A 144,179-nucleotide genomic window follows, 5' to 3' on the forward strand; every position below is an offset into this window, starting at 1 on the left:
ATAACATATTCCTATGATGACAGTTCTGTTTTTTCATAAAATGATTGTTTAGAAAATATATGCATTGCTTGAAATGAAACATCTTCTTCTAAAACATAGACATTATTAAAAATGTAAAAGCTTTTTGATTATAGAATCATTTTGAAGAAAAAAGTGGTCCAGACAGCACATATAGCATCTTTGGATTTGTTTTTTCCTTTTCCTATCGAAGTGTCTTCATAAACGACTATATTGTATTTGTATGTTGTCCTCTTTGGAAGTTACAGTGTGATTCCAAAGCAGTAACAGTTGTTGGGAAGCTGGTATCATATGTTGCAGATGTTGAGGTTGTTTTGAATCCACTTCATTATGTTGTGCACCTTTTGGCAAAGTAAGTTATACCCTCAGGAATTTTACTTTTGTGACAGTAACTGTTTGTAGATGGCAGAAAGAAAATCAGTGGAGTCACTGAGTTCATTAAGTTTTCAAAAAACAAGTGGAGGTGGCATTTTGAAATATGATTTACTGGGCATGGTGGTATTCAGTGGAAGGTTGGACTTGATGGTCTTGGAGGTCTTTTCCAACCTTAATGATTCTATGTCTTGTTAGTAGAAGAGACAATGCTTTATTTATGTGAGATGCATCTGATTTCCTACTACAATATACCATTTAATGAAACTCTCAATCAGATGCCCAAACTGTATTGGAATTTTTTTATGTTTAATATTTATAAGTAGTTGCATGTTAATAAATTATTACAAATGTCAATTTTTAGATATTGAATTTGCGGTATCATTTGTCCGTGTCAGCTTACTTTTGTAGCTCTGTAGATTTTGTTAATGAATTTGAGAGTTCTAAAGAATGACAGCTTTTTGTTTAAAAATGCAATTTAAGATCTCCTGAGTAGTTCATTTAGGAGTCTCAAGTAATGGTGCATTGCTGCTAAATCCTCAGATTATGTTGGAACTATAAGAAGTTGCTGGGGCAGAGACACTTCTAAGGATAAACTTAATGGTTCTTGACTTTAACATTCTATTGCAGCCCTGACTGTTCTAGTGAATGTTCTAGTGCTTATTTTTCCTGTGTACTATGTGACCAGTAGCCATGAATAAGCTGAATTTAGCCTGAGTCATAAGTGATAACAAACATTTTACCATCCTATTGGTATGTTGTTTCAGAGGTGGGTTTATGTTGGAATTTGCACCTGTCTGACACATACTGACCTGTGTCATTCAAGGGCTATTTCTGTTTCTCCAGTGTGAAGTAAAAGCTTATTTCACATCAGAAATAGGTGTGTGCTGGCTCATCATGGGGCAGCACTGCTTTGCCCTTTAGATCTGTTCTACCATGTGCCTGCATACCTTTGGGAACAGTGATGAAAGATGAGGGAAGGGATAACAGGAGAGAGGGGAAAACCTAATCTTTGAAGAATTAGGGATCCTGGGAACGTGTGCACTTCCCACCCACCCCTTCACTTTACAACCTGGCAGCAGTTCAGTTTTACTGCCTCAGAGCTTCTTCAGCTTTTGGCTGCTCCTACCTTTCCCCATGTACAGTTAATTAAGAAATTCACTGTTTTCTGTCTTTCATGAGACCAGTTCTCTCATGAAATGGCAACAGTGGTTTGGAGACTTCATACAACTGTCACACCAGTTCCTTTGACTAGTGTCACAAAAATAACATCACTTTTAGGGGAGAGAAATGAGTTATCTTGGAAAAAAATACCTTGAATGACAAATGTCATAAGCATAGGGCAGACCTATGGGAACAATAATGAACAAGTATTTATAGAAAGAGAAGGCATACGGATTTTACATAAGTTTTTGTGGTTTGTTTTTTTTTTTTTTTGGTGGGATATGTCAGTATATACCCCAGGGAAATATCAGTATGTGGAAACAAGCACTTTGTCTGTAGACAAAGTTAAGCTGTTGTTAGTTACATGATGACTAATGTGACCACACAGTGAGCAGAAACCAGGAAACAGCTTCTTGTCATACTTCCTTTGGGCGATGCTTCATCACGGCACTGCTCAGAAGGGAAGGGTAATTTGGCAGCTCTGGGACACGCCCAGTGTTGTACCCTGGAGAAAGGGGGTACAACCAAATCAGTTAGGGTTGTTAAAATAACAAATAATGCTTTTTGACCAATTATTCAGTTTCTCCTTGTGCATGTACAGGAACTAAAAGGAAGTTTTGGTGGTGCCAGTGATCTTTCTACAGACATCCAGAGTTGCTACATGGTAGATCTTTGAATAATGATGTCTCATGATTAAAGCTTGAGTGCTCCATTTGCTGCAGGATCAGTGAAGAGGTTTTTGATTTAATGAAGAAGTAAATATAAATGAAACACACATTTTAAAAATGGGGGCTTTTAAGCAGCAAAACAGGCATAAAATTAGTGTAAAGCATTGAAATGACTCTTAAACTCTGCTTAAAGCAGTGTTTTCCTGTTGACAGACAAAAGTTCATGGAATACTTCTTAAAAGAAATGTAGGTTTCTGCACTCAGTCAACACTTCTTTTGCTGTGTAGGGTCTGTGCTTCAAATTGAAATGTTTCAAGTAGCAAATACTTGTGGCTGAGGTCCTTTGACTCAGCACTTGTGTCTGAGTCATGCTGCAGACAGAGGATGAGAAACAGTCTGTGTGATCTCAATAGTAATTTTTAATTGCTATTTGATCCAATTTGAGCATCTCTAAAGTGATGGATCTTGTTTTAAGCCACGTTGGCAGCGGTGGCACAGCCGTGATTAACTGTAAGACATTTGTTTTGTGAGTCCTGCATGTAGCTACAAAGGGGTGTGAGTGAAAGGGGAGTACCCAGCATTTACTGACAGTATCCTTTAAACATTGAATGATGACCAGTATGTTAGTTAAAACCTGAGTGAATGCAGCTAATGATGTCCCTCTCTGTATTTCTGAAGCTGAAACACAGACCAGTCTGACTCACTATTAAACACACCAAAAAAAAAAAGCTGTTAAAGGGAGCTGCACTAGACCTGTTGCTGCATGGAATTCCTAAAGAACTTGTTTGGTGCGGGTGAGGGAGAGATTTGGAAAGCCTAATGATGTTTATAAAGGCAAAATTCTAACAATAAAGCATTCAATGAATGGGAAAAAGCATTGCTTTTATTCTTAGAAAATACTACTTATATCTCTTTAATTTTTTATTTAATTTCCATTTTTCTGAATGCTCTCCTTAATCTAATTCCTTTTCACATTAAGTCTGAACAAATACTTTGCTTTGGAGTAAGGACTGCGTGCATGCTTCTTTCTACACTGTTTTTTTGCAGATAAGGCTTTTACTTTCCAGACCTCATTAAGCAGTCAGTTGAGCAGGCTAAATGAGTGTTCCAAGTGGTAATGGATACTTACTCCGTGTAAGTACAACAAGATTATGAGATACTGGAATGCTGAGTACTTAACTGCACAGTATTATTTATATTACAAATGAATGCATTAAATAACTCAGATGTTCATGATAGAGATGTGATATCCTACCTGTTAATAGAGTTGATCTGGGTTACTAGATAAGGGGTTTTGTTTTCTACTTTTGGTCTTGTATCTTCCATTCCACTATCTAAGTGGATCTGAGCCTTTTGTGAAAATAAGTGCCCCATTTCAAGATATTTAACCCTCAATAGAATATGAGTAGGCAGAAAGCTTCCAGCCAAGCATGTTTGTGAAAATCAGGTTGTGTTATGTCAATCTAATTTACACACATTCTAAGTTCTTATTTTGATTTCTATTCCGTACCATTCCAGGTTGTTGTTACAATGCTTAAATAATATTGCAAAACTTGCCTTGAGTTCTCCAATCTTGGACTACAGGTATCCAAATATAAGGAAGTTCAGATTCAAATAGTTCATGGTTTGCGAATTATGAAAGATCATACAAATAAAAACAAAACTAAGGCTGTAAAAGGATAATTAATCTGATGAGCAGCAGAGTTCATGAAGCCTGGCTTCCTTAACTGTCTTGCTCAAGTTCTCATATCTAAAGTATAATCTCTGAAATTTTTCCAGCAGATGAGGCTCTTACCTCTTTCTCACACAAGTGTATAAGGGATGAATGTGTGTTGTTGCTTTTTCCTTTCAATACAGAATGTACTACAGATCTCTTCTCTGTATTGCTGACTATCTTCAAAGTTGTTTTAAACACTGTCTTTTGAGATCTGTTTGTGAAACTGGGTTAGAATGGGGATGGAAAAAGAAATAACAAGTTCTTTATTTATAACACTGGTAGTTCAGAAACTTTGGGAAGAATGTTCTGATAGTAATCTGAAGGCTTTCTGGTTTGTCAGAAACAGCAAAGGGCTTGTAACATGACTCAGATAAGGTTTTAACTGTCCTGTCATCTGCTTATATTGATGTTCTCTAAATAATTAAGGATAATTTGCCAAGTGACTGGTGAACCAGTAAATAAGCAGTGGGAACAGTGTAGTTCATGTCACAATGAGTGATGGAAGTCATCTGATCTTCATCATTCTCCATGCTGCTCTTGGAAGCAGATTTTCTACATACAATTATTTTTCTTGTAGTGATCCAAGAACTCTGTTTTGTCTGGTTATCTCTCATGAACATGATTGAATGTACCAAGTCATCAGTAAGAATTGTTTTGAATCTATTTTCTGAACTTCGGAGTATCTTTCCTGCCTCCTGCCCTTTGCTTATGATTTGGAAGGGAAAAGTTAGAGATACAATCCCAAAATAACTTGGTACCTTCTCAGAGAATTTATGTGAGAGGGTCCTAAACCATATTACCCAAAGAAAAAGGGAATCAACTCTGTTTGCCCTCAAGTACAACAGTGTTGCCATGAGGTAACACTTGGTGCAGTGCACTGCTTTTTAAAAAGGAGAAAAGAGGGAACTGCATGGGTCTAATACATAAACATGAGAATTGCTACACTGGATAAATCCCTGAACCATATTGATCCCATCCTTTTTATTTACAATAATTAATTTGCCTGGCAATAAAAATATTGGTAATTATGCTTGAAAATAGTAGAGGTATTTATTATTTGCTCTGGGTCTGAATACAAGTCACCAGTGGACTATATCTAATTCTTTTAAACTAAGTAGTCACATGATAAAAACTAAAATCTGCTTACTGAAAGCAGGTTATACAAATAAGAATATAAGTATGTTCTGAAGAGCAAGGTTGGTTTGTGATGCCTTTTACACTGCACCCCAAAAGGGTTGCTCATCCATTGCCTGTTAGAATAAGATGTAAAGAAACAAGGATAGATTTTGCTACTGAAAAATAGTGTATACCTAGACAGTTAATTCTGGGGAAAAAATATATTTTGCAGGCCAGATGCTGTGTATAGATCCTTCATTTATGTTGTAAGTGGTGAATGACCAAACTCATCAAGTTATTGCAGGGTTCCTCATGTGATTTCTGTAGCAGTGATTAACATCCCATTTGTGGGCAGTAGTTTCTGAGGTGTTTCCTGGCACATAGGGTACAGTTGCCTTCTCAGTTGGCTACTCCAAGTGTGAGCCTTTCCCAGTGACAGTACCTGGGTAATGTGATTCTGCTTAAATGATTTGTTGCACTTGTGGCCTCACTCATTTTGTTTGGAACAATTTCTCTTCCTCGCCTGCTGATTAAATAATTTCTACTGCTAGGTGGTATTTGCATGTAGGTTTATAGAATAAAATTACTTTAATGACATGGACAAAGGGGAAAATTGAAAAAAAAAATTAACATTTATGATTGTACTCACTCATTGGCTCAGTACCTTGAAGATAAAGTGGATGATTTGTATTTATGTATCATCCATTTAGAATCTGCACAGGAAAAAAGAGTCTCGGGTGCTGTAATTTTCCAAAACAGATCTCTCAGACATATGGAAATGTGAATTGCATATTGAGTGCACAAACCAAGTAATCCCCTGGTACAGAGCAACCAATTACATTGAGCAACCACGATTAAATACGCTTAAATTTCTGACCAAGCAGCTTTATAACTAACTTCAAGTAGTAAGTAAAGATAATTCTGCAGTTATGAACTGTGGATTACTGACCAGCTTGTTGATATACACAGGTTTTTGTTATGTTTCTCTGGGACAATGATGATGTGAGATAACATCCATGGCTGTTGCCAGGGGAAGGGAGCCAGGACTCAGAAACAGTGTTAGTCAATATAATCGTTATCTTAGATATAAACCAGCTTTGCTTCTAAGCTTTTTTATTTGGCTGATATTGGGAAAGAAACACTTCCCCACCCATTCCAGGCTGGAACAAGGGCCACAGTTGTGACCACTTGCATACAAGGTAATTCTTCAGGAATGGAAGGAGCAAACAGTGCAGAAAGCTCATTTTAGCACAGAAAAAGGCTGACTTATAAAAAGGCCACTCAAGTGGCTCCTGAAAAGCAAAACAAATAATGTTCTTAAGCTTTCCAATGCCTCAGTTTCTCTGCTGTCTCTAGCATTACCTGTTGCTACCTGAAGATTTAACAGGAGTTAGAGGCTACAGCCCTGTCATTATAATTTTATTCAATTCACAGTTTAGTCTTTGTTAATTATTTCCATTCAGCATTGTTGCATGCCAGAATTTTCAGTTGTGTTTAATGTTGTTACTTGTTGCTCTGGAAATAATCGTTAAATCGAAATGTTCTGTACATTAGTAATTCTGTGAAATACAATTTTAAATAAACTTGCCTTTTCATAACCATGCTGAGAAGTACCAAATGCTTCCAGACTCTTACAGTATTTTGCACTAGAAATAAGGAAATTACCTAAATATTAAATGTGATTAAATGTGATAAACTGATGACAAAATAGTGTTTAAGTGGTCTGTTGCTTTATCAAGTCAAACTCTTGCTAGTGATGGAAGATCATTTTGGTCCTCAGTTTTTTGCACAGAAGCTCCAAAATCTCTGATCTACACTTAAATGTGGACTTCAATGGGTAATGTTTTACAAATTTCCCCTTATACTTCAATGCTCTTGTACTAACTGTGTTTTGGACTCTATTTTATTCTGTGAAACTTTACTTTGAAGCTCTACTAGAAACTGCTGTAGTGACAAAATCCTGTTTTCCAGCCTGTAGTAGAGGCATAATGTAATTAGGTGAAGAAACTTTATTTTTTTTCTTGAAGGCCATAGTAGAAATGAGTCACAAATCAATAGTATGGGACAATATTGCTTCTTTAGGTATTTGAAAAGTCAACAAGGCAACTGAAGATGGAGCTGAGGCTGCAATAAAAGCTTTCTATCAATTATTTCTGGCACTTGCAGACCACCAAGTCATTACAGGTAACCTGCAGTAAACCCAGAATATACAGTTTTGTAGAGGCTGTGTCTCTCTGAAGGGAGGTACCTATGGGTAATCAAAACATCTTTGTGTTGAAGAAGCAGGAGTGTGTTCATGGTTTATCCGCATGCATTTATCCTCTATGCAGAGAATATTGATTTCTGCTGAAGAAATTCAGGTTTTGACCTTTATCAGTACAAAGTTGCAGTCCAGTTTCTACACACTGCTAAGTAGCAAGTTTTGGAAATAGGCACAATGAGTAGGAAGAATGTCTGTGGTGCTGAAATCAGCTGGCAGTGCAGGCTGTGTGGATTCAGTACCATACACTCTAACAGCTTTTCCAAGTGACAGAGGCAGACAGTGCTATAGTCATCAGCTGAACTTCTTTTCATACAGTTCCTCTTTCTTTGTGTTACAAGTCCTTTACAAACTCTGCCACAGCATAGTGCTGTTGATGTGTTTGAAAGTATAATTTAGGCAGGGAGTAGAAGCAAGACTGCTGAGGCCTAACTTGGAATTGGAAGTATATCTGTTGAGTCTTTTTCATCTTTAGTCCATCCTAGTTGCATGATTCCATAATTCCTCTTAATTATGGATGTTTCTTCAAGTTGTGTAGTGCCCAGAGGGCAAAATAAAGGTCTTGGTGTGTGCTTAGACAGTCTCTTCTGAAAAGGTCTCAAATTTGAGTAACTTAGTCTAAGATCATAGAAATGCTGGTTACAGGGTGACAGTGAGTCCTGGATAGGGACACACCATGGTCAGAACTGTGGGTAGTGTCATGACCATGGTAAAAGTCTGGCTTAGAACCAGACTTATTTGTGAAAGTGATACTGGTGTTCCTGCAAGGCAGCTGAGCCCTCTGTAGCACAGAACTGCATAAAGAGAACAGCAGGAATTAGGAATTTTTCATAAAATGATGTACTTTATCATCATTTCGTGTCTGACCTTAAGTTTTCCACAGTTTTAAAAACTGTTCAGACTTTCCAGGAATATAAAATTATGCAACAAATGGGATGGTTGGTTTTGTGTGTTTTTACTTCTACATGTATAAATCCAGTGTATATTTTTGCAAGTCTCTGTGTTCTATAATGGATATTAGTGGGATCAAACTACCCCACTGCTTCCTGAATCTACAGAGAGGACGTTGGTGTTAACACTGATTCACAGGTTGCATTGTGATTGTTGTCCTCTAGAGCTTTGTTGGATAGGAAGTGATGGTGAAACAGGAAACCAGGCATTGTATAAAAACATCCATAAGTATGTAACTAAAGGAAAAGGCTGCAAAAATAATTTATGGAAGATATTGCTGTATGTTCTGTATAAAATTATATTTATTATTGTGCATTGTACTGGATATTGTAATTGTTGATATTTATGCAAGAAACTAGATGTAAACCTGACTTTTCAATTAAACCTAGGGACTCAGGGGAGGAAGAAGATGAGTTTGCAGATACTGACAAAAGTAGCAAAGTTTTGGTGTAATCAGGGCCAAAAAAAGAGGGGGGGGGGGAAGAATTGAAAAGTTGTTTTTCAAATAAGATCACTGGGACATAGAAAGTCCTCAGGTATGTATATCCACTTTGATTTTTGATATATAGCTTTTTCTTCCTTGGGAAATTAGACAGAAAAAAACACACCAAGAAAACCTTTGCAATGAGAAATAGTGGTTAGACCTTTCCAAAAATCGTTTAGCCTGTCTGGAAAAAAAATGTTTGCTTTACAGACTGAAAGGGTTAAAGCATAGGTACAATGAACTAAATGTCTGTAAGTGAGCATTTCAGCAATCCTTATTTAATGGATAAATGGATAGATATGGAGGGAAGAGTCCAGGAACTTGTTTGAGCAGCTTCAGAGAAAGAACTCTTAGGGCTTTCTCTGTCTTACTGCCACTTGGAACTTCTGTTAACGAAAGTTTTCTGAAGAATACTTCTGAGATTAACTCAGATATACAATTTTATAAACTAGTAATAAATTCTTCATATTGAAGACTAGGGCTTTATTAATTTAAACCCGTTTTTTTCTTTTTGTCTGATATAAGCTAACAAATGACTGTGGACTGTCACCAATAAATGTAGGAGGAGAAATCACTGGGACAAAGCATTTCAAAAGATATAGGGAGCAATTAATAACCATTTAAGCTTCCACATATACCAGAAGCAATTCAAGCTTGAGTGGTCATGCTCAGCAGAGAATGCCTGTCACAGAATTACATTTGAACTTGTAATGTCACTGAAATGTGATTCACTTACCCAGGTCTTGTTTGTTATTGAGGGTTTGCAGCAAGTTGTTGGCACTCTGACCCCTAAAGATACTGTTTGTAGACTGTCTATTAGCAGAGTAATAAAGAAGGACTCACCTGTCTGATGGGTGAAGTTTGTGAGAAATAAGGTTAGAGAAAATTGCAGATAACTTGGTCTCCCTTTGGTGTTTTTGAGCCCTGATAAAGGAGGGCACATAAGTGTTTATTCTATTCCAAATGGTAGATTGTGCAGGCACTGTTTTATTCGAAGGGAAGAGAACTGGAACAGAGGAGTAGGTTGAAGAGAAGAAAGGTTATTGCTAAAATTGGTACAGCTTTTTCCAGTGTTCCCAACAAGACACTGCAGAGAGTACTGATGTTAGAGAGAGGAACGAATACAAAACAAAAATTTGAAGTCGTGATGGCTGAAATCTGGTTTGGTGTGTGTGGTTGTTGTTGTTGTTTTTCTTTTGTTGTTGTTTGTTTGGGGTTTTGTGGGTTTTTTGTTTGTTTTGTGGGGTTTTGTTGTTGTTTTTTGTTTGTTTTTGTTTGTTTTTTTTGTTGTTGTTTGTTTTTTGTTTTTGTTGGGTTTTTGTTTGTTTGTTTGTTTGTTTGTTTTTCCGGTGTAGGGACCCACCCTTAAAGGTTTGGCCTCATGAAGGAGCCAAAAATCAATATGCCCAGAACAGATAGGGTTTTCACAAATCTGAGAAAGGTACTATCATAGTAGTCAATTCAGTGTTAAATATCAGGTGTTGCTTTAGAAAACAAGTGTGTCACTAGGGCACGTTCCAGTAGTTCTTACCTTCATGTATTTTCTGAACAGAATTACCTGCTTACATTTATTGTGAAAAGAATTTATATATCTTCAACTTGGAATAAAATTAGGATGAAAGTAGGGAAGCATGGAATGGTTATAGATTTTCTTCACCGAATATTTCTAACTGCCACTGTGATCAAGGAAGAACTAAGTTTTATAACATCTTAAAAGAAAAACAACAAAAATCCACAAACCAATCTGAGTCCCAACAGAACGGTAATGCCAAAATTAAACTGCCCCTCACAGAATGTTGCCTAATATGTATCCTTCCTCACATGGCTGTACTTCAAATGTCATCTGATGAGAGAACTGCAGCTTGCTTTGTAGTTCCAGCGCCTCTGCTGTCCTGCGCAAGTCAGTCAGAGCTTTACAAAGCTTTTTGGTGGCAAGGACTTGTTTTGAGCTTAAACACGAAACCTTCAGACCCGTGCTGGTGCCTTACGGTAACGTCATCCTGTGTGAGCTTTGGGAATGTGATGCTTCCCTCTGCTGGTCAACCCACAGACAGGAAATTTTATAATCTCGTGAAACAAGCAACAAAAATATTTTAGAAAGAGCAGCCTATGCTTAGGACTGAGGTAAGAGGATTGTCATTGAAGTCTCTTAGACATAGCAAATTAAATCCCTTACCTGCTACAAAACAGCTTTATGTTGTAAAGTGACTAACATCTGTCAGTTTGGGGAAAGAATAAGTACACTAATATTTTAAGCCACTTCATGTCTACTAGTAACACTAACACTAAGTCTTTGCAGTACATTACAAAGAGCATGCAATTAAGTATTTGAATGCTGCAAGATAGACATTTCTCTAGAATGGAACCAATGAACGATATAGCCTTTGACTGATATTTAAAATGGGCTTATCTTTGACTTTAATTTCAAGAGTTTAAATGCTCCTTTAATTTCAGATGAGAATTTGTGCGTAAATCTCAGTCTGTGAGTTGATGCAAAACCCATACAGATTTCATGGTCAGTCACAGTTTCTAAGATAACAAGAAGAAATGATTAGCTTGTGATGGTCGTGTATTGTCCATGAAATGAGTTGCCAGTGATGGTAATTTTCTAATTAACATGAACATTCTAAGACACTTTGTTCAGTGTATTGAGAGTTCATAGTATATGAGACTCACACTGCCAAAGCACTTGCATCTCATGGGACACCCTTTTGAGTGATCAAGAGACTTCATGTTTGTACCACAATTTCTGCCTTCCTTAAATGATGCCATTTTACCTCTATACTGTGTAATGTTTCAGATTCTTCCCCTTTGTAGCTAGAGATGAACTGAGAGACCTTTTCTTCCCTTTAAAATGTAAGTTCTTTATGTTAAATTGGCTGTAGCTCCTGAGGGGCTGCTCAGGTTGGCTTTCCTGAGACACAGATGCTGCACATCTTCACTCAGGACTGTGTGTTCAGCTGGATCCACTGCACTTGCATTGTGTGTTATCCTGGTGTAACAGGCAGAAGGATGATTGCTGCTGATGTTGTGAGTGCACTTTTAACAATTACTTAGCCAGTAATTTCCAGGATAATACCTTTTGTGGTGGGTTTTGACTTATTTTTAAGTGCATGGAATTGCACTTTCTCACTAACAGGTGCAAGGTATAGGCAAAGATATACATTGTCTTCTGAAGACATTGGTTTTGCCACTCCCAACAGCAAATTGACAGATTACACTGAGTTTAAATTCCTCATGTGTTGGTTTCCACATGGAAGATCTGAGTGATATTTCCTGGTGAGTTAGATTTTTAACAATTGATGATTGTTTAATGTTGATTAAAAGAACCTCTGATTTGATTGTCTGCTGAATGTTCTGTGACTCGATAACCCAGATCTATATGGCTGCAAAATAAATATAGGTGATTTCTTGGTGTGTTATTTTGGGTACTGGGCATTAGCCATGATGCCACTTCCATGCAACTCTTATTGAATCTAGACCTGAGACTCTACTCTGGCAACAGCTAAGAAACAAATATTTTTAAAAAGTCTGATCCAACAGTTTTTCTGCTATTTAAACTCTTTACCATAGAAAGTTGCATATGTATAAAAGGCACCAGTAACATTCAGATTATAAAATTATATTTGGAGCAGGAGGCTGGTAATACTGAATTTGAAAATCATGATGATGCAAAAACTTTGCACTTGGATGATACTTAGAGAAACTTTGGAATATTCCGTGCTAAGGCCTAAACAGGAATGAAAATGATGGTGCATTGAGGGGGGTTTGTTGCCCAGAATTAGCAGGCCAGTTTGGGGGTTTTTTTGCTCTTATGTGAGAGTACTGCACTGATGACTGCTCGAACTTTTCAAGGGCATGAAAGAGAAAATGGATCGGTTTCAGAAGTAATATGTTTAAAAAAGAAAAACGTGCATGTTTTTGAAGGCTTGGTTGATATTACGTGTGGATGTTATCTGAAAGTACTGATTTTTTTTTCTGAGTTCAACATGGAAAACGTGGTTGACTATGATGTTTTTTTTTAGAGGCAGTTCATAAGAGGTTAAAGCTATTTCATAATACATGTTATAGTCCTGCTTGATACAAATCAATCTTGGGACTACCGAGATGTGTCAAACTACAGAAAATGGGATGCATACAGATGGAAATATGGGGAAGAAACTGTTCTGGTTCTGATGAACTGCTGAAACTTTGTGGGCTGGAAACACACGCAAGGGCAGTTACAGAAGGTTTGCTCCTGAACCGTGACATAGAATTCCTGCTGCAGTAAACTTAAGTTCTGAATTGCAAATATGTGTTTGAAATTCTTCAAGATGTTTTAACCCTTTAATATTTTTTCCTCCCTTTGTAACATGATAGTTTTAATCTTTTTGATGGATGAATTTGGGCTGAATTCCACTTTTGGTAAGTGGTGCTTTTTAAATTATTTCCCCCCTTTCCCGTTTTCCTTCTTTTGCTTTAAAGATAAGAGTTGGAAAAAGAGTGAGTCCATAGGACTCATATCAAGCTTCAGAGCTTTATAAAGGGGAATAGTCTATTATTTCATAAAAATATAGTGAAATCCATTATTAAAAAAAGACAAAAAGACCCCCAAAAACAAGGGGGCACACATACCTCCCCTCAGTGTTGGGTCTCCATATAATTTTTTATCACTACAGTTGCAACAATTCCTTGCCTTTAGTTTTCTTTAAGGTTCTATGTTTTTAGAAGTGTAACCTAATGAATTGATGTTTCCTCCTGAGAGCTGGTAGTTTTGGTAAGGGAGGTAACAGCTGCACCATGGTGATGGGGAATGACAACACTTGTGTTAGTGATATTTTTGCCTGGTCAGATACAATAGTTGATAGCATTGAGGAATACAATGAGCTTTGTATTCCTGAACTCAGACAAAGCCAGAATTTTTAGTGGGAGAAGCCTTTGGCCGGGCACATATGGACTTTACCAGCCTGAATTAAAGTGACACTTGAATTTCATTTCCAGGTAAGTTTTGACTTGCAGCAAATCATTCAGAGCCTTTGTGCTGCAGCTTCCCTGTCCATGTAATAGAAACAGAATTTGAGTCCCAGGAGTGTTGGTATGTAATTTTCATAGTACTCCACAAAAGCAGGATGAAAGGGGGTGTGTAGGTGCAATTAGCACTAGATGAGGCTGAATTGCACTCTCAACAAAGAGAAGTCTTTCAGTTAGTCTACAATGAAATCATAATTATATACCTAGTATCCTTGGCAACAGATTAAGGTCCCAAAAGGTGATTTTACAGTTCAATATTAATTACTGATACAGAGATCAAAAAGAAGGAAGAACATAATCACTTAAACAGTTTCTGGGGTGTAAATAAGCATTATGTAAGAAAGATTAAATGCGTCATCCTGAATGTATCGAGGTGTGCTCCCTAAAGAAACAAATAATTTCTGTAGTTAGGACATGAACTTGGAAAAAATGTGTGCTTGATGATTTAAATTCATACAAAGGGATGGTATTTATTGGATATGGATCAGTTTCTCGACAGGGAATTGTATCAAATTTTCATTTTAAGAAAGTCAGCCCATGAGACACAAGGATAATCAGTTGATGCACTGAAGATAACTTGCCTTATCAGAACTGTTTATACAGAGGAATTACCTGATTATAAATCCTTTTATGTGGATATATTTTAAACTCTCTGTAGTTTTTTTTCAATAAAGATTCCTCCTTCTTCTGAGCTTGAGTTTTAAAGCCATTCACTGTCCTCATCCACCCTCTCAAAATAGGTTAATGTTGTAAAAGGTGGTTGTTGTACAGGTGCCTCTTTTTAAATAGCCTGTCTCCATTTACTTTCTACTCAGTACATTTTAATGCTGTAGCTCTCACCAGCACATGGTGAATTTTCTTTGCCTTCCCCTTTTTTCCCTATTTTCTCCGAAATAATATCCAATAAAAGTAATAACCTTAGAAGGCAGAGTTCTCTTGTTTATTTTTGAAGAAATGATTCTGTCATCATCTGGATGACAAGCTCTATGCATCAATTCCTAGCTGTGCCATCAGTAAGGAAGATGGAAATGGGGGGCAAGTCAGCAAGGTGTGTGAAGAATAGTTATGGAAATAAGATCTTGGAAATAGGACAATAATGAATAAAAGGAAAGAGTAATGTAGGCATGTGAATTTTAAATGCTTTCCAACCTGAAAAAACATTGGCTGTTGGGAATATATTTTAACTGATGTTTATGTCACTACTGAGGCAAAGAATAAGGCATAATATAACATTATTGGTGGTGTGACATAGTTGAGTTTGAAAATGATGCTGGTGACTGCTTTGAAGTGACTTGTGCAATGGAAATTTCCACTAACCCCCTGAATTTTGAGTCTAAAAATGAGTCTAAAAACTCTGAGTTTGTATGTAATGATACATCTTATTTCTAACAGCTTTGGTTATGAAAGTTTATTAAAGTGCACTTGGTTCTAAATATTGAGACTTGGTTATGCTTTAACTTTAAATAAGGATCTCCATAAGAGAGGGAAGGCATTAGAGGAAAAAATAATTTTGTGATTATTTATTTACTTATAATTGCATGGCTTGGTGCAAGACTTTGTTTTCTATATTTATATGGCTGCTTGATGCAGTAGCAGCCTTACACTAGGACTGGTTTTTGCAGCAAAATGTGATGATTTGGAAGGAACTATATGAGTATGTACTGCTAGAGCTCACATGTACGTGTGTATACGTGTGTCTGTTCACTGCATTCCAAGCTATTCTTTTTAATTGTCTGGAACTTCTGAGGTAAACACTCTTTTATCTTGCAGATGGGGTCATGGTGTGGTGTTTAAATACTTGTACTCTGGTGTTCAGCTACCATAAATCTGGAAAATAATTAGGCTTCAAACTGTGTACTTGAACTAATGAACCGAAGTTTAGGGAAACAAATGTTAACAAAAACTGTTAGGGGAATAAATGTTAAAAGTAATTTATTTAATCTAACTCTATTATATTTTCTCTTTCTAATGCAGAACAGAACATCCCAGCCTAAATTTTCTCTAGATTTTTCTGCCAATTTTTTATAGACTAGATTTAGTTCCTTACTGCAAGGCAGTCCGTGGAGGTGTGACACTGCATTGCAGACTCATTCTGCTCAGCTGAGGAATGGCTGAAATACCTGTCACAAGAGTAGGGATAACTGTTCTCATCACAAGTTCAAGAGTTTAATTTAGTAGCACCTGTGAGGCAGGAAAACCCACATCTATAATAGCTGTTACACTTTTATAAAGAAGCTGGAATTTCTGCTTCTACTTTGCTCTTTGTCCATACAGGGTTGCTCCTGGGACTCCTCACAAGTGCCTGTTTAACCATTCTTCAGAATTCCTCTTTGTCTGAGTTTAAAAGTGCTGAATACTACTTTTTTCTGTCTCTTCAATCAATTTTATGACTGCCTGTAAGATTACACATAGTCCCTGCACTTTCTAAATTAATGCTGAACTTCTCTTTATAAATTTCTAGTAAAAAGGTGAAATTGTCCTGTCCAAAAGGAAGTTTGGCCTGTGTTTAGCAATAATCAAAAGAAGAAAAAAATTACTTCCAGTTGTGAAAATACTGATCATTAATTGGCCTCTTTGGAAATATTTTTTTGTCCAAGTTCTTGTCAGATTAGTCCAGCTACAAATAATCATGAGATGTGCCTGTAAGGAAGATGTCAGTGAGACATCATTTTAAAGTCTGTAACTCTTCTGCTTGGTACCAGCAAGCCCATGTTCAATGGCAGTGTAGTCTACTGAAGTCCTGTGGGACTGGGGGTCTTGTGGTTTTTCAGAGAAATGTCCAGAATTTCATAAAAAAGAACAGTGAAACAACATATTAGAGCTCAAGACCATGGGGACCTGAGCTGGCATTGTGTTTACATTCTGTTCATGGGAAAGGGTCCAAAAAGGGGAATTGTATTGACCAGTTCAGTTCTAGTAAGTGAATGAGTTGCTGCACAAATTTATTTGGTAGTGTCAGGTAACCTAAAGATTTTTCTTCTATTTGGGTAAATTTTTAGTACAGTAATTTTCTTTGACTGTACTGAAGTTTTTCTGGTTTAATGTAACTCTTCCCTGGTTACCTGCATTAAATAGCACTTAATGCAGAATGTGGTTAATAAATGAATACATCCATATCAATAATACACTGTATTTTCTGATACAGTTTTTGCTGAGGCTGAGAAAGCATCTGTTCAAACACAAAACATTGGCTACACTTAGTGTGTGTGAAGATACAGCTAAAGTCATCTTTAAACTTTCCCCTCCTTTTTGGAGGACTCTGGGGATAGGAGGCTGGGTGGTGCAAAAAGTGTCTGACCCTTCACTGACATCCCTTACTGAGATCCCCAGAAAGGCACTGGAATAAGAATAGCTGGAAAACTTGATTTTTGCTGAAAGTCTATTACTCACTTTACACATTAGCATTAGATAGCATGGGAAGAACAGTGAGAGGAAAGTAAAAAAATAGCTTGGCTCTGAAGAACTGCAGGATGTTACTATAGATAGGCTGTGAGATTAAAGAGCTGCCTTGGCATGTTACAATTCAAAGACCAGCAGCCTCAACTGCCTTTCTGTCATAAGGATTTTTTTCTAGGGAGTTTTATACCTTAGATATCACACTATAATGTGGGTTAAATGACTGTATTTTGTCTTGATTTTCCTCAGTGCTTTCCTTTTATCCTTTTGTTCAATCATTATCCCTTTTCTATCTCTTGGCTTGGCTCTAAGTTCTCATGTGTGTGGTTATTGGAGTAATTTGAGAAGCATATCCCTGAACTGGTTGGTGGGGTGCTTTTGTACAAATTAGCATGCACAACAGCATGCTCAACAGCAGATTGCAAAATTCAGCTGCTAAAGTGTCTGGAGTAGGTCATATCCAATGCTGGGCTGACCAGCATTGCACTGAAACTCTCTGTTGATTGTAGGACGTCTGCAAGTCATGTTTGCTATCTCAAAGCTTTGTAAGGCTTCAGGAAAGAAGGATGTAATGTCTAGTGTGATGAAAACACAGTGATTGTAATATTTTGCATTTGGGAAAAAAAACCTCAAACATTGTAAGATGAATTCATCAGTTTATTGCTTAGATGTGTTGGGTAAATTAAAAACAAATCAAACCGAACTCCCTAACTTGACTTGATTTAGTAGCACTGTAATACTTAAGAAAACCTGTTTTCATAAAGGGTAGAAGAGGAAAATCACTCGTTGTGTTCCTCTGAAGTAGAGGGGCACTCAGTGGCTGGTGGTGAACCATAAGGGGAGTTTTTGTTTTATTTCCTACTGTGATTAGAAAATTTCTTTGTTTATTGTGTGATGAGAGTTCAGCAAAGGTTTAGTTCTCTTCACAGTTTTGCTTGAAAATCTCTATTAAGGTTTGTCTTCAGAATGTTGTGTTCTCTTGTTCAATGAGATTTTGGTGTTTGCAATGCTGAATCTTTTTTAGAAAATAAAGCATTATGGTTTACTTTGACTTCTCCCTGTCCAGTATTCAGAAATCTACCAATATTGACTATATACAGGTTGTCTAATTCTCTATGCTGTAGAACTATTAAATTGAGGGATTATTTGTTGCATAATTGGTAATTCCTGCTAAAAACTTCAGTTCCTTTAGAGCTTTTTCAGATTAAATCATTGTCTACTATCCCTTTCCCCTCCCAAGTAAAAATACATACCAAGAGATGATATTATATTGGAGACTTAATTGCTCTGTTCAGACACCTTTGGTCCAGGCCATCCAGTTGTGTTGGTTTTCTGGAGCTTTATTTTTCATCCCATCCCGAAACATCAAAGGTGGAATCTTAACTTTGCTACTTTTAGCAAAAACCTGCAAAACAGTTACTCCCTTCTTCCTGTGCAATGTAAAAACCAGATATGCATTTCCTTAAGTCCCATTGGTTCTTCTGGGCTTTTTATGGGCATGGACAGCAGAAGCAGCAATGAGACTGTGCTCTGGACAGAATTTTTGAACTAAGTAATGAGAGTTTTGGGGTAGCCTGCACTCCTAAATACATTCACCAGTGTTGCTCAAGTAAATGTGCCCTTAACTTCTGAAGCTGGTAAATCAGTTCCTTTGCTTCTAACCTACCTTAATCTCTCTCCTGTATCATGAATGCTACAATCTCCTATGTCATTAGTCCCATTTAACATTAAGCTGTGCACAGAGTTCTGCCAGCTGCCTAAAGGTAAAATTATCAGTTTCGTGCAGCTTGTGCTGTGATGCTTGACACTCTCTCTAAGGAGAGCAGAGAAACTGTGGAAGAGTAACATTGATTTTAATTTAATACTTGATCTCTGTTAGCATTTGGAGGGCAGGAAATTCTTTAGTAAGATGTAAGGGATACCTAAAAGTAACATAGGAAAGTGTCTGTTCAACTGTTAGCACAGAGCACATCCTTTGAGAGCAGGTTTTTTGCCTTGAGAGTAGCTGGAAGAGTTTATAAATATTGGAACTTCTGTGCTAAAGCTGCTGAGCTTACTGGTGGTTACTTGCAGTCTTTCAAAGGACTGTTGTAATATAACAAAATTGAAACCTTCTGGTTTATGTTGTGTTGTGTGTGGGCTCTGAGCCTGCTGACACAGAAAGGGAGATCACACCTTGGTTAAGATGAACTGGACAAAATTTGTGTTGCATCAAAGTGTTAGTTTATTGGATAAGCTTTGGAAGTCTGCTGTTGTGCTGCTTCACAATGAGGACAGCCATCCCAGTGCTATGCAGCTGCATTATATTAAAGAAGTAGAAAAAGCTCCCTAGAGGGAAAAAAAAATAATCATGTGCTCAACCACGCAAATGAGAATAGTGTATTAGAGTCATTCCACAGAACATGAGAGAGTGGGGCAGTCTGTGTGAGGAACACAAATAACCTGACTGTCCAACAGCTTCTATTTTTGAAGCTATTGATAACATTCCAGTTCCTGTTTACTGTAGGTTTTAAGCCAAGCAGCCTTTATATGCACAAAATTTTAGTGCTTTCTGTGAACGTTGACAGGGAGTTTGGTTAAAATGTGTCTGCCCAGTGCGTTTTCTCAAGACTCTTTTTTGCAAGTCTGTGCTCAGCAAGGAGTAAAGCTGGTGGCAAAAAGACCCCTCTGTGATATAGTTGAGCTCCTGAACACCTTTCTGTATTCCAGGTCAATACTCTTGCATATATGCATCTCTTTAGAGAGACTGTTGCATGTAACCAGCATGCCCATGACTCTTGTTCTCATTTTTATTAGTGAAAACTTACACCATAAACGAACATCATGTGGTGGAATTCTGCTTCTCTAGTGCTGCTTTCAATTGCTGTCCAGAACAAGGAGAATTACTCTACCCATGGAAAGATGTAGGTATTCTGAATTCTTTTATTTTAGAGAAGCTGGGTGGGATTTATTAGACTCATTCTCTTAAAAGATTTACAACTAATCATGAATTTTCTTGTTTTTTCTTTTATCATAGAATAATAAAATGGTTTGGGTTGGAGGGGACCTTAAAGACCATTCAGTTCCAACCCCCTGCCATGGGCAGGGACACCTTCCCTAGCCCAGGCTGCTCCAAGCCCCATCCAACCTGGCCTTGAACACCCCCAGGGATGGGGCAGCCACAACTTCTCTGGGCAACCTGTGCCAGGGCCTCCCCACCCTCACAGCAAAGCATTTCTTACTAATCTCTAATATAAACCTGCCCTTTTTCAATTTAAAATCATTGCCCCTTGCCTTGTCACTATCTGTCTGTGTAAGAGATTCCTCCTCCCTTTCTTAAAAGCTCTAAGGTCTCTCTGGAGCCTCCTCTTCTCCAGGCTGAGCAAACCCAACTCTCTTAGCCTGTCTTTGTAGGGAGAGTTGTGCTTACCTGTTGTCTATTCTGGAAGCTCTATACCCTTTTATACAAGATATTTTTATCAGGTTATTGTTTTTAAATGTCTGTGTTATTTATTTATTTTTTTTATTTTATCTACTTCAATGAATTTATTTTTCTGTTTTCAGACTATAGGATAGTCTCTTCCCTGTTTTTAACAGTGTATGGAAAAGAAAACTCTGAAATGTTTTTTCAAAATATAAGTAGCTGAACTTCTCTGGTTTATGAATCAGATAATTACAAGTATGACTTTTATCAGACCTTACCACTTGTTCTTATTTCTGTAACCTTAAAAGCTTCAGTTAATCATTCTCAATAGACTGAAAAACAGTTTCAATGAAAGGTAATAAATCTGGAAGCACATCTTCTAAATTCTTTAACTGATCCTGCAAACAGATGTTTAGGATAAATATTGCTCATTGAAAAGCAGATATTGCTAATGAATAATAAGAACTGCATAAAACTGCTGGAAACTCTTGTTTGCATCTTGAGAGAATCAGTGTTAATAAGTCAGATCAGTCATTTTTATTTAGGCAATACAAAAAAGCATATGTCTTCTTGCTTTGCCAGCTGTCATAAACTTTTGGAGAAAAAGGTTGCTTCTAAGCTTTCCAAAGGGAATATTTCTCAGAAGTATTTTGACCTTTATAGCTTACAAAACCAATTGACTTTCCTTTCCCATAAACTATTTTTTGGCTGAGATTCTTCTACAGCAAAGCTTCAATTGTGAGGAAAAATACAAGCTCTGAAGAAAATAGCTGGGCTGCCTTCTAGTGGTTTTAGTTATCATTCCTGTTACTTCAAAAAAACCCCTTGTCTCTTGAAGGGAATCATATTGTTCCAAATTTAATATGTCCCCCAAGATATTTCTTAACATTCAACAATATGTGCACTTCTATGGTAGGCCCATTTTAAGAACCACAAGGCAGACTGTACCATTCACATACATTTTTTTGTTGTTTGTTTTTAGTCTTAAGAAAAGACATGTAAACTAACACCTTGGCCAGTAACCCACACCACTAGCAGCCCAGTTGTTTAGGGACTTTTTATAGAGTTTTATATCTTTATGAACATATAAGGAAAATGGGAAATGAAAAAAAAAAGTCAGTTATGCTCCAAGGGAAATTTGTATGTTTCTGAAACAATGTTTTTCTTTCTAATGTGTGATTGTGGGCTTCATGCTTGAGATACTTCATAAATTAATTAAATTAAACCCATGACATAGTTTCCCTTCCTATTCTTAGTGTGTTAAGTTAAACATGGGACATGGAATTTAAGAAGGAAGTCCTAATTTTCAGTTGTATGTCATCTGTAGTAGCCCTAGGGAGGTTCAAAACTTCTTGGGGGCCAGATCAATTTAAAGCTGGTTTTTATCATCCTACTTTAGCATTTGCAATCCTTGTCCTTATTTCTGTAATAAAACTGCATATGCTGTTCATGTTCTCAATGTAGTTTCCTGACAGAGAAACACACAAATGGGAGTTGGTGTTTGTCATGTAATTTCATAAATAATTGTCATGTAATTTCAGCGATCACCTTTATTCAGTTTGATTCTAGACTTCTGCTGTGAAAGATGGAGTAGGTTCCTTGCATGTTTTTACTTCTTATTGGCATCTGAAGAAATTGGAGATGTGCTGCTCTGAATGTCTACAGAGAAATAAGGTGAAAACCTTTCCTCCTTAACGATGTTCAGCTACCTAACAGTAATAAACTAAATGCACAAACTGGAGGTAGGATTAAGCTAACCAAAAAGTTAGTTTAAAAAATAAGCTTGAAAGGACTGAAATCATTATTGACTAGAAATCCTTCAGGGACATTAACAATGTATTTGATAGTTGCCATGGAAACGTAGCCTTCCCAGTGACAGTATGCATTGCACATAATAAGTAACTGAAGTAATTCTGACAATGACTGATCCACTTCAGTGTACCTGCTCCTCCTGCCTCTGCGAGGATTGCAAATGCCTTTGCATCCAGCTGCATCAATATTCACTCCACATGCTGGACCATTAGCGCTTCCCATTTGATTTTGCCTATAGATTGAAAACAAAAGCAGGATATCAGGTTTTCCTGGTTGAAGAAGTGTTGTTTCTCAGTGAAGCAGACAGTGAGTGTGTGCCTGGCTGGCCAGGCTGGATTAACCACGGGAGAACATAGAGGTTAATACAGACTCAAAAATTATGCTTATGGTACAAATTGATGTCATACAGAAACACTGTATTCCACCTAGAATAGCAGCAGAAAACTTTGCAGTGCTCATTGTCCTTTACCTTAGGCAGACAGAACTCTCTGAAGTCCTGCAGCAAATGCTACACTTGTTTATTTATTTTTCCTGCCTTAGGTGAAATGGAATTGTTGAGAGGAAGGAATTCCCTGTTCAGATATAGCACAAGTCTAGTGTTCTACTTGGGGAATAACCACAATCCATTTGAAATATAAAGAACTGATACATTATAAACAGTAGCCAAGGTGATAATGGAAGATTTAAGAGCTGTCCAAGCACAACTGCCAAAATAAGTGACCTGGGTCCTTGAAATGCTTAAGTAAGGTCTAAAAGAAGAGGAAAAAATAATATCAGAAAGACAAGAATTCCCAACAATACATCTTCTTTAGTGCTGTAAATGATTAAAGGTGACCTCATCTGCTCATAAATTTGTTAGATAAAATGAATGCTTTAGACTCAGATTGATATTAGAAACTTTTATATATGGTCACAACATATTTGAACCTTCTTTAAAGAGACTCATGTTGAGATAATGAACAGCTTGGAGCACAGGTTACAGTAGAGGAAGACTTGTCTTTGAAAACTTGAATTTCACAGTGAAACTTCTGTTATTTTAACTCTAAAAGCAGTGAAAGATAGGAAATTTCTCACTGATATGGTGTGAAATTCATTGTTTGAAGTGCTTGAGTGGAGCATCTGCACAGGATCTTGGGATCTGTGAGGGTGAGCCCTTGCTGCTACTTCTAGGTAGGAGAGACACTCTTACTGTTAAGCAAGTGTTATCAATCTTTGTGTAGTCCACTGCTATAGAGGTCACTTGTCTGCAGGCTGAATTACATGAATTCAAGTAAATATATAAATTTAAGCTCTCCTGAGAAATATTTAAAAGACTGAATAGTAGTTATTTCTTGCCAAATAGGCATTTACACAAATTTCACCTTGCCTGCAGAATTGATTTTTCTACATTAAGGAGATTGTTTTATAATTTAGCAGTACATAATTCTTATTTCATTTTGATGTTGGCGTTTTGATGATTTTTCAATGGGTCTTACTAAGAAATGAAAGCTAATTACTTAATTGAACAGTGGCTGAAATAACCCCCAAAAATGTCTTTTTACAATGTAAATGAATGTGATGAATGTGTGTTGTTGTCATTATCTTGTATAAGTGATTGTAGGGTGTTGCCCCACTTTCTAGGCTTGTCTCTGTTTTACAAAATAAATCATAATGATAGTTCAGTGAAGACCTCCTCGTTCTGTAATCTGCATGAATATGCCTGTATCCATTATCCAAGTACAATTTGGCAATTGATCCCAGCTCTTACTCACTGCCACGTTACTGAGATATTTGGCAGCCACAATGTCCTCTCTAAGATGGAGAAGGAAGTGACTGAGAAAAGCTTGAATTAAATATAAACCTCATCTTTATGGAGGAGGAGTCAGGAAGAGATTGGAATCATCTGAAGCCTTTCCTGAGGCACACAATCCATCTAGAACTAAATTATTTGGAAAGCCCTAACTTTTCTGAGGTTATGGAGTGCAAGTGGGTTTAACTTCAGTCAAGAAGCAATGTGGGGTTTGATGTTGTTTTTATACTGGCATGTAAGATAAAATATGCTATAATTTGGGACTTTTAACTGGGGGTTTTAAGATGTTTCATAATAACAGTTTACTTTTAACCAGTGCTTATGGTCTGGGCATTGATATCTTGGTGATGGAAACATTAAAAAAAAAGATAGCTATGCAGATAAATGATTACAAGTCAGTCCTTGAATAATTGTCATAAATTCTCTAGCACCAGCATCTTCATTCATCTTTGTGTGGAGTGAGCAGAAAGCTCAGACTTCTTGTTTTGTTTTCTATTGATCATACTTAAAGAAATCTCCAATACAAGCAGCTGGATGAGGAAGGATAAGACAAGCACATCATTGTGTGTAGAATTAAAAGCTATCATCATTTTTGGCATTTTATTTAAGAGCTAATTGATAGGGAAAGTCATATGAAGAGTCCAAGTGAAACATCCAATAGTATTAAGCCATATATTATTGTTGTGAAAGGTATTTTTATATGACTTTGTGGATAAACAACAAACTCAAATAACCTCAAAGAGTTTGGAAAAAAACCGTTCATGGAAAATGTGATTATTGGCATCCCTGTGCTTGGGGGTTTTTTTGTTGGTTTTGTTTTTCTCGCATTTATTGGCAGGTGTAACTGAGATGAACATTCACAATCATGACCTACCCAACACAGAGCTCAAAATGCAGGTGTTTTACAAGACAATCTCAGTTAGTGGTCGTTCAGTCAGACACATGTAGAGAAACATAATAGAGAAGTGCAGTAAAATTAACGCTTAGGTTGAATAATGTTAAAATTAAATAGTTTAAATATGTGGATGTTAAGTTTTGAAAACTATGTGTAACAAACTTAACCGAATTTTTTATAAAACTGTGTTACTAAAAAATGGGAACTGAACTTTTGATATGCTAAAAAACGAAGTTATATGTGTCCTTGGCAATGAAGAGAAGAAGAATGACAGGATGAAAAGTCACTGAACCTCTGCACACATTCACATACACGGAGTTTTCTCTGGCAGAAGAAAAACTGTGCAAAAATGTTCAGGCTGACTTATGCATTTATCTCATCCTTACCACTTTTACAGCTTGGTTTTGGGTCTGCCCCTGGCCCTGCTGTAAGTCAGTCCCTGGTTCCTCTCTGGAATCTCCTACTTTTCTTCCCGGGCAGTGAGTCTGTTCAGCCAAGCGGAGCTGCTGCAATGCGGAGGAGTGGGAAGGAGGAGGAGGAACAGCAATTGGGAAGCTGCAGTGTATGAGCAATCTCCTCCTTCGCCACTGCTCCTGAGCTTGAAGACAGCAAGCTGCAAGGAAAGGACAACAGGAATGGGCAGCTGTCAGTTTTACTGTTTAGCCACAGTGATTTTGTCAGAAGACAGAAAACAGTACATCAAAAGTAAACAGAAAACAAATAGCTACACCATCTGCTGTGGTGGGAGCAGCCATATGGAATGAAGTTCAAAGGGTGTTGTGTTATGGTTGTTAACTCTTTGACTACACCCATGTTGTGCTCAAACAAGAAGCTGAAATGAAAGCTGCCGATTATCAATGGCTGTCTCTCAGCAGGATGGAGCTTGTTCTCCCATCTCATCAATAGTGTCAAAAAAAATTGTAATGTACTACATGATATCTGAGGGTCCAGCTTTTCTCAGTCCATTGGAAATCAGGAGTGGCAAGGAGGTAAAAATGTTTTCTAAGGATAGATGGCAGGTGTTGCAGTGGTGCTTCATTTCACTGCCAGCCGTGGCTTCAGGATACTGTCTGTGTGCTAATCCAAACTAGGAAGAGAGAGAGTAAGCATAGAAGTGACTTTCTGAACTAGTAACAGAACAAAATACACAAAAGACAAGATGATAACATAGAGGTGGACTTTTTACTTATTAATTGTTTATTTTATGCTTTGCTCACTTTTTCTGTGTAGCTGTATTTTCCCTAACTGAAGGGAATGTTGGTTTGTAAGAACCTCCTGGTTTGGCTCTCTCTACGCTGAAGTTTCTTCAAATTTAACACTTCCTTTTGACAGGAATCAGGCTATGCCATAACGGACAAACATGCTACATGGTGCTGTAATTCCTTACTTCCATGTTATTGTTATCAAGGAACTTAATCAGTTATGAAAGAGGTAAAAATAAAGGATCTTGTAAATTTATCAAGAGTTCATTGAAGCATCTTGTGGTTTCCCATTTCTTGTGGAATTGAATAGCAAAAGTTTCTTACTCTTATTATTCTCTGAATTGGTAATAAATAGGAAAATGTGTATTATTACATATTGATAGTCTATGTAACAAAAATGGTTAAAATGCCATTAAAATTCCCCTTTGACACCTGGGACCAATCTTATATTTTTAGATTTCTAATACCTACATACTGTGGACAATGACCTTGTTATGGATGTAGTGCTTACTGTTAATCTGGATGTACACTGATAAGGATCTAAAGCATAGTCAGATGGCCTTGTAGCTCAGATTTTAATCATATTACTGTCTGACTGTTGCAATTACTCATCCAACAATCCCAAGGCACTTGAGAAATTTATAGAGGATTGGTTACTTTATTTACCATTGCTCAATGATTGTTTGGTGCCATTTGCTGTGAGGTGGCAAGTGCAGCCTTTGTGCTGGTGACAGTGCCAGTCTGGGAGAAATGGGAACCCACTGACTGCAGAAAAGCTAAAATGAGTACTTGGTTTGTCCTAGAATGTCCCAGTGACAGTTGGCACTGTCAGGCAGGTTTCACAGATGTTAAGACTGATCTTTTCTCAATAATAACAATTAATGAAGGATAATGAAGGGGGTGTGTGTGGTTGTCTTCGGAGAATCAGAGATGATTCTAAATATTTTACATAGTGTAGCCAAGAGAATATTTATTTGTAATGAGGACCTAAAAAATTCCAAAGCACTCTCACTGGAATTCAAAATGTTACACAACTATCTCTCAGAAAAGTTCCCCCATAGGCAAAGAGATGGGACTAAACTTTCCCCTTAGGGTGCCTTCCACATCTGTGGTCTCTGAAAACCTGACTGATCTCTGTTGTGTAGCAGCTACCAGAATAGCTACTGAACTTTTCCAGAAATCCAGCGTAACAGATAATCTGCAATATCAAAGTGAGATGGCAAAAACTTTTAGAAATGTGAATTAATTGTATTCTATGCTCTTAAATATGCGTTTCCAATTGGTTGAAATTTATTTGCAATCACAAGCTGTTCACATTTACAGCTTAATGATACAATTATTAGTTAGCCAAGTAAACCTCATCTGAATGTTAGTCCTTATTGAGCTACAGTAAATCAAAAATTAAGTTTTGTCCTTAAAGGTTGACTTACCTTATGTTTATAAATTAATTTGGACAAGGACTTAGCTTCTCTTGATTGACCCATATTGGAAAGACAGTGGGATGAGATTAGGGCCATCAATGTATGGATGTGAGAAATCTGATGGCTTTAGCCAAGAAAAAGTGATTCATAACATCAAAGTGACAGCTGTGTTCAAGATCCTCCCTCCCTAAAAATGACTTTTCAGTGGGGAGGTAATGTAGCTGATCAGTAGTCAGTGAGTCAGGGAACCCCAAGTCCTTCATATGCTTAGTTGTTACTAAATCTGTCCCAGGTCCTGAAAAAGAATGGTGTTCCAACTTCTACTTTTACTATTTTTTCTATTCATAGTGCTAGTGTTTGGAAATAGCAGGTACATAAGCTGGAAAATGCCACTGAGTTTTCTTCTTTTTCTTTTTTTCTGTTTTTTTTTTCCTTTTTTTTTGTTACTGTGAATGCAACTCGTAAGACTTAACTAACTGGGTTGTCTTTCTAACATACTGGCTGTTTACTTCTGCTTGTAAAAATTCATTATTTACTTTGTTAAATATATTTAAATCTAACATTTAGTGTTAGAAAAGCTTAAAAGAGAGTGTCTAAGGAATTAATCTCTTCAGTGTGTTGGGTTTTTATCTAATTTCTTGAACTGGAAAATCTGGCTTCAAAACTAAATCAGGAATTAAGATAAATTTGGATGAAATTTGGTCTGTAAGTGCAAGTCTTGCCTGCAAGGGACCAAGGTGTGAGTTTTATTGTTACGTGTTTTGGGGTTGTTGGGAATTGAGCTAATGAAGATGAGATGCATAAATCCAAAAAATGTGGAGGCAGTGCTAATCCAGTAAGTGGCATCATGGGCGTGCCAAGGACTAGGTCTGGTGTGCAACAAGGAGGACATCCTTATGCTTATGGGTTTCTTTAGCTGCTCAAAGGTATAATTTGTCACTAGATAGAAGTGTAAATACTCGAACTTGTATGTCAGAGCAGAGCATCTCACTGCAGAATATGATCTGCTTAACTCACTGTCAGCATCCACGTTGTCATGGGAGCCTTTTGTACACGTAGGAGTTGGCTGAATGTTGCAAATATATATTTTGAATATGTGGGATGGAATTTCTTTTTGATCAGAAAGGTAATTTGTGAGCAGGAGAATAACCGAGTGCTGAGGACAGTTCTTGGGCTGTGAGAAACCCAGCTGTAATTCACTGGAATGCTTTAGCCAGGGTACTTTTTTTTAAGAGGTTTGAATTTTAGGATTTTTAGGACTTCTGTTGGGTTCTGGGTTTCTGGGGCATTTTCTTGTTTCTTTGTTTTAAACAGTAATGAACAACAAGACTTTTTTCTGTTCATTGTAGAACAGAACTGATTTGCTGAAATCTTTTTTTGTTTCAGGATTGTATTTTTCCTGGCAGCTGTAACCGAACTGGTTTGTCTATGAAATATAGAATTATTAGCTTTAGCTTTTAATTATAAAAATATCAGGTTTTTGTATCAGATGGTTTTAGAACAGGTGCTTCTCTGTCTGCTTCTCTGCCTGCTTTTCTCATGGAAAACACAACAAAATTAGTTTTAAAGGCTTGTAATGAAGTGCCATCCTGAAATAGTTAATATCCCTGCACAGAAAAACTTCAAGTCAAATATCTTTGTAATGAACTTGAAATATCAAGGGACTGTTAGGCAAAAGGTAATCAAATTGTGCATCAGGACTGTTTTGCTAACTGATGGTAATTAAAACTTTCTCCTTTGCTTGCTTCCCTATGTTCAAAACATAATTGATTGTATTAAAGTTTCTCAGAACTAAATACTTCAACCCTGGGGTTAACCATATTTCTAGATACTTAATCATATCCAAAGAAACAAGGGAAGCAAAACAAGACAGGAATGCCAAGGTCTCCATGAAATAGCAAATAATATCATTGTGCAACAATTAATTTTGTGTCTAGGGATGCCTCCAAAATGATCAAAGACTGCAGATAAATGGAACTAAATAAACTAAAAAAAATTGTATATAGTAAACAAAATGTTATCCAGGTAAAAAAAAATTAGTTTTTTTAAACTCCAAATTAATTTCTCAGCTTTTCACAGGCTAATATGTGGTCCATGCTGTTAGAGCTAATACTGAACCAGAGGTGATGTTATGGATCTGCTAAGCTGAGGCAAAGAAACCTATGGATTTAGAACTGATGAAGAACAACTGCATTTCTTTGGGATGATGTAAGAAGTTCTGCCATAATGAGAACAGTTAAAACTGCAAATTATAAGTTGTTATTCCTTGCTTTCACCCGCTTTGCTTAATGAGGCTGATGCATGTAATGTAAAAAACAATCTGTTTGTAAACTCAGAGCTATAGCCCAGCAATCCATTTCCTGTACTCATGATTACCTGGTTGGCTTTGGTATTTATCAACCCTGATTTTATTTTAATTCTGTGCTCCTGGCTAATGATGCCAGACCTCAATTTATGCATTTCCAGCAAGTCTCTTGCAATTTTGTTCGTCCTCTTTGTAAAACTGCTCAAAGTTATAAGCTATATAACAACAAGTTGTATTAAATCCATGTGTATAATATATATATACACTCCTATATTCTTCCTTGCTCAGAAAAATTCTCTGTGATAATTGCCTTTTGTAAACTTTTGCTTGGTCACTTGAATGTATCTGATGGATTTGGCAGCCTCTTGTTTTTCTGTAAAAATTAGGAATGCCCAGCAATAAGCAACTTTCCTTATTACAGTTACTAGAGCATCAGACAAACTGGCTGCAAAAATATCCTAATAATTAAATGTTTTTAACTGTGTTTCAATATGATGAAAAGCTCTATGGGAGGCTAGAAACAATATCCTCTGAACCTACAGTGGAACAAATCTGCAGTTGTGCTTCCAATAGACATCAAAAGAAGAAATTATTTGATCTAACATATTATGACACATTTCACTATTATTTTGTTTTCAGTCTTTTACATTTTTATGATATGAGAAGGTGTCTGTTTATTATTAATGCATTATGTTGATCTGTTGTGCTAAACCTCATATTTGAAAATCTGAGTTAATTTTTGCATAGCTGGAGTTGTAGCGATTCTACTTCCAGTCTTGTTCCTTCCCAGTATAAGAACTTTGTGATGCACCTTCCATTACTGCAGTTAGAGATGTTTTTAGATACACCCCTTCCTGTAGAAACTTATCTTGTAATAATATGACTCCTGTTATCTCTGACTTCTAGAGAACATCAGAAGCATCAAACAAGTAAATGCTTAAATATGAGGTAAATCTGAAAACACTGATTGCTGAAAAACAGAGAGCTGTGAAACTCTACTGAATCCTTACCTATGGCTGCATTTTTTCCAAGGTACTTGATGGAATCAGGTTCCTCTGATGTACTGTGTGGAATATTATTTATTTGTTTATTTTGGGACCAATGGAATCGCACAAATTACCAGGAAAGAAAAATAATTTTTCAGGGTGAGTACTATGCTGAAATTTCCTGTTATCTGGCTGTTTTTTTTTGATAACATCACGTATCATGGGGGCTGGGCTGTAGCTAAACATTTTCTTTAAATAGTATGTTTTGTGGCTATAAGTGGAAACAAATGTTGATTCATCAGCAGTGATACTTATCTGAGTTTAGACAGCTGATGTTACAAGTCCCATAATTCAAACAATGTTGATGACTCATTTTGTTAATCACTCACTCTGTGACAAAATATACTGGAATTAGTTTCTTTGTTTAACAGTATATATTGCCTTGAGGAGTGAAAGCCTTAAGAATTGAAAACGACTTTATCATTTGAATGGTAAAATTCCTTGCATGGAAACCTAAATCAAATTTCTGCCATGTTGAGAACTAAATGTTGTCTTAAGCTATGGAGCAGGTGTCTGTGGCATATAAATAAAGGATTGAGATCAAATGACAGTCCAGTCACAATGAATGACATCAATACTCAACCTCACAGTTTTGACAGAATTTGGGCTAATTGTTGCAGCATCCAACATGTGCAGGAACAGTCAGGGATTTTTGAGATGTAGTTATTAAGATGCAAAAATCATCCTGGATAAAAAACAAAGGCCTTTGGTTAGACAGCCTCTGGTTGATATTAACCAACAAGCAAAAGAAATGTGTTCATGTACTGATTTACTTCAAGTCCAAACCCATATACCACTGCTAATATTTAAGCTGATACAGGTGAGGGACAATGAATACAGATTGCATAAAGGAAAATTCCAGTAGGATGCTAAGAAAAGAAATTTTGCAGTGAGGGCTATCAGTAATGGAACAGGGGTCCACAATGTGAATTCTGTGTGTTTGGGGATAGTCAGAACCTGGCTGACATTTTCTGATTAACCTGCTTCAAAACTGAAGTCAGACAAGTTTTGAGGCATGCTGGAGGGGGCTGGAAATCAGCCAGGTAACCTTCTGAGGTCATCTTTCAAAAGAAACAATTTTGTGATTTGTTTGTAGGGAGGGGCAAGAAATACCTCAGTGATATCTGGGACACCTGATATGTTGCTGCCTTTTCTTCATTAGAGGCATAATTCAACTTAAATCCCTAAAACCTTAAAGGCTTAACACAGTTTTTTAAAAATAGTATACAAGTACCTAGGATGGCAGCTATTTTTTTTAAGATAGATCTGCTAAACTTATTTGAAGTAGATGTGATAAAAGCTGGAGTTGACTAGGTATTTTCTTTCATCTGTAAAACAGTTTTGATTCATATTTACTGGTAGACTTCTCATGGAATGATAGAATGGTTTGGGTTGGAAAGGACCTTAAAAACGATGTCGTTCCACCCCTCTGCCATAGGCAGGGGCACCTTTCACTAGACCAGGTTGCTCAGGGCCCCATCAAACCTGGAACACTCTAAGGGGTTAAAGCATGACGGTCCTTTCTGATGGCCAAGTTTTTAATAAGCATTCATTATATTAGTTTATTAGTCACTGGTCAGCCTCCTCAGAGGTGTGGTGTGTAACACCTCACAGCTCGTGTTCCTTGTTGTGCTGCTGATCGTCACCGGGGGCTGGGTTGAGGTTATGGTGTTGCTGTACTTTGTACCCTGGGTTGTGAGATGATAAAATTCCCGGTCCCGAGACTCGCCCGCTCCCTGCGCTCGGCGGTGCCCGGGCTGCGGGAGCCATCTACGGGCAGCTCCGGGGAACTGCCTCTGCCCTGCCCGCAGAGCCGCTCCGGGGACACACACACCCTCCTCCGCCTTCCTCCCCTCCGGGGTGACCCACACCCTCCTCCCCTCCGGGGGGACACACACCCTCCTGCGCCTTCCTCCCCTCCGCCAGGCTCACTGCGACAGCTCCTGAGAAGTGTCAATGTTCTCCGGGTGTTCAAACCAGCATCTCACTATTGCTATGCTATGATTCCTGAATGTCTTTTGGTTCTTTTTTAGGGCGAAGCAACTATTTAAGGATGCCACCCGAAGATCTGCCCAAGGCTGGGTAGTTATGAGAGGCAGGGTGTGGGGGGTAGTATGGGCAAGTGTCTAGGGCAGTGATCACCTCCAACAATTCCTCTTTTGGAATTTCAGCCCTGAACAAGTGAAGAATCCTGAAAACCTGGTAAAATATTTTGAAAAATATACTCTTGCTCTGACAATTCCAGGGAGAGACAAATGATGACTGCCATGTGCTGGGGCCTGTCCTGTGGCTACTGAGCCTTGTTCGACACTATTCAGTTCTCCAAAAGGGAAGAGAAGTGCTCTGAGTCTGCCAGCAAAATGACAGGCACAGTGGCTTCTCCAACCCTGGCAACAGGCACTGCAGCTGACCAAAGAGACGACTCGTGCCAGGGTCAGTCACCCCTATACAGGAGAAAAGAATGTTCATGAGAACAGGAGGAACTGGAATAGAAATCTACACCAGTCCTGGGGGCATGGATATGTGAGTTGCAAGGAAAGACAATCAAAATAGGGAGTTCTATGAAAACTGCTGCTCCAATGGCAGTTCCCCAGACAGAGTAGAAGGGCTGGTTTTGTTATTGATGAAGGAACTTCTGGCTTGTATTTACAAGGAGTGAGTAGAGAGTACTGGGACAAGGACTAGAGGGGCCCTGGCTCTAGCCAGGTCAAGGAAAAGGGGACAACTGTGTCTCCTGGACTGTGTGGATTCAGTAGTGCACACTGATGCCATCAAGCTAGAGAGGGGCAGAAACCATGTGGACTTCTGGAGCGACAGGGTTATCCCAACAGGTGACCACCCTGGAGGCTGGAGTGAGCCTGACTGGGAATGAGTGTTGATAAGCTGTATTTACACTAAGTCAAGGACTTTTCAGCTCTCCCCCCACTCCACAGCAAGTGGGCTGGGGGTGTACAAGAGACACAGCTGGAACATCTGATCCACAGTGGCCAAAGGGATATTCCATACCCTATGGCATCATGCTCAGTGTACTAACTGTGGGGAGAACTGGCTGGGAATGCTGCTGGGGAACTGGCTGGGCATTGCCAGTACGTGGTGTGCAACTGCAGGGTGCATCACTTGTTTTGTAATTATTTTATCGTTATTATTATTATTTTCCCTTCTGTTTCTGTCATATTAAACTGTCTTTGTCTCAACCCACGAATTCTGCTTTTTCTCCCCCAAATCTGTCCCCTCTCACTGGGGGAGGGGTGTGAGTGAGCGAGTGGCTCTGTGATGTTTAGATCCCTGCCGCGTTAAACCACCACAATCACAAAGTAAATTTGTTTCTTTACAGTAGGTAGGTGCACAGTATGGCACATCAAAATAGCAAGTTCTTAAAAATTCATTCTCTTTCATTTTCAAACTTTAGTGGGTGTTAGAGAAGGTGGGAGCTGTTATTCTGCACAGTATGAACCTCTAGGAAATGCAGACAATGTGGAACAATTTAGGACTGGCTAGGTTAGCTGCAAACCTGCAGTTAGGTGGTAATGTACTCTTGCCTCTGGTACCTCCTGTTTTTTTTTCTTTATTTCTTTCCTGTTTTCCCACCTCTGCTTCCAATGAATATACTGGTGAAAAAAATATTTCCTCCCAGTTGACCTGAACGAAGGCGGACACAATTTTTTGGATCCAATCTCTGAATGTGACTTCTGTTAAATGAAAAGACTCTGTAATTCTGTCACAGATCATGCCCTGTAGCTAAATAGCAAGGTGTTCAACAGAAAAGGGAATTTAAATTAAGGAATAATGGTGCTTATCCTGTTAAATGTACAAGTGTTTAATCAGTGAGAAGTTGATCACTTTAAAGGGAGCAGTTGAGGAAAAGTCAGAGCGAGTGTGCAGAGAATGAGGTGAATGACTTGTGGAAAGGTGTAGAACGGGATCAATTCTTTGAAAACTTCCAAGTGAAATGGTTTAAAGTTATGCTTAGTGAGAAGTGCAGTTAATGAACATCAGCCACCGATATAATACTGTTGTGGTTTTTAAAATGTGTTTGATTGTCATACAATTAAGGAAATTCTAGAGGTAGTAGTTCTATTTATAATTGTGTTGAAGTTTTTATGGTAGTTCAAGTGACTGTTAGATCTGTTGTAATAGAGTCTCAGATACTTTTAAACCTACTGCCTAAGGAACAAACTTGATCAAATGCTTAGTCTTTCTTTGATTGCTTTTATTTTTTTTTAATTTTTACCCCCCTACCAAAACTGGAATTTTGTCACAAGTAAAATTTTCCATATTGCTCTATGGCAAAAGAGATGAGCAGGGAACTTCAACATCTCTTTGTGTCAGTTGTTAGAATGTAATGGCTTAAATTTGTCAACTTTTGAAGATTTTAAATCTTCATCATGATTATTCTGATGATCCAAAGGTGTTTGCTGTGTACTCCTGTTGAAAGAACCTTACAAAATGCTGCTAGTAAGTGTGTTATTTAATTTTATTTTGCATAATGTTTGCTTTGAAGATCTACTGTTTAATATATTAGTTGTTTTAGTGCTCTTGTACATGGAAGAATTCCAGGTCTCAAAAGCTGAATGTTTTGCAAAAAAATACATTAAATGCAAGTGTGGATTTTTTAGTATTGTTTGTATTGGTACATATTGTCACTGTCACAGTTGTCCTTCTAAAGCTGATGAAGTTGATTCTCACATATTGCTCAGATTATTCATCAAAGCTCCTTGCAAGGACATTTGCAATGGTTTGTTCCTAAACTTTGGGTGAAACTGCTGTAACTTACGTTGTTTGTGACAGAATGACATAATCATGATGATGAACTGACCTGGGTGCCTTCTCTGATGGAGCTTTTGTCCTCACCTGTTGCCAAGGCCCTGATGTACCTTATGTCTTTGGACTCCTGTGGACTTCCTCTTGTTTTCCCTCAAAGCACAAAACCTCTCCTGGTTTTGTGTGTTCTCTGTGTACAAACGTAGCCCCTTTTCTGGCTGCTCTTGTAGCACCCAACCCCATCCTCGCTCTGCAGGCACAAGGACAGTTTGGTGAATCCCACTTAGACTTCCAATGACTTCTCTAATAAAGAAAAAGGAAAAAAAAACAAATTTCACTTGGATTTTTCTTCTCTGTGGATATCAATTTAGGCAAGAACTAATAAGGTGAACTTGTATGACTCATCAACATTAGATTTTTCAGATTTATTCTTCAAATTGGGGACTGTAAAAGAATTTTCAAGGCCGGCTGTAAAAGCTTAAATGTTCTACCTCCAAAATGAAGAAAATGTCTCCATTACTTTTTTCATTTGAATCTGCCAAGTTAGGTGCCAATTAGTGCTACAGATGGTACAAACAACTAAACTGAGCCCACCAAAGGGTTCTGTGTAGATCAAGGAAATATCCTGACTTTGCAGTGACCTCCTGTCACTTGTAGTGATGGTGTGACTGTACAGCTGGTTTTATAGAAGTGGGAAGCCCTGTGATTCTGTTATCTTCTTGAATTTTCCAGCTCTTTTGTTCCTTGGAGTTAATAGGTTCGTAAGTATCTCTAGAAAAGGAAAAGTTTCAGAAAGTTTGCAGATGACTCATTAGAACATTATTATAATGACCCCTGACAAAGTTTGAATCAAAGACTTCTACTATCTGAAGATCACCATAATCTGGGCACTTAAAACAGTGTTTAATAATCAATTACATGCCTCTAAATACGTAAAACTGTAATTTTCCACTTGATTTTTTTTTTAACAGGTCTTCAAATGATTGTACGTTTTCCTCAGCCTTTTCTGCAAAGATTTAAAATGGAAAATCTTTTCCTTATTCAATAATTAGTCTTATTTTTTTCCTCCTTTTTAATAATTTTGATGAGAGACTGTCCCTGAGAGCTGCTGTTGTCTCTCATACCTCTGTTGGGATGGAGAGCTAGGATACCTTTCCAGGGTTTTTATCTTAGTGAGGAGTCTGTTTCTTCTTTTACCAATTCACCCTTTGTGGCTGGGAGTGATCAGATCATTGTGTGTCCAATTAAGGTTGTGTTTGATGTTGACCCTGTCACAGCTTTCCTGTAGTGGTGTTGAAGCAACACAGTTCTGTGTTTTGTGAGTGAGCAGCTGCTCAAACCCCTGTCCAAGACCAACCCCTCATCATTTGCTGTGACTTAGATCTTGCTAAGGCACAAAACACAAGTGAGATGGTGGCTTTATTTCAGTATTTTTGAGGAGCCTCATGATATCATGTAGAAAACCTGCAGTCACCCAGCACATCTAAACCCAGGATTGTGTTTTAAAATGCTGTATCCTTTTTTTTTAAGGTGTTTCCTCCTGTTTAATTGGTATTCCTGTTCAGTGTAAGCCCTGAAGTGGATTTGTATTTCAGTGATAGAATGGGGGCAGCAGTAGAAAACTACCCAGACTTGTTTTTTCCTCTGTGGACTTTTAATAAACGACCACATGCTTGATAGGGAAGCTGGTTTTGTCTAGAATTTAAAATCATCTGACAAGAACCTGTAGAGCTGCATTTAATTTAAACTGTTAAATGGAAATCTGAACATGGGGAGTGTCTGTGGAAGAGGCATTAAATGAAACACTTAGCAGCAGAGTATCTACAAATTTGGGAGCTAATAGATTGTTATCTGCTACAATTTAAAATCCTGAGACCAAATAAAATTCTAAATGTGGATTCTTATTCCTGTGTGCAGCTTGAGCAGTCTTTGCTAAATTGTTCTGTGCATAATTTAATAAGCCTTTTAACTTAGAAGGCTTATTGCCAAAGAATTACTCATACAGTTAAAGAAAAAAAATAAAAGTCAGTGAGTGTAGCCAATAAATAAGCTATAGAATCTCACCCCCCTTTCCAGGTTTTTCAACAAATTATGAAATGTATACTCTTCAAAATGCATTTACCAAAAAGAACCTTTTCAAATCATTTCTCAGGCATACAGCTCTGGCTGTTAATGAATTCCAGTGAGCTTGGGAAATTGCCTTCACTCTGTCTTAAGTGCATTTTTACCCAAGTGTTCTTACTGTAAATTCCATTGGTGCCTTTGGTCCTGATTGGTGGCACTTAGTCTTTTTGGTGGGAATAAAGCATCAGAGTTAGAAAGCAAGTTTAGTGAAGTGAGAACCATCACAAGTGGTGTTTATTATAATTAATGTGATTTGAGAGTATACATGACAAGAAAGATAACATAATTAAACCATTCCTTGCAAATTGCTGAAGCTGTTTACCCAGGAAACAGTGCTGTTCTTAATGATGAAGGACTCATAACTGGACAACCAGTTGTGCTTGGACTGAAAGTTAATTGGTATTCTTGTTTTTATTATTATACTGAGATGAAGTATTCACATCATTATATTTTTTTTTTTTTACTGTGTCTTGTATTTTTAGAGGAATAGAAAAATGTATTTCCATTGCTGATTATGGGCTCGAGGCTAAATTTTGGGCTGCTATTCCTAGAACCATGTTAAATATATCCAAAAGTGAATTTCAATGAACCATCCCCAAAATGTCAGCCTTTCTTTTTAGGGGCTAAGCAGACATCTGATGCAAGTTTCATGCTTGTCGGTTTTGTAGGACTATTCTAAGGGTAGTCCTAAGGATTATCCTTAGCCTTGGAAACTGTTTCCCAATGTCTCCACAGAACATCCCCTGCTGCTGTTTAACCCAGTGCTCTCTATATTGTCAAAAATTCACGTGTTTCCTTTTTGCAGAAACTCATGTATTTAGGCAGGTTATCATATACTTCCTTTTATTAATCTCCCTCTCTGTCAGGAAATAATCCAAATGACAAATCAGGGGTTAGATTTGTCTTCTCAGCATTTTTGCAGGAGAAATGCTCAAGAATAGTTCACATGTTGCTTGATGCTTGTCTGGCTGCAGTGGTGTTTGGGAAACTGGGGACTTGTTCTACCACGTACTGAAAGATTCAGTCCATTTAAAGCACTTACAGCCTCCTTGAGGCACCTCTTGTGTGATTATGAAAGTAGGATTAAGAGATTTTAAGTGGCTACTTGCATAAGAATTTTGAATGTCAAAATGGAACAAGGTACTAAGTTTGTGGGGCACATCAGGAGAGAGGAACAGCCCCTTTGAGTTGGAGATTAATTGAACAAAAAAAGGAGAGAAGGCAACATCAGTGGGAGCCTGCTGAGGATGTTGTTAAGGGGGAACAGTGTAAGAGGTTAACATATTTGGGTAGGTTTGTTTAATGGTTTTATTCATTATATGCATGAGATTGAATTACAAAGTTCTGCAGTCTGGGCATTTTTTCATGTATTATAGGGAATACAAAGCTGCACCAATATGAGAAGAGAAAAAATGCTTGGAGTCAGTCTGATTATCTCAAAAAACTCAACAAGCTAGATCAGAAAGAAACTGATGCTACAAGTATTACAAAAATAACCTGTGAATAATGAGTATTATTGTCTTCTTCGAGTTTAATTTAGGTGTAAGGGAGATCTTAAATACAATAATAAAAATACTTATTTTATGCAGAGAAAACCAGCAAAATAAAGGAAACGGTTTCTCTGTTTCTCTCTGCTAAAGACATTGAAAGAATTTAAGATCAGTGCAAAGAGAGAGTAATTCAGAAACACAAAACTTTGAACGTTCTTAAAGCCTACACATTTCTTGAGTTTTGTCATAATTTTTTATAAACCACAAAATAGAAGCTGACAGAGGCAAGATACTAAACTACCTTGAGAAATACTAAGCAATGCTCCATATAGAGAAAAATGAAATAAAACTGCAGTACAAAAATTCTGTATTGGCTGAGATTGGATGTTGTTTTCAAAAGCTGTGTGAAATGGAAGCCATTAGCTCATATTTGCATTTAAGCAATGGAGTTGTAAAACTAGAAAGATATAAAATTATAAATTATCATCAGGCAGGTAATGTTACACTTTATAGGAAGATGTTTCAGTTTGAATACAATGTTTGAGGAAACTTTTTTAAAAAGTACTAAGAGCCAGAGTAATAAAGCATTGGACTGTTGAGACATAGAGACATTTGTGTCAGTGTACAGAGATTTTTTTTTTTTTTTACCACTGGAAGCAGACTTCCCCCCCCCAAAATTTACCATCAGGAGCATTAAAACATGTTAGTTCCACTTCTTTCTTCTTCATAGAAACTCATAGTTCCTGTCATTTGTTTGGAGGTATTTTTCAGTGCTTGCTGTTATTTACTTGGGAAATCAAGAGGAATCAAAATTATACACAAACGGTTATTAATACAGGCTCAGCTGACAAGCCTCTTTGTTTTTCCTACCCCGTAGAAATTTCCTTCTGAGAAAATGAAACTTCAAGCACTTGCTTCTTCTAACATAATGGGGCTTTTAAGTTATCATGTGAGTGACAGGAGCTGCTGGAGGACTGCTCCTGGGGAATAGCAGAGCGTCACTCCCGGTGACAACAGCGCTTCCAGCAGTCGGAAGGAGTGAGGCGGGAGAGGTGGGTGGCAGGAGAGGTGTAGGATGAAGCATTTTTGAAGTAGGGTATGGTTTTTCTAATTCTAGTCCTGTGCAGTGGGGTTTGGGGCAGGGAGAGTTTGTGTTTAGATAAGTGCTGTCTGAGAATGCTGTAGGCGTAGACCTTTGTCACGATCAAGTAAAAAAAAATGTAAATATCTATGTATATATTTAAAAGAAATGATGTGTACAATTGTGTGCACAGTACTTCAGATTTATCTAGCAGATGGAGAGAGTTGGGGCTGTTCAGCTGGAGAGGGACTTGTGACAAGGGCATGTAGTGATAGGACAACGAGGAACAGCCTTAAAATGAAGGAGGATAGGTTTAGATTACGTATTAGGAAGAAATTCTTTACTGTAAGGGTGTTGAGGCACTGGAACAGGTTGCCCAGAGAGGTTGGAGGCTCCCCATCCCTGGAAGTGTTCAAGGACAGGTAGGATGGGACTTTGAACAATGTGATCTAGTGGAATTTGTCCGTGTCCATGGCAGGAGGGTGGAACAGGATGATTTTATAGGCCCCTTTCAAACCAAATTTTTCTAGGATTCAATATCCAGACCTGCAAATACAGTGATACTTTGCAGTTGTCTTTTCTTTCCTTGCAGGCAGGTGAGCAAGAACAGGCTGAGGGGACAGGAGCCAACACAAAGAGAGAGAAAACCATTTTGTCAGGTAAGAATAGTGGGGGACTGGGGACACAGGCATTCAAGCTGTATGAATGGTAATCATGTTGTAGATTACTGCACTCACAATTCCAGTTATAGTCTAGTTTCCCTCTAAGTTCTGATGTCAAAAAAATCTTGATTAAATTTTTCTTTAAAACTATCTTCACCAGGACTGACAGTGAAACTTTCATGCGTGACCAGAGTCAACTGGAAAATCTTTTTGCCCATGAGTAAAATAATATTACCCAAGATAATAAATGAGATTGGGGTGAAAGAGAGGTATATTATTCACACTGAAAAAAAGCAGTGTTACAATCCCATTCATTTTATTTTATTTTCATGTTTTACAAGTGGATTGTGAATACACAATCCATGATTTAAATATCACACTCATTTTTAAGCTGTAAAATCCTACACAAAGCCAATAAGTAGAAAAATATGAAACTTGAAATTATATTCTGATATTTGTTACAAACTTGAGAACTGATAGACCTGTTAAACTGAAATATCAGCCTTTCAACAGCAAGCACTAGTAATAAACTGAACTATTTCAGCAACTGTAAACATAATAAAAATTCTTATGATGAATCTCCGAAAAGTTCATTTGATGAAACTCATAACAAATGCACTGAATCCACAGGAATGAATAATCCAGCATTACTGATAAGAGACAGCCAACTTTTTTTTTTCAAGTGACAAGAAGCAGCCATGTTTTGCTAAGGAAGCAGTACAAAATAAAAGTCCAGAAAATATCAAGAACTCTGTAACTAAAGTTCTCCGAACTGATAAAAATGCTTTCAAATTGAAAGCATTTTTTAAGCCTGTGTGTTTTTTCTTGTGGCAATATAAGGGTTGCTTAATTATTGCCTATTTCGGTAAAGGGTCAGTTGATAACTGTGAATTATCAGAATTGGTACTTCAGTCAGCTATAAGCCCAAAATTGTTTGCTTGTTGATCTGCTCAGTCTCAGATGAGATAAAGGACTAGTTTCAAATTTGGTTAAAACTTAGATGTTGAATTGTTTCAGTCACAATAGACAAGAAACTTACTCTGCTTATTTAACCTAGTCAAAGTCAAGAAAATTATGTCATCAGCTGAAAGCACTGGGACAAGTCAGTGGCTACTTGTTTCAGAAATACCAAAGGTGTGTTTGTAATTCCAAGACCTGAATTTTCATGATATTGTGAGACAGTTAAATGTGAAAAGGTGCAGCTGTAAAGGAAATCTATATTAGCACGAAAGTGCAAACCAGTTCCTCTTCTTAGGATGACCTTTCATCCAAGTGCCATTTTTATGCAGTAAGCCTTGAACAATACAGTAATAACTTTTCTTAGCAACACAAGATTAGTGAATGAAGCAGAATAATCACAAGCATTTTCATTACTTTTAACTATATTAGCATCCATTGTCAATATACTGATGAAGTCCATCCAGATGGCTGAAGCCTGTGCTTAGTGCCTGCTGAAACAGGCTTGCTTTTTTTGCAGAAATTGTGCCAAGATCAATTCTGGAGATGTTCCAGAAGACAATCAAACTTTGACTGTGACCATTAGCAGCTATTGTGGTGAAGTAGGAGCAGCTCTGTGCAGTAAGACACTGCAGATGACATCTCTGCATTTAGGGTGGGAAGGCAACACTTAAAACTGGTTTTAGTTAGGTCCCATAGGTTGAAAAACTGTATAGTAATTAGGATACATCAGGTGTGTTATTTGAGCACACCCTCTGCTTTAATTTAATCCAAAATGAATCCAGAGTAATGTACTTCAATTATTTTAAAATGTGAAACAATGTGTGTCCACTGATGGGAATGGTCAGGAGGTACAGTTCACTCTTATGAACTTGATATATTAAACACCTTTTTCCATGGAGTCATGGATGGTAAATGCAATTGTTCAGGTTGTACTATTTTGAATCTGACAATAACACGGGTAACTTAACACTGCATTTCAGCCATTTGGGTTTCTTAGGTACAGCTCCTGCTGCCACAACAGTTCAAGTAAAAGCATCACCTACTAGGGGTACACATGTTTTGATAAAAGTGTTATGGGCAAAGTCTCTTCCTGAAGTGATCTTGCAGTTTTCATCAGCCCTGCAGTGTAGTTTTGTCCACATGATCACATTTCAGGAATCACCCCAATGAATCAACTTCATGTACTTACTAGTTATTTTGTTGGTGTTTAGCTTGGCATGTGGTTACTTGCTTTTTCTGTTGGAAGAATGTTTCTTAATGGATCATGTGGAGATATATGAAAGTGAGTTGGTCATAAATGCCACTTAATACCACTTTAATAGCAGACATTTAAATATCTTCTGCTGAGAACATATTCTTTGGTTTGTGTCCTTACTATGTATCTAGATAATTTCCTTGGATTTAAAGGAACAAAACATACCAATAAGCACATTCCTCTTTATCTGTGCTTCTATTTACTTTCCTAGTTATGCTAAGGGTGCCCAGTACCAGGTCTTTGGTCTTGACCTGCCTTGGAAACTGAGAGCTAAGGTGCCACTCTGTATTTGCTAATAAGGTAACACCTGGCCCCTGATGATAGCTCCATCAACCTGTTTTCTTCAGTTAGGCAAGTTAAGAATTATCAGCAATGGAATGTTCTTGTTTGTATTCTTTTTAGTCCCCTGTAGTAAATATTAATGTGCTTCTTTCTCCCTGGGAAGCATGTTGTTCTCTGTTAATGAGATTTCACATGTTAAACCATACTGATAAGAGCACAGTGGAGCTGAGATTACATATTTAAAGTTGCTTCTGTTGCTAGGTAGTGATGAACTTGCTATCTAACATGTTAATTTCCCTTCTGAATCTATCTAATGTATCCTGTAAAAATTTCCATTCATTTAAGCCATAAAATCAGTTTCTCACTTGTTAGAGCTGAAATCTGGAGCCCATTAATACTTTGAGTGAGCTTAAAACCATACTTTTATAATTGAACATAAAAAGGTAAATATGTTCATTTTTCTGTAGTTCATACAAGGTATTTCCCCCCTGCTGTAGTATTGTATCTTCTAAATTATGTTGCAGATAGCTCTGATTGCTTTGTTGATTTTCCTTAAATGACAGATGACTGTGGGCAAATTCTCAATTTTTCTTCACGATTCCCCAACTTGAGGATTGTCATCCCAAGTCTTATTGTGTTTGCAATGAAATTTTTCCTTGGGAGGTACTATTTTGAGCACAGATTTTCTGTAACAGTGGGAATTATTATCTGTGACTAATAACAATCTCTATGGAGCTTGTTATACAATGAAGGCTGGTCATGTGAATATATTCCTGTGATTGCTTGCAGCTACAAGTAGCTTAAATTTCTGTAACTTGCTTCCTTATCAAAATTTTTTTTTCTCTACTGAAATAAGGTAAATTATTTAAACTACTCTTTTAACTCAAGTTCAATAACACTTAGGTGAACTCTCATGCAACAATCTAGAAAGATGTGCAAATTAACAGCAGTTAAGCTGGTCCTTGAACTGTTCTAACAGAAATTTTAATTGTCATTTGAATGGATCCTTAGGTAGCTAACCTGTTTCTAAAATAACACTTCTTCAGAAGTGTCCCATCAGTGTGCAAAAAATAAAGATACCAGTAGTGAAGGTCTTACTTGGAATCCATTTTTTCCCTAATTATTCATTTTTAAACAACTCTTGTTTGATACAAACATTCTGAGAATCAGGTATATAAAACAAAACCCAGCAATCAAAACACCAAATCAAACAGAGAAACAAACCTGAAATCCCCAACCTGTGGATGGCATGGTCCATTCTATCTGTCATATAAACCATCCTGTGGTAATTGTGTTGGAAACATAAATTGAAATGGTCATCTCTTGAAAATAGCTTTCCTGTCCTGTAGTGATGCTAACTTATTTATTAACAACTGCAAAATGTAGCCATAGCTTGATCAGGGTTTGCTTATTGCCCAGGGAATGCTGTCTGATGGAACCGAGTGTTGGATTTTATAACAATCTGACTAAACAATAACTGTCTGGTTGCTCATGACATTCATTGGTACCTCAAACACTAAAACTGGCTTTCATTGCAAAACTACCATGAAGTGTCTCCTGCAGTGATGTCATTATACAGGTCTGTCTTCAGAATAATTCTAAACTTTGGCTACTGCTGAAGGAGATGCTGGGTATTGTTGTGATGGGCCACCAACGTGAGGTAAGAGAACATACACAGTTTTTGTAGTCAGAGTTCCTCTGAGAGATTAGATTGTCTGGAGAAACTGTGGTTGCCCCATGCCTGGAAGTGTTCAAGGCCAGGTTGGATGGTGCTTGGAGCAACCCGGTCCAGTGGAAGGTTTCCTTGTTGGAATGAGATTATCCTTAAGGTCCCTTCCAAGCCAAGCCATTCTATGATCCTATTACAGAAGGCAAATTTACTCAGAATGTAGCAACTGCTACTTTTCGTTTGCTTCTATTAAAACAATGCTGAGGATGTAAAATAAAAGTGTAAATAAACAAGAGCTTGTTACTCAGGATAAATAGCACAGGTGAGATTGCAAACCAGGTGTCATTAGTGAGAGCCACAAAGAACTTCTGTGCTGAGTAAATCCAAGTAAAAATGAGGATACAGGAGGCTGTTCCTGGGGCCATGTTGGTTTTCTGTAGTAATTATGCATGTGATGGATTTGATTTATTTTGGAGGGCCAGGAATAATGAAGTGTTTTCTTACTTGTTCAGTAACACTTATGATCTTGTTGACAACATGTTAGGGAAAGAAAATTGGCTGAGCACTGGCACTGCCACCTCATTGGGTGCCTAATGTTGTCCTGGGAAATGGGGTCACAACAATTAGTGTGCTGCTGGGGAGGGGTGGGAACGGATGGGAACTGCAGGCAAAGCAGGGAAGGTAATTAGGAAATGAGAAGTAGTTTCAAAAACTCTGTAAGGATTTGATTGCCATTCATGTACATTTGAGTTCTGTCACTTCAGAATATGAACACAGCAGGATTATTGGGAATTAAAGTGTGTTCCTACTGTGGAACATGAAGCAAGGTCAAAAAGCAGAGTGATTTGAATTGTGCAAATTGGACAATGATTTTGAGAAATACACCAGGATATGAAGCTATCAAAAAATGGTAATTGAAGAAAAGAGACCAGAGAAAAGGCTATGACTGTATATTCTTAACAGTATGAAGTTGTCAAACAGTAGAATAACTTACTTGTAATGAAGTACTAAGACTCCACAAAAGGTCATGAACAGTCAAGTAAATAATGTCAGTTTAATAAAGGTTCTGAAGGTTTCAGGCCTCATTGTAATGCTGGATTTTGCTCATCTCTGTATAACATGATGGTGCCTTAGGAGCAATATCATTCTGTCCTGGAGGACTTTAATATTGTAGTGAAATTGCAGAATAGAAATCCAATGCTACACAAAAGTATGGTCTAAATTTTGTAGCTTTCACCTACAATGAGGTTCAAAAAAACAAACAAAAAAAAACCAAACAAAAAAAAGAAAAAAGGTAAAACCCTGGAGCAATAAGCTGTAGGGGAATAAAGAGTACGTAGCTGGTCTCTACTTGGAGGTGGGAATGTCTTCCTTTCCCTATGCTCTGGTTCTGTGTCTCAAGTGAAGAAATCTCTTCAAGCCTTGAAATTTTATTCCAAAGTAGGATGATGACGATATGAAAGGAAAATTCTAGTGTTGCACAACACACTAGAAACAGCTTCATCCAATAAGTCAGTCAAAATCCATGGTGCTAAACAAAGTAGCTGTTAAGTGTGTGCTCATTATGTAAGACTTTTGCCATGAAATTAATCCAGGCAGAAATTCAGGTTTATGTGACCCCTGTGTCTTGTCAATGGGACCTCAAGCAGAAGAGCAGGAGAAGAAATCAAGTGAACTATCTCCAGTTACCTTTTGACCATAAATCTTAATAGACTGAAATAGAGAATTCAAAGGAAAGAACAGAGAGCAAAAGGTTTCAGCAAAATTAGTTTTCAGCACTTTTTAGATATGTGTTGCTATGATGCAACTACAAAGAAGGAATGATGATCTGTAATTCACTGGGGTATCAGAACTAAAGTCTCAAAACATTTAAGTTACTGCTATGTGAAGAGACCTCTTTCCAGACTGGATGTAGTATATAATTGAGGAAGCATTTATTTACCAGGATGGCAAACTATGTTTATTACAATTAGTGTTTCTCTAGCAAAAAAAGAAAATAGAAATGTCAATAATTTTGCCATCTATATTGATTCATAGTTTCTAAGGTTGTGATTTCTGACTGAAAGACATGATTATGTCCGGTGTTACTACCAAATCTCTACACTTTTGTCTCATAGCCACAACCAAATAATTCAGTCAACTTAAAAGTGCTTGAAGTTGACTGCTCCCTTTTTTCTGTTAGTTTTTGTTTTTTAATTTTTGTTCATCAATTTTGGGCTTTGTCTCAGAATTCTTTTTTTCAGAATGGACTCTGTTTCCAGAGGTTATCCTGAAACATTTATGACCATATAGCAAGAGATTGCTGAAGTCCATTTTTAAAAACAGGCATGCATAATCTTTTAATAAATGAAGATAGGGAACAAATTCCTTAAAAACAAAGTGGGTATTTGTCTGATATTTTGAAAAAATATGTATTTATCAAGTATTGTTCTTGGGGAGTCCAGTCTAATCCCTTCTATCTGTGTGTAGGTGGATGAGAACAGGAAAAGCAAAAAACACTGGAAATGGATTTCTTCATCCTGTCCCTAGCACCACCCTCCCTCTCCCCCAAAGGAAAATAATATAATGCTGTTTCCATGGAAAAATCAACATGATAGAGGACTGCTGGATAGCCAGTACCATTTTTTAAATCCAATGGGTTGCAGCTGTACTGAGAGGAAACAAATGTTTTGCTGCCTTTGCTGCCAAATAATAGATTATATTTGGAAGCATAAGACTAATGAAAAAATACAGTTCAGAAACATAGTGATTGCAAAGCTTCAGGCATAAGAAAGGAAACTGTTAGCTTGCTTTGTAAAGCAGACTGGGCTCTAAAAAATGTAGGTTTTTTTTTTTTTTTTTTTTAGATGCAGTGTTAAGTTATATATAATGTTGTTTCCTGAGGATCCAGTTTTTCACCATGGCAGTGATCCTAAACTTCCTGCTTTCTGCTGGCTATAATTTATCTACTTACCAGCAGCAGCCATCTGCTTGGAAAATCATTAACTCAGCCTTGGGTGGAGGAAGGTGGGGGCAGTGACAGGGAGATGGGATTGTCCTGTGGAGGGAGAGCAGGCAGGGTGTTCCTGGTTCTCTGGGTGTGCTCCGTGCTGGTGGACAGCCACCTTCTTTGCAGCCACGGAAAAGTGACATTTCCCTGAGATACTACCATGCAACAAACTCCAGTGAAATGTGAGAGCCTGAATCGCACCAGGGTTTTGGTGTCTAGAAGAGTGTGTTGTTCAGTAAGGGCCTCCCCACCACAGCTTGCAAGGTTTTTAACGAGCTCACTGCGTTGAACTTGTAGGTTTGGGCAAATTCCAAGACCAAACTTACTGAAGCTGACTATTACTAGAGAGAGTTACTGATGTCTGGCTTTCGTGGGAGTGTAAAATGGTGTGACATCAGTTGGAAGGGACCTGATCTGTAGGTTCACAAGTTGCTGTTCACCAGCTGAGGTTACCTGTGTCCCTGCAGGGTGACTGCAGCCAGTGCTTTCCATTTTGCATGTGGAACATGCCTGGCACTGGATTAAGGTTTAGCAGAGGATCAGCAACTCTTTTAACTGTGGTGACTTTACCACAGGTCACCTTAATGGTTTTATTCAGTTGTGTAGAATCTATAGTTTCATTACTGAAAACTATTAGATATAAGAATGAAAAAAAGAAAAAGTTATTTTGTTAAACTCTTTATAATGAGACATAAAAGTTAAGTGTATGCCATTAAATCTTGTTAAAGCAAAAAACAGGTTATCTGCTTTTCAGTCATCTGTTCATTGTCATGACAGAAACATTGATTTGTATCTTTAAGAGATCAATAACTGCAGAACTGGAGCTCAGTCTGGCACAGGTGGATGGAAACAGTTCTTCAGTGCTTCTGTAAGAAACTAGTAAACTGAATCAATAATGCCATATGACATAAAGGAAAGAAGAAATATCTTTACAACATCAAGCAGAGGTTTAGTAATCTGATCCACGTTCAGGGTATTGAGCAACTCATCAAATATGTGTGCAACAAGCAGTAATTGATTTTCCAGTCCCTGACCACCTGACGTGAATATGTGTGTGTAATATCACTGAGTAGCTCATGCAAACTTTTGTCTGTTGAATTGCTGGGAAGATTTTGCTAAAACATGCTCTGGTTCACAATTTTTTTTTTTTTTTTACAGTTTATTGGTGATGAATGATGTAGGAATTTAAACCCTCACCTTTAGAAACCACCATCTGTTATAAAATAGATCACTGATGTCTCCTTTAGCAGCTTAAGGCAGTGTGATTCAAATTGCTGTTGCCTCTGATAAAGAGGGAACTGAAGAACTTTGTGTGCTTACTACACCAGTAGTATCCTTAAAAAGCTCTGGTTTGTTTTCTATTGGGAGTATGTGGATCAGGCATTTTTAGAGTGATGTGCACAGCAGTGAAAAGCAGTGAGAAGTTCACTTGAGAGATCTGCAGCACCCAAGAGTTGGAGACCACAGTTGCAGCTTTCTGTTGGTTATAAACAAAGATGGGATTAGCACCTTGCTGATCAGCATCTGTGGTCAAGCTGAAGCCTATTTGGTAACATGATTTCAGGTGGGTTAATAACAAAAACACATGCTTTTTCCTCCATTATAATGAAGCATATTTTATACTAGATGTTGTTGGATATCATGAGACACTTGTTTATATAAATAAAAAAATTATCTTAATGGAAAAATGTACTACTTTTACACTTTTAAATGCTGGTGTATACCTGAATTCTACAGCTTCTATTGCTCCTAATATGTATAGAATTACTGCAAATTATATAAAATAGAAATGTTTAAAAAAAGCAGACTGATAAACAGAATTCAAAAACTTATTTCCCCCCCCTTTTTTTTTTAATTGAACACCTATGCACATGGACATTGTGCTGGACTTTTCACTCTGGACACAATAAGGACTGAAAGAAAATTCAGATGCTGAAAGCTTGCCTGCTCCAAATACTTGATGTTTTTTATCAACTATTAATAGTATATTTGGGAATCAATTAAATTCTAATTAGTGTTGTTCACATGAATTTGAATTCATTTCATGATACTTTAATTTCTCAAACATATCCTTTGCCCTGCTACTGCAGGGCCTTCAGGCAAACACAGTCATAACCATGCAGGTGTCTTTAGCAGATATAATAAAACCATGATAAAAGTGCAGGTGTGCATAGCAGGTTTATAAAGTGAGGCTTCCATGGACTGCAACAAACTCTGTCTTAAGATGAGTTAGGAGGTAATCACTGCTACTGTGACTTTCTGATTGCCCTTTCTCCACTGTTTTCCCTCCAGCTCCAGTGGCTGTGCCATTTTGTCAGGGGATGCTATGACTCACTTCCCCATTTTATTTTCTCTCACAGATGGCATAATTTCATCTCATGCTCTCAAAGTGACAAGTGACACCGTGGCACCGACTCTATTGTATTAGGCTGTGCTGGCTGTGATGAATACATAATATGTGGTGCAACTTTCTTTGTCTCTGCCTTACACAGCAGTGGGGGAAGTGGGAAAACACAGGGAAGGTAATGTGAGGCTTCCTGTGCCTCTGCTGTGCCTGTGCACGAGGCAGGATCAGTAACACCGTTATTGCTCCCCATGTGCTGCACGGATAATGGTTGTTTTTCTGTGTGCCAGGGAGCACAGAGGCGTGCAGTGACTCACTGACTGACGTTGTCCTTTTGGCACACAAACAGTTTGTACAGTGCTGCCAGTTCTGTCTTGCTGGGTTGGATCTATTTGCCCAGAGCTTTTAAATTCCTTTCCAGTACTGGCAGTTTAAGTGGAACGGTAACCTGTGCATCCCACAGCACTCAACTTTTTGAAACTGTGAGATCTGGAAGTGTTTGAGGTGTTATCTAAGTGAAAGATATTCCAAAACCTTGTGCAAAAGGTTTGTTCTTTTCATTTTTATGCTGGTGTTATGATAGGCAGGCACTGAATTTTGTTGAGGAGGAAAACCTGTGCTGTGAAAGACCTTCCCACCACCATCACCCTACGTGCTGTATCTTATCTTTCCTCAGGATTTTCTGTAGCCAGCTGATTTAGAAATGGTTTGATGGGTGATGAAACAGATCTATATTTGTGCTTGGTAACTAGGGAAATCCATTGCAATGTCTCCCCCTGACTGTAACTAATCTTGACTGTATAGTAGAAGGGTTATAGATGGAAAGGGACCTCAAATAAAACACACAGATTATTTGGACTGAAATCTGGGCACCATTTTTTGATGATGTACCTGCAGGTGTTACTGTCCAAAAGTCTGGTCTCCGGCTTTAGAGCACTTTTCTGTATTGTGCTGTTCTTTCTACCACTATCCCTAGTGTGAAAGTCCCAAGAATATTGTCCCTTGGAGCCACATGAGAAATGTTGAAAATATTCACAGAAAAAACACTACTGGCATCACAAATTATTTCTTTTATGCTTCCCCTTCAGTAAAGACTTGAAAAAGTCAATTTTCCTGCCCGCAGAGTGTTATTTTTCTGAGCTTGCTTTCAGTTGAAAGGGACATTCTGTAGGAATTCCACTTCCATTTGTGTGCCTGCTCTCTGCAGTGACTTTATTGACCACATAAAGAATGATTTTTCTTCAGTAGTTCATTCAAGAGACTCTTCTGAAGCTTGGTTTTATTTGGAGAGGGAAAAGGGTTCAAGATAACACCAAAAAGCTTCCAGGTAAATAAACGTATGTTCTTGCCTGCAATAAGATTTCTTTAGCAATTTCCCTACGTAGTGATCTAATAAAGAGTCAGAGTATGGTTTTTGTACCTAATGGTTTAATAGATATTTTCAGGCTTTCACTGCTCTATAGTGGTGATTAATTTATTAAGCAGATCAGAGAGCTTAAATCTGGGAGCTGATTTCCCTGGTAGAATGCAGGGAAATGGGGCACTTTTAATGTTCTGTGGTAAACTGGAAATTCACCTTAGAGGTCAAGGACTTGAATCCAAAGTCAGATGTGGGCATTTTTTACCACTGCTAGTTCATGTTCTCCTTTCTCTCCAGTTAGGCTTGTCAACATAATATTTGCTGGGACAGAACAGAAACTACTCAGGAATTTGAAATGGTTATGGCAACTGGAAATGTCACCTTTTTTTTTTTATTTTTTATTTTAACAATATTTTTTTCCTCTCCAGCGTTCTCAAATGCTGCTGCTCAAAGGTCCTTGTCCAAATATATAATGGAAGTAAGTTGCCAGAGCATGGAATACAGAATTAACCAGATTTCTTTTCCAGGGAACTCTACCAGGGATGAGTGTTCAGCCTCCTGAGAACAAATGCCTGTCTCGATTAGCAAGCAGTAACAGTAAATATGTAGACTGGAACATGATGCTGAGGACTATGTGTTGCCAACCAGCTCTAGTCTGATTGGGAGATTTGCTTCCAAAGTGTTCTCCTTATACAAATGAAAATGGTAATGTGAACACACCCTTGATATGAAGAATGTGTATTTTAAGTAACTGTTTTAAGAATTTTTTTTTTTTGTCAGTCTTTAAATTTTTGGTCTTACAAGTCTGTTACCAGTAGCTTCTGGAGATGATTACAGATACTGAACAGCAGATGAATCTGTTCTCCTGCATTTTTCAGGCAGACAGGAATGCCTGCCAGGCCAGCACTGAGCCAGCCAGAAGCTGTGGCAATGTGGGCAATGTGAAACAGAATTTGATTTAACGTTAGCATGCCTTTCTGTGGGTTTATTGACTTGATTTCTCTATTGTGCTAACTTAATCCGTGCAGCTTCCAGTTGATTTGGAGTGATGACTGCTTTTGTCTGCAAAATGCTTTCCAGACATATTCCTGAACCTGCCAATAAACAGAACTACAGGTGAGAAGTGTGACTGCTGAATGAAAACAGTGGGTGAAAAGGTAATTGTTAGAGGCTGGAGCCTTAGAGAAAAGATAAAAAAACCCCTAAAAGAGATTAAAACCATAATTAGACCAACACTGTGAGAAGATAACCAAGTCCACATTCCAAAAGGAGTGGTTTTACACTTGCTTAGCGAGAGGACTTGTCTGATGAAAGTTCTGGGAGCAGAACAGTCCATTGTTTATAAGATTGATTTGTTATTCAAATTAGTGTATGTAGAGCATTCTAGATCTTATACAAGGCTGAAAACTATCTTCATGCGTTAATTATGAAATAAATCTTATTACAATGTTATAAGCAGTATTTCAATACTATCATTATCTCTAAGCAGAGACCCCAAAAATAGTCCTCTGTGCCTCAATTTACCAGGATAATAGAATTAAAATTTACTGTACCCAAAACGAGGTCATAGATAAATCTTTTTGGAGCAGGGATCTGTGGTGTTTATGTAGGTGATGCCATCTCTGAAACCTTTTACCAGTTCCACCATTTAAGAGAAATATTAATGTAATAAATGGGAACACCTCCCTCCCTCCCTGACCCCATCCAGCAGTTAATAGTGAATTGGATGGGAACTTTAAAGTATGTCATTACTAGAAAATATGAACTACTTCTGACCCTTAGATTCACCCTAATATTTCAGAAAACCTCCAGAATCGACAGCATTATTGGTATAAAGATCTGCTGGAAAAGGATTATTTATTGTGTAGAAAAAGTACATGTAGAAAATATTTCTTGTGGCCTTGTTTCTTAATATACATATAAAAAATTCCATTTCACTGCTTTAATTCCTATGAACACCATGAGTAAACTAGTATTTTGCGTAGCTTAGTCCAGTGAATTAAGTGTAAATATTATTAAAACTGCATTTGTTACAATATTTAGAGGGAAGGGGAGAAAAATGTACAAGTCAAACCTTTCTGCCTTGGAGGACAGAGACCAAATAGATATTACAGAAGTCATTGATAAATTGGGCTGTTCAATTGGGTTAGTGACAAATGACAGCTGAGTAGGAGTCACTGCAATGAATCTAGAGGGATAGTATTCAAAATACCCTCCTTTACTGTGAACACTTTATCAATTTCTCCATAGTTAGATATAAAGCTGAAATAAACCCAATCTATAATGTTAACTTTAGATTAGAAGCATTAAGATAGTGCTGTTGTCACCATTTAATCCTTCTAATGCCCACATAGTCAGAATCTGATGTGGCCAGAACTTTGAGATTGGTCTATTCTGCTCTTTCTGTATAGGAAGTTTTTTGAAAGGTTTTTAAAATGAAAAATTCAGATTTATTAGAGTAAAATTTGAATTACTGAACTCGTTAAATAGCATATATAAGTGAGATATAGCACAACAAATCTCCCTCTCTCTGTCTTCTCCTGCTTCTTCTACATCCTTTCAGGACAGGTCCTTGTTCCAGGACTGGTTTCAATCAATGTGTTTGTTTTAGGAATACTGTCAATCTCCACACAGCCTGGTGTGTTCATGGGGAAGTTTTTCCCTGTTCCTGCTCTCTCAGAAAGGGGAAGGTATGGTCCCTTTTCAAACCACAGGTTCTCAGCAACATTTTCTGACTTTCTTCCCAAGTAGAAGAAAGCAGAAACCACATAGTTTCTGGCATCTTATTATCCAGTGGTTTTCCTGGAACAGCTATAACACCAGAGGCCTGTCCCTATGTCCTTCTTTTCTTGGAATGTAACACAGGCACTGAGAACAAAATGAACTGGTTTAGTCCATTTTAACATTAATCCACCTGCTGGTCAAAAAATAAACAGTGCACAGAGTGGTCAGATATTGGAGATGCATTTTAAATTAAAAAGAAAATTTGAAACTAACTAGACGTTGAACAAACAGCAAAATAAGACGAATAATTTTCTCTTCTAAGAGAAAAAACTGTCTACAGGGAGAACCTGGCCTCACTGCATGATAGGGTTGAACCAGAATGCAGAGAAGAGAAAAATTCCTCAGGGTGTGCTTTGGCAGAATTATGAAATAAATAAAAAAAAATGTGCTGGGTGGGAATATTTTTCTCTGTTTGAATCGTTTGAAGCAATTTTAGGATTTTTGGCCAATTTAATACATAATCCTTTAACTATAATGTTCTTGGCAAAGAACATTCTTCAGCTTCTGTCTTGTTAGAAGATGCTATTCCTCTCAAAACTAGTTTTAGTTTGGTGTGACATTAGCTGCGAGGCTTTTCAGTAGTACAGCCAGAATTTGGTTGTTGCAGGAGGTGCCCAAAACCCCGCTGTGAAAGTGAAAAGGGTGAGAAGTGGCAAAGGGGGGGTAGAGAACTACAAGGGAAGAAGAAAAAGCTGCTGAGAGTGATATTTCCCTGTTGCTGCTCTGTACAGACTGAGTGGTGGCTCCTGCTTCCAGAAGACTCCTTTTATTCCAGCAGCAGTGGCTGCCCTTGCAGCACCCTGAGCCTTCTCTGTGATCATCAACACTGCCTGACACCTCAATGCTCCTGGCTGGAAAAGGAGCCCTTTGCTCTGTGCTGCACAGCAGCAACTGTGCTCTAAGGTCTTTAACAGCACTGCTCTCACCAGGGTTTAGTGGAGAGAATGCAGAAGCTTCATCTCAGTCTAGGGAAGGACTGAGGCTTGGCCTGAGTCTCAAGTTTAAGCAACTTAAATGGATACTTTATTCTGCTTTGCTGTTTTATCACCAACATTTCTCAGTTCTCTGTTGCGAAGACTCGAGGGAAACACGCTCAAGGATTCCCAGCTGTGAACAACACCTAAGGAGTGACAGGATTTAATTCCATAGTAGTTGTGTGTCTCTCCATCTCCCTGAAAGAGGTTATATCGAGGTGGCTGTCGCCACTGAAAGAGTGGGCAGGCACTGGAATAAGTTGGGGAGGTGGTGGAGTCCCTGTCTCTGGAGGTATTCAAGATGTCTCTGGATGTGGCACTTGGGGTTATAGTTCAGGGGTGATTATGGTGGTGCTGGTGGATGGTTGGACTGGATAATCTTGGAGGTCTCTTCCAACCTTGTTGATTCTGTGATTTGTAGCATGTGAGAGTGATACATAATGGCTTTATAATTGTGTGCAATAGGGCACAAAATGACAGAAGTCTACATTAATACCAGCTGTATGTTTATTAGCTGCCTTATTATTTAATAGATATATTAGATTTTTAATAGTGGGTTCCTTAATAAATATTGTGGTCTCTTAAATTAGTAACATATTCAGCCTACAATTAATAAGGTGGAGTCAGACACTTAAATAGATCTGGGTGTTGCTTGGGCTTAAGCTGCATCTCAGGAGGGTTGGATCCAGAGATCACTCACAGAGAACAAAGGTCTCTGAAAGCACATGGACACAATGGAAATAAGCAAGATTAAAACCAGTGTATATCTTAAACTCTCCAAAGGATTATGAAGAATGATGTTTTTATAGTGGTGAGTGGGAACTAAGGAAACTAGATGTTCCAGTTTTAGAGACTACAATGTCTGTGTGCTGATGTTAACACAGCAAAAGGTCTCAAGTAACAACAATGAAAAATTGCACTTGCACTGTTGTCTTAATTTTGTATCAGTATCTTGGCAAAGCATTCAGATATTTTGAGCAGAGAATAACAGTTTTCTGCTTCTATACTCCCAAGTAAAGGTTTAAGAGCAAATTCTTAACACAAGGGTTTCATATAAAATTGACTGACTTCTTTCTGATAAATTGGAGAATAAGCAAATTCTAGTACTGGCAATGCCTGTAAATATTTTGTATGAAAGCATTTTCATTACAGAAAAAACAGGGCTGAAGGAAGAGGTTATCTAATCCATTGAACTCTCTCTTAAATCTTTATCTCTGCTTAAAAATCTCTAGTGAAAGGGTTTCCAGAATTGCATTAAGTGGCATGACACAGTTCTTCACTAACTTACAGTGAAGAATTGCCTACTTCTGATTCCTTTTCCTGGCAGCACTGAGAAGTCACCAATTCTGTGGTGATATTCTGTGGATGTGGAAGTGATTTTGTCTTCTTTCTCCTTTTACCTTTCTGGGAGATTTTCTTACATTTTGAAGTTTTTTAACATATATTTTCAATCTAAAGACTGTAAATTCCCCCCCCTGCCCCTGAGAATGTATTTTCTCTTAATTTTGTTGCTGTACTTGTGACAACCTTATAGCAGCCTTCCATTACATAAAGGGGGTTTGCAAGAAGGCTGGAGAGAGTCTTTTCAGAAGAGCAGGGTGTGATAGGACAAGGGGGAATGGCCTTAAGCTGAAGGGAGAGTGGGTTTAGAATACGTGTCAGGAAGGCATTCTGCCCTGTGAGGGTGGTGAGACACTGGCCCAAGTTGTGGAAACCCTGTCCCTGGAAGTGTTCAAGGCCAGGTTGGATGGACTGAGCACCGTGGTCTGGTGGAAGGTGTCCCTGCCCATGGCAGGAGGTTGGAATGAGATGAGCTTTAAGGTCCTTTCCAACAAAACCATTCAATGTTTCTGTGGTCTTACACATATGCAGACAATGACATTGCTGGGGAAGGTGGGTGAAAGGATTGCCTCACGTTTTGCCTGTGACATTCCAGTTTATATCTGCCAATATTTGTACACTGTGGTTTGTGTTGGTGATTTTGTGTGTCTGTATCTGTTCAGCTCGAGCTAGTTCTCATTTCATTTATTCTTACTGCCCTACTCTATCCACTTCTTGAAGTACAGTCTACTCCTTCTCCTCCCATCTGTGGGTGTGCCAAGGCACCTTTTTGGGAAATGATGCAATTTGGGTGCTTGCAACCAGTTGTCTGGAGGTGCTGAGTGAAGACTGAGTCGATTGTAACTGAACAAAGGGAAGATGAAAGAGGCTGTGAAAGGTACAAGTATTCTCAGTGTATTTGCTGTGAGGGAAGAGGGCACTGTAAATAGGCTAATGGATGGTACAACTACTATATCATCCAAGAAAAGTGGGGGGAATTACAGTAGAAAGATGATCAATATGTATAAAACTCCAAGAAATGTTTTTTGTCTTTAAGATTGGTGCAAGTTGAAAACTTGCTGAGCAAAAATATTTAGAAATAAAGGCAATAGAACTGGCAGGAGTGTAGCAAGTCTAATCAATAATAAAAGGATAATCCGTCTTTCTTTGTGGTACACAAAGCAATAATCTGTTGTTCGGATTGATTAAATGCCTCAGCTCTGTTTCGATTATTAATCAATCTGTAAAACAGCTTATTGTGAGTATAATACAAAGTACTAGAGATTATGGATAGTGGATGGTGATAACAGGATGAGGGAGGGGGAGTCTTTTTTTTTCTTCATGTGAAAAAAGTTGAGCTGAAGTGAGGTGGAGGGTTTTTTTCAACAGACTTTCTTTTCCTATACATATTAGTGGCTTGACTGCAGTGTCAAGTTGCAGAGTTCTAAAACAGGGTCTAAAAGTTGAGTTTACACAAGTTGTGGTGATTTTCATCTCTGATGTGCAAACACAGGAAGGGCCACTGGTTGGACAGAGAAAGAATATGAAATATAAGGACTAAGAAATCAGGAGGCTCTTGGATAGAAAAAACCTGACCAGTTATCTTTTGGAAACATGCTGTTGTCTGATATGTTCTTTGCACTAATAATTTATTTTATTCTTACACTGAAGCTTATTTGAACTGTGGGCTAGCCTAGGCTTTCAGCTTTTGAGATTTTTAAGTTATGAGGAAGAAAAATCTCCTCCCTATGTATTCTGCACCCTATGCCTTGGGTTATATTATTGCCAAAGAGATCTGGTTTTTTTATGAGTACATTAGGTGTTGTTTTTGCTTCAAAAGGGCAAAGAGCCAAAATTTAACTTGTCCAAATGGCTCATTGCTGTCTGAAAGGTGAATTTGGGATTTGCTTTTTTTTTTTCTTTTTTGTCTTCTGTTGAGAGGTTCAAATGTACCTGTTTTACTGAAATTTATGAAACAATCTTTATGAAATGCAAAATCACTTAAGCCCCTGAGAAGTAACCTTTAATTTGTCTCTCCTTTGAGTCCAGACTTGGACCAAACGACTTCCAGAGACGCTTTTCAACTTCTCTTATTGTGGAACTCGACGATTAAATGATAAGATGGGAAATAAAACATACCTGAGATGTTAACCTTTAGACAGATTTGGTGCCACTGATCAGAGAGTTGAGTTGATACTTATTTGTCTTTCTCTTTTGAAGGGTTTCCTTTCACCAACACTCAGGACAACTTGTACCATGAGCTTCTCTATCGCTTTGTCTCCTTGTGACTGCCAGTTCTCCATCTTGGTTATCCAAACCCTGCATTGCTTGGATGAAATAAATGGTTCTCCATGCTGGGAACAACTCTGGTTTCAGAACCCTCTCTCTGGGGATTTACAAAAATGCATGTTTGTTTGGTTCCATTCCTCTAAGGTAACACTGAAGGTGTGGTTTACAGACTCATGTTGGATCTTCAGACAAATTTTCAACTTATGAACAGTACTGACCTGCACGATTAATGATGGATTATGCTGACAGTATAAATTTAGTTGCATCCTCAATCTTGACTCCTTTCCAGTTGTGTTGTTTTGGGGGTTTGGACTTTAGGATTTTTTTTGTTGTTTTGTGGGGTTTTTTGATGGTAGAATGAAATAATGAAGCTGATGATAAAATATGCCTATAAAAATTCTGGCAAATTTATTACAGAACAACATGGCTTGATTTCTTATTTTTCTATCCATCTGGTCATTAGGCCTTTCCAACTGTCAGTGTCTAATATAATCTCCTTTAATAGCAGCATATAATTAGCTCTATGCTGATCAGAGGCATTGGGGATGGTGGTGGTAACACTCAAATCCAAATATCAAAATCCCAGAGAAGATAACTCAAAGAGACATATGTCTAAGCCAGCATTTATGACTTTTAGTCCTAAAGTCTGTAACTGTTGATTTAGCATGTGAGCTTTGAACTGTGGTATGGAAATTTATCAATTAAGAATCCTCAGGAGTTCTGGAAGGAAAGTACAGATGTGTCTCCAAATGTGGTAATATTTCACTTTTTTTCTTCTATACAGTCCTGGTCTCTCTTCAAATATTTGATTTCTTCTTATTTGTCTAGTTTCTTATTTAAAAAAAAGGTAATGAAAGCTATAGCCTTGACATTACTCCATTAGGAACAAATTGTCTCAATTTTTAACCTTCATCCAGAGCTCTATATATACAATCTATACACACGTACTTCACAAAGTGTTTCCTTAAAGGCTGTTACAGGAGTGCAGTTTTCTAGTGTTTTTTTTTCTTTTTTTGGGAGGTGACTTGGAGGTGTTTTTGTTTTACTGCACGTATCTGATCAATGTATTGCAAATATAACGTGGTAGCCCTTGTTTAGGAAGGCCCTTGAAGAGTGTTGATGTTGCTGAGACTGGGACTTCATTCTAAAAGTGTGAATTTCTCTCAGTTCCTTTAAAGAACATTTGATTTTAACAGCTGTCTTCCAGAAGTGTTCTGTCTTGCATATGGAGTTGGACAAGTCAGCTATTTGATCATAAAAGAGCTAATTATGGGGCAGGATTTCAAACACTTCAGATAGATATTTATTGACTAGATCTAGCAAATTATTTGGTTCATTGGAACGTACTGGAACATCAACCTCTGTATTCTGCTCTGCAGTCAACCAAAATAAACCAAACAGGGCTTCAAAAAAGGAAATACACCTTGACAAGTGAAAATTACATCTCTTGCATTAGGCTGGAAGCATCTTTGAATTTAGGCTTTCAGTTCTTCTATATAAGATCACAGTTCTCTTTTTGGTCTCTGGCATTGTAATCCATTTGAGGATTCTGTCAACACCCCTTTCAAAAATGCATAAACCTGTTAAGATTTGTAGGAGGAAAATCTATACAAGTTACCTTTTACTCATAACCTGAAGTGCACAGCCGGAGCTTTCTCCAAGAAGTGTTTCAATACCAGAAAAGGAAAAACAGGCATCTATTTCTTTATGATTCTGTATTGAAAGTGTAGTGGTACCACTATAGGGTTTATTTTTGGCCTAGATATTTGCTCAGGGATTGTTTAGGTTGTCCACTACTTGCTGACCAGACTGTGAGGACACATCCTAGCTCTGACAGGACAGTGGGATAGATACCTGGAGAGTCACTGCAGCACTTGAAACATCAATGAGATGGGAAGCACACTGACTTCTCCCCAAAGAGATCTGTCAGGATTCATTGCAGGATCTATTCCTTACCTTCCTCCTTTAATTTCCCGCATCATTTAACCAGTGTTTTCTGTGGCAGAACTGCTCTGCACATCACTGCTTTCCTTTATGTTTGTTAATAAATAGTGGCTTCTGCTACACAAGATTTTTTGGCAGGCAGTAGTGAATATAATCTCTCTGGGTTGCAGATATAAACTAAAGACAACTCCCAGACCTTTTAATAAGAAACCAAAACCTGTTAATGATGCATAAGAAGCAGTCTGGAATTCACTGGACAGCTCCCCACTGTGGGCCTCTCCCTTCTCTCCCCCCCCCTTCCCAATAAATTTAGTTTAAGATTAAACTCTTTCCCTGTTCTTTACAATTATATTTTCTGGCTTTTCTCTGGAGATTATTTCCTCCAATGAAACTTCCTCGTACCTCAAACCACCTTTGGTCAAAGTGTAGTTTTGGTGTGTAGAGTGGGGAAAAGGGAATGCTACATTCTAAAGTAAATTGAAAAAGTCTACACTAACATACAAGAGCAGGTAAGAATGTTTTATACAGAACTGAACTCTTCAAAAATAGTACTAAGTATTTTGAGTTGTTGGAATACATGCACCAAGCTGTATATGCAAAGATATTAAAATATTGAAACCCTACAAAGATCCTAAAAGGCCTTGCTTTCAAGCTAAATTTGACTGAGTTAATTCTTAATTCAATTTCTCTTTTTTCTTTAATACTCAACCCTGAAACAAACAAACAAAAAATATTCCCAATGCTATTTAGAGATATGCTGTTTTGAAAGGCTTGAAAATATCCTCAGAGGTCAACATTAACAGTTATTGATAATTTGAGATATATGCCCTACAAGACTATAAGAGAAAGCAATAAATTGGATAATTTTCATCAAAAAAAGTCTGTCCTTTTTATTCAGCAAAAAAGAAAACTTTCAGGAGTGTAGAGGTGGTTTGAAAAATTGTTATAACAGAAGCATCTTTAGTGCTAGTTTGGAAGGTAATGCTTTTTTAGGCTTGTTCCATTAACAGTTCCTTAGGAAACAAAAAAGCCTGAATAATGTTTCAAAACTCCAGTCTAGTCTCTTTACTGATGTTCTTGACATTATCTCTTATACATGCAAAGCAGTTCTATGCAACTATTAATTGGATCTTTTGGGGAAGATCAGCAGAATTTCCACTTTTCAGCAAAACCAAGTGGCTGTAACTTAAGGCAATCTGAGATCACTGTAAGAATATCAGCCAGGGGAATTTCACCCTGAAGAATAAGACCTGTAAGAACCTTTATCTCGTGGCTATCCAAGGCTCATACATTTTGCCATTGAAAGGCACCCAGAGGACAGTTTGCCAAAGGGTTCTGTGGTGCAAAAAGTGGGCTAAGAGCAATGAACATCAATATCAGAGGAAGTGAAAAGAAGTTTGTGTCTTGGGAATTGTTCATGTTTGAAGAGAATGTTGTTTGCTGAATTACTTTTGCCCACGTTGCCTTAATCTAGCAAGGCGATTTGAAATACATGTAATATTGAGATTGGTTTGTTACTGGTGGCTGCTTCTGTGTTTTTAAGATGTTGACTGGATTACTCTTATTGGTGTCTCTGCACTAATCTGCTATGAGACTGCAGGCTGTTCTTGTCTCCTCCTGGCAGAGAAGGTTATTTCCCAGTCTTGCTGCTTAAAATTCCTTCCAGAGCTGAATTCAGGCACAGTCTAGAGGGTGTCAATACACTGAAAAAAGAAAGAAACAAAAAACTCTGGTGCCCTGCAATCTAGTATCGCTCTTCTTTTAAGTAAGGTGAAAGACCTTCTTCTAGGTAAATTATTTATCAGTCAGCTCTTTGAGCCGCCTGGGAACGGACTCTGTTCAAGTTTGTCAGTTAAGAAGTAAACTCCTGGAGTGATTCTAAACATCTCTGCATTTTTGTCATGGAGTGAAGTCAGCTTTTTTGCTGGTCCTAATTGCAGTCTCCTATATATCCAGTTATTGGACATTTAGAACTTTAAGTGCAGTAAAACTACAGGAAGTACTACCCAAAACACTCTCTTTTGTTCAGTGGTTCACCTGCCAGAATTAGAGAAAGAAAGTTTCACTTTTGTTCCAAAGAAAATAAAGGCAGAAAGAGAGGTTCTTGATACCAAGTAAAGTATTGGGAGGTTATGGAGGTGGGTTGGAATGCAGAGAGAGCATTTGTTCATGAGCTGTTTGGAACTTGGTCTGTCAGCTGATACATTACAGCTGTTTTGAAACACTTTCACCACTTCCATTCTACCCCCAAGAGGAGGGAGCTGATTCATAAACTTAAATAGGGAGTATTAGTTATACAAAAAAGATACTACACATCAAAATTCAGGAGTGTTGTGTATTAAGCCCAAGTGCAAGACATTAAACTTTATTAGAAAGCTATGAAATAAAACTAGTTTACTGGTTAAATCACTGGTATGACTTTTTTAGGACATTCATCAAAATGTACTTACACAAATTAAAACAAACGCATTTGTTGAATGATTGCAATTCCTGCTGCCTCAGAATTCTTTTTTATTGCTCCTTGAAAGGCATTTACTTAATTTTTCTTGTTCAGTTAGGTAGGTATCATAACTGATTATGTACAATAATGACTTTAAATTGTGTTGATGCATCACTTAGAGAATGCAGTTGTTAAAATCACAGTAAACACAGCTGCTAAAAGTAGAAGAAAGGAAAGACAAGGAAGAAAATGGATGTAAACATTAGTGGACTCCAGTAAGATTATTGATTTCTTTTGAGTTGTTTGACAGATAAAATGGCAAAGCAAAATGTCCAACTCCAAAGCATCTCTTGAAGAAAATAGGAGAATGTAGCAAGGGAGGAAGAAAATGATGAATGTTACTTTGTTAGAGAGAGAAGCAAATGCGATTGTTCTGCATGAAGTGTTCATCATTTTCCTTTTTTTGTTCTGCAGCGTTTGATAAACATCCGTTTAGCTGTAGTAGGCAAAAAAATCATGTTTGAAGAAGTCTTGGTTCATGGGTCATCTTTCAAAGCATTACATCTTAATAGTTCAAAACTTTATCAGGTGCTGTACAACAGTTCCATGTCTGAGGCTTCAAGCAATTCTCAGAAGAAAGCAGTGAGGCATTTTACTCTGAACAAGGAGGACATAATGCATATGCATTCACATCAGGGCTAAACAGACTTTATAGAAATACCACTGGAGATACTGATCTCTGAAGAGAAACACATTACTCTGAATACATGTATTCAGAATAGCAATGAAATTACCCTCTGAGGCTTTCTGTGATGTTACATGTGCACTGTGAATGTTATTATTAGATAGGAAGGGAGGAGAGGACACATGTGCTATAGTGTTAAGTCATATGCAGGCTGTATTACATATACATACAGATGTTTCAGGTGGAAAAAGAAAGGAAGTAAACAAAGATGCTGCATGTAGATTTTTTGATTTTAAAAACTGCAATCTGGCTTATTCACAGAGAATTCACAAGTTCTATTTCTCTAAAAAGTTGGTGAAAAATGAGGTGCAAAGGAGAGAGAAAGACTTTTGCTGGTAGGTGTCAATCTCTTAAACAGCATCTTCACCTGCCCCTACAAAATGCTCAGCCAGTCTGAATCCCTTTTGTAGTCTCTAGGCTTTTTTCTAGTATATGTGTTTCTGAGCTAAATTGCCATAGCAGATTTCCATGTGCTTTTGGGAGGTGATGGGGACAGTGGCTCTGTTCTTGAGGCAGGTACTGTTTCGTGAAAGATCTTTACTATTTATTGCAGCCATCCCTGGTGGAAGATTGCAATTACTATCCTACTTCCAGCAACTCTTTACCCGAATCATGACAGCTCTTAATTATGTGTGAAAGAAGAAGTTATAGACAGAGAAATTTCTCAGAGAGAATTACCTCTGAAATGTATTCAGGCTTAGAAGGGTCTGCAGCAGGGCTATTTGTCTTGTGCTTCTCATTTGGTTATTTTTGCTTCAGGAGCTGTGAAACTTTGCCTGACTTTTAATACGAGAATTTGCATTGGGAAGGAATTTCTGCTCCCCCTTTCCTAAAGTTTTTCCCCTCTTTTTTTTTTTTCTTTTTTAATAATCAGATTTGGCTCTGTCTATATTTCTTCCTTTAAATAAGCCTCTTGCAGTCTACTGCTGAGTTAGTCTGCTGCTGAGTGTACTGCTCAAGGAAACACAAAGAAATAAGTAACAGGCTTTCAAATTTCTGATCAAGTTTAAGGTTAAATCTTATTATTCAGGTACGTAACTTTAATACCCTTCAGTTATAAATGTTGCATTTTCTGTTTAAGTATTTATTGGCAGCAATTTATTAATGTTTGTACTTAGAGAAATGTACTGCAATGGCAGTCATGTTGGAGTTGATTTTCAAAATAATTTCAAGCCTGCAGAAGCTGGCATTTAAAAAATGTTCTATTCCAAGTCTTACTAAATCCAAGATTTTAAATGATGTCCAGCTTCAAGACCATCTTAATGAGCAAAGATAACTGAGCCAGGACAGATGTACAGCTTCCTGGTCCAGAATAGGTAGGGTGTTGGGAACTCTGCCATTTAGTATAGCATAATATATTTCAAGTCTGTTGCCACACAAAGGCAGGAAAGGAAGTTCTAGTCAGATCTCTTTTATGCCAAAAGAGAAACATCCAGCTGGGCTATTGTGAAAAGATTTTAATGCACAGTCCATCTGATGAGATTTTTATTTCTTTGGGAAGTTTGAGCTTTATTGCATCAATATTTTCAGATAAACTGTTCTCCCTGAAAACTTCTAGGAAGCTCTCAATATTGTACCACAATTAAATTGTATTTATGATAGTTTATTAGTTCCTGACCAGTCTCCCATTATTGAGGGTTATTCAATTATGGATACTCAGTCTGACTTTTAATAAACCTTCCTGAATTTGTATTTCAGCAAGAGACCTAAGATGGCTCAAAGTAAACCTCATTTATTAAAGGTAACTTTGACAGCACAAGGTATGTTAAATTATAATATGCAAAGAGTTTCAGGAAAGAGGTGATAACTAGGGATTGTAGTAGCAACTTGCTTTTGTGGACTGACTGTCACTTATGACCTGACCATTCCCTAACTGATGCACGATGGGAAACAGCTGCATGTGCGATGCTGGTTTATCTTTGTTTTCTGGTTCTGCTATTAAATCATCAGTATAATTGTCCATAAAGGAACTGGCCACTTGGTGGAAGGCTTGTATCCATAGAGAGTAGAGAATATTCCTGAAAAAGGCATTGGTATCCCGGCAGCAGTAAAAGTTGGGTTTCAGGAAGCCGTGTAAGCGTTTGCACACAGCTGATTTTCCACAGTCGGGCCAAGCGTTATAGGGACAAGGTCATTCTGATGCCCTCAGTGGAAGGGAACAGCCCAGCTGCTTGGGGGACTAGAATTACAGGCCTCTTTTTCCTGCCTAATTAGCAATATTACTTTATATTTTGCACATCTCTTTGCATGCATTGGGAAGAAGTCTGCAGGGAGCTCATTATGTTCCCAGCCTTGTAGTTATAGGCTTGCAAAGCTGTAGCTTCGGGGGGGTGGGAGGTGTCTTCAGTGGAAAAAATTCCATATCCAGACTGAAACACTGCTGAAAACTTGTAGGAAGTCTGTATGATATCTCCTGTGGGGCACAGTTTATCCTGCCCTGTGTGTTCCTGCAGAGAAACTGTCCAGGTGAATCTTCCTGTCATAGTTTTACTTTGAGATAATGGCTGAGGGCAGAATTTTGGCTCAGATGTCATCTGTTAATGAGTCTCTAACCAATGGATGGGTTTGGGAAAATAAAGGAGCCAGTGAAACCTTTCTTATTGCTGCCTTGGTGTGATTTTTCAGAGCCCAGTGTAGTTCCTGTGACTGGTACTTCCTAGCAGTAGAATTTAGTGTGAGGGGGGGTTATTTTTTTTTTCTCCCCTCTTTGGTGGAGAGTGACTGAAACATGACAGAATCCCATTCTCAGCACACTGCTGTGCTAACAGACTCCAAACTGTTGCTGTGAGCAAGACAAGAAGTTTTCAAAGAAAGGATAGAGAGCAAGAGCTTATGACAACCCTTTGAGGACAATAGTGTGAACGTTTGTTGCAAGAATGTCTCTCTGAATCCAAACTCACTCAGTTCTCCATGAGTTTTTTTTTTTCTGAAGGCTGGATCCTTAAATTGCAAAAGATTGCACAACATACCCCCTGGAAATATTTTGTGTAACCAGTTTAAACTGAAGGAAGCACTATGTCATTATTTTCTGGCCATCATGGAGCTACACCAGAAGCTGCCCCTCAAAAAGTCAGTGTATCTCTACTCAATGAAGTTTTTACTGTATGAAGTCCCAGTTGCTGGAGCTGATCAGCACTTTAAGGAGGATTATTAATTAGATGCAATGAGAATGTCATGGACATTCCCCAGTCGATGATCCACACCTTTCTTACTCTCACTACCACCAGATAAATGATTTTGGATTTGTATAGTCATTTCTGTAGGCACTATCCATTATCCTATGGAAGAAGTCACTGTCTAATTTAAGTGATCAAAGACATAAAATGGTGTTATCAATATGCCTTTCACTGAAATACAGTGCACAGAATAACCCAGAATTAAAAGGGCAGTTTCATTTTAATGGAATATAGTTTGGGCAAGAATAATTTTTAACAGTTGAAATTTTGATTATAACTGCATTATGATACGGCAACATATGTGAAAATGTAGAGCATGCAAACATGCTTTATGTAATGTGGGGTATTTAATGACACACATAATTTAAAATTTTAAATAATTTTAAAATCTAAATAATTTTAAATTTTAAATTGTAATAAATCATAATTTTAGCTGTAGATAATTTTGTCATAAGAGTTTTTCTTCATTTATGTACAGAAATTGTGCCATTGAGAACAGACGACTTAATGGAGTTGTAGAGGTGTGTCAGATGGGATTTGTCTTCATCACTGTGAGCTGCCCCTTTGTGTAGCTTCCTATTGCTTAAATCACTAGAGCTTCCAGCAAACTGAAGAATACTCACTTTGTTCAAGCCTGTGAGTTGCAACTGACTTAATTGCTTAGAAAAATATCTTTACAGGGCAAAGCAAAAGCAAACAAAATGCTCCAAAAGTGCAGAAGACTAGACTAAAAGAGAACTGGCACAGAAGGTAAGCCAGTTCAATAACCGTGTTATTTAATGCAAATTTAATGTAAATAAAAGAATATAGACCAGTAGTAACAAAGCAATTTCCACTGATGCAAAATGTCTTGTTCTTGGAGATTCAGGGAAAACTGTGATGTGAGATATGACTGTAAAATTTCTGAACACAAAAATATACTAATTTCTGCAATGTACTAGATCTGTCATTCTAACACGTTCCAGCAAAAGACCTCTGGGATGTTTTTTAAAACGTTATTTGGATATTTCTTTCAGACTGGGTATTCCTTCTGCACTTCTGCTCTGTGGTTTGTAGAATTACAATGCAGTCTTGTATAATTAACATGTCGAAGGGAGAGGAGAGCTGACAAGTGTGTCCTAATGTATTTATCAATCTTTACCTAATAGCAAAGTGTTCATTGACTGCACGTGTGACTGACTGGGCATTCAACCAAGTTCACTTAAAGGGTTTTAGAGTGTAAAACTGGCTCACCCATAAGTGCTTTGTCTGGAAGTAAACATTACTTGTGTACTCCTAATTTCCACATTTATATGTAGTTTGTCTTGAGACAGGTGGACATTTGTAGTTGGTTTGTTTTTTTTTTTTCCTAACTGCATTACTACTGACCTGGAAGATAAAAAAAGTACAGACCTGGAAGTAGAATTCAACTGCCAAGCCTGCAAAATGATACATAGACATGAATAACATAAATAGTATCCACAATTGTGGCCTGAGACAGGCTAGACCAGATCTTAAGCTGATCTAGACTTGATTCTCCATGATATCACACTGTTCCAGCTTTGATAAGCTGATATCAGCAAAGAGTTCGGACAAGGAAAAATCACTTTTACTGTCTGACCCTCCAAAAAAGAAACAACTGGATGAACTGTCATACTTTTCCCCAAAAATACTTGTTTTCCCCAACTTCACCTTGATTGAATTTGATTTTTATCTTGAGATTTTGATTTGACTTCAGAATAAAAAGTGCACTTAACAGCGAGAGGATGGGATTAAGCTGAAACAAGGGGTTAAATAAATTTATTGCTGTAGTTGTTTGGGAACCTGGCATTAGATATCCTGTGGATTTCTGCAATCTGGGGCTAATGAACGTGTTGAGAAATGCTGACTGAAATATGTTCCCCATTCTGCGAGACACTGGCAGGTTTCTAAAGCTGTGGCACCGCCTGCCTCCTCTGATTACTGTGAACAGTCCCAAATTTGATAATCCTTCAAGAGAGAGGCCACGTGTGCCTAAGCAGCTATTCCAACAGCAGAGCCTGATTAACTGGGAATCGAGCACTGACCATGCCCAGCAACTTATGCTAGAGGAAGATTTAACTCTTGATTATCTCCATTAAGGCATATATAATTGTAGGTGCATTTTAAAAACTTTTTGTGTAAATCTAGTAATATTTAATATATTGACAGTAATAAATTTGTATTTATAGTTGATTAAAGGAGGCAAGCATATTGTTAATGTTTAGGAAAATTAGTTGAAGTTCACAGAAGTGAGTGGGTAATCTGTCTAGGAAGTGTAGAGCCAAGGCCTAAATTTCTGAAAGAAAGCCCAGAGCATAGGACTTGCCACAAACTATCCTGCAAATGATTCCAAAAACAGTAATGTACTTTCATTGCACTTTCCTTCTTCTGCCTCATGACAATAACAGAAGTTATGACCAGATGTGCTGTGGGCAATTATTTTGATAAAAAGCACAGAATTTCTGAGACTAGGCACTGTTTGAGCTCTTAAGAATTGACATGCCAAGAGTTGTCAGCTCTCTGTAATTCGAAAGCAACTTGTCCCAAATATGTACTGATGTAAGAAGCACAAATTTGTGCATAGTCAATTAAAATGATTTTCAATTATTTTAAAATACTGTAAATTCTGCAGTGTTTTTCTTCAGCTATCACCTTGTAAACATGAAAAAGCTTCTGAAAACACCTCTGTGTAAGACAGGATCCAAAGTGTCTTCTCATCCCACTGACCCTTTGTGGTGACAGTTTCAGTATCAGCAAACACAGGACCAGCTTTGGTAGCAGCACTCACTGTGCTGTGCTGAATCACTGGGGGCCAAGCTGAAGATACAGGGTGAGTAACAGGTCAGCAAAACTTCCTAAGCAACATGTATTCCTGGATACAGTCATTTCCTAAAGAGAAGATATCAGACTTGAACTTAAAAGTTGCTATTATGGAATATCTTGATCAGCTCAAGGTAGTGGAGGATACAGCCTTGATATTCAACAGAAGAATCATTTGGGTTTCTTGTTTTGCTTTTGACTGCAAAAGAACAATCTGTTTCCAAAAAAGACTGTTGGAAGGTTTGGTAAATGTTTTTGGGGGAGCAAGTCTCATTTCTCATCACTTCTTTGTTTTCCTTTTAGAAAGTAATATCATGCAATTCCCGATAGGATATATTTGGAGGTGGTGGAAGAGGAATCTCAGTGTCTACAAATATTTCACTTATAACCACAGAAGAACTGAAATACTGACATTAATATTTTTTAGGAGTGTAACTGAGCCCAACAGCTATTTAGTAGGAAGCCAGGTGGTTGATAAGGAAAATGCAGGTAGCAGGAGACAATTAGCACACACACTGCCTCAGATTACCTACATCCCCCAGGACCAAAAGGTTCACTGATCAGGTAATTCCTGGAAGCTACCTATTGTGTTTTAGGAATGAAAAATGAAAATTTTTTCACTTAGGGAAAAAGAATTGCTACAAAGCTGTTTTGTTTGGTCACAAATAATTTGATTTGGGGATGATCAACCTTGGTATTTCTGGTTTTATTAATCTGGCAGGCTTCTAACGACTTAGTCTGTGGGATGTAGAATAGTTTGGGAAGCTGGTGAGAAATAGGCTGTCACAAGATGCCTGAATTATTATGCAGATAAAATTTACCAACTTTCGTCCTCCAGTTTATCTTATTCGGAAAGATACACGAAAAAATGAATGGCTGTTTTTGGTGAAAGCAAGTGCTACTTCATTTAGAATAAGCATTCTGTCATTTAGAGATTTACAGCCTTAGCCATTCTCCACTGCTCTTTGCAATCACTGCTTCTGCTCAGTCTTTTTCACTCTGCTTCTTCTCTGCTCTATTTTCATTTTCAAACCCTCCTCATTTGCCTACTGACTGTTTTTTCTTTTTTTTTTTTTTCAGATAATGTGGAAGGTGAAGAATGACCAGGCAGAACTCAAATGCCATTTTGTTATGCTTAATAGCTGACTAAAAACGAGCTGGCCCATCTCTGGTGTTCACACGCAAATGCTCTCTCTCGGGTTTTTTAAATTGAGTCATAATTGCCTGTGCCAAAAGCTGTTAGTACAACAGGATAGAAAGCAGTCAGCTCTTCTCAGTGTTATATAAAGTTGTCATTTTGGAAGAATGAGCAATGATAAAGAACTGTTGAAGTGCTTTTGCCTATTTTCACAGTAAACCATGATGTTCGTGTTGCTTCTCGTGTTGGTCTCTTCTAATAAATTAAGTTTCTCTGGCAAGAAAAGAATTTAAAACAAAGCAATAGGGATTTAAGCACAATACACAGGGAAAATAAGTCTGCATTTTTGGAAACATTTCTATCAAACATACACATTCCTGCATGAAATGTAATAATGTATGAAAAAACTTAAGACTTTCATGTGAAACATGAAATTGAGTGTATTTTTTTTTTTTACTATGCAAGGCACATTAGCAGCATTTAGCTGTACATTTAAAGAAAAAATATATAAAGCATTCTCAACTTTGTATATAATATATACAACACAGTACACTGACACCTAATTGTGTGTGATTTAGTGAGTAATATAAGGTATATTAATATTTATAGTGTTTGAAATCTTAGCAGAGAATGCTCTCACTGACTTCTGCAGTATTGATATTTTCAAGTGGACAACACCGTGCCTATTTTGCTTTCTCATTAACATTCTCATTTCTTTGCTTTCCCATTAACATTCAAATTCCTTGTAGGATGATTATTAAGGAAAATTGACGTTGTACAATCTGACTCAGCAGCCACTGTTGTTTTTTTAGTAAGCAGTAATTTACTTTTGGCTCTCTGAAAACAACAAGGTAATGCTTCTGAAATTCTGCATTTCATAACCATAGCTGAAAATCAGTCTTCAGAGTTCCAGCATCTGTGGCAACATGTGCTCATGCATTAATTTGCTGAGTCAATGTTCCAGCTTTCTGATTCACCTCTTTTACTGAGGTGATAACAGCTTTTCTGAAGCTGTTCTGCAGCAGAACTCCCTGCTTTTTCAACCACTAACTCATTGTTTTGTATATGATGCTTTAAAAATTTCACAGTGGACAATCCATCCCCATTAGACAGACATAACTTCCCAGGGTTGCTCATATGCCTCCTGGTGCTATTACTTTTCTGTTGTTATCTGACTGGAGCTATCAACTATATAGACATTAGAGTAGGGAAATATGTTCAGCTGACACACCATCAGAAATCCACCTGACACGGCAGGCTCTGTAAATCTGCTTTATAAATGCCTCTTGCCTTTATAAAATATTGAGCAAAACTAAAAATGGTCGAATTCTTCTGGAAAGTAAAAAATGCTAGAGCATAGAGGAGAGGAAGGCTTAGAGAGAAAACATTAATGCATGTGTTTATAGAAACTGAGAGTTAGTCACTTAAATACTAACAGGAAGGCAAGTGTGTTCTTATAGATGATAAATTCTCAAGATGGAAATTATTCATTATATTCATGTAATAGCAAACTAGTTTTATGGAGCCAACTGCATCCAAAGAGCCTGATTTGCTTCAGCTGTAGGCTGTTTGTGCTTCCTCTGTGTGTCAAGTAGCATAAGTAGGTGGTAGGATTTATTTTTTTTCCCAGGTAAATAAGCAAAATGGTGAAGACTGACCACCACAAATTGGCTATTTCTTTGAAGTTTGTAAGTATTCAGGTTATGTTTGATAATTTGAAATGTAGATTTTTTTTCTCTGGGCAACTCTCAAGGTTGGAAGTGTAAAAGGATGGCTTCTGTGTATAATTAACCACATTCCAAACATCCCTAGTTACATTTCGGTCAGACATAAGTAATTAATTATCCTTGGCAGAAGAGTTTTGACATACACTAATGAAAATCTGGAAAATTTAGTAGCCTTGCTGTGGAGGACCTGAGAGGAGCTGAATATTTGGATAGGATTAATATATCTCACTCTTGCTTCTAAGTTTGGCTTAACACTGTGATTTCCTAACGAGAGGTCATTGCTGCACTCAGTACTCGGAATTCCTTAGAACTCTTTCTCAAAACTTGTTCTAAGGCAAAGGTATTCCTTTGTTTGTCCAGGACTTCTGCTGTTTCCATTAGCAGCCTGTGGCTCATTTAATCCAAGAAAGTTTGTTCCAACCCCACACCTACCCCTGTGCTCTCTGTTCCCAGCAGGCTCCTCTGCTGCTGCCACAGTCCCCCCCAGCAGCCTGAGCAAGTGATACTGGGGGATAAATCCGTGAATAATCTGTGTGCTCCAGCCTTGGCACTTTCCAGCCTCAGCCATCGGCTTCCTATTTCCCCCAGCACTGTGCTAATCTGCCTTTGGAACAGAATTATTCCTATTTAGGCAAATTACATAATACTCTGATTACCAGGATGCCCTTGAGCTTATTAAAAAAGGAAAAGAAAAAATTTCCCGTGCTGTTCAAATGGGATGGGGGTAAAGGTCTTATAAGTGAAGGCTTGACAGTTCTCCAGTCTATCAGTAAAAGAAATACCACAGCTGGGTATTTTTGGGTTGTTTCATCTGTCACATTTCAAATTGAACTTGATTTATTTTTATCTAACTTGATTTTTCGTATTTAGCTTGATTTAAATATTTCGGAGAAAAAATATCTTCTAGGGCATATTTGGTTTTTTGGATGGTTTTCTCTTTTCCAAGTTGGCTTCTATTTTTGATTAATCTTCTGAGCAACAATATTCTGTTTTTCACTGTACACATTTTGTTTAGAGTCCCGAAGCTGAGGTGTTAATATTCAAAGCCAGAACTGTATTGTTGTGTTTATAATATAAAGACATTATCAATCTGTTCATACCAGTATTTGATTTTAGAATTGTCCCTATTTTGCAGGGGGAATAAGTATATAAAATAAATATTTTTTTTCAGTTCTATATTCAGCAGTTATGATTATGTGCTTATTGATATTATTAGATGCTATACAAAGTTATGATTAGTACTTTATGAATAGGAAAGTGTGGTTTTTATTTTATAAGAGGATACAGAGTTAACTTTATTTAATACCCCTTTTCAAAGTGTAAGTACAGCTAAAATAGGAGGAGGTTTCCAAAACAGGGACTCTGATACTTTAATGTTGTTAATTGCAGAAGTCCAGTGATGTGGCTGCTTCTCATCTCACCCATGAATATCCCAGGGCTGAAATTTTCAGTTTTGGGGAAAAAGTAGGTGAACTTTTTGTCCTTTATCCTTTCTCCTAAAGTAGCAGACATACTTGAGAGTAAACTGGAGTCACTCCTCTGTCATCTTGTTCTGATCTGGATGAAATGTCTTTTAGCAGCTTATTTACCTACAAGTAAGTATTTGGTAGTGCTGGGCTTTGGTAATACTCTCTTCTCTCTTTAGAGAATTGTCTTTAGACAATTCTCTCTTTAAAACTCAGTATTATTGTCTCTCTATTTGAGGGTGCTTCATAGTTTCCATGTAGCTACGTAACAGAAGAGAGAATGAAACAGCTGAAGCTCATCTGAGCTTTGAAGGCTTAGATGCATTCAAGTAGTGTAAACTCAGCTCTTGACTCAATGGGATTTCTTGTGGTTTGTCTGCTATGCCCTCAAGAGGCTTCTCTGCAAATCTGGCAGTAGCACAGCAGGTTCACAAAGGGATGGAAATTTTAAATCTATTTCTTTAAATTTTTCACTTGACTCTTAATATGTTTCCCCCTCACTCATTTAATTCTTTTCTCAGCATTAAGTTGGACAAAATTATAAGTTAACACTTTTTTTTTTTTGTAACTCTGTCTCTTTTTGGCTTGCATCAAAATAATTTTCTTAATAATGCCACAATGCAGAGTACTTGTACAAATTAGCCTGAGAGATACGTGTTAAAATCATTGTGAGACTCTTCCATTATTTACATCATGACATTCTGTCAGTGTGCTAATAATCAAAACTGTTTATATTTCTGGATTTAACAAATATGTAAATTAGGTGTGCATTTCCCTAGGAATGCAAATGTCTCTAATGAGGAAAGACAACAAACTTCAGAACAAACAAACAGAAGAAGAAAATATGTTAAACAGCTCATGTGAAAGTGGGGATAGAAAGTAAGTGAACTAGAGACAGTGGGATGTAATCCTTGCCCTGGGATTGTTTAATCAGCTCATCTTGAAGCTCTGACAGATCAATTGTTCCTTAGCAGGGAGAGAGCTGGGCAAGAATGGCAGCCAGACACAGTTTTCCCATAAGAGGGCATGAAAATCTTGGTTTTCCTCTTTGTGGCAATCCAGAGAGCTGAGAGGATTGAGTTGCACTGGCTGAATTTAACTCTGGTACAATACTACTCCAAAGGGCCCCAGATCCCTGAAATAGTTGTTTGTATTGCAATAATTAAAATAGTTGTTTGATTTCAGTGCAGGAGCACAGAATGGGAATAGCATCATTGTGAATTGAGTTTTAAGTATTATGGAAGGATTTGAATGTCCTTCAGAGAAGCATTCAGCTCGGATTTCATGTCAAAACATACCCCTGATTTAGTAAGACTGACTGATATCCTTGAATCATAATGCTGTAGATTGAGTATATGTATAGTGAGAATGTTCTTTATTGTGCTGTGTTTGTGCTATGCTTTTTATTATGCACTGCTCACTGAAAATTTTATCTTCCATTAAAATCTGAATTCCTTTCAGAAGTGCAATTAAACAAAGTTTGCTTACTAAAATAAGACATAATTTATTTCAAGCTGGCTTCTATTTTGAATTTTGATGGCTTCCTGCTAAATATGCAAGCTTTCTTTTCTGTGAAATTAGCTCAGTATCTAAAAATCTGAATTACTTGGTATTTTGTCTTTCATCATGTAACTTCAGCCCCCAAAGTACTGGTAAGTATTATATTTCCCAATTAACAGCCATCTTTAAAAAGATCATTATGGTAAAATTAGTCTGAGTTCTTAAAAATCTATGAATTATGGATACTTTAAGAGTAACACATGCAGTAAAATATTTTAATTAACATTCTTCAGTAATCCTTTAGCCACATATTGTATGCAACTATTGCCTTCTCTGTCCAGTGCCAGACTTTTAACAAAAAATGTGCTTTGTTTCTGTTATAGAATGTCAGTTGGATTCTGCACTGACAGCACCACATTCATGATGCTTCTGTCTCATTTGTCTCTGTCATTCTATATCTGCTCCTGCTTTAACACATCCTCATTTGTTTGTACTGGCAAAGCTGATGGGTAAGGATCATTAGTAGTGTAGCAAAACCATCTTGAAAAGTGCTATCTTGAACTTCCCATGTGCTGCTTAATTTCTCATGCAGATATAGATATTAGAGGGCTGGAGAACAAGTTATCTGAGCAAAATTATTTCCTGACAAAAATCTGTCCCGAAGTTATGCTGAATCTCCAAACATCCAAATGTCTGTAAAAAGTCTAACCATGATTTGTCAGGGGTGTGTGCACGTGGTAACACTGACCTCTGTTAACCCCCCTTCCACCACAAAGGAGAAAAGGTTTGCAACAGTATCAGCCAACACAAGGTTTATTTCTCGTTTCTTTCTCAGTATTACACTTCCAACAACTTTCTACTTTCCCTTTCCTACAAGTTAACACCACGTAGGAGGTGCCAGTTCTGTACTGTGTGCACTCTGAAACCTTGTCTCTGGAGGAGTGAGGAGGCTGTAATTACTATGAGCTGGTGGGGAAGGAAAGGTTGATATTCACCAAGCTCTCAGTAGAAGCTGGACTAGGACTTCATTAAATTGATACCTCTAATACCTCTAATTAATATGTTCGCTGGGTCTCCAATAGAGCAGGAGTTCAGCGACTTTCTTAAAAATTATTGTTCACTAGATTCACGTTAAATTGACTTTTCAGTAGTGTACAATTGCTGTCAGCTAAAATACTGCCCAGAAACCTGAGCTGCCAGATGCCCTTAAGTCTTGTTGATTTGGATTAATGTTTTAAGTACTACTAGAAATTATATTTACACTGTATAAAAGCAATCTCCAAATGCAACTGCAACATGGAATATTATTGGAAGTCTCAGACCCTCCAGATGAGTATGTATATTTTACCCTAATTTTCTGGAAAACTGTAATAAAAGAGGATGTGTGACAAAATAGCAGATAAATGCACTGGTAGTTTATGGTAGCAAATGTCTAAGGAGGAAAGCTTATCCAAGCTTTCCTTGGGATTTGCAACTTTACAAAAAAGAACTTTCATGTCAGGTATTTTTTAATTATTATATTAAGAACATCTTTCACCTTTTGTGTTTTATTCTTGTTTTCAAACTGCTCATTGTGATTATAAAATAAATTAAAGGTAACCAAAATGGAAGATGTGCAATGAAGAATTCAGGAAAGAAAAAATTGCAACTTTAGTAAACGGCCTTCCACTTCATACTGTTTGAAAAAAGCTTCTTGATATGATGTTTTTGTTAATTTTATTTTGAAATTTTAATGTCTTTTAACCAAGACTTTTTTTGTCAGTTAGTTGTCATCCTTTGTGCCAGAAGTCACATGTTTAAAACACACCTTGATGTAAAATTGTCAAAATTAAGATGTGGATTTTAAAACTACATGACTGAAGAACAGATGAGCATCTTCTTTGTTCCTGTTTGTGGTTATTTCAATATATTTTTCTGTATAGTGTTATTTGATTTTATTTTAAAAGAATTTTGTCTTAATTTTTTTTAACGTTTTGTTTTGTTTTTGGCTTCATGGGCAAGGATAGTTCCATATTTCTCTGTTTTCCTTCTCAAGGACAGTGGCAATAAGGTTTTTTCATCCTGAGTTTATTTTGCTCTCTTTTTGGAACTAAGCCTTATAACAGTAGTTTCACCAGCTTTTCAGATTTAAAAGTTTTCTGGGGGAATGGAGAGAAGAAAGGCTGTGTGAGAACAAGGATCACATGTTAGTTTGATTTCCTTATGAAATAATGATGATTTCTCTTTCTGAATGTTTTCTGCTAAAAAGATTTGAACAGGTATTTAGCAGCAGTAAATAGAAACTCTGTGGATTTCACTTATGCAGGTTTAAAAAAAAACACCTTACAATATAAAAGTTATTCCAGAAAAGCTTGCACGTGAAGTAGCAGCATGGTGGTTGCCTGGAAAGTTAGTGGACAGCAATTATTATCGGAGAACTGAAAGACTGAACTAAAATCTTCCAGTTTGAATTGGACGTTTAATAGTTCATTTTTACAGTTTGAATTTTTGTAATGTTCTGTTGGCTTGTGTGTGTTTATACTTCTCCCTTTACTGAGAATGGTTTCTGTTCCATCTCAGTGGAACAGATACATCCCAAACTGTATCACTTGCCTCACAGTTTTGAAACTTAAGGGATTTCTGAAAATCCTTCATTCTCGGAGATCAAAAGCTTCTGTAAACCTGGGTAACTCAGCTGTGCTGGAGCTATTTGAAGTAATATTGGTTGACAATCTATCTCTCAAATCTCTTGCTTGCCTAAAGTGTCTGAGCCAGTGAGTTAAGTAATGCTAGAAATTTGATCAGTATTCTTATTTTTCACCTAGGTCTTACTGCTGCTGCTTTAGCCTTGATTCAGTTCTCCTCTGACCAATTCTTTTTAAGTAGTGGCTGTTTTCTGATCCCACTGATCCCAAGTGGTTTCAAATTCACTTTTTTTTTTTTAGGAGTCATTTTTCCATATTTGAACAGAAGTCAGCATGAAGACTGTAGTGCTTCAACAGGGATAGAGTTGAATATATTTCCTTCTGAGCTTAGCTAACTTGTGACCTTTAATTTCAGTTGGAGCTCTGACTACAATAACTGTAGAAAAAACAAATTCCCCTCTCCCAATAGGAGAGAGTGATGCAAAGTCAGATAAAAAAGGCAAAATATCATTGTTTTGCAGCAAGCAAATGGAAGAGCCATACATAGTACTTTTTAGTTTGTACCTTGTCTTGTTTACTCTTAGTTTTACCTCTGTAGAGTAAGGATTGTTCAGAATACTTTGGAGCTCCTCCTGTAGTAATCAGTGTGCTCCACTGCATTCACATTGCCCCAGTTTGTCTTCAACTAACTCGGTTTTTGTTTCTGCATTTTGGAGTCCTCGTGAGCAAGTGACACATGAGTTGTTTGTAACTTGTGGTAAAACCATCAGGATGGGTAAAATACAGAAACATGCAGCAGAAATGAAGGGGAAGTTCACATGAAATAGTCTTCCTACAATATAAAATGTTTCCCCTGACCCTGATGAGTGCAAAACTTTACATAATTAAAATTTGTTTTCATTTTTACAGTATGTAACAGGTTTCAGCAGTACGTACCCAAATTATACAGATCCACAGCTGACATAATGATAGTTTTCCAAGGAATGTAGAAAAAGCCTAACTAGCATAAAATGTGAACTTTATGGGTTTCAGTTTGGTTCTCTATTCAATCACACCGTATTTCAGAAGTTTTATGTGACCCTGAAACATAGTTCTTTTTCAAAACATGCAGCTTTAGATTGGCATGTTTCTTAAGTTTGAAGAACGAATTTTGAGTCTTTCCAGTGCTGTGATATTCCCAGCTTGGATGCCTCTTTCTTATTTTAAATGATCTCTTGGGTTTCTAGCTGCTGTTTTACAGGTAGATGAGGAACTCATCCAAGCAGTCTGTTTTCAAATATGGTCTTTTATGGCTGGGTTATATCTAATACAAATTCCTGTGTGGATTTAGCCAACACTGGATTGTGTTGCTGCACCTGAGTGCCAGCACTGTGCCTGGTAGTGATTGCAGACAAAAAGTGCTGCCCACAGCTGGAGCTGGATTGGAGACTCTGTCACAGAGGAAGTTAAGGGCAAGACAAGCTTTCATTTGTGAAGCAAACAAAAAATCCTGTATGTTCATTTCAATTCTTCCAGCAAGAGCAAAATAATCTCAGCAAATCAAAGAGGAATCAGACAAGGCATCCCACTGCTCACCCACTTCATGCCTATCACTCAATTTTTGTGAGGAGCAAAAATACTGTATAGAAAGTGTCTCCTCTGAAAAATATTTATGACATTCTTATGCCAGCTTGTTTCCTTGTTTTATTTTTTTCATTTTGTTATTGAAAGTAAAGGATGACATATTCCTCTGTGGCATATGTCTTTAGGAATATTCAGAGTAGTCCCACTGATTAAGTTTTTCATATTAATGCCAAATTTAATCAACATGAAATTGCAAAAAGAAACCCACCCTTTCTATTTTGACAATAAAAATACAGAATAAACAGTTCAAACTGTCTTCTATCTTAAATACATGATGGGTTAATCATTCAGGAACTAATCACTATCTTACAAGTATGACTTGCAGCTCAGGGGAAATGAAAAATAAAATAAATACCATGCTAGTATTTTCTTTATTATTGGAAAACATTCCACAGTGTCAATGCATGCAGGGAATGTTGGACAAGTGTTTGAAGAGATTAAGGCTACTGTTTGGGAAGGATTTTCAGAGAAGACTGGAAAAGCTATTATGCAGTGTGCTACTTCATATTTTAGAAGGTTATAAAAACACAGAATAGGTAACGACTGAATAAACAAATATTTCAAAGCCTTCTGAACTAAGGGTGCATTTTTGCCTAAATAAGAGAGACATTAGCTTTTAATTTTTAATAAAAGTAAAATTTCTTTTAAGTATCACTTTTTGTGATATAACAACTGCAGATCATAGAAAAACATGGTTGAAGGAAGCTTTTCAGCTTTGTTTTTTTAATTTATTCCTCATCCATAAGAAAGGAGCAACTAAACTATTTACGATTAGTGTTTGCTCTGTTTTCTAAATATCTTTCTTTAGTACCTCAGGAGTTTTAATGCTTCTTTTTTACAGTTGGATTTTCCAAAGGCATTACATATATAGGCTTTGGGCTTAGGCTTTAGTGCTGATTTTTCCTCTCCATTTTCTAATGGACTGATGCCATTGCCTGTGTCATCTCCCTGTCCAGCTTTTCAGCTTCTGATAAGGTTCTGATACTTTGGATTCCTCTCTAGTTTCCTCTGTTTTTCTCTCTTGTGTTTTCTAGCTTCTGTTTCTCATTTATATTAAGCTGGATCAAATCACCATAAATTTTGGGTTGGGTTTGCTGGTGGTGTTTTAATTTCAGATAAATGAAAAGCTCAAATATGTCCAAGTTTCCTTTTTTCTTCTGTTTTCATTCATCCACTCAGGAAAAGGTGACATTTTAGTGGTGGGGCTGAGTGGGGTGTCTGCTGCACCAGCTTGATTTCTGCTCCCTCAGTTACCACATTATGACCCCTCTCTAAATGATTTTCGTGCCATGTACTAGTATTTTTCTTTGGCCCATCTCCCAGTGTTCCTTTCCTTTTTTTTTTATTTAATTAAACTATAAACCAGTTCACCAGGTTCCCTGTACCAAGCTACAAACACATGATGGTTTGGACATAAAAAGGAAAATTCATGAGAACCTCAGGGAACTTTATATAGGAAGTTGTATATCTAGTAGGAGTTTGACTTTTTAAACTCTGTTTTAAGGGGTATCTAGGGAGAGCAAGAAATGACTGGTAGAAATGTCTAATCTTTTTATGCTTAACAATCTTTTGCTGCAAACAAATCAACATTTCTAGCTGTGTGTAGCATCTGTCTTTGAAAAGAACCAGTCACTAAAAAAGAAGTTTGTTTAAAATATGTCATATTTCATCATAGAAGGAAATAGGAATTGGGGAGATTCTCTTAGTATCTCCCCTCCTTTCCCTCCCCAGGAAAATTTATTTGGGAAAAAAATGAACTTTGTGGAGCTTAATAATGACTAAGAAATTCTCTTAAGGAAATGATGGCTCTGCCCATCATTTTTGATCTGTATGTGGAGGCACGTGACGGGCACTCCAACAAAGCCACAGAAGTACAGTAGAGATATGAGCAGGAGGTGAGGGTGGTTCTGTGGGAATGAGACTTACTAATGCTGGGTTTCAAAGCCAATGTAATTTCGTGCTGAAATGGAACTATGGGAGGAGTGTCTGAAAAATATCAGTATACTGATGTGAGGAATAAAGCCATGGAGCAACTTTTCTATTTGAAGGGCTACTTTAAATACTTGTCTCTAAAAGCAACGTGTCTGCCAATCTTAGCATTAAAATTGGTCCTTTTCTATTTTCTAGGGTTTATATTATTGTTAGCAATTATGTTGTAATGACTTGTATCCATTAGCACCACGGGGGAGTTAAATCAACCAGCCTGTGCTCCGGGAACAGCCGTGGAGCTCCTCGGTCACTGCCAGTTTGTTACAGTATTAAAGGATGTCATGGTGGGTGCATTTTTATGTCAGAAAGTGTCACAGAGTTAAGTAGGATAACATTACTGTGTCAGGATAGCGGGAAAATAAATGCAGAACGGTTGTTATTAGACACTGCAAGTACAAAATAAATCTGTTCCCAAGAACACCATTGTGAATGAAAAAGGAGAGAGAGAATTATCCCTTGCTGGTAGCTTTTAGCATAGCAGGGTAAGCTTCTCTCCACTTTCTTTTGGGTGTTTTTCAGGATTTCTCCAGATAGACTTGGGATTCTTACACAGAAATTGTTAACTTGGCAGGAAAATTCAGATGTCTGATTTCTATTAAGATTGTTTTTACTCAAGATTCTGTAAACTGCACTTATGGCAGATAAACTAGTACTTCTAGCAGATTTGTGTGTTATGTGGTTCTTATAAAAATATTGAGTTTGCTGAATCTTTTGGAAACTCCAGGAGGAAGTTGAAGGGGAAAACCAACAAATAAACAAAACCCAAGTTACTTTTATGCTTCTGTTGTTCTATTTGTTATTTCTACTACTTTTTAATTGATGCTGGTATGTTTCAATGTTTAGGTGCTGCACTGTTGTGCCTGATCCATTGCCCTCTCTGATTTCCAGAAACTGGATATATGAACTTGCAGTAAACATTTTAAGTGATTACAGCCCTGGAAAGAAGAGTGAGCTACATGTGAAAAGGCATTAAAGTCAGTTCATGTGATGCAAACCTTTGTGATTCCACTTCCCATGGGAATACATCAGAAGACAAGGCACACTATTAAGGTAACCAAGCACAAATTTGTCCTACAGTTTTTTCCATTCATTCAAATGGGACATGAATGTTTTGTTTCCTAATCAGCACAGTTACCCTGGAGCTCATGTTGCAAAGTGTCAGTACAGTGACAGCTTCCCTTGAATGACAACTCACATCTATAGTGAAAAATGACAGGATTTGTAAACCAAGGTTGTTTAAAGAAAAAACTTGGTTCTTGAGTGACTTTTTCCCAGTTAATCGTTGCTGCATTTTACAATACACCTTAAATACACTTAATTTAAAATGAATCTAACTGGCCTGTTCAAAGGGACTCGTAATGACATATACCAGAATGTTCTGTTCTAGCTCCTACTAACAGAATATTGTTGATGGCAATTAGAGGATGGTCAGAGACATTCTACACATTTTACAATGTGTTCTAGTAAAAAAGTCAGTAGTAATAGGTCTCAGAGTTTTTAAATGCTCACCTTAGTGGCAAGCTGTTTTATCATGCCTTTGTTGTCACTTGGACAGTTACTGTCAGCAGCTGTTTTTCTAATGCAGACCTTATTTTTTACGTAGTATAAGCTGCTACTTGTCTCTCTGAATGAGTATTTGTGTGAAACTCTGTTATGTATGATATATAATTCCATTTATCCTCAAATTTCTTTAATGGCATCTTGTTTAACAAAAAGGGAGAAACAAGTATTTTATACTCATGAGTGTAAGAGAAAAGTCTTGAACAGAGAGCTGACTGGAAGCTCTCACATGATTTTTCTTCTCATGAATGTAGCTAGAAATCTGAATATAAATCACCATAAGGTTTGCTATGTATGTTAAGCACAAGTTTTGGAGCTTGAATTTGTATCTTTGCTGTATGTAGACTGTATTTAGTTTCAGATCTTGGGACAAGGGATCCACTCAGGGATGTTTGGATGGTAGCTGGCATAGGCCTCTATTGCAGACTAGGCAAATTCCTGCAAAATATGTATCTAATTCTAATAATAATGTGATCCCTCCTTCCAAAATAAAAAAAATAAGCCGCAACTTTATAAGTGCTTTTGAACACTTTCAAAATGTTCAGAAAGTCTGCAAATTGTCAGAAAGTTTTAAGGTGTAGTAAGGCAGAAGTCTTAAGTATGCTGCAGACATCAAAAAGACTAATGCTAGTGTCATGCTGACTTCATTTTCCTTTTGTTGAATAAATGTATATATATAGTACATTAAAAATATGGGAGGTGATCTGAAGTGGTTCATAAAACCTTCCTGGTTTGCAAATCACTGCATATTTTAACTGCATTGCCTGGTTGTCAGTTAGTATCTGTAGACATCTTGCATTATATTATACCTTGGAATTACATCTGAAACTTGTGGATACCGATACAGAAACTTGCTATTTAAGCTTTAAGGAAAAGAGCAACTTCTGTGTAAGATCTCTGGAGTGAAATTCTGCTCATGGTGACTTCAACAGCTTCTCCTTTGTTTGAATAATGATGATGGTTTTGTCTTTCCACTGCACTTCAGTGGAAGAAGGTTTTTTTAGGCTCTCTACTCTCAGCTTTTCAAGATTCTTCATGTTTATGGCCATTGATTTTCTGGAGATGTTCCTGTAATGCTTAAAAAATTCTTCTCTAGTGAATCATGTGATATCTTTTTGGTACCAAACCCCAGAGACTCTGAAAAGAGCACTGAGTTCTAGTGCATACATCTGTACACTTTATTCAATATATGTGGCTATCCAGGGTTGGTAAATATTTAGTATGTTGACAGTTGAAGAAGGTCTCTCTGAAAAGAATGACTGAATGATTTTGAATTTCAAGTAATTAAATGATGGTCAAAGAATTTCACCAATATTAAATAATCTTAATGAATAGGCAAAATTTCTAATGTTTGACAGTTAATGACTAAGACAATTTGTTTTCAGCATTTAAAGGCATTTAAAATATTCCAACATTTTACCGTCTTAATGCTTAAATTATATTACTTAGGATAATAATAGGGCTTCTAACATGTCTTTCTGTTACTTGTATGGCTGTAAGATTTCCCCAGACATTTAGCACTAGCCACTGTAGGACAGCTAACTGTACCTAATTACCATTCTCAAGATCCACTAACTCCTTTTCCCCCACTCCCATGCTATATTTACTTTTTCATGTGATGGGTTATAAAAACTCTTATTCTGAGGACTCAATAATCCATTTTTTAGTAGAGTTGGTTCAAAATGTTCTGCAGTCACAGATAGTATTGCCTGGGCGTTTTACATAAAGCAAAGCCAAGTTTATATAACAGAAACAGAATATATAATGTATGGCAAATAGTATTTGTGATCTTACTTCTCCCAAATTCTACCCTAAAACTGAGTTAAATTTGTTTTGCTTCTTTTTGTGCTCACTAATTCACATTTCTCCTATGTCCCAGGATAACTGGCCATAAGTGGACGGTTCTACATCTAGTGAGTCCAGTAATTATTAGAACCACTCTAAAAGCATTTCTTAGAGTTGCTGACATGATGAGATTAGACAGAAAAACATGTAACTAAATACTGTATTATAAGAAAAGTGTAAAGTTAGTGTCATACAACACTTGCTTGATGATACATAAGCTAATGTAAATGCACAAAATAATTGTCATCACCTGCATGAAGATAAATAGCTTTTCCTGAACTAACATGCTTTGGCATATAAAATGTTACTATTTTACTAGTTGTCCCCATTTTTTTTGACAAATAAATTTCATAATGGCTGTAAAAGGAAAGTGTGATATGTCTACTTAAGCATTACAGTATTAACAGTGGCCATTTCTGTGGTTCTATATAATAGAAATCAGTGGCATTGTTATCTTAAAGATTGTTTTTTAGCACTGTCATTTGACAGAAGTACTGTTTCTTTCCATTAGCCCCCATATCTAAATGTCAAAATGTGTGGAATCGGATACACATGGATTATCAGTGTGTGTGTGGCTGGAGTTTTATGATCATAATGCTACCTTTTGCCATAAATATCTGAGGTGGAGATCTGCATCTGTTATCCTTGCAGCCTGGGACACAAGGCTGTCACCTGGTGTGGTGACAATGTGTGAGTGGAAATGTCAGTTCACTCTGTTCTAGTAACAGCACCACCACATCCCAGGGGTTTGTGAGGAGAAAAGTGTCCATAGCACATGGCTGGTCTAAAAGAAAGGTCAAGTAATATTATTAAAACAATTTAAAAAATATTACAGCGGTTTCAAAGTTTTTTCTTATGAGTTGGAAAGTGTTTCCCCTCGTGCATGTGTACAATGAAGAATATTGTACATGAAGAATATTGTAAACATGAAAGTTACTAAGAATTCTGGGCTAAGCTGAGTTTGCCGCCAGGCAACTACTTCATATCATATTTGCTAAGTTGATTTGGGACCCAAAACCAGTTGTCTGAAATTTTTACCAGAGGTGTAATGAATGTCTGCATTTCATCTGGCACAGTGATGTCCCACACTTAATGAAAGCATCATTTCTAATATTTCAGTAAACATAATCAATACTCACTCACATGAAGGATTAAATTACTTCCATGTCTTCTAAGTACAAACTATCCTGGACATGTTTGGACACCTCCTTACTCTTTTTATTCTTGTTTTGGAGAGAAACAGCTCTCATTTTGGTTTTCACAGCTAATAGTATTTTAAGAGGTAATAGTTGGCAGCATTTGAAAATGGATGTATTTCTCTAGATCTCTTATTGTAACTTTTTCTCCTCAGAATGATCATGATGCCCAGTCTGGCCTCTTCAGTGTATTTGGAAGGATGCCTTTTATGTAGACTATCTTCCTCTTTTTTCCTGGCTTTTCTGCTTTTGCCTTTGCTTTAATGCCATAACCAGCAGCCTTCCTAAAATACCTACATAATTATACAAAATAGTTATATAATCTAGTATTAGACCTCCCACTTTACTGCTAATACTGAAAAACATCTCCCTGTGAAACACCAGGAAAAACATCCTTTCTTATTTAGTCTCCTATGGAAACAGTGTCTGAACGGTTGGGTGTGGGACACCCTGTGTTTGGTAATCACAGGAGTGGGTCCAGCACAAGAGTAGCAGTTTATTCCTACATGTGATTATTCCTAGTTCATTCTGTTAAATAAGTAATGCAGTTGTTGTTGGTACGCTAACTAGAGAAATAACAGCTGCACTCTGTTTTTCCCATATGTTTTGTGCACTGACAGTCCATGTGGGTGTGGTATTAAGGCCTTTTTGACAGATGTTTTGGATGACTTCAATATTCACAACTGGCAAATCCCCTCCTCAAATGAGTTAAATAGGCCTCTGTAAAGATCTCAAGAGGCTGGGTGGCACCTTCTGAGCAGCCAGGCTAGTGACACTTTTCCCTTCCTGGACAGCAGTAACTGTCCTGTACAAAAGCATCAGAAGCATCCTGAATAAGGCCTGATTATATGTGATGAGGAACAGAGACCACACTTTGTTTTTAAGCTGCATATGCCTTTTAATTTTCCTCATAAGGAGGTCTACATGAATGTACTTTCACACAGCTCATTGGATTTCAACTCAAACGGTATTTTAATATTTGTGTTACTGTAACTGAAGGGGTCATCACTGAAGTACTGGGACCTAGTAAGCACACCAGTTAATGATGCAGAGCTTTCTGGCTTGGCTGGAAAGAGATTTTACTATTCTTGAGTGAGTATAGTGCTATTGACTGTCTAAGGCACGCTGATAGCAAGTAGAACATTGCCACCCTTTGGCCATAAAGAAAAAGCACACGAGTAGAGCAGCAGCATTATGCAAGTTGGGGATGCTGCAGCAAAACTATTTGAGAGTATATTCATTTGTAAAGTAGCTGCTCAGCAATGGTAGCCCAGTTGGGTGGAGGTTGTAGGCATCATTTGCTTTGATGTAGTGTATTTCATACCACGGTGATGTGTTTGGAGAGAATATATTATGCTACGCACTAATTATGTTTTCCTGAGAACTGAATTACATATGCATTGTGAAGATAGGATGAAGGCTACCATGGTTACCATTGTGCACCCAGGAACTTATTTTATACAGTGCCAATTAATCTGAGGTAATGCTTGAGAGAGAAGAACATTGAATAAGAAATGCTAATGTCTCAGCTGAAAGATGGAAATTAGATAGAAAAGCACAGCTTTTATTGAAGATTATATGTCAGGGTCAGCATTTATAAATGAATCCACCTGTAAGACTAAAATCAACAGTTCTCTCTTACATTGAAAAAACACGTATCTCTCTAGGCCTAATCAACACCCAGCACGCACTGCTGCTTTATCAAGGATATTCTCTGAATAGGAGGTTTTTCCCTTCTCATGATTTTAACAGCTTACTCCTGAAGTGGAGGCTATAATTGGGGATTATTGCTATGTCAGAAAGAGAATGTGCTTTGTGTTTGCACGATGCAAAGACATCTAAACCTTATGCAGGTTAGAGTTGCTGAGGACGAATCCTATGCCTCCATCCAGAGACTTCCAGACGGGGAGGACTGAGGGAATCAGAGCTCTGACTCCTTCCTGTGCCTGACAGCTCACTTTGGCTCACGGGACGGTGCTGACATGGCTTTTTACAACTATAGGGGGTTTGCAAGGCAAGCTTTTTGTAGCAAGGGGGATACAGGGGGAGCTTCTGTGAGAAGCTGCTAGAAGCTTCCCCCGTGTCCAACAGAGACAATGCCAGTGGCTCCAAGCTGGACCTGCTGCTGGCCAAGGCTGAGCCCATCAGTGACAGTGGCAGCACCTCTGGGATCACATATTTCAGAGGGAAAAGAGTTACTGCACAGGGACAACTGCAGCGAGAAGAGGGCAGTGAGAATCTGTGGGACAAACAGCCCTGCAGGCTCCCGGGGCAGTGAGAATCTGTGGGACAAACAGCCCTGCAGGCTCCCGGGGCAGGGCAGGAGGTGCTCCAGGCACCGCAGCTGAGGTTCCCCTGCAGCCCGTGGTGCAGCCCATGGTGAGGTGGCTGTGCCCCTGCAGCCCACAGGGGAGCAGAGATCCTCCTGCAGCCCGTGCAGGAGCCCATGCCAGAGCAGGGGGATGCCAGAAGAAAGCTGTGTTCCCATGGGAAGCCCACACTGGAGCAGGTTTGCTGGCAGGACTTGTGACCCCGTGCGGGATCCGCTCTGGAGCAGCCTGCTCCTGATGGACTGTGCCCTGTGGGAAGGGACCCACCCTGCAGAAGTTTGTGAATAGGTGGAGCCTGTGGGAAAGACTCACATTGGAGCAGGTTTTTAATGATTAAATTTGATTTTACCGTTTTGCAAAAATGTAACTGAACATTTAATCTTCAGAAGAAATTCTTCTGTTCCTTTTAATTCACTGCAATGCATGGCCAGTTGGATTGAAGTTAACTTGGCTAACATTATGCTGAAACAGATGAGGAAATCCTTGTATCCTGAATTCTGCTGGCTTAGCAACATCACATTCTATGGGACTGGCAATTTTTGGCAAAAGAGTAATGCTAACAAACAGTTGGGAGGCAGCAACTTCAGCTTCCACAGATGTTCCAGCAGTGAATAGCAGCTCAAGGCAGAAGTTTTGATGCTTAAGTGATGGAATGTTTATCTTTACCGGAAATTTAGCTCCTAAAATGCATAGATACCTTTTCTAAGTGTTATTCATTAAACATAATCCACTGGCTTATGTGACTTGTAATTATATTATTATTATCTTTCAGGAAAAACTGACTTGCTGTACTTAGTAAGGTACATCAATGAAAATAAAAGTAAAGCTTTTCCAACTAAATTGCTAAAAGAGAATATTAAGTTTCAATAACTTTTCATTTTTTAGTGATAATCACTTTTAAACTGATTCTACAACATTCTTAGTACACTGGTATTAACTATGGTTGAAGATGCTCAACTCTGCAGGACAGTTCACTCGACACCTTTTACCATATTACATAATAAACATCTCTTTTGAAATGTAATATGGGTGGGAATATCTATCCCTAGATGTAAATCAGAGCTATTTTTTCCTGCTCTTTAACAGAGCCTTGAGATTCATATATATCTTTCTTTTGTTTCTAAGAACATGATATAATATTTCTGATTTCTAATCAGAATTAATTGTTCACTCAAGGGGATGTAACAGAGAAAAGTTGTAATGATTTATGATAATGAAACATTTTACTTGTAAAAATTGTTATATATGATTTTCTTTTTCACATGAGGACACTTTCTTCTAAGGTATTTTCAGAAGAAATTTCTGAAGGAAATATTTACCAGCCAAATGTTTTTGAAAATGATTAGCTTCTGTTTCAGATCTGATGTACTAAATTTTGTATTGAACTAAAAAAAAGAGCTGCACAGATGTGTAACAAAGAATCAAGGGCATTTCTGTATATCTGTTGAAGCGAGTTCATATTTAATCATCAGGTTCTTGGCAAGAATATTTCTGCAACCTGTCACTGGAAGATATATGAGTTTAGAAAGGGAGTTAATATAATTATCTCATTCTCTAATCTCAATAATAAAATAATTGAGTTGTCTAAATGCCTTTCAGTGTAAAACCAATGGTAGATCTGTAGTTACACATAGAAACTTTAGCTTGTCATTCTGATGGAATCTGCCTGTTCTCTGAACTACTTTTCTTCCTGGGTGAAATGGTTGCTTTCTATCAGTTTTTGTTATAATGCCTCCAGCTGGTGATTTTATTTACAAATTACAGGAAATAGTAACTATAGTAAAAAGACCTTTTGCAGGTCTCCCTTTAGCTCTGGCAGCAGAACAGTTGACTTATAAAGAAAACACTGTTTGTGACCAGGCAAACAACTGAGGGCTCCAGGTAGGCCAGTTGTTACCTTTGCTGGAGGGCTGGAAGTGGCAGCTATGGAAGCAACATATTTTGGATATTGATACACCAGGCAAGGTGGGTGAGGCATTTTGAGAGCATCTGGTTCTCTGGATGGATGGACACACAGATGGAGAAGTTCTGAGTGACTGAACATCACTGAGGTTATTCAGCAAGCTGGCACAAATTTGTTTCTCAGCGAGGAAGCCTGCAGGAGAGCTGAAGGCCATTACAGCTGAAAACCTGGAACTGAAAAGATGGAAGGTAGTAGGGGAATACAAAGAAAACTATATTAATTAATATTATTTTTAGGAGATTAGCTTTCACATTAAAATCTTAAGGAGTTATAGAGGAAGTTTATACATTAAGAAAAAGTAGGACACCAAATAAAAGTACCTTACTTCATTTACAATCCAAATGAAAGTACATAAAATGTTTTTTTTTTTCTCAATTTATGATGATCTTAGAAATTAGGACTCATCCTACAAATATAAATCATTACAATGGGACCAACAAAGTAATAATTGTTTGTTTCACAGTAGCTGTCACAGGATAGTGTCTGCTAAATTATATTCAAATTAATGAAAACTTGAATTATTTACCTGTTGAACAGCACATTGAATTGTCCTTTTGAAGAAGGCTAACCATAAGCCAATGGCATTTAGCTTATCCCTCCTGTCCCTCCTGCTTTCCCAATTTATAAATTCCCTGATTTTTGGCAATTTTTGGTTTTGTACTTAGGCAGTATAATTTAGCATCATAAATAGCTGTGACTGGCAAGCAGTGTGTAACTGATAATGTATCCAGCAGTTTCTTTTATGTTCTGGGTGATTGTAAACAAAGAATAAAACTGATTATTTCAGCAAATGTAGCAATAGTCACAAAATTTGGTTTTAATTTTAGATTTTTGTCTATAGCCAATAGAAAAAGGATGGCACTTTGTATTGGTTAACCTCTACTGAGGATGGAAGGAGCCAAGAACTACCATAACTACACTTACAAAAGGTTCCCATGAATATCTTTGTTAGCACATTGTGTGACTGTGGAAAAAGAGTTGGAAAAAGAGTTGGATTTGTGTATTGCCTGCAAGCCCATCATTTCACTGCTGAGTACTTTATTTATCCATTCGCTGTGAAAGATGCAGTTTGTTGTCATGTTTGATTGTTAAGACTTTTTACAAGGTCTCTTAAGGCCTAACTCCATTTGGAATAACTTTAAGGTTATTCTGTCCTTAAGGCAGAAGTAGTAGGACTGTGTTTTCACTGGAGCGTGGGTAACATACAGGAAGACAGTGTTGCCAGTGAACTAAACTCTTCAGTGTGGAAAAAAAAGAGAGTCCCAGTGAGCAGAACTTTGCTCATTTACTCCCTGCAGAGAAATGACATTTGTTCTCCACAGCATTTTCTCTTGAGAGGACCAGTTATTGGCTTATGTCACAAGCAGTCTACCATTCCTCAGTGATATATTCCTTAAGGCATACATGGATCATTTTCGATACTCAGTGATCCAAATTTCCCTCTTATTGATTGTATGAATGTGTGGTGGCTGCAAGAACAGAAACTGTTCTTGAGTATGTGTTAGAGTTCATTTGGTTTTCTTCTGATGCAGTGCTGCAAGGTGTTGCTCCCTCTAGGTGTTTGTGTGTATGTATAGACATATATATGTTTATATGAATAAAGGCCTCCAGTGACCTTTTACTATTAATTAGCTGATCCTAATTCTACCCAGGCCTCTGCTACTGATACAGACTTATAGAGTCTGTCTAGATAATCAGAATATCAATAGATAATCAGAATGGCAAAAGTTGCCCTTCTTCCTTTACCCACTGCAGCTGGTTTGAGGGTAAGTAGCAGACAATAAATATAAAAAACAGACAATATGTTATTAATATATATAGACTAACTTCTTGTTGCTTCAAGGATGTTTAAAGCAACCAAATTCAAGACAAGTTGAGGGGCAAAAAATTAGAATGACAAAGTGATGTTAAAATTAGATGGCAAGTGTATGGGCACATCCCCACTGTCCCCCTATTATTGGAGTTCTCTGGTGACATCACATTTGTTTCACTCCTACAATAAAACTTGTATTCCCTTTTCTAGGTAAAGTTTTAGTGTTTCTGCTCTATTTTGCTTTCTGAAGGAGCCATTGTAGATGTTAACTATAGAAGAATGCAGTAAAATAATTAAATGCTCTTGTACCTGTTGTGATGAGAAAATACCCTAAGGTTGGCTTGGGCCAAGTGTCAGCTCAGTGTCAGGAATACACCCAGTGTGATACACTCAGCTGGGACTTGCATTGTTATTATTGAAGCACTTCTGTATTGCAATACAGTTATTCCAGAATAGAGCATGAGGGGAAAAATAAATAATTCAAAAATAATCTAAAATATTAGGAAGGTAACCCATTTATGAACTTACTCCAGCCTAGGCTCATGGCTTTTTTAGCCTCCCTGGTTAAATATACTAAGCCAACTGTTCTGGTGCTTTAAACAGTACATTAAACAACTTAATCATACTGTCCTCTCTTGCATTAATAAATTTAGCGTTTGTATTCGTGAAGCAGCTGTTTTCTTCTCTTGCTCTACTTTAGCTCTTCTTCAGAATACAAATTCCAGCTCATTTCCATTTTTTCCAGACCTAGGACTTTAAAAGTTTTGTTCTCCTGTTTGGTTTTTAACCCTCTAGACCAATAGCTGAGTGCTTTGAGGACCACTCTGTTATTTTTCAAATAAATATTCACTTTGCTGTTAAATATTTCCCAGTATTCTTGATCATCCTTCTGGAAGGAAGGTGTTCTGGGACAATATATGTGAGACAAAAGAGTTTGTTCCTTTTCTTGAATTTTACAATATTGATTGCTTTCCTGCAGAACTAATTGCCATGTTTTCAAGGTAAGTCCTCATTCTGATTGCATATTAAAGGATAAGACAGTCTATAGAGATGGCACTTTTAAGATGGAAATTAATAGGGTCTGTGCTTTGTCCTTCAGAAAACCGTGGATCATGTATTTGGCAGTTGAAATTTTTTGTCCTAGTTGCATATACTGATATCTTCCCCCATACCCCAGCTGCAGAATGAACTACTGCAGAGTGAAATCTGCTTCTCTTTAAAATGTGGAAAAGATTGCTTAGAGGTGGTGAGTTTAAATATCAGGTTTAGATCAAATTACTTAAAATGAATATTTTTTTATCAAGACTTTTTTTGTTTTGTTTTGTTTTTGTTTTTGTTTAATTCTGGGCTTGTAGAGGCTGTAAAAACTAGGGGTTTCACCAGAAGATCAGATGTGCCACAGCCAGGACAGGTGACCCCAGCTGACCAAAGGGATATCCCAGACCATGTGATTTCGTGTTCAGCCATAAAAACTCTATGTAATTTGTCTTCCCAGATAACTGTTACATCAGTGAAGCCCTGCTTTGTAGAACATTGGTTTGGGAAGTCTCACCTGGTCTATCATTGCAAGGAACCATGTGACAAACTCCTGTTGCCACCCAGACAGCCACCAACCACCCTGTGAAAGAGATTTGATTCCAGCATGTAAGTGTTACTCTATGCCAAGATGATGATTGGTTTTATTATCATTATTCATTTGAACAAGCAGCGTCTCTGTGTAGCACAGGATGCAGCTGGGGAACCACATAACAGGTTAGAAATTCATTTTGTAGAACTCCTTTGCTTTAACCTACTACAGAAGCAGACTGCTGACTAGACCTTGAGACTGCATTTTTAATGTGCTTACTACAGTGGATGTTGTGTGACGGTGTCTGAAAGTGCAGGAAGGAGCAATTTAGCAAGAATTGCTTGTAGCTTCTTGTTTTAAACACAGCCTTCCAGGAGTTTTGCATACTATTGCCAGGCCAAAACATCATTTGAACGCTGCAGGAATTAGCATAACGTGCTCCACAAAGACTTTAAGGAAGCTGTCTAAAGTTCTAACACTGCTAATGCTTGAGGAAAAAACTTTTGCAAACACTGCAGGATACTGCAAATGGCAGCACTGGAATCTATTTTATTTTAGCTGACTCCCTTCTAGTGCTCTCCTGTTATTTTTCTTCAGATCCTGCTTTTGTGTACTACACAAAGGGAAGCGTATGTTTTGTTTATTGCCTTTACTGTGCCAGCCAACATGCAGAATAAGAATGACTGATGTTCTCTGAGCTTTCTTATCTTTCATGATATGATTTCTTTAACAGCCATTCTAACTCTTTTCCCTACATATTTTGGTGCTGAATGCAATTCATCATTTCACATCTTTTTTTTTTTCTTATTGCCTTCTCTGCATTTTCTACTTTTTCTGACTTAGAGGACAGCAAAGTTGTAACAATCATGGTTAAGAAAAGGAAAGGAAATGAGAGCTCTGTATTATTGTCAATACAGAGCTGTTTTATCACAGCAGATATTCAATAAACCTTTACTAGAAACCTACATTTTCTTTTATCAGCTCATTATTAAGGAAAGTTTTGGATCTGAGAGTCTTTCTGCCATTGTTGCCCTTACCCCCCCCAAAAAATAAATTGGGGAGTGGGGGGGCAGAAGATTTCAGTCTGGTCCAAGAAGGACCATACTTGGAAACAAGTGACAGATTTGCATTTCATTCTGCTTTTTAATTCCTTGTTTCCTTAGCTGAGTATTTGAAGGTTTTGATGCTACCTGTTGGCTGGACAACTGGAATGCCTCCATCAAACCTACTTTACAATAAGCCACTTCATAACCATAATTTCAGAGTAAGTGTCAGTTTGTTGTACTGAGTTTTGCTATTGATAAAAAGGTGAAGGCATTTTAATTGCATTATGCTACTTATGGATCAGGCTTTTAACAGGACTGAATTGATGCAGAGATTGTTAGAGAGGAAGAGTGATGGTGTTTACACTGAGGAGGTTAAAAAGCCCAACTTCCAATTATAAAGTCGTTTTGCTGCCTTTAGAAGGTCACTACCTGTATACAGAAGTTACAGCAGAGGGTGTCAATGAAAAGGAATGAGTGGAAGTGATTTTTATTGAAGGCACGCAGCAGGTCAGCAGGAGAGTGAGGAATAAATTTCAAATCTTGTGAGTCCCAGCCCAATGTCTTTGCAGCAAATTCTGCTGTTCTGGGAACATCATTACTTACTGAACAGACCAGAAGGTAAATGTTGGGTTGCACACACTGTGTCAGGTGCCAATCACTGCTCTCTGGTTTAAAAAAAATACCCAAACACAACACTGTATTAAACCTAATTAACCTTGACCTATCTCTGATTAAAAGAAACTCCATGAAAGATGAAATGTCACCTCTTCTAGCATTTTATGATCTCTTCTGAAATAAACACACTTGGAGTAATGGGAGAGCAGTCCCTGAGAGCAATAGAAATGTATCACACACTGAAGGACTGGGTTGGGCAGGAGGAGTCTGCAGACTTCTCTCAAGTTTCCTAGTTCTCAAGATTTGGGGAGTGTTGGGTTGTTTTGTTTTTTTTAATTGCCTATTGTGTGTGTGGTTTTTATTTTTTATTCGATCTGTCTCTATTTTTGTTTCAAAAGCATCACCTTTTCAAACAAATATTTTTCCACTTTTCCCATTTTTTTTCCTTCACCACTCGTAAATCACTTGGAGTGTGGTGTTTTGATTTGTAAACCAACGCTCAGAAACCAAAATCATAACTTGTGATTATGGTGCTCAAACAATTCTGCAAAGAACCCTTTAAAGTTATCAAAAGAGTTGCAAATGTGTCACTCATTATTTATACAAAATGTATATATGCATTCACTGAAATAACTAAAAAATCAGCTAAAATTATTGTTCCTTTTTAGAGATTTACAGCACATAGAAGAGATTTCAGAAGTACTTGGGGAAAAGATCTGGCAGAGACTGTGTAGATTAAGAGTCTAATACAAAATGTGGAAAAGCTTGTCTAGCTTTCATTAATGCCATCTTCTCACTTTGTCCCTGTTCCCTCCCAGAAGGCCAATCTGTAAGCACAGACAGACAACTGTGAAGCAATTTGCAGCTGGCTGGCAGGCTGCAAAAAACCAAACTGAATATCTAAAGTTTATATGGAAAAAAAAAATTAAAGTCAGTTCTACTACACCACCAAGGTCATGAGACACTTGAAAACCAGACCAGAATAACAAATATTCAATCACAACTTAAACTACTCAAAAATTATTACTTTCTTAATTGGAATTGAAAAACATAATTCTGTATCATATGAAATACAAAAGGCTCTTTTTTTTCAGGAAGAGCTTTCCCATATACTAATGTATTTGGATTTCCTTTTGGAATGGATATTTTGATGGGATAGAAGAACATAAAATCACAGAATGGTTTGGGTTGGATGAGACCTTAAAGACCATCCACTTCCAACCCTCCTGCCACAAATAGAGACACCTTCTACTAGATTAGGTTGCTCCAATCTCCATCCAACCCGACCTTGAACACTTCCAGGGATGGGGCATCCACAGCTTTTCTGGGAAACTCGTGCCTGTGTCTCAACACTCACAGAAAAGATTTTCTTCCTGATATTTAATCTAAACCTGCCCTCTGTCAGTTTAAAACCATTCCCCTTGTCCTGTCACTATCTGCCCACATAAACAAGTCCCTCTCCCTCCTCTTTATAAGCCCCCTTAAGGTACTGTAAGGCCACAGTGAGAAGGTGGAGAACATTCATTGTGGTTCAGCTGGACATGGCCCTGATCACCCACAAAGCATGGAGGAAAAGAAAGAGTTTTAAGAATCAAAACAGTTTTACAGACCAATAGTTCTCTAACATCTCCCCTGTGCTTCCCCTCTAAGTATCATAATCAATTATGTTAACAGGTAGGGATGAGAACTGAGTTGCTGTTTTGATAATTATAATTACTGTGGTGGCCAGTCTATCAGTGTGGTTTTTCTTGCTTTACTTTTCTGTCACATATCAGAAGTGCAACAATATTAAGAGGTTTCAAGAGGAAGATGGCCTAGGTAGAACTGACATGTTAGTTTAAATTCAGATGCTTCCTACATAATAAAACTACACACAAATGTACAGACATGAAAACTGTTAAAATTTATCACCAGTAATATTATAGATGATTATATTTGGCACCTTGTGCAGAACATACCTATGACACAGGAATTACCATCTAAATGACTCCCACAGAGATGATAGAATGTATTTATTAAGTAGCTGACAAGCTGATAACAAAGACTGATATAACTGTAACTCCAGGTTTGTTGATTTAAAATAACAATTCTACATAAACATTATGCATGAACATAAGCCTGAAGACTGTTGAGGGTTTTTTGTTTGTTTCGTTATTTTTTTTAATTTTAGCAAAGAACAGGTATAAATGACATGTCCTGGAATAAACTTAGACTGGAAACTGCTTCCTTAACTATTAGACAAGGAAGTAGAATTACCTCTGAGGAGGATGAGTCAGAGCAAAATTCATTAATTTAAAATGAAATGCATCACTTTATGAAGGTTTATTTGGCACGGTTACCTACAGCAATGGAGGGCTGTACTTGGTGATCCAGGGAACCTTTTCAGTCCCTGTATTTGTAAGGATTCTGTAGAAATTCCTCTTCAGCTGTGAGTTTACAATATGATGCACTGTCAGGTTCCCGAGGAGACTGTTTATCTTAGTGATGCTTAGAGGTATATGATGCATATAGGTATGTGCAATGCCATCCAAACTGAGATGATACTTGTCCAAATGTTAAATCTTCCAGGTATTTATATATATTTTCTTGGTACATTTTGCTTTCCTGTGATGAATCACACAAGCTGTATAACATGGAGCTGAAACCCAAGTGCAGGTTACTGCCATGAGCTGGTGGCACAGATTCCCCTTTTCCACTGTTCTCAAGGAAATTTAATGCAGTAGCTAAGGCTGAACCCTGGGAGGTCACTGCTGTCACTGAGAGATCTGGATGTTGGGTTACAGTGGCAAAAGGTGGTGTTCAAATACAGGGAAAGTGTTTGGAGCCTGTTCTTTTGTTTACTCAATTGGGAAGAAACTCCTTACCCTGAAGTAACAGGAAATTAAAAAGAGCTTGGTTGTACCATTTTTATTACACAAGGCTTTAATCATGTAAGCCCTGGTGCAATTTTGGGAATATAAATAGTTATGGACTGAAGCTGCTGTTTTATTTTTTTAGCATTTTGTCCCAGCTGTTAGTAAAGAAGGGGTCCAGATAAAATTAGTTATTTTCTTATTTCTGTTGTGCTAGGAATTGCTCAACCCAACACTGTGTATGTCTATAAACACACCTTGCACATGAAAAAGACAACTGTTGTTTCAGGCTGCAACTTAATTCAGCAGAATCTTGAGGAAGGGATGGTACATCACAAGCACAACTCTGTGTCATCCCTGAAATGGCCATTTGAGACATTACGAGATGAATTCTCTTCTGTTTTCTCCTCTCTCTTCCCATGGGAGATTATCATGGCTTGATTCTGTTTCCTGCCACATGGGAAAACCCCAAACCAGACCACAGATTTACCAGATAACTGCACAAGTATAAAGCAAGAAAAACTGGGTGCAACTACTGTGAACAGAAGGTGCAAAGATCAACACAAACATGAAACTGCTCCTCCCATATTAAACTTGCATGAAAAGAGATAGAGATTTTTGCACATTTGCTCCAAAAATCTAAGTGGCCCACTGAGAAGTTTAAAATACTGGCGTAACTGCACTAGGCTTTAATTAACTATGCCTGCATCTATGGCTCCTAAAGCTTTTCAGTTCCACAAAAAGATCAGGAAAAAAAGTCTTATGGCTGAAAATAAAACTAAGATTTCACAAAAATACTGGTTGATCAATAGTGCTGTAAGAGTTGTGGGTGTGTAATCATTTATCCACAATCGTGTGCTTACGTCTAAAGTAAAAGTTATAGGCAAACTCTTGGCCAGACTTTTTTCCAAGATTAGTTTCATCAGAAAGTGGCAATTTATTAAAAGGTTTTAAGAAAAGGTCAGTTTCTGATAAAGCTTCAGAAGAGAAGTTATTTCAGGTCCAGCATGATTACCTGATAATGAGAGACCTAGCAGGCTGCTTCTTATGGCATTCATTAAGGGGTGAGAGAAGCAAGATCTTAGGTCTGATTTAATGGCTATTCCTGTCTTCTCCCTCAGAAAACTTCAGGTTAGCAGAAATACAGAAAGTGAGTAGAAAAAAATAAATTATTTTTGCGTAGTTATCTTGCAGCAAAAAACTTTTTACAAGGGCATGTGGTGCCAGGACAAGGGGGAATGGCTTCAAACTGTCAGAGAGTAAGTTTAGCTTAGATATTAGGAAACAATTCTTTACTCTGACTGTGATGAGGCCCTGGCACAGATTCCCCAGAGAAGCTGTGGCTGCCCCATCCCTGGGAGTGTTCAAGGCCAGGTTGGATGGGGCTTGGACCAACCTGGGCTAGGGGAAGGGATCCCTGTTCGTGGCAGGGGGTTGGCGCTGGATGATCCTCCAACCCAAACCATTCTGTAATTCTTACTCCAGTCATAGTCCTACCTGAGCAGAACCACTCCCTCACTTCTATCACTAACTCAGTCAGTTGCTTTACAGCAGTTTTATTTTCAATATTGCCTCTTTGCCAGCGCAGGTGATCATTTCATGAATGGATAGGGAAGAACCCAGTGAAGACCAAGATCACTGACCCTGAGATAACCATACACGTGAGTCTCAGGTGGCAACTACTTCTACATTAACTGTGAAATGCCTTCCCCTTCCCTTTCTTCCTTCATTCAAGCAGATTTCCTCTGTATGTGCTCCCAAACTTTTCTTGTGGAATCAAAAGTAAAATCCCGTCTTTGTGTGTCATTACAAAAATTCTGTTTGTGACTGGAGAGAGCACCACTGTTTCATTAAGGATGCAGTCAGTCAGATGCCAGCACAGCTCGTTAGACCACTGGAGCAATGAACTCTTAGGCAAGAGGCAAATAATAGATTCAGATATAGATTTTTCTTTTATTTCATCTTTCTTAGATATCTTGATTTTCAGAGGGAATCATGTAATGTCTTTATACTGATAAAAGTCAAAGCAAAAATACTGGTAAAAGAGGTCACTGGTGTTTGAAAGCAACTACTACAACTTTCCAGCATCTGAATTTCTGTCAAGTGTCTCCATGCATTTGATTTCTGCCTTTAGCAGCTGTTTCAAGTCAGAGGCCTTGACTTGTATAATTTAGTACTGATTTGTAACTGGGATACATATGTGTTCAAATAAATATAATATCCAATTCAGAGGTCATAATTACCCTGTGCTCAGCTTCCCAATTACAGAGCTGCAGTCTCATTTACATTCAGCCCAGTTACCAGTGCTCCATCTTTTTCTAGAGACAAGGAGGTGGTGTTCTTATATTTAAAAATAAATTGTCTGATTTTCTGCTGAAGGAACAACAAATTAAACCAACTTTGCACTATAAATGCCATATAGTTTTTGCATCAGAAGGACTAAGTGTTGATAGGGAATACTTTGGGAGGTGTCTTAAGATATTATGAGTTTAACAATGACAAAAAGGTCCACATGGAGATGCTGAACAACATCCAGGAGAGAGAATTGCAGTAGATTGCTTTCACAAAGGTGGCAGGGAGGCCATAACAAGGTGTTCCTTCTTAAGTGAAGAGGGAAATAAGTGCCATGATAAAAGCAGACTCAGATGCATGTTATTAGTCTTTGTGGCTATTTCCATGTTTCATTAGAACACAAAGCAAGACCAATAACTGAAATCTATGCTGACAAGAGTTATAGCAATATGTGAAGCTGTCATTATCAAGACTTATGTAGGTCTCCAGCCATGGTGTGGACAATTAGGAATTTGTAATATTTTGCATTGGTGCAAAAGCTGAAGCAATGAATGACAATATAGATTTATAGGAAAATACTATCAAAAAAGTGTTGGATTTTCAGAATTATAAAAATGCCTATAGCAATTTAATTGATGGATGGATGCAATTTATTTCTTTTTAGGGTGGGATTTAAAGCTATTTTAATCCTTTATTGCTGCTTCTTCATTCTTTATCTCCACCTCTCTTGTATGTATCAAACTAAAATACCACACGAAAGAAATATAAGTGTACATTTGTAATCCCTGTAACTGAATAGCTGCAAGGGACTTTAAAGGCCTCAACTTCTATTTTTTGAATACCCAGATGATGGAGACATACACTGCATCAAGTCAGACTTCATAACCTTTGTCCCTCTGAAAAAAAACCAAGAAATCCTTCTAGAATATAAAATGGGCTTTGGCTGCAATGAGGTTTGGCAAGTGTTCCTGACTGCCACAGCACATTTGTAGCTAAACTGACAGTGCAGATTCTCTAAACATCCAAGCACAGCCAGGTTTAACACATCCTCGTTCTTGATGTTTGTAAATTAGTTTTGCTTCTCTCTAATAAAAATCCTTGTAGCAGAACCAAGTATTCAGCAATTCTATGACAGGAGACAGTATTATTTTGGAAGCACAGCTATTTTTTTTCAAATTATCTTGTTGACAGAGGAAAACCATGCTGGAGTCACTCAGAATGTTTCCTGCTACATGACAAGAAAAGACTACTCTATCACTTGCAATTTTAACACGCTGTGCTTTTGTGGATGAGAGAACTTTATACATTGACATCTCGATGCCACTCACATCTTTATATCTCAAAAATATCAAACTACAGGTCAGCCCAGGAAAACAATTCCAGATCTGCTGAAGGCTCAAAAATTAGCTTCTGTCTCAATCTTGACCAGTCTTTGGGTTGACATCCTTCTCAGTCTAAAGGTTTAAACTGCTTCAAACTGTTGGTATAAACTGCCCATTATAACAGAAGATAAAGATCATCATATGTGTTATATAAGATTTAAGCTCTACCCCTCTGAATTAGATTAAACTAAAATCAATTTGACATTGTTTTAGTTTTAAGTGTTCTGCTGGTGAATTCGTGTTATGAAGCACTACAATTTAATACTAGAAAAGAAAACAGCATTCAACCAGTTTATCTGCTTTCACAAAGACAGGTAGAGCAGCAGAATTGCTATGAGTTACTTTCACTTAAAAACCTCTAAATTACTTTGATGTATGTAGAAACTTTATGCAAGTGTATGTCCAGTGGCACTGACTGAAAAACAACTGACATGCAGGAGGGGCCTTGCCCTCCCCCTTCCAGCAGCCTTCTCAAAACCTACAGTGCTTCCCCAAGTGTGTGGTTGGCAGTTGTACCTGCACAGAGCAAAAAGAAGTGTCTGTGGTTCCATAAATAGCAAGGAAAAAAAAGAAAAAAAAAAAGGCCTTAACCGCCCCCCACCCCCAAATTCACACATTTCTGCAGCACAGCAAGAAACCCCCATCCCAGCTGCATCTGCACACAGAGCAGAGGGAGATGGAGTGATATTTTTTGTTTTGAAGTGCAGAACTTACATAAAAAGCTAGACATTCTACAGTTTGGCCCCTTTTACATTATTTTAAGTGCAGTGTTGTTTTCCAGCACTCAAAAGAAAAGCTATTCTAAGCATTACCCTTTCCAGGGAAAGTGCTGCAGCAATGCTCTGGAGTATAGATTCTGATTAGGCTGTGGTGAGCCTTGCTGTCAGTAGCCTATTTGCTGGCCTCTCTTCAGAGACAAACAGGGATTTTACATCTGTGCTTTTCTCTAAAAGCAGTTAGTGACATGAAAAGATTTGATTTGTAAATGTCTAAGGCAATAGACTTCATCTTTATAGCACACAGAGAAAGGAAGTATGAAGCACTGAATTGCACAGCTGCCTGCAGAAGAACCACTCTCTTTTCCAAGATCACCATTTATCAGACAGATGAAACAGGAGTATTTCTGTGAGAATTGCCTCAATAGCACTACAGAATATATCTACTACCTCCTCAAGCATGTGCAGTTTTAATGAGTTTCCACCTGCCAACAAAATCTGAAGTTCTGCAAACTCCCTTGCCCTCCTGCTACACCTTTATTTCCACTTCTTAAAAACTTATTATTCAAGCACTCTGCTCTGACTTTGTCGTGGGCTGAATCCACTGGATAAAGAAATCCATCAATAATGACTTTCTTTTTTTTAATAAGTAAGAGCCAATAATCAGGTGGGATATTAGGAAGAATTTCTAAACTGAAAGAGTTGTTGAGCATTGGAATGGGCTGCCCAGGGAAGTGGTGGAGCCCTGGATGTGTTCAAAAAACAAGTAGCTGTGGCACTTCAAGTGCATACCTCTGTGCCCACTAAACCATGTCATGGATGTTGGACTTGATGATGTTGTAGGTCTTTTCTAACCTTAATGATTCTATGAGCACACTTTGTATTTAGTAAGAATCAATAATTATCAGTAATCCCTCTCTGTTTTAGGGTGTGGGCACCTGAAAAAATTGTGTATGTCAAGCTTTCTATGTCATGGAACACGTGAGGTATGACAAAAAGGACAACGGCAGCAATAATATGCACAAACTCATGGCAAATTGTAGATATCTGCAGATGCAACCCCCAAAACCCTAGATAAAGAATCTCTTGGAAAATTGTACTTAATAAAATTGCATATTTGGACAGCGGTAGCATGTTCTTAGTAGGACACATGTATTATCAGCTGTGAAGTTCTAAATGGAAGATCATTTAAGGCATTATAATGCTCTTTCTTTAACTCTCTGCAGATGCACCCAATGCACAGAAGGAACAGAGACCACACTGCTCTTAAATTCTCAGAAGTTCAGACATTGGGGTGGGTGGGAATTCCATCTATTTTTAGAAATGGCAAAGGATTTCAATCTAAACTTCAGTAACTCTTATCCTTTATTGAAGTCAGTTATAGAAAACAACAAAGGGCATAAAATTATAGACAGAGCAGTATTAATAATTTAAAAAATTATTTCAGTGACTAAAATTTAAAAAATGTATAAAACTTTTACACTGAACTAGACAAAGAAGATAACATTTTCCTTTAATAAACCCCTCCTAGATATTGATTGCTATTTCTCTTAGAAGAGTTTTGCTAGATATCTCAAAGAAACTGTCCTTTGAGCATAAAACCAGTAGAGACCAATTAAATCACAGAACATCCTCCAGTAACTTACATTGGACAGCCAGAACTAAAATATTTTTAGTGCAGCTTAAAAAGTCAGAGCATTCTGAATTTCATACTCTGTTTGATCTTTCTACAGATAAATGGGCAGAAGACTCAGAAGAACTAGCATTTATTTGAAAAATTGCTTTTTATATCCAGTAATAAAATATGCAAATACATAAAGTCTTTCCCTATCCCATGTTTAAGTTATCTGAACCAGGTCCCCACATATTTCTTTAGATTTTAAGTCAATTTTAATTAAATGTTTCACATCTCATGAAATCAAGAGAGACGTCTCAAAACTTCAGTCAAATATTTGAAGATAAATTTCACAGAAATACAAAACTTGAACTTGCATAAGTTACCTCTTTCAAAGAAGTTTTAAGCACCCGAGCTGCTTAGAATATTTAAAAAGTGAATCTTAGATTATGGTATTGCACAGAGTGTCCAAGTTCTTTGACAGAGAGTTAGTAAGGCTGCAAGAATCAGAAACATTTATTGTTTAAACAACCCTCTATAATAAGTGTTGGCAAAATTTGATTTTTTTTTATGGCGTATCATAAGGGTTTTTCAGTAAAACATTTAGGTCAGAGTTGTCTGTCAAGGCTCCAGTGTCCCATTTCTGTGCTTTTGAGGGGTCAATCAGTATAAAGAGTGGACAGGGAATATCATCTGTACTCTACTGTACATTAACTTATCTCTGGTTACTTTAAAAATTGAACAGATTTAAGGAACTTATAATTTGACTCTCACTGAAGAAACACAGCTAATCATTGGGTGCTAATAATCCAACTCTTTCTATAGCAGCAGAAGAGTAGTAAACCAGGTCCCCATCCCTCTGGCCCAGGTGATGTTGGCAGTCTGACACTATTAGTGGCTCATTTGTCTGCTATTGTCCAGCTCTAAATCCAAAAGATCATGTGGATGAATTCTTTTTCCTGTTTCTTAAATTTGATTCTTTCTACTATGTTCTTTCCTGATCTTTATTCTACTTTCCTTAATGTTTATTTTGTCAACTGCAGTCTGAAAACCTCCTGGGTCCCCCACTTCTCCCTCCTGAAATTTCAGCCTCCTCTCAGCCCCTTTTACTCACCTTCATATCTGCAGTCCTCTCGAATCCTCAACCTTTAACTTCCATTTCTAAAACTTCTGCAATTACTCTCCTCCATTCCACCCCATTTCTCAAGAGCCCAGTCAATCGTCAGTGCAAAAAATAAAATGTTATTTTTTTCCCTACGTTGCTGAAAAGTCTCGAGCTCTGACTGCACATCACAAAAGTCCTCTTATCTCCCCCCTTCTGTGCTGTCAGCAAATACCATAAAATCTAAGCAATCTAAGCAAGCTTTATATCTCCATCAGATACTGCTTCACGTCCTTTGCTGCTGTTCAGCTCTAAAACTAATGTTCCCAGACCAAGGTCACACTAGCTGTTGCTTTTTTAGGCTTCTGTCCCTTACTCACAGATCCTGCCCTATTTTTTCCCACTGGGTCAGCAGGGGATTACCAAGAAGAGAAACTCCCAGCTCTTACCAAGAGTCCTCTCCCTGCTCCCCTCCTTCCAGCTCGAAGCACTGTGGAGCAGCTGTTGCACTCCAGGATGGCAGATTTCCAGTCCTTTCCCTTCCCTGCGTGCTCAGTTTGTCTGAAGAGCCAGTTCATTAAGAGTCTGGACGTGTAGGTGCTGTGTGAGAACAGACAATATCCAGCCTGCTCAGGCAAAAATAGTTGTGAAGGTCTTGCCTACATTAACATGTACCTGTGCAAGAATTAACTCAAGTTCTCAGTCTTGTGATTTAGAAAATGTAGACAGCTTTCATGGGGTCACCAAAGGCAGGGAAGTGCTAAAGTCCATCAAATGTAGTTTCTGCAGCAAAGCCTAAATTTTCCAAAAAAGCAAAGGCTCAAGAGAATGAAGGGAAAACAAAACCAAAACCCAAAAAACCGCAACAAAACAACAGTGTAGTACTTCCTTAGGTTAACTCTCAGACACCCCGCAACTACTTTGTCTGAAATAACAAAATAAACTAAAACAAAGCATTACAGGGAATATATCTCTGTGTGGGTGTGTGTCTAAAAATCTAGGAAAGCCATCCAGAATGGAAAAATTCACATAGCTTCTTGGCAAAGTTAAGAGCTAGTGAGAACTGCTTGTTACTGAAAACGTTTTAGAAAACCTTACTGATGGCCATGCTGACACTTCTACCTCGAATGAGTGGGAATTATCGGGACAACCAGCAAAAAATCTCTTCCTAATGGGGCTGTGTAGGCTGTGTACAGTAGTCTGGGTCTTCAGCTCTTGTAAAATGGAAGACTGTTCTCATTCCTAAATGGTGCTTTTGGGAAAAAAAACCAGAACCCTGCACCCCCTGCACAATCTCTTGTGTGTTTCCTTGACAAGCAGCCTTTATTTGCATTATCTTTTCACAGAAAGCTCTCTGCAGCAGAATTGTAACACCCCCCGGGGAAATGCATCAGTTATTCTGTCCTCAGAGAGTACATTTATGCCATATCATTGGTACCTTAAAAGAGGTTGCTTATTGTCCTCAGGAGAGCAGTTCAGCTGCATTATCATGGCAGTGCCTGCTTCCAAATGCATTCTCATCCTCAGGAAGAGCTGATGATCATCCTTTTGTTGATAAGAAAATCAGAAGATTTTTCACAAACATTTAAATTCTGCCCTACCAGAAATTACTTGTCAGTAAATAAAGTATCTTTGGGGAGCAAAGCATCGTAAGCTTTTTTTCTGGTGTCACAGAGATTTGTGTTATTGGAAGGACAAGACACTGAAGGTAGCTCACAGAAGTACAAAGAAAAAAACCCAGTGACACAGTGAGGTAGAACTGGACATCCCAGAGCACTACTTCGTCTGTGCCACATGAGCTAAGGAATGTAAAGAATATCCTGTGCTTCAATCCTTAAAAAAAAAAAAAAAAGTCTGTGCCAGTCACTCCTGAGACCAAGGTAACTCAACAAACTAAGGCAAGTCAGGACAAGCTGAGTATTTTATACCCAAGGGGTATTAGACTGAGGGAGGATAGAAATTGAATCTGTCCTTTGTCCAAGTGGAATTGTGAGTGAAACTCACACTTTCACTGCTGCTTTTCAAGGTTACATTTGTCTTTATTCAACTTTATTAATAAAACAGGGGAAAACAGCTTCAGAAAAGACCAACCCCCAAAATATTCTAGTTTTAAAAATTATTTGAGAAGTATTTAGTAGGATATGAATTTCCCCTACAAAGCATCATGCAGGCTGTTGGAATAAAAATCCCTCATTCCACTTTCATTACTAAGGCAGAAAAGCAAAGCAAATGGGAATGGCTCTGTAACCATAGCAACATTTGCCATTATTATTTTTTCAAAGAATTTCTGAGGCACTACAATTTGGGTTCTGCATTCTGAGGATACAGTTTGTATCAAGAAAAAGAATAAAATAACTTTATTTGGTTGCAGGTCCTTATGGAAACTTTTTAAAAGAAGTAGTTTAAAAAAGAAGTCACATACAAATAGAAAAAGTGTAATTGCTTATACTTTTCCTAAATATGGAGCGAGACATCATAGGTAACTTTCAGGAGATAGTGTTTGAAAATTATTATTATGCATGAAAACATACTAATTTAGAATGGTTAATTAAAAGAAATTTGTAATAATGACAGGAAGTGTGGAAAAAAAAATAATTATAGTTTCCATGTAGTATCAGCTTACTCAGAACATGTATTTTTCATAACCATGAACACAAATTTCCTAGATGCTGTTGCTTGGGTCAAATACAAGAAGCTTTTGTCCTGACTCTCTTCACCTTGCTGGGCACATTTAATCACAACTTGTATTTGTTATGAATAATAGCTTACAATAGCTCACAATAGCTTACAAGCACAGCCAGTTCTTTTATCAGAACTCCTCAACCTTCGATTTTATAATTAATGTTCATTGTTTATGAAAAGTCATAGTCAGAAATAAAGATACATAGAGTAATAAAGTAACACAAAAAGTATTTAAAATATAGAAGGTTATATATATTCAAATTCTAAATATTTCAATCTATAGGGCAATGTGAACTTATTCTTTACTATTCAAATATTCCAAACAGCTCAGATAAGCCAAAGCCACTGTTCCAGGATTCTAGTTGATCCATTGGATCTCCTTCCAAAACCTAGACATGTATAGGCAGAGAGGGAAGGGGACAGAAAGAGACTTACTTACTAAAATAGATTCTATTTATCAGTAGAAAGAGTAGTGGAAGGAAAAGGACAGTGACCAGCAATTGGAAGACATTCAAGTGCAGGTAGAAAAGTCCTTGCTCAGGTTACTTTATCTACATATTCCATTTTTATTTGCAAAGTAAAATAGTACAATAATGACATATTACAGTCAGTAAGGGACTCAAGTACCACCAAAATGGCAGTCATAAATCCTTGACAAATACTGCCTAGAGATCCTTACATCCTGGAGCAACATCTTGATAAAATCTTGCACCCAGTTTCCTTTTTCTTTATTTACTTTCTTTAACATTTCCCGTTAGTGCTTACAATTAGGAATGTTCTTCTAAGCTTAAGGTGGTCAATTTTGTGTGATTTATCACCCAATAAAGGTAAAGCATTAGGATTTTATGTAAATGGTATGTAGCTCCCATAAGGTAGCTGTTCTTCAGGCAAAACTGAGCTACCAGTTTTTCTTTTGGATACATGAGAATTTATATCTCCTTTAAAGATTAATCTGTGCTATATGGAGCAAGATTTATATGGATTTACATGAAGGTCATGTTGGCAACAAGAGAACTAGAATTCCTGAGATGTAACATACTTTAATGCATCGTGCCAAACGAGGAAAATGTCCTTTCAAATTTTTATGAGAATATATCAGAAAAGAAAACATGATAAAACTGTGCATGGAGCTGATATAATTCATTTGTCCTGGCAATTTCAAGAAAACTGAATATTTGACTTCAACTGAGCACAGTGTGAGTGCCCATACACTGCAGGCACTCATGCAAGGAGAGAGGATATTCCACTCTGGGATCCTGATCTGGGCAAAGTGGATGTTTTAAGAATTGGCCAAAAGAGCCCGTTTATTATATTGAGGTTTGATCTGCTTTAATGTGTTCCAATTCTAAGCTCACTAATTCACTTCAGGCAAAAAGTGACTATTTAAACTGTTCTGTCCAATTCTGTCCAAGACACGAGAGAGAATTTGCATGAATTGCTTCATCAGCAGATTACTGGTGCATGGCAGTGTAATCTCCAAAAAGAGAACAGCAGCAAGCAGCTGCAGCTGAGAACCCTTTTTCCTTGCACAATTACCTCTGGACGATATTCATCCACTGCTTTACTCCCTGTGAGCACCCACTGGAAACAGAGCAAAGATGAGATGATGTTTTTGAGGAACCTCTATGGCAGACCCAGCTATTTGGCCTTCTGGCAAATCATCTGCCACGTCATCCTACTTCCCATTGCAATCTCATCCTCATGATAAACATCAGCAAGGTTACTGCAACTACTTGACCCAGAAAATGACAGATGTACTGACTGAAATCACTGTCCACGTTTGTTTGTGTGTTAACAACAGGATTTGGTTCCAACAGGGAGCCAACAGCTCTAGAAATATTGCTGATGGCAAAAGCAAAGGGTCCTCCCTGGCGTGCCAATAATTTGCTGTAATTTTGTCATCACAGTTTTCACCAAACCCCGGCCTCTTCCAGTGCTTTTCCCAACAGCATCATCTCTGTGCAGCTCTGAGAGTGTGGACAGAGAACACTTTGCCACTCCAACAGAATGGACTGTGCATAGAATGTTTTGCAGGACAGAATCCTGATGGCCCCTGGCTCAGCTCTGCTCACTTGCTGGTAACCAAAAAGTTTGTGCAGTCTTTTTTGGAACCAGTGGCTGTTTCATCTGCTCCCAGTCAGCAAATTCTGTTTGCATAACGTCCTTGAGGTGATAAACAATCATTCTTTCAATTGTGCAGCAATGGCACCTTCCATCATAGGCTCATCACAGATCAGCTCGTTTGGATCAGATCTTCCTTTCCTCAGGTTTGTGATTCTTAACCCATTCTAGTAGTGTCTGGTAATAACCTTCTCCTTTTCCTACTGCATTAATTTTTCCATAAGTCATGACAGCTTCTTACAAGGAATGTTAACAAAGGGAGTTCCAAGGTTTTAATCAATAGGAGATAAACTCACAATATCACTGTCACTGAACACTTTCAATTTATAACTATACTGCAGCTTCATGCAGTGTCTGTGTTATATTTCATGTATATTAGAAATGTAAGCAACCAGAAACATGCACACAACTCACTAAAATAACTTATTTTCTTGCTCTTCTAACATTTAAAACTTTAATTTTATGCCACGTAGGAGGCCAAGTATGTGTCTCTTACTTTTTTCAAGAATGCATGAAGGCCACGATGTTTTGCCACAATGACAAATTTCAGTAACATCTGAATAACTCAGGGATTTTTCAAACTTCAAAATGTTAATTTGGATGAAGAAAAAAATTAGTCCAAGACTGGCTTATTTATAAGCTTCTGGAAGTAATTGTTTACACTTGTAAAACAATTTAAAATTATAAACCCTCAAATTGCATAAGAAATCCAAAACACTCAACACTCAGGTAAGACTTTAGCAAAAAAGGATCTTTCAAATATGATTTATAGGAAAATTATTTAACTAAACTTATCTGAATCAAGTGATGTATATTTACCAGGGAGAACTGAGTAATCTAAATGCCAAAGCCTGCCAGTATATCAGTTCCTCCAGCACGACAGATTTTCAGAATCATCCCCTCACTTATTTTCAATAGGAACAATTTTGTGCAAATCAATCATGTAAATCTTCTTAAGTGATGTCTATACAGACACTGCCTTGCAATTTATAGAACAGTGCATTCAAAAAGGCAATAGTTTTTTGTTGTTGTTTTTTTAAACTTTATCCCTCTTCTTAGTTTAAAAGAGAGACACTAGATAAAGAAAAATACCAGTGTTATCTGTGAAGGAGCTCTTAAAGTATCCTAGAGAGATATCAAAGGCAAAAAGAAAACCCCAAACCCAAACCCACCTTGAATAAGAGTCAAGATATTCATTTAGTACATTCAGAAGAAAAACCACAGTTGAAATATGAACTTATTTGGTGTATTTTATTATTAGGCAGATCAGCTGAAAGGGAAGTAACAAAGAAAGCAGAGGACAAGGTAAGAGTGCCTTCCTTCCCTGCAACAACAGCTCCTTAACTTGTAATAACACTTATTGTGCTTCATTTTAGATGGGAAAGATGACACTTAAAAATCTATTTATATCGAATCACAATTGATTTAATGAACATTAATCAGACGCAGAAGACTGTGCCAAAATATTAAATCGTTAATTGAAATAATTCACTGCAGGTAGAAAAGCCATCACATTTCTTCAAACTACCAGAGATTTGAGTCTGCACAGGACATGATGCACTGATACAACAGAACCTAAGGATTATAAGGGGAGCAAGGCACCTTGATTTTCTTCTTTTTAATATTTTTCTTTTGTGCATGATACAAACATAAATGACTCTATGACGGGTAGACACAACAAACTATGAGGTCTATTGTGCTAATCATCTGCAAATTAAACCGTAGTAAACCCAAAATAAGTCTCCATGCTAAAGTTGTTAAGACCTTCTCTATCAATATCCTGCAGAAAATGAATTATACAATTATACCTCAGTGCAAACTGTAATGACTACAAATTACAGCACTAATTATATTATACAGCAAAGTGATTTGATTCATTGCTTACAAGGCATAATTAATAAGATGAAATAAGATTATCTCTATATTCCATCTTTAGAGTCTATTTTTCTGAGGAGTAGTTTGTTGGGGGTTTTTACCCAACATCTCATTGCTCTGACTGCCAGAAATATTTAATGCATTTTTTTGTGTGAAAGTCGTTGAGCATCATCTTAAATTACTCAGATGAGTCTGGTAGGGTTTGTAAAGAATCAGGATGCATCACTACTCCCAGGAGATGAAATAAAGAGATAAACAGAGATAAATAGAAGGCAATCTTGTATGCAGAGAGCTCTTTAAGGGTATTTCTTGATGAGCAAGGGCAGGGAAATGACTGAAGCAGATTACATTTGCATTTCTGTTAGGTGACAGTTCATTTTAATTTCATTGATTGTGTTTCAGTTAGGATAACAAAATAGCCTTTATTATTTCCTAGGGGAAAAAGAAATAGAAGGATAGGCCAGGCTGGGGTGACACCTCACAGTCCCAGCTCCCACCCCAAACAAGAAGCAATTAGGTTTGGCAGAAAAGCCCCTCTGAGCAGCCCCTCTCCTATGGGACTGTAAAAACTGAGGTAACAGAGGAACATCCATAAGGCAGCCTAAACTGCTTGGTGTAGAGCTCATAGGAATGACATTCCATCTTCAGGACATAAGCAAAGGCCTCCCTGTTTAATATCCAGTCACCTGTGCTGAGCTCAGCGTTGGCAGAGCAGCAGAGATTTTTTTTTGCAAAACACTGACACGTCAAATTTGGAAGCAGTATTGAACAAGAAACTGTAAAAACAGAAAGAGAATAGAGAGAAAAATATCTTTACTCTGGACTGTAGGAAACTTATTAAAGGTTCTTGATAATGACAGGATGAGTGGAGATGATTCATTAATAGCACTCCCCAAAATCCTTCATATTGTTGCCAATATTTCTCTTAAATCCTGCTTTATTCTGTTAAGATATTTTTATGTACCAAGAGGTGATCAACTAAGAATAACAAAGAGAGTAAATATGCAATACTTTCCCTCTGTGTCCTAGTGTGCCTCTCTGTTCATTTCAATCAAAGATTTTGTTGGGATTTTGTCACTGGGTTTGATTTTGTTGTTAAAATAAATGGTCTTCCTTTTATAAGCCTCCACTAATCTCCTCATTGCAGAATTTTTTTCAGTGGCTTCCAGCTAGATCTTTCTGTTCTTAAGGACAATATTAAATAACACAGCTGCCATGGAATGCAGTTATCCTCATGCTGCAGTCAAATGAAGGAAATTTGTGAGCTCCGGTATTTGGGAAGAAAAGGCTCACAGATACAAAAGGTTTAAGAGTTCTCTGGTTGCTATTTTACTCAAAAGAAAAAAGGCTATTAATTTATTATTAGAACAATCTCCTTAATCAAAATGCTGATTCAGCTTGCTATTTATTAGATGATTATAATGAAGTCTATGAAAATCAGGAAAGAAGCCAGAACAGCAATCAGCTCTATTTTGCAATAAACTAAAGAACACCTGGTGCTTTGCAACTTTGTCCTTTGACATGATCTGTCAGAAACAATTTTAAACATTCTCAAACAAGTATGTTGGTCACCAGAAGCTATGTTGGTTTACCTTTATTTTTCTTTACTGTGTGTTTGATAACATAAGCAATACTACATTAAAATGTTAATATGAAATTCCAGTGAAAAGCCTGAATTGCTGAATGCTTGTATCTCTCCATAACAGTCTCTGCAGTTGCTCTCAAACAGGGAGAATAATCTGGATGTCAAATATTTGACAAGACAATTTGAGCAGAAGAAGGTAACTGTGGAGCCAGGAATTATTTTTAATAATTGATAACACTTCATATCATGCAAACTACATATAAAAATCATACTTTTCAGCCCAAGAATGAGGTTAATAAACCCTTAATTTTATAAGGATTCTTTCTGCTCCCCTCGCATCGTGATCTTAAAAATGCATTACTGCTATAACTCATATTTTTATGCAAATGAAAGGGGGTTTTGGTTGGTGTTGCTTTTGGTTTCTGTTTGTTTGTTGGTTGATTTTTTTGTAAATAAAGACCCTTCCTATTTACAGGTAAGTTACCATCACTTGTGATTTAATTGATCTCTGACAGAAGTTCTTTATGCATGTGCAGTTCAGGAAAAAATCTTTGTTTGTTGAATTTTGATTACAGCTGTGCAGTAGCAGGAGAGGTATATTCACATAGCAGTTATTTTCTCATTTTAATAAAAAAATTTGATGAAGAGAAACTATTATTTAGAACATTATTGCAGGTCTTCCCATTTCCATCCCAAGAAACACAGATTTTTTTCCTTCTATTCAGTAAGCCAAAAACATAACATGCATTCACACATAGACAAGAAAAAAAAGTGAAAGGAGACTGGAACATTCTGATGAAAAAAAATCAAGGCTTTCAAGTCATGAAAATGACTGCTATTATAAAAGCTGACATTATAAAGCAGTCTATGAGTGCTAGACTCCTTTTATTTAATATACATTCTAAACCCACTAATCTTAGAAAGTATTTTATCATTAACACAGAAAGCACAGCCTTCAATTTTTATACTTGAAAATTAAGACCAAGAATTTGCTATCACTGCATTCAAAGCTTTTCATTTATTCTCCCAAACACAACCATGTTAACTTCCAGACACCAAACACAAAATGTTGAAAAACTCCAGCTACTTTAATTATGAACATACCTAAACATCTTAGTGATGTAGAAGAGGGAGTCCCAATACCTCACAGGAAATCATTCTTGTAGGCTTAAAAAAAGCTTGTAAGGGACGAAAACTTTTTAAGTGCAAAATTGTTTTATGGTTTATTAAAATGATCAACTACACAAGTGTTTGCTATAAAATGTACTGATTTTAAAAGGCATATTTGAAAATTTAAATAGAAACCAAAAAATCCCAGTAAGATCTCTACTTTCTCCAAGTGAGAGAGAACTTTTCTTCTCTCACTTAAAAGCAGCATCACCATTTTGTATATTTTGTACACTGTTTTTTTGCAGGACTAAGTTCAAATTATCTTAGTGCAGACAGAACTGAGTGCACTTTTTGCACCTGAAGTAATTTAGCTTTCTAACGTGTATGATTTTTGACAGCAATGTAAGAAACTGAACAAACCCTAAACAAACAAACAAACAAACCCCAAAACTCTGACTTGAATTGCTCCTTTCTCTCAGTAGCTCTGCATAGTAGTAATTGGCACAGGAATAGCTCTACTCCATTAAAGTTTCTTCTTTCATAAAACAGAGATGAGAATACCTCTGAACATAATTCAAATAATTGACTGTCTGCATCTATTTTTGTTGATATATGTCAACTAACAGAGCTGTTATTTAGCTAAAGCAATTGCATTGTACCAAAAAATGCTAATCAGAGCAGTACTGAACATGAAATACTTCCTTTTGTTGACATTACTGTAGAAGTATTTTCTCTATTTCAAAACAATGCAGGTACTCTTCAACACCAAAAAGAAAATCTAGGTAGATTTTAGGCACTGTGACATGCAATTATACATCTTACTACATTTCAACTTCCAGTTTTAGGGTAATGAAAAATCAAAGTTCACTGAATTACACTGTGCAGACTTCTAGGTTGAGATTCAATTACTTCAATCCATGAAGTAATTCTTTTTCAGAGCTTCTAAAAAAGAAGTATAATCAACAGGGTGTAGAGCTGTTGAAATAATGAAAGTCAACAGCTCTGAATCATGGCACAGGATCAGAGCTACACTGGGATTTCTATGTGTACAAGCATATGTTCCAAAGTGCAAAGCAAATGTCTTTCAGTATGAAAACCTTAATATTATTTTACTTTTCACTGTGAAACCAGCAACAATTCTGATATACTCATCAGCACAAAGAGATGCTCTCTGTCTTTGCTGTGAGGCCCTGGCACAGGTTGCCCAGAGAAGCTGTGGCTGCCCCATCCCTGGGAGTGTTCGAGGCCAGCTTGGATGGATCTTGGAGCAACCTGGGCTGGGGGAAGGTGTCCCTGTTCATGGCAGGGGGTTGGAAACAGGTGATCTCTAATGTCCCTTCAAACCAAACACTTCTGTGATTCTATGATGCTTTGTTTTTAACACTCAGTGATGGAAATAGTGCAGCTTTTTTCTATTCCCTGATTCTTAATTTCCAAATTTTGCATTGAATTCTATAAGCCTTAGGTGACTATAACTTATTCTAATGCATTTCATTTGTAATAGTTAAACCCACAATGCTGCTTTTTTGACTGGCTGCTTCTAAATCTCAGTTAAAGCTCACTTGTTCTGGTATTTCAGGGACATTTAGCTGTTACATGTCAAAAAAAAATGACTAAACCCACAAGACAGTGAAGTCATCACAACCATACATCCCTCTCTAGAGGCAGATAAGGAGGTCCGTATTTTCTACATTCTTCCATGTGAACACATTATTCCTTGAGCACAAATTGGACCTCCCAAAGCTAATGCACTTCCTAAGGCATTATCCCCACCTTTTTCATTTGCTTTCAGATAAATTCCTGTACAAGCAAGTCTCGGCAAACAAAGCCCTTCATCAAGATGAAGCTGCTGCATGAGCTTGAATTATTACACTCTCAGCCCTGCTGTGAAATCAACAGGAAGAACAGGACAGTGCAGCACATCCGTGGAAAATCTGCCTCTCTGCGTGACTTCACAGATCACAGCATCTCCTGAGACACTGTTACTCTCCTGCCAATATCAATACACCACCAGGAAGGTTCCCAGTGAGCTGTGGTGCACTGGCCAGACCTTTGGTCAGGTCCAGAACTGCACTGATGTTTTTTTGCTGGCCAGTCTGTCAGATAGTGTCTGTGTCTGTGGCACCTCTGTGACACCAAGCCAGCAGTGCTGATGGCACCTCACGTCTCACGAAGCCTTCACTGTGCTGAAGACCCTTGGGTGCTGATGATTATCTTTGGGTACTGATGATTATTTTTGCCTCTTGCCAGCTTTTGTTTCCTCCTTCATTTTCTTCGTTGTTTTCTGCAACAGTTGAAAAGGCTGAACAAAATCAATACAAAAATATGTTACACTAGCACTAAACACTGGTCAGCTACTTGCACTGATACAGTTGAATTTGAATTTCACTGGGAATCTAAAACTTAAATGTACAGAAAACTGTGGTGATACATGCTTTATTTTTACATGTTTGCAAAAAAAGCCGTAACTTTATCAAACATTATAAACACTTTCACTGCTGACAACCCTCTTCAAACATCAACTACTGTAATTTTGCACACATTTACATAATACTGGCTGATTAAGCCGTCAGAATTTTCATTGCTGCTTGCTGCAGAAATCAAAAATAAAAACAGAGTTTGCAATGCTTTGCCCTCTTAAGATTCCTACACTGGAGTGTAAGACACAGTAAAATGGCTAATCTGAAGCATGTAGGGGAATATTCTCCTCAGTTACTAATTCCCTTATTCTCACATAATTAAGCTTCTTTTCCCCAGTATATAATCTGCCCCAGGTGGCAGCAACCCACTTAACAACCACCCAATCCGTGGGTCTGCAGCCCTGCCTGAGGAGATCTCTGCATGGACATCCCTTCTTTCATGATTCTTACTGAGCAGGGTCTCTTACCTTGACAATTTAATTCTCACGGGAACTACAAAGCCTCAAGGTCTGAATTGTCTGGGAACCCAGAAGGCTGTTACATGAACACAGCTCTCCCCTGTGTTATTTCAAAGTAATGTGATGTATTTCCAGTCTGTCAGACTTGTCTGTTCTGGGTTATATTGAAGCAGCATTGATATTCATCTCAAGATGCATATGGCAAGATATGTTATCGTATGGAAATGCAAGATTTGTAACAAAAATTACCATGTAATTATCTTTATTTCATTGTCATGCAGTTTCCTCTCAAAATAATGCATATTGTCTCACATCTTATAATTAAATCATCTCTTTAACTTCCACAGTAAGACCAAAGTTTTGAAGTTGAAAGGGAGGTCAACAGAGAACTATCAATAATACAGAACATCCATACAACTCTGCTGTGGGTAAAAGAGTAGTTTGAATTCCTTTCCTTTCTGCAGGAAAGGGTAAGTACAAAAACATTTGCTCATGAACACTTTTGAAAATAGAATTTTTAAAGTACCACAGAAAGATAAAAGTGATCAACTCATTCCCTATGAAATCATCCCATCTGGTTCCAATGCACATTAAATTAATCCAGGACAATAACACCTCCACACACACACTTACCAGTTTAACACTATTTAAAAAAAAAATTTAATAATCCACAATAATCAACCATTAAAACATTTGCACTGAAGCTTCCCATGCAATTTCTCTGTTGTCATCTTAATACTCATTTATGGTAATTTCCACAGTTTAGAAAGAAATCTGGTAAACAAGAATAGGGATGTTCTTTTTCATCTGAAAAAGGCACAGAATGGTCAGCTGCACCGTGGTGGAGCAGGTTGCTTCTACCCTGATTTACAAATAATCTGCTTTCCTCCTTGGAAGCTGTCTTTTGACTTCAGGGGAATTAATGCTACCGTCATTATGCTTATTGTGAAGTATTAATCTCTATGCTATAAAGAGAAAAGGTACTGCTATAATTATAATCCCTTATACTTCTGCTGTGCATTCCCAAAGTCAAAATGTAGTAGGCACTTTTCCATCCTTTATAGATTTGGTCTAATATCACAGAAATTATCAGAAAACTTCAACTCTTCATTGGAATCTGAGTAAAACTGTGCACTGATATGCAAATATTTGATCTGAAAAAAGCAAATAGCCCATTACCTGTAATTCTGTATTTGTCTGGTGAAAATGACCTGTGTCATTGGAGCTTTTTGGTTGTTTTAGTTCTTGTGTTAGTGGCAGGGATGAGATAACTGGAACTGGAAAGAAAGAGGGTGATACTGGTCATCTGGTGAATGCGACCCTGCACTAACTTCTTACTCTTCATAAAACTGGAATCAGAGTTACATCACTTCAGAAATTAAATATCATTGTACAAATGGCTATATGCTAATGCACTGTAGTGAAGATTTGGGTGAACTTTCCCATCTCTGTAATTATAAAAAGGAAGCTAAAATTACTTTGTCATGACCAGAAAAGAACAGGTGCATCTTTACAGGAGAGTTTTTCAGAAGGAATACCATACTTTTGCTCCTATTTCTCAACAAATTTTGTGAGTCTTGAGTCATTAAGAGTTTATAAAAAACGCTCTCAGTGGAAACAGAAAAGCCCACATGATTTGGTTAGTTTTAATTGTGGCAAGTTCTATTTATTTCTTCAAGAATCCAGAGGAAGTAGAGGTTGAAAATGAATGACAGATTGTCCCCTTCTAAACACAAGAGCTATCAGGTGTGTAATAAGGGCTCAGGGAAGCTAAGCAATTATGCAAAATTCAAAGGCAACTAGAGAACACAACAGTTGGTATAGGAGTGAGAAGGGGAACTTGATATTCCATGCGTGAGGAGTTTTAGGTGATCATGGAATTCCAGGCAGTAATGGTGGATGAAAGGACACCAAAGCACAAAGGAATTCCAATGAGCTCAAATAAGGGTCAATCAGGCTCAAGGGAATGTAAGAAACTTCAGAAGACTGTGAGTGGTTTAGTGGTCCATATTTCTCTCTTCCCCAGCCTATCCTATTAATCTGTCTTCTAAGACCTTTTCCTTTGCCCCATTTCTATGAAAAGAAATACTCTTTTTCCCCTCCTGGACCTTGCAAGACCAGTCCCAACATGTTCTTTGAGCAGCCTTCCTTTTCTAGGACCCAGATCAATCTTTCCTGCTGCTGTCCAGCAAGAAGCAGTCCCCTCTGCCCTCCACAACAGCATTTCAGACAAACCCAGTTTTCCTCTCTCCCAGCCTCTGGGAACAAATAGGCCTCTGCTTTGGTCAGTCATCCCTCCAATTTGTATTTCTAAGAATCAGCTGCCTCAGGTGCCCCATTTAGCAAATCTCATCTGCATTCCCAAATTTCTGGTTTATTCAGGGCCATAGCTCATACTGCTGGACTGTCTGACATAAATATATCCTGGTATCTGTTTAATTTGCATGTGGAATTCTATGTTCACAGCATGTAATGTCTTAAGTACTATTTAAAAGTTGTTCTGAGATTCAGACAACTAGAAAAGATGGATTAATTAACAGAATACCAGTAATGTGTTAGTAAATATGAGGCAACATCCTATCATCGTGTAACAATTTCAAATATTTCTAAAATAACTATTATTGAAAAGGATAACGCAATTCTGAGCTAAATAATTATTCCTCTTATAACATCATCTATCTTACTGAGAATTTTAAAGTGTGCAGAATATGGAACAATATTGCTCTTATACTGTGAAAGCAGAGATTTTAAACGTGATTCATTTTCCTGTCAGACTATCTGCCTAATGCCAGACAAATCTTTCAACCTTCCTCTCCCCTCCAAAATGTTGATAATAAAACTGCTCTTCCCTCTCCTACCTTCTGGCACATTGTGTTGGAGAGAAAAGCAGAGGAAGAGGGACTGTCTCTGCTACAGCAATTTTACAGTGTAATATGTGATATTTAGCAAAACATGGCTCAACTTCTTCTTATATTTTTAATTAAAAAAGAAGGGCAATACAAATAGCGTTGACAGTAACAGGTACATTTTGTTCTGGACTACACAGACAACTCTCACCCTAATTTGATGGGAGCCAAATTCCTTCCATCTGAAGCCAGGCCTGCACTGCACATTCCCTCCTATCACTTCCAAACATTTCAGCCTTTGTGAATGGTACTTTCTGGAATCTCATTATAATAGATTATGCATGTTTTATATGTTGCCTCAGAGAACTGCATATTTTAATACCCATACATCTCACCCAGAAATACTCGATCTGCCAGTTGTGCTTTATCTACCCTTCATAGATAATTTGCCTTCTGAACAGGACTGAAAAGAGATTTTAAGTGATTTTAATACAGGAAGAAATCCAGCAGCTGGAGCCAACTGTTAAAAAATTTGAAGCCCTATTAATTTTTTATCACATGTCCAAAAGGACACTGCTTTGTGTAGATTATACAGTCATATTCAAATAAGTTTGGAAAAGAAGCTTCAGACGTTGTTCTCAGAATAATTTTAAGTAATGGATAACGATGCCCATGAAAAGATGAGTGAGGAAAAAAGGGCAAGAAGAATCTATTTTGATCAACCAGCCAACTACAGAAGCATGTCAAACACATGCATTTTCATTTCCCTAAGAACAGGTTCAATGAAGCATTAAAGAACATATTACCACAGAGACAGCTGTATTCCAGCATACCAAATCAGGAGACATACAGGTTACTTCCCTGATTTATGTATCCCATAGCATCCTCCTGCCAAGGCTGAGTCCCTTGACAGAGAGAGCAGACTAATTCTAAAGACATATGCTAGGCTTCATCTTTTCTCAGAATCTCAAGCCATTGTGATCATGGCAGAATTCAACACAGAAACTGAAAGATTTATAGTGCTCAGCCTTGCACAGCTTGCAAAGACTTCCAGAGATGACCAAAGCAGCACTTATTAAATACACAATAATTGTATCATAAAAGCCAAATCAATCTGTTTACAGAGATGAAGCTTCACAAAAATTGAATCTTTGTTCTAGATTTTGACCTTTCTCTTTAAATTTTCAATGCATAGAACAAAGGACATAAACTTTTTATATTCCTACTGCAGCTGGGATTTTTTTTCCTCTTTTAAAGTTTTTCCTGTCAAAAAAGCCCTAATCCTACTCACTTACTGCAAGATTTTATCAGTATTCTTCAAAACTTGAACGGTATCTCAGAAAACAGCATCGCTAAATAGCAAAATGTGTAACAGTATCCGCTACCACCTTGAAATGGCAAATGAAAGCTCCAGATCCCTTGGTGTGTGAACAAAAAGCAGTGCTCATATAGAAATGAAAGAAAATAATGTCAAAATCATGATAAAAGATTTCAAACTGAAAGCAAAGTTAATTTTTCAATAGTCTAGTTCCATTACAGAGGATCAACACACACAGGGATATAAAAGCAGCAAGTTGCAGTTTAGCTTGAAGAAGTTTGGTGGTACATCCATTCACAAAGCAAAAGTGTTCCCTAGTCCCCAGAAATGTATGAAAAGAAAATGTGTGCTTCAAGTCATCACTCACAATAAGCATGGCTGAATGCACCTAAGACTTGGCAGAAATCTGTACTAGTAAATTTTTGAAAATTTTGGTTATACTCCTATTACCAAATAAAGAGCAGATCATTATCACTGATGAGGCAGGAAAAGTTAGAGAAGTTCAAAATTGAAAATAAGACTAATTCCTTGCAGTGATTTAGGTTCGGTCAGGATCTTTCTTTGAGCATATTGTCATTGCATACCTTACTTACAAGTGCTTTGAGAAAAGAAAACTGTGGACCAAGCTGCCACAGCAGATTGGACAGCTGGGTTTTCCAGGAACACTCCTATTTCTGCTGCACTACCTGTTAAAGGAAAGTTAGGAATAATTACATCAATCCTGCCATGATGCAGAACAATAGAACAATTGATGCATTAGAAATACCTTTCAATCTAAATAACATGAAGAACAAAAAGTCTGTTGCGCTTCTCTGTGCAAATAGAATCATGTATAATGCCAGTCAGAAACTCTAATTTGCATCCCAAATTATTATTAAAAAAAAAAAGATCACATTCTAATTATATCTATCACTCAAAGATGCCACTCTATACTTTATAGAACATCTAGGAAAGCTATCAAGATTCATTTTACTCCCTGCAACTAAAATAAGAAAAAAACCACACCACTATTATGGACACGAAGGGCTTTATCCCCAGTTTTCGTACTCCACTAATATGCACAATTACCAAAAGAAACAAATTATCACAGGTCCTTGGTTGTATCATAGATAAAAGTTATTGGTTTTAAAAAGCACTTTAATTCAAAGTATGCGACAAGACAAACAAACAGTGCAAAAATTCAATTGGGTTTTGTGAGATTAAAAATATTACACAAAAGATCAAGCTCTGCAGAATATGTTGCATGTTAAATGCCACCACAAGTCCCTAAGAAGAACAGAAAACTGATCCAAAATGTTACAGTTTTCATGGCCATATTGTTATTCACTTGTACAGAAGAGCTTTTCAGCTTCCCACTCGTACATCTAACAGAAACTTCTCACCAACAGCACAAACCTACACAGAAGGATCTCCAACCAAATACAAAGTAGCATTAAGCAGACTGAATTCTGTTTACAAGGAGCAGTAGGGAGGAATTCATCAGGTGTATTGACTGTTAACTAACTTAAATACCATTTATTTTTAATAAATGCACTGCATGTATTCGTTCTCTAGGGAGTTGCTTCTAGTAACACCTCTATCTCCTGAAATACAGGCTATGAAAACACTTTCAGAATTACTATTCAGCCACCTCAGGGCAAAACCAGATTCAATGTGGAAACCTCATGTAACTGAAACATCAATTATTAAAAATCCCAATAAAAAAGCCCCAACAATTCTTGCAGTACTTTGTCATGTTGTGTTATCAGTCTTCAATTGTGATTCTCATGAATGCAAAGATAACATCGAGCAAGCAAAGATAAACTGAAAGAAAGACTTGTTGTGTAAAAAGAATACACTGAATGTTGCACTGGGTGTAGTGCAGACACCACACCAGGAATGCTCTTGAAGGCTGATCTATATAACTACACATTATTATAATAGTTATCTTACTCACACAGATATAGCCCCCTAAGACACTTTTTTTTTTTTTTAAATCTTCCAGCAGGCAAACTCTGTTCTGTGCACATTTGTCAAAATCAGGGTAGAGATTTTTATAATTGGTACCCCCTCAGCCTGTTGTTTTCTTCACTTTCAGTCAAATGGCATTGAAAAAGGGATTGGAATATTTTCATATGTTCAAAATTGTCAGAAACTCTTATTTTCACCATAATCCTTGAGTGAGTGACAGCTTCAGCGAGGACAAGCAACAGTGAGTGCTCCTGAAACGTTTTTTGGTCTGTACATAAGAGGTAATGGTCATGAACCAGCAATCACGAAGAAACAGAAACACAACCTATACAGCACCACTTTTCTAAAATTTGCTAATGCTGAAGAACCTCTAAACCAGATAGAAATAGTCATTATATGTTTTTTCCACTTACAGTTACTCAGTGGTTGGTAAAAACTGCTCCCTCACTACCTGTCTGTGGTAATACTGTGGGAAAGCAAAACATCAGAAAGCTTTAAATTGTACAAAACCAAATCATGAGCACGTGGCACATGGGAGGTTGTGATTTTGTGGAATATATGAAAAAATCCCTGAATACTGTTGTAGCAACCTCTTAAGAAAACAAAAATTAAACCCCTTTTAAATAGCTTTTACAGAAAGCTCTACAAGGCTGGACATACACATCCATATGATCTGTATGGGAGGTCCATTAAAAATTGCATTAAAAAATTACTTCATTTACTTATACAATTTTGTGTAATAAACCACCTTAAGTGTGAAAGAATGAGCTTAAAGATAGAGATTGCATCTACTTGAATTCTGAAAGTGCCTGTACAAATGGATGACTGGGTACAAAAGCAAAAGACCACGATAATAAAAAGTGCCAGATAGTCTGGTTTCCCATTACAACCATTATGGTAGGGAGGAATTACAACTGAAAAGAGAGAATTATAACTTGTTATCTTGATGTTAGTTGGTTTTGTTTTTTAAAATTGAGGAACTGTGCTGAAGGAGGATTATAAAAAGATGAAATCTAAGCAAATAGATAGGTGGAATATTTTCTCCAAATTCTGGAAATGGCACCTCTTAATTATTTTGTCAAAAGAATTACATGAACTGAGAATGTCCTGGAACAAAATAACATAATTTTGACTTTGCAATTTACCAGATGTTCAGCTAATGCCAGCTTGCACAGCACAGAAAATCCTACCTGGAAAATAAGATTATTCTGTTCATTTCTGTACCATTATTTCATCTTGATCTGCCCCAGGTATTAAACGTTCCAGTTTTCTATGGATCTTCTATGCGTGGGTAGCATTAAAAATTGAATTCTGTATTTTAAAACTTCCCACAAGGTTTAATTGCTAGTGAAACCCATTTGATTGCTTTACTGTTTTACCCTGAAGTGTTTATTCTCAATTTTCATTATCTAGAGCATTTTGCAACTTGTGTTTTTCCTGTTGACAGGCGAGAATTACAAGTCATAGAAGCATTCCAGTAAAACACGTTAGACATCATGATTATGTGATCAAGTACATCCTGCAGAGGATCATAGAAATAGATTAGAGAAAGATGGGAGTCATTGTGCTTCAAAGCTTAAAATGTCTGCAGGGATTAGGGGGATGTTTATGACTGCTGAGTTTGGACATATTCTCTTATCTGATCTCAAGTTCTTTTGACAAAGCCAGCAAGGCATAGCAATGAGCTAAATGGACTATGTGTCAACCAAAAACTGTCCTACCAGGAGGTACAGTAAGCAGAGCTTTCACTGACAGCAGTGCAGTTATTTGGAGGACAGGACCCACACCTTGTTCTGCTGTAAAGAAAAAAATTATTATTTCTGGCCTTTTAATCTGGCTTTGAAATTGCACAAGATGAGCACATTCAGATAGAGAGAGATATGATATAATAGAGGAAGAAGAACAAATAAGAATTCCTAAACACATATTCTTTAGTTATAGAATTTATCTTTAAAAGTATGTCTACTGTGACTGTATGAAAAATGTAATTATAGTTCAGAACTAGCAGCATTTTCTTTAGTTACTGAAAGTAACAAAAGGAGCCAGAGATAAAGCACAGCATGGAAACTAAATCCTATGAATAGTATGTCCTTTATTTTTAAATAGTTTCAATATATTGAAGTTCCTATACCAATATCTAACAAACACATGGAGTCATACCCTCAGAATATCCTTTGTTGGAGTGTTTTCATTAAAGAGTCTATTTTACTGCCTTTTTTGCTTCTGCATTATTTTAGTGAAATGAGTAGTAAAATCTTAATTTTTAATTTTTACTTTCATTATCCTTCAGTGCCATCAGCAAAATTCTTGCTTAGAGGCTTTCCTTGTCAACTTTATCAGACAACTTTACTTAAGGCATCAATTTTACTAGAGTCACTGAGCTTAAATCTACACCCATGTTGTAACTTCCTCTGCTCTGTAAAGAGCTTCTGTGACTATTTAGCAGAATCATTATTTCAAAAGGTAGAATACTCAGTGTTAGACTCAACCTCATCTTGAATACCTGTCAACTATCCTGAACATAGTCAGCTTAAAAAACATGTAGAATAATCTAGATTTTTTACTATCCTTTGACAAGGGTAAAATTGAGTGATTTTCAAGTAAATGGTGTAATAAAGGTTCTTTAACTCCATTATACTAAAGGTATAATGTGCATAGAACAAAGTACTTCAGAAGAACCCTTTGGCTTTCACAACATCTGAAATGACTTATGTTAAAGAGCTTGTGCCTAATAATAAAAGAAAGCAAATGCTATCCATTTCCTTATGAGTTATCTCATCTTCTTTAGGGAAAAGTCTTTAATAAGAATACTGTTTCAAATAAATAAATAAATAAATCTGTAGAGTATTGTTTTAATTCTCAATTCCAATAAAATATTTTTATTATAAATCTGCTAATAACCTATTTTTTATTAAACTCCTTAATGAAAGAAGGTTTTTGCATTATATTCTCAAAAAGTTTGGGTTGGTACTATATACTATGTGTATTTTATAAATACTGACATTTTCTACTGAGGTTGAAACGTTACATAATTTTTCAGATGACAGCAGTAAAGTTGCATTCAGTCATGTGCACTGAGATGACAAATCTAGATTAAATTCCTATTCCTGTAAGGTTTCCATCAATCATAGGTGATGCAAATCCAAACCTTGGTTCTTTCAGCACCACAAACTTCCAAATCCAGTAATTATTGAGTGTTAAGGAAAACCAGCCTTGAATTTTGAATTTAGATCAACTCAGAGAAAAGGAATTCAGCAGCATACTGAAGAAGAGCTGAGAAATCACTTCCCTTCCCTCCCCAGTTTATTTCAGTGTAATTAAAAGGAGTTGTGTATATGCATATTTATATTAGATTCCATGCCTAGTATTAAAGAACTACCTCAGCACATAGTTCCCTTTTTCATCATTCCTGTGACATTTTAAACAGGAGAGTAAACCATCATTTCTGTCCTCTGCAGCTTGCCAGAGGAAGGATGCTGCAAGTCCTGAGTGACAATGAACTGTACAGAAAAATTGGCACTGTGTCCTTACCACAAAGATTCACCACATCTTTGTGAAACTGTACACTTAGGTTTGTCTGTCTGTATTCAAGGAAACTAAATAAGCTTTATTGAAAAAGCAAGATAGTAACTATAATACACTCCACCTAAGTAAATGGTGTTACTGGATATTATTAGTTACAATCCACTTAGTGATTTAACAATCTTATACGTTAGTAGCATACACATATTAGTGCCTGACAGTACCACACTTAAAGCATCCTCAGAGTTAGTGCTCAGCCTCCCTACTTCATTAAATGCCTAAACCATAATTTGAAGTATGAGAAATTGCTTTTATATTATTTTCTAAAGATAGTCTACTCTCTTCATCCTTGGTTTTTTAGGCTATAAATTGTATAAGGCACATCTTATCCTGTAGCCTCCATCCTGCATAGGATTTGACATGAATTTCCATTTTTGTATAGAATAGAATGGATAGTTATTTTCTGATTCTTAATTTGCTGGATTTTTCAGCTGTTATGGTGTAGAAAGAGTATAGGGGAGCAGGGGGAAACAATGCCTATTCTCAGTTAGTTTCTGAACATGATGTAGTATCATGTGACTTTTACACACCTTTCTGCCCATGATTTTGTTCCATTATCTTCCCACCATTCCATCACCTGTGTTTGTCATCTGCTTTCTGACACTTTGATCCTTATCTGACTTGTGACAAGCAATTCACTTCAGTGAACTCATCTACATGATTCTGGTAACATTTTGTAGGACAAGAAAACACCTTCATTTTTACATTCCAGTTGTCTGTGCTTCTTCAGTTTGCTCTTGCTAATACCCCTTTTCAGTAATTGTCTAGGTCATTTGCCTGAGAGGAAAACATCATTACAGCTCAGGCTTCCTTGAAAATTGCTATCTTTTCACTTTAATTTGAAATCAAAGCTTCATCAAGCTTCTGCTGTAAACACTGGGTTTGTCATGATATTTTAAGCTGTTGTCAATAAACTAGATACAAGTTCTATTGGCCTATTGGTAGTCCTATTGTATTAGTCAACACCAGAAATGCCAAATCTGCTTGAAAGCTATTCTGGCTCTAACCTCAGACCCTCTCTATTGGTTTATAGGCTGACATTGACCTCAGACCATGCATAACCAGTCTGCTGCATTTTCACTAGATTTAATTTGTAGCCCAAGTGTGTCTTTAGAATAATCTAATGCCCTTTATACTCAAGCCTTAAAACTTGAGTGCTTCATTTCCATGGTGTAATTATTCTGAAAGCCTTCCTTGATTGCTTTATATGATGATTATGTAAAAAAACCTGTAAACTCTGCTTTAGAAACTCCTCTTCAGATTATTTCAGTCAGTATTTCTGTAGATTGTTCCAACTGGCGCCAGAGACTGTGCTGTCTCTCAGAAAGTATGAATTTTGCTTTCTGCTCTAATTTTTTCATCATGATCTGTAACTCTACTGGTTCTTTTTATAAAAAAGCAGTCTTTTTACAAAAAGGCAGTGCACTGGCAGAGCCAGTCTCCCTTAAGTAATATCGGGGCCTCTCCTGGTGTCTGTTGTGGGTATGGATGGTATTGCTTGGAAAAATGATGAGAGAAATGATGTGACTTGTTGCACTTGGGTCAATTATTTTAACCAGCTGGATAGAAGAGCTGGCTGACTTATTTAGGGACATTTCCTTTCATTCATTAAATCTTCCTGGCATTTTAAAAAGTTCTTATTGAACAAGAAACATCAAAACAAAAGAACATAAAAGAACTTCTCCCCTTGAATTTCAGAAATTGAAATTGCATCTGAATTTGCACTTTGAACTTCAACTGCTTGAGTAGCCAGCAGTAGCAAAGCCAGATTAATGGCTTTTTTTGAATGGTGCATATCATACTGTTAGACAGAGGAATTTGAAACTACATGCAAAAAAAGGAGGATGAAGTGGTTTGAAGAGAATGTGAAGTAGACCTGAGTCCATGCTTGTGTATCCACTTGCACTTCCAGTAGTGGAACATAAGCAACAATCACAGGCTGTTCTATGGCCAGGCTTCCTCAGGATTTACTTGTTTTCTGAGGACCTAGCATTACCTCAAGAATGATTTGCAAGTTCTTTGTAATTCAAGAACACTGATAGAAGCCAGTTTAGTCACAGTAAACATCTGCAGTTTTATAACTGCATTCTGAAAACATAAATACCCTGCTCTTTCTACAACTGAACGTGAAAGAAATTGTGTTTGCTCATACCTTCCCAAAGTTAGTGCCATCAGTTTAGAAAGTGCAACTCTGTTAGTGCTGTGATGATCTGAATTTTTCTGTTGGATTTGAGGAACCACACTTGCACTGATCATAAAAGAAAGAAGAGAATATCAGCAGCACCAGCTCTTGTTGAGAGCACCTTCTACGGTTCTGTCTCCTTTGCTTTTTCCAGAAATAATTCTGCCCTCAACTTTTTGTGTATTAAAACTTATGACATAAGCTGGGTCTTTAGTGGAATGTGTATGAGGAAACTTCTGTTTTAGGATCATTGCAAAATGCAGCATTTACTATAGTTAACAAAACTCTCTTGGTTTACAAGAATAGAACAAACAAACCAAACCAGTATACTAATAAAAATCCTTTTTCTTTTCTGTTAATATGCTTATAGCCAAAGATTTACGACTTGTGCTTTCCCCACTTAGTAAGGATCACATCGTACCAGCCAGGTTAGTATTAAAATATTTAGTGCCTCCATGACCTATTGAGCATTAGGGTCTTAAATTGAATTTTCAAGCCTGTAACTTGCATCAATGTTACTTTTTTTTATGGAGCAGCTTTTTTTGAGAGGATGTTTGTTTTGCAATGAGTTTGTGTTTGAAAAGGCACTTATGAAAACCCAGTTACAGTACACATGTTGCACCTGACAGATGACTCATTTTAATATGATGTACTTCATCTGAGCATCATTAAACAGCACTGAAAGCTTGTTTTCACATGACCTGACACCTTTGCATTTAATTTCCTTCTCCCTGTAGAGAAAATGTATGTTAGCATTTTGCCACAGAGATTCCTCTGTGCATTGTCACACCCTATGATGGAAATTTTGTGAAAATGCCCTTCACTTCTCCAGATCTAGAACAGCTGGGAGCTCTCTGCCTTCAGTGAGTTTCCAACTATTCCTTTGTAAGATAAAAATATTTTACTTTGTTCTTTATGTACCTCTGGTTTTACATTCCAGGTGCTCAATTAACGTTCTGTTAAATTGCATTTCTCCAGGTTTGGTCTGGAGTAGCTCACTGATACCTAACAACATCACTGCTATTCTGGGCACCTCAGTGAAAAACTTAATTACAAATAGAAGGAACTTAGAGTTGTCTTGATAGAACGTTTGTGATGAACTGCATGAGAAAACTTGTGGTTTTGGTATGCCATAGACTAAGGCAATTTGTTAGGTCTGAAACATGAATTTCAGAAATTAATCAATGCACTAGTCAATGCTAAAAAAAATCCCTTCTGTGCATTTTATAATAGATGGAAGAAGAGTTAGATCCTCAGCTGAGCAATGCTTTTAAATTCAAATTCCCTTTTTCCAAAGTAATTGCAGTGACACATTTCCGATGTCAAATTGTTTCAAATGCTGAAGTCCTCTATGTGCTACTTGCCTTCTCATCATAAAATCATAAACAAGTTCTACTCTGACTTAGTATTTATCTTCTCTTGGTGTAGTATTCAAGAAGAATCTTCTAATCAACATTCTATTGACAGGTAAATTTGCAAGAAAATCTTTTTTGATAAATAGTGCTGGTTTAAAACTCTCCCTGCCATTTATAAAAACCATTAGTCTGCTACATCTTTGCTTGAGCAAGAAACTATATTAGATTTCCTCTTTTCTCTGTCGTAGTGAGTCATCCAAGTAAAGTATGACAGAAATTGTCAGTACCCCCATAGCTCAGCTAGCAAGGAAATTAACTCCAACTGTGCATTTAGACAAGATCACACATATTCTCCCCCTAATATCAACTTAGTGCTTCTCTCTTTGTTTGATTTCACACAGCTTACTCTCAAGTTCCAAGTGTTTCAACATTTATAAACAGGTACTTACAAAACTGAGCTGGTTCAGGTGAAACAGTATCAAAACTGAATATCCTGAGGAGTTTTTCTGACAGCTGGTCACCAGTTCTCAAACTGTGTGTATTGAAAGCATTCAGCAGGCAAATACTATAATAAACTCCTATTTTACTGTGTAATTTTTCATTTATACTGGGATTTTGAAATTAAAGGGTTCCACGTAAATTATTTTCTCAGCTTTAGACAAAAACCTTACCTTTCCAAATGTATTTAATTTCTAAAGGGTGTAAAGACATTAGAAATGTCCTGTCTAAGAGTGACACTGCTGAGAGTATATTCCTTTCCATCACATATGCAGTAGAAGCTGCCATGCCCTGTATAACTTTATTTTCTTGCAAATAGGCTAAATAGAGTCTGAGAGTACAGATGTAATGCTTGGCATACAAGAACAGTGTTTTATGTGCTCTGCCTTTTTAAAAAAAAACCAACAACCCCTTACCCCTATCCCAATCACATGTTTTTTTTCCCCTTTTCAGTTATTCAGGACTACATTTAATTAACACAGTTAAAATTATGGGGCTAGTATAGTTGTATAGTAAAATTATGGGGTTGTATAGTCCCTTAGGTTTATTGAGATGGTGGGGCTTTACTGCAAACTAAATGTGACTAAGGGATGAAGAATTTAGGACCCATAAATTATGATGATAATATTCTTGCCTCTGGTTTTAAGGAATGCAGCATCTTTCTTCAAAAGTGACTTTGCAGCAAGAATCCTAAAAATATAAAGTTTAAGTCATTATAAGTACATATTCTCTGGGCTTAGAGTTATATTTTTAAAGGCAGAGAATTCTTGGTTATATCAAGGTGAATTGCATTTGTGGACCTCTCAAATATACTCATTACCTCTGAAAAATCTTTCTTAGGCTTAGTTCTGCTATATCCTTCTTACTGAAAGATGTGAAGTCAGATTTCCCAGTTATTATTAAAGTCTGTGTCACAGTGTATCAAGATATAGATATATATTACATTGTGTATGAAGAATGGAAAAATAAATATTAATTAATATTATTAAATCTGTCTGTATTCTATCCTCCTTTCCCTAGAACAGAAAAGTCCTAGCTCAGACTGAATTTTACGAGCTCAGTTAAATGCTGATTATTCTTTTCTTGGTACCCAGGGCATCAACAGCACACTCATCTGACTCTCCAAGCACCATTAAGTCAAGTCCCTGTTGCTGCTGTGGAGTGTTACTGGTGCACATAATGATATCTGCTCTGTGTTTATCAGCAGGGTTCACTCTCCAAATGGCCATGTTCAAAAGTGATGTTTCCTGTGGGCTACCTCGTGAAGATCCAGCACTGCGTCAGTAAAACTCCATCTGTTACAGGGTGCTCTTAACTACAGATCTGGCTTCACCCTGGAGAGGGACTGTCTTTTAATTCACACACCACTTAGAAATGTAACATTCCAAGCAGCAAGAAATAAACCATTGACTTTGAGCCGGAGGACGAGGTAAAGTGCCGGTGTGGAAATATTCACAAAGGAAAAAAAAATAATTTTAATTGCTGAGTTTGACTGGCAGCTTCTTTTCTGATTGAGTTCATAAATAGTATTTCTTTCCTATGAGAAGCTGGGAATGTTTCGCTCACAAAAATAACAGCTAATAAATGCAATTAGTCTGTTAAGATACTGTCCTGTTTTACAAATCTCATTGACCTTTGCTATTTCCTTTATTTCTACTAAGCTCTAAGAATTTGGATCATGTTTTTGTGAAGCTGGTGTTTATTTCATTCTGATAACTTTGAGGTGTATTACATGTGTATTGTATTACACTGCAGGCTATAGAGGCAAGATAATGAAAGCAGTGTAATCTCTGAACATGATGTGAAACATTCAACTTTTTTTTTGTAACAAAATTAATTCTTTCAGAGCAATTTGCTGCTCTATCTCTTTTGCTTTTGAAAAACCCCAAATCCATGTAGCTGCTCTGCTGAGCAGGACCAACATATATTTTTTGGCAAGGCCAACATATTTTGGCCACAGGCTGAGAGGTGAAAGCTATGACAGCTCTTCAGAGCACCAAAACCAGTTTACATGAAGTGCATTGAGAACAAGATAATATCTAGCCTAGGGTAACAGCCAAACTATATAATAATAATTATTGTTATTTATCTTGGTTGAATTACCTGATAAGGCAAGAAGAATTTAACAGCAGCTTAATTTGAGAATGTATTTCACTGTATATTCAGCTTTATGTGGAACAGTTTCTTTCAGAATTAATCACAGCCCAAATTTTGGGCAGTACCTGTGGGCTGTAGGAATCTCACATAGGCATTAGTTACCTTTCAAGAAGAGTTAAAAAGTACCTTTGTATTAAATTTTTTGGGCATATTTGATCTCTTCTGTCTACTAGTGAAAGAAATGGCAGTTTCATAGCAGAATTTTCTGTCCCTTGCAATTTTTCCATTTGATAATCATTAGTCAAGATCATGAAGGGTGCTTGAAGTTAACTGTGCAGAATGAACACTCTTAATTCCAGTTTTGAGAACTTGTTAGGGCACAAAAACCAACCAACCAACACATCAGCCCACTGGCCTAATAATATATTTTTTTTTCCAACTTTGCTTTTATTTATATTATTTTATTTTTCACTTAACTCTGTTCTGCACGACACTATCCTATTATGAAGTACAAACCATGAGCCTGTTGAGGTTCCCAGAGACTTTCCCAGAAGAGCAACTGCTCTCTTCTTTCAACTTCTTTCGGACTTAGCAGGTTGGCCAAGCAAAATTGCCTCTTTTCTAAGTGTACAGGGAGGAGACTTGGAGTCACTTCAAGCAGTGTTAAGGTCACAATCAGGTTTAGAACCCAAGGGATGTAATGTGCAGATCCCTATTTAGATACCACAGTTCATTCCCTTTTGTCAGCAGCTGTAATACCAGTTGACAAGCAGTGCATGTAATTGGTCTTATCAATTAATAATGTCAGCTCTCATCTTGCTCTCTGTAAAGACAATAGGAATTCTCTGTTGTGATACAGGGAATGCTTCTGATTAATTCTGAAATTGTTAAAACTCCAGAATACTTTTGCATATTTGTAACAGTTTACCTGCTGTAGAGAGGTAGTTTACCAAAAACAGATCAGAAAACGTGTCTTCTGAGTGTCATAAACTGCATGAGCCTCAGCTGCATGGTGCAGTTTAGACACCAGCCTGGAGAGCATTTTAATGGTCAAAATTTCTTGTAGTCCCTTTAGGCAATGGAAGGGCCTCAAAGGTCTCCCTGGAGCCTTCTCCTCTCCAGGCTGAACAAACCCATCTCTCTTGACCTCAGTGAAATGTATTCTCCATCTCAAAATACAAATCCTAAATTGTGGCTCTTAAGAGTTTAACAGGGTAAGTGTTCCCCAGCACAAAGTTATGCCTCATGTTATTTGCTGATGAAGTGTGGAGCAGATCAGCTGCAGTATGTTTTGATGTGAACTGACTCTCACATCTGGAAATGTAGCACCTCTGCTCTGCTGCAAAAGCCATGCCTCTCCCTCTTGCAGATTAAGTGTCCTGTTATCTGTACAGGACCAAAGGAGAAAAAAAAAGAATTTCTCTGTTGGAATGTAAACCTGGGGGGTGCTAAAACAGAGGTTGGCTGTTACCCTTTGATCTTCTCAGAACTGCTGGTATATTTTCCTATAAATGCACACTGGGAACAGACCAAGTCTTGCTCTTTGACTGTAAAGGTGAAAGGATTGAATGGATGTTGGTTTTGATTTGTATCAGGCGAGTTGCATTTGTGAACTACGTACTAGAGAAATATTCAGCATATTTGCATGTAATAAAAAATGCTAAATACTGCAGGGTGGCAGGATCAGGGGGGACCTGCCAGCTGAAATGGCAACTGGTCAGAGAAAACTAACAATCAGTTTCTAGCTTTACCAGACCTACATCCTTTATATTTGAAAGCTACCTGCTGCAGTGTGGAGCTAAAGTATATTTTGTTAGACAGAAAGAACAGGATAAATAAAGTTTACTGTGCTGAAAAGCAACTTTTATTATACAATGTAAATACGTAACTCACAACAATAGCTGGGGAAAATTCAGTGAGGATTTGAAGCTGGAATTTGATTCAGAGGCTTTCAATACCTGATAGCTTATTTTTTAACTCTGTTCCTGGGAGACTGGAGATTTTTCTCATGCAGAAAAAATATACTTGTTTTTTATATCTTGCAAATAAATATCAAATATTCTCATTAATTTTAATGACTTTTGCAGAAGCCAAAATTTCAGCAATGACTTTTTTTTTTCCTTCAGAACTACTAAGTTCCAAGGGAGTGAAGTTTTAAATGAATTGAGAGTGAGTTAATTTTTTTTCTTTCCTTCCCTTTGGGATATTGTAATAGTAATTTAAAAAATCTGCTTGTTTTCATCACCACTCTATTTCTTTTACAGATTGATTAGGATGTTGCAGGCAGTGCGTGTTTGCTGCAGAAATGTGTGCTTCTCTACTTTCTATTCATTCCATCTACCACAGCTCATCCATCACCAGAAGGATCCATTCTCTCAGTATTTAGATTATAAATATGAAAATACATAGTGGGTTTGAGATTGGTCTGGTACCCTAAAATCTTCCTGCTGAATGCTGACTCATTCCTAGTACCTAAAATGCTGGTTTAAAGTACAATTCATGAATGTCCCTCCAGTTTTCTTCTTTCTGATACAACATTATAAATGCTTGAAGGAACTGAGAAGACTAAATATTAATTTTCCAGTCTTTTGCATTTAACTGTTTTGAGGACTTACAGCGTGGTGTTACTGAATGAGTTAAAGCCCTATTTGAATTGTGTTCATTAGTTTACTCTTACATGATGTAAATCTCCCAAACTTATTAGAAAAAAGGAGCTTTGGCCACAAGTGCTGCCTTGCACTTATCACTAATGTGGTTTAATATTTTTAACTGTTTAATGAGTGCACATCTATTCAGTGCAATCTCTTATTTTAATGACCAAAATCTAGAATATGGAAGAAATTAAGGTGTGTGTGTAAAACTCACCTCTACTGGTCGAAGAAGAATAAAGAGCAAATAAGTAACTCCTCTTTAGATTTGTTTGCATCTCCCAAGGTTTTATTATTAGATTTCTTTGGTCTAATTAATCAAACTGTGATTATTGGGAGACATGGGTTCTTGTTCTTTTTCAGACCTAAATAGCTGATCTTAGGTAGATGGTAATTTCCTCAAGTTTTTCGATAATTTTCATATATTGCTTAAGGCAGGGATTGTCCTATAGAATTAACATATGTTAATTTTAAATTTCTTTACTGGAGGCTTGGTTGTTCCTGGTTTTGCTTTCTCGTCCCAACTAACAGTCTTGATGGTAGTTAAACAGCTCTTGCTAAAAACAGCAACTGCTCTTTTGTACTTTGAAGTGACAGAGACTGAACCTTTGATAGAAAAAAACCCCACATAAAATCATTAAAGCATTGAAAATGTTGGGAAGAATTGCAACTTAACAGATGTTGCTTCTGGCTCTTAGTGTAGTGTTGTAGTTGCTGTAATTGTGTAAAGAGAAGTTAAGAGGCTTTTCAGACTGTGGGATCAGTAATATCTGTGGCTTTACATAGAATGGAATTTTTGTGAGAGATAATTGTTTTTAAGGTGTCAGCAAAAGCTCAAACCTTTATCATTGCTGAACAGGCTGAAGTGCTTGAGGGCTTGAATCGTGTACTTTGGAGATATGCAAGATTTCTGTGTGTTTCTCTGCTAAGGGTGTGCTGTAGATGGAATACTGTGTTTTGCTTGTAGCTCTAACCATTTTTGACCTTTTCCCCTAAAAACTGGCAATTAAACTTTCTAGATCTTGTTAGCAAATGAAAATGTGAGATAATTGCTGTATTTTTAAGAGAAATCATTGCCAGCTGAGTTTCAAGACAAGTACTTTCACCTGGGTAAAGCCTGGGCTGGGGCTACAGTCAGTTTTAAGGGTGCTGTGGTTTCAAGGGCTCTGGTTTGATTTGCAGTTGCTCAGCTGTGGTAACTTGTGATCAAGGAATGAGCTGGCATGGTGGGCAAGAGGGTACAAACGCAGAAGGGGCTCGACTGTTTGGAAGCAGGAACTCCAGAGACAGAACAACTTGGTGAGTGAAGTTTCCTGTGGTGATGAGGTGGGAAACAGCTGTGGCATTGCTTTGTAGGTGTTGTGGAATTCCAGGGCTCGAGGGCTACCTTTGAGCAGCAGAGCTGGGCTGTGCTGGGGAGGGCTCCAAGCTGAGGTGTCCCATGTGATGGTCACAGGAGCAGTGCTGGTGCAAGTGTCTCAAGGGGTACACAAAAAATTTCTGAACAAAATAAAGATCTGGAAGCTGCTGAATTGCTTGTTGTTTAAGTCAGGGTTTACCCTGAAGAGTTGTGAGCATAATGCAAATTGGTGGACTCTAGGAGTCTGCTTTTCATTCTGCCTCCAGAAATCACCTATTTCTGTTTCAGCATTGAGAAAAGACTGAGAAATAACCTATTCTTTTGTCATACATAATGTTCCAGCTGAAAAGCTCTTATGGGCACATAATTTGTTTTATGGCTAATGGTTTTTTTATCCTATCTCTAAACCTTTAAAAGGAGGTTCTTGGAAGAATAAAGAGCATATAAGTGACTCTTTTTGAAATGATCCCTATTTTGGGGTTGAGTTGGGACTAGATGAACTCAATATGGTCCTTCCAACCCGAATTGCTTTATACTTTTTATTATGTTTGGTTATGTGAGAAGTTTGTGTGATGTAGTTATTGCAACAGGAAGCTGAAAGAAGTTGCCTGGTTTAGTTTCCACTTCTGGGATGATCTTAACAAAAAATCTGTGGGCTGTGCTTTCAATTCTATGTGGTGTCTGCCTTTCAGGGAAACATTACTCTTTGTGGGAAGATGGGTGACTTCTGCAGGGAGACCTGTAAACTCTGTTTCTCAAGGCTGCCACAAATATAATAAATACTTCTGAATAACAGTACTGTTTTTGTGGAGCTGTTGCAATGCTTAATTAAATATTTTAGGCTAAAACATAAACCAGATATGTTTGTTTTATGGTTAGCATAGTCTCAACAATTTTCATTGCACTTAAGTTTATGGATAAATGCATTTTTGTGTGTATGTTCCATAAGAACTGCCTTTAAAAAAAAAAAAAACAAAAACCAAAAAACAAATTCTAAAGGCCTTTGCATTGTCATCCAGTTAGACTGATCTAGAGGTTGTTAACAGTTCTCAGTGCTTTCAGTTTGACCAGAAGTTCTGTTCTGTCCCCGAGACTCTTTTTTAAAAGAACATTCTTTAATAAAACACTGGGCATCACTTGCACCCTCCCATCTGAAACTTTTGAAATATCACTTGATTTTGGTCTGAGCTATACAAATGCTTGAGCAGAAACTTAGAAACTAATACCTGAAGCAAAAGTCCCAGGCAAACCCCAAACCGATGTTCAGACTTACCATGCTTGTCCTATTTTTTTTCTTTCTTATGGATTTATTTTTTTTTTAGTTTTCCTTTAATGCTCAGTGTTTTGTATCATTAGAATGCTCTGTATTTTTTTAACTATTTTTTTTAATATTAAGCCCTATTTTTAGGGAAATGTAGTTATTTAAGGTTGGCTACTGATTCTTCAGCTCTGGATTCTGCTTTTACAGCCACACTAACCCATAATACAGGATTAAGTATGATGATAGTCATCAATGGAGGGAACTGTGTTGCTCTGGAGACTGGCTTCCTGTCTTTTTTTTTCTTTGACCCTTTTATATTACCTTTTTAAATGAGATATTACATTGCAGAGGGTAAATGTGATAAAATGCTTCTTTGTGTTTTCCGCCTAGCTGCTAATAAAATAAATAAATTCAGGGAAGTCAGGGCATTTCTCAGCCAAGATTTATTGGGTTTTTTATTCTGCTGGATTAGATAGAGTGTGTTTTTTTCTTTAATGCTGCATGAGGCTGCTGTTACATCTACCTTTTCTATCTTTTATCTATATTTTAATAAAGCAAGACAAGGGTGTGGTAATCATGAGAACATACTTCTGGAACAGTGTAATAAATGAGGTCTTAATGGGAAGTTGGAAATGCTGATGATTTATGGCTTTCTACAACACTCATTAGGCATATATATCAGTGTGTAACATGCCATAAATTATATTACATGCTGTAAAAAGCCATGAATTGTCATTTTTAGTGTGAGTTATCACCATTAAAGACTTTTATTCCCTGCTGTTAGTGTGAGTTTACATGGCTTCCTCAACAATTCCCTGACTAATGATTTCAGCAACTGCGGGAAGAAGACTGAGAGACACAGTGGCTGATTAGGAAGCACAATTGCCTTAAAGCTGTTAAGTCAGGGGTTATACTACTTTATAGAGAAAATATGATCTTCCTGCCTGGTAACTTCCTTAATGTTGAGCATTTTTGAATATAATTTTGACCAACTGCATTATTTTTCTTTACTGTTAATATCTGCCTACTGAAAACCAGAAATGCTTTAAAAATAACATCACCAGTTTGTACTGAACAATCAGCTGCAGTAGAATGAAGATAAGCTCATTCCTGTGGAGCAATTCAGTCTCTCCTGTTGATCTCCACAACACAGAATTTGCAGCAGTGGAGATATTGCTAATATTATTACAGTATACTGTAGTAATAGTAATATTTTGAAATGATGAACCATCAAAACACTGGGTTGTGCATAATATTCTGTATTATAAATCAATGTGAGTGGAGCTAAATAAGGTGAGGGAATTGCAGGTAGTACTACCTTTTTATTTCTTATGCAGCACTGCTGTGTTATTTGGCTCCAGGGAAGGTGTTGTGCTCCTCCAAATTGTAGTGGTTATCATTTCCAACTCTGTGTAGAAGTTCATGCAGGAAGAAGTCAAGAAAGGATGTATTAAAATATAATTCCAATTTTAGAACACCTTTGGGGTTTCTTTTGTTTGAAAAGTGAGTAGTACCTTTCAGGCTGCTGGCTATAAAGAGTCATTATGAAAACGAGACACTGCAGCTTGCAAATGAAATGGAAAACCAAAATAAATTATCATTGATTTTCGAAGAAATTCTTTCTGACAAGTCTGTTCTATTCCCTGAGCACTTGTGTGCACCAAGGCTCTTGGGGAGATTTTTCTTTGCCACACCTTAGTTAAATTTATTTTATCAGGTGTCTTTCCTTATCCAGCCTCCTCCAGTTCAGGGTATTGAAGAGAGAGAGGGGCATCTCTCTAAAAAGCATCTTTGTAATCTTGTTTCAGGCATGATGAAAAGGATAATTCAGATAAAATCAATTTTAACATTTTACTAGCCGTTACTGTTGCATTATAAGAGAAGAGCTTTTTGTGCTCCTCCATCCCCCCACCCCTCGTCCTGCCGGCTGAAGCACATTTTTGGCTAAATCCTGCCCTCTAGTGCGTCAGTGCGGTGGCATTAAAATTACAAAGCACTGGCCTGACTGAGGTGGGGGTTTTTACCCTTTTTTTCCTCTTGTAGCTTGAAGAATTAATAAAATATAGTTCATATGAATAGCTAATTTATGCTTTTTGCCAGGTGAGAGAGAGGCCGATGGTTTTGTTTTTGTAATGTATTCCTAAAGCTGCCAGACTTTAATCAGACATGAAGGAAAGGAAAGCTGTGCTGTTTGTACTTTGTATTTCTGATGTAGCAGCAGTTTAAGAGTCTGTTACAGAGATGACCTCGACAGCAATACTAAGCTAGGAAAGAAGAGGTTAATTATAAATAAAATCTGGTTTGCTTTTTAAAAGTAGATCTATAGTCTATTTGATTTACATTGAAAAGAGCCAGCGAATATCAAGAAATTTAAAAAAAAAAGAGTTACCTGAAGTAAATATATAAACTGAATGAAGTAACTGTTGATGTAAGCCCAGGAATACCTCTTGGAGTCAGGACTGATGAACTACTTTTTGCTGACTACCAATTCCAGCCATTGTTGGAATTCAGCCTAAGGATTGCATTATATTGTGATTTGGTAATGGCAGAATAGATCATCTGATGTTTTGAAATGTGAATACGTGTTCAATTATGTTCCACATTTCATAATAATGCAAACAGTATTTGTAAAATGTGTTTGGCATTGTCCAATGCATTCAGACTTATTGCAAAAACAGATCTTGTGCCATAAACTTGCTTTCATAGTGTATCAACAGGACTTTTATGATCAAATACTGGAGACACATTCCAATAGGAATTGTGAGTGAACGAAGCACTTTGTACTCAATTTGTATTTCATGAAAGAAGCATATGTTATGAAAAATTTTCAGGCTCTAATCCTATTGAATTGTTTTGCAACTGTTAAGGTATGGAATTTATTCATATGTTGAAATTTTTCACTCTTTCAAATCCAGCTTTTGTGGCAATCTTCAACTCTTACTTTTGGTTTGCAGAAAGGAAAAGATTAAGTACTAGTTTTAGAAGTTAGCATCAGGCCAAGTTTAAGAACAAAAAGAACCCGTTACTGTACATGATTCTACTCATCAGTAAAGCTTATGTAGTTTATACGAGGAGGTTTTAAATACAAGTGAAGGACAGAACTATTAAGTTGGTATTTTGACTGATAACTGCTGTTTTGGGGACTATGCTCAAGTGGCTTTATCATATTGTAATAGTCAGAGCTTCTGATTTCTCTCCTGTTTCCCATTTACTGTGATTCCAACTGTGTCAGCATGCTCAAGGTCTGTTTTTCACTAACAGATGTTTTTGCCACTTCTGCACAAAGTAACTGCAGCTGATACTTAATCATAAATATCTCTAAGAAGATATTTTTAAATTAAAGTGATATAAATTACTTCAAAATTACCACAGGCTTGAAATATACACACTGCATTTATTTGTTTTGAATTGATGAATTGTTTATGGAGCACATACATACATATCCTTTTGTTCCAAAATGAATGGGTAGAAAAATTTGGAAACATTGGCTGAAAAATTTCTTTCCATTTCTAGCTTGCCTCTCCCCAGCTATTAGTCAGCTGTGCATATAAGAGCTCTGACTGAATGAAAATAAATCAGTTGTGCTAGTTAAAACTAGCTCGATTGTTGTCTTCCAGTTGCAAGGATATTATAAAGATTTCTCTTTCCAATGGTTAAAAATCTCATTCTGATTTCTTGCCTGAATTTATTTAGGCCACCATTTGTCTGTCTGACTTAAGATCTTCAAGGTGTTTTACTGAAATACCCAAAACTGAAGTACAGACTAAAACCCAAATATTTGCTCTTTGGAATTTTTAAGAGCCCAGTCAAAAGTCCTCTATGGCAGGAAGTGTGACAGTATCTTAAGACGGAAAAGAAGAGCTTGTATTTTGGAAGCAAATTTATTCTTAGCATCCATCAGGGAAGAGAATCTTCAATGGTAATTCCAATCAGTAGAAAACTTTTTGATTTATTTTTTTTTTTCAGGATAATTTTTTGTTAGTCACCATCCAGTATTTTTGAACTGGTTATATGTAAAACTCCATTCACAGCCAGTTGCTGGTAACATGTTCTGAAGAAATTCCAGACTTGTATTTGCCAATTGGCTTTTTATGTGCTCTTCTATGAAAAGCAGTTGATATGAGGTTTTCAAACTGATATACATCCATTTAAAATGTCTGAAGTGAAAATCAAAATCTTATTTCATGTTTAACCTTCACTCTCATTCTGTCTTCAAGCGTTAAGGTTCTTTATGTTACAGATTCTGTTCTTTTGTCCTTCCCCAACTGGAAACACTTTCTGCAAAAGGATTCTTGCAAGTTTGGGGCATTCCAGTTGTCGTTCTGCTTCTCCAGATCAGGCAGAAGTGAGGACAGTGTGTCATTACTACTTG

The 144,179-nt window shown here is 37.3% G+C and overlaps 1 long non-coding RNA gene across 1 annotated transcript; it reads left to right on the forward strand.

Annotated features, from left to right (window-relative positions):
* The first annotated feature begins 57,864 nt into the window (after positions 1-57,864).
* On the forward strand, positions 57,865-118,127 carry LOC113969478. Its single transcript, XR_003534868.1, has 6 exons — positions 57,865-57,982; positions 68,157-68,428; positions 70,324-70,508; positions 83,409-83,615; positions 94,768-94,916; positions 117,625-118,127. It is a non-coding gene; the product is annotated as an uncharacterized LOC113969478 (long non-coding RNA).
* Positions 118,128-144,179: the final 26,052 nt, after the last annotated feature.

This window comes from Neopelma chrysocephalum, unplaced genomic scaffold (assembly GCF_003984885.1).
Source record: "Neopelma chrysocephalum unplaced genomic scaffold, ASM398488v2 Primary Assembly neopelma1_73b, whole genome shotgun sequence".
Taxonomy (NCBI): Eukaryota; Metazoa; Chordata; class Aves; order Passeriformes; family Pipridae; genus Neopelma; species Neopelma chrysocephalum.